Source organism: Esox lucius, chromosome 24 (assembly GCF_011004845.1).
Source record: "Esox lucius isolate fEsoLuc1 chromosome 24, fEsoLuc1.pri, whole genome shotgun sequence".
Lineage (NCBI taxonomy): Eukaryota > Metazoa > Chordata > Actinopteri > Esociformes > Esocidae > Esox > Esox lucius.
The window spans coordinates 8,571,716-8,678,728 of NC_047592.1; the positions used below are offsets into that span (position 1 = coordinate 8,571,716).

A 107,013-nucleotide genomic window follows, 5' to 3' on the forward strand; every position below is an offset into this window, starting at 1 on the left:
TCACAATAAAACATAAACTATGTTGCCTGAACAGTTTCTTTTTTTGTTCCACATGAAATTTAACGAGGTGAAAATATGACCAGCATTTTTATAGCAAACCGTAAATAACGGTTTAACGGTTTAACGGATTACGTGCATGAGCCAGAACCAGCGTTCGGGAAGATCGAGGGCCCGATTACGATATTGTCAATTTGGATAGCGTTTCACTGTTCCATTAAATAGCTAGTTGATTCATAAGTCATGCTTCTTTTTTTTGCCTTATTAAAAATATCTTTACTTCATTTCCATTTAAGTGTATAAGCTTGTACTGCAAATACTTTTGTAACTACCCGCTCCTTTTGAGAATATGACCCGGAAATTTACAATCAGGTCAGAGACGGAGGAAACAGAATTGAACAACTAAGATGGCCGAGGAGCAGCAGCAGCAGGAGGAAACAACACAGGGAGAGATGGAGGGTGAGAGAAACAACAACATCCAAACGAAAGATTATACAAATCCTACTGACCTCATCGAAGACATTGTCTTTTTAGGAGTTGTAGTTTAGTTAGGCGATTTAGGGATGGCAATCAGCTTGCATGAATATATGAGAAGGGGATGGGGGAGGCCGAGCATTCAAGTTGCTAACACAAAGAGACGCATTTTCGACACAGCTCTGTATATTTTGGGGAGGATGTTGTAGATAACATTAAGTGTTGTATGTGACACGATGAAGGATCTAGTTCACAGTGTATTTTTACTGACTTTCTAGTGGTTGTCAACAGTTTTTTTTGTCGCTATAAAGTAAATGTGATGATTAAATTAGCTAGCAAGCTTAGCTAGCTAAAAGTCCGCGTTAGCTATCCGCTGTAAATCAGTTTATTTCCAAAAAATACGGTTTACGCCAGCCAAAAGCATACGGGTTGCATTTGTACCTAAATCTAACCAGCGGCAGTACTTTTTAATTAACATTAACATGTCAACACTGATGTGTGACCATTGTACTTGCTTTAACTAAATGCAGCTGGCTGTCAACCATCATAATTTGTGTTGTAAAAATAATTACACATCAATTAGACCTAAATCATTAATTAGCCGATAACATGTTAATGTTAGGAGATTTAACGTGCTATTGTTAGATGTTTTGACACTCGTGTCCTCCATTGGCCATTGTGGATATTTTTCTAATTGATTTCGAGATAATCTCTTCAAAAGTTACCAATGCACTTCATTCTGAATGAACGGTCATGTTAGAGGTCTTGTTTACAGACTGTGTTGTATTTTGTTGCTGTTCTCTCTAGCTGGAGGAGTTAACTGTCTCGCTTATGATGAGGCCATTATCGCTCAGCAGGACAGAATTCAGCAGGAGGTGAGACATTTCCACTTGAATGGTCATTTATAATACTTTAGACTTAGGATTCAAATTAGACCAGTCCAAGGTGTAGTAGAATGTTCTTTGTTTTATATACATTTATGAGACCTATTTTAATTTTTAATTTTTTTTGTGTGTGTCAAGATTGCAACTAAGATCCCTTTAGTGTCAGACAGACAGGAGTTGTCAGTGTTGCAGAAAGAATATGCTGCAGAAGACACCATTTATCAGCTTAAGATCAAGGTAGGAGAAACCTGGATTCTTGAATGATTCTGGGTCTATGTTACTTCATTCTGGATTTTGTTGCACATGACCACAAAACCAATAAAGAAGTGTACACAATGCTTTACATTACTTTACATTTTTTTTTTTCTTTCTTAGGATTTACACAAAAAATACTCGTATATTCGTAAGACGCGGCCCGATGGGAACTGTTTCTACAGAGCTTTTGGCTTTTCACATCTTGAATCACTGCTAGAAGACACCAAAGAGCTGCAGAGGTAATGCATGCCTTCCTACATGGTATGGAAAAGTCTACATTGCAATAGGGTTGTTATTGTTAATATTCTCTGGATCCTTATTGCATGTATTTGTCCCTGTAGGTTCAAGGCGGTGGCAGCTAAAAGCAAACTGGACCTGGTGAATCAGGGTTTCACAGAGTTCACCATTGAAGACTTCCACAATACTGTGGGTTTCTGCCCCCCCCCCGACCTTATTATACACACATGAACCGTGAACAGCTGCAATTCACATGACATGAAAGCATCACTTAACTGAACATTATTGTGAATCGTTCCACCAGTTCATGGACCTTCTGGAGTTGTGTGAGAAGCAGCCTGGCCTCAGTGAGCTGCTGGGCTCCTTCAGGGACCAGAGCGTGTCAGACTACATTGTGGTGTACCTACGGCTACTCACTTCAGGCTACCTGCAGAGGGAGCACGGCTTTTTCCAGCACTTCATTGAGGGGGGACGCTCCGTCAAGGAGTTTTGCCAGCAGGTAGGTTTCCATGGGAGATTAGGGTCGTGTTCTGAAGACCCTGAACTGGTGAAACCCCTCCATAACAGAGTTGAACCGTTTTTGTTTTCTTTTGCTAAACTTTTAACGCGTGCCCTAATAAACGCGCTGCTAATGAAGCCAAGAATCTCGATTTAGAGCATTCGTTCACATATGGTTTGGATTTAGCCTGTGTTTATTATTTATTTTTTGCCTGGGTGACTATGTAACAATGAGAGCAATTAGATGAAGCATGTTGTTCAAAGCGTGTGCAGTCACAACTCTTCGGGGTTTTCCCCGTCTTGCATAACAGAGGCAAGTCCTCAGAAGACACGTTCTCTTCTGTTCCTTCTCCTCCAGGAGGTGGAGCCCATGTCTAAAGAAAGCGACCATATCCACATAATCGCCTTGGCCCAGGCCCTGAATGTGTCCATCCTAGTGGAGTACATGGACCGAGGGGAGGGGGGCACTGTCAACCACCACGTCTTCCCTGAAGGCAGTGAGCCTCGTGTCTTCCTCCTCTACCGACCCGGCCACTACGACATCTTGTACAAATAACGACCTGCTGTTTAGAAATATCCCATCCACCCCCATTGCTTCCACTGCACTGCCAGTGGAAAACACCACATCGATGCATACGTGTGTACAAAGACTACACTATGGTAGCTCTCTGAGAGAAAGAAAGATAAAACAATCACATTACACAGCCCTCCCCTTCACTCAAAATTTTCCCCATATCACAGAAAAGTAAATAATAACGATAAAAAAAGAAATAAAAAAAATAGCAGTGACTTCAGGCGTTACGAGTTGTACAGTTTTTTTTTTTTTTTTTGTGGTTGTAAATGTTATCAACTTGCTTTTTTGTTGGATTATTTTCCTTTGTTACACTGCGTTTCATGAGTTTTATTAAAGGGATTTACATCTTATTTGACTTATGGACTATTGTTTCTTTGTCACTTACTGGTATGACAGGGAACAGTTTCAAAGATCATGACAGCACATGCTGAATGTGGACAAACATTGGGATAGACAAATATTTAAGGGGGTACTAGTTCCATGCCCCTTGAAGTAAAGCCTTGAAAATTAACACAGAATTGATTTGGCACCACTGTGACCCAGTCTCAAAAAAACTAAGTTGTGAACTGTACAAAACTGGAATTTAGTGCAGGGCTGCCATTTCTGAAACTGCTTATATCCATGGCCAGCACACAGACTCTAACTTGGTGGAAGGAGCAGAAAACCTGGACCCCCGAGCAATGGAAAAAAAGCTCATGTCATCTTTCATCCTATGGCCTACATCCGGATGTGTTTACATTTGGAGATATCCAAAGAATCCCATCAGCCCTCAATGTCTGCTGCCAACTGCTAAACATGGCGGGGCATCCATAAAGGCATCTTGTGGGATTCAATGTGTCAACTGATTGCTCTGCATGGTCACATAATAGCCAAGGAAAATGAGGACATTTTACAGGACCAGGCGCACCTTATGGTGCAAACACTTACCTCACGATGTTCCAATATTCCAGGATGATTATTCCCCCATACACACTGCTAAACAAATTCAAGATTTGTAAATGAATACCAGGATGACATCAAATACCTTCCATGGCCTTCTCAATTGCCAGAACTGAACTTCACTGAAACTTTATGGCAAGTTGTGGAGTGCACAATGCAAAGACGTCCACTTCCTCTGTCCCTAAAGAACTGGAAGCTGTTCTTGAAGAATGCTGCAATATCCCACTACACACATTACAGAATTTGTGTGACAGCTTCCCAAGAAGGATTGGGGTTGCCAATCCAAAGAGTTTTCCTACTCCTTATTTGGTAATTGATATGAATACATTGTTGGCTGCTTCTGTTATTTTGACCTCTCCTTGTACATTTTACCTGGCAAACCAGCAATTTGCAGTGTTTCATCTGCGTTCATGTAATGTCATTGTTTCTGTTTTGAAGCTGGTTTGCTTATCTTTTATTCAAAGGAAACCGTTGATCTGAAATGGCTTGCTTTTGTAACGCTTGTTTACATTATCGACATTGTTGACGCATGCGCAGTTTACTTCAGCACAGACGAGTGAGTATTGAAACTACACAATGGCGCTGATTTTAAACATGTTGACAAGGAGTTGTGGAAAGTTAATCACGACTACACGTTTAAGGCACCACTCCAGTTTAACAGGTATGTGTCCCTTTATTGGTTTCTTGTGAAATTAGTTAGCTACCTACCACAGTGTTGTGTTGACCACCTGGCTGGCTAACTAGCTAGCCTTCTTGCTATCTACACGGCTAACTAATGACCAGCATTCTTTTGATTGAAAGGCATGTCTGTTGTGAAATTGCTCCTTTGTGCATACACTTACTAATTTAACATGGGCACAGGTTGGATAGCTTCTCTGATGCCAATCATTACTTTGACGAAAACCTAATACAAGCAAGTAATTTCTCTATGTTTTATGGTCTAATTTGTTCAGTGACCTTTTATGAATGGAAGTTATCACCATTTACTATTACTTCTGTTTTTTTATCCCTCTTCCCGACAATCAATATTTTCTTCCTTTTACTCACTAGCTGAACTTATTAACAACATGGACAAAAAAGCAACATGGGACCGGTTCTACACTGAAAACAACAGTGAGGCAGCCAACTTCAAGAATTTTGAGTGGTTCTTTGGGTTCGACGCCATCCGGGACTTCGTCCTGCCCGTGTTGTATTCCCGACCCAAGTCGGAGGCCTCACTACGTATCCTTGACATGGGCTGTGGTACCTCTGCCCTGGGACCCAGTGTGTATAGGGAGTCTGTCTGGCCAGTGCAGGTCACCTGTGCTGACATCTCCCCTGTTGCTGTGCGCCTCATGCGGAACCACACAAAAACCAAAGCCGTGCAGCCGCAGAACATTTCCTCCAAGCTGGACTTTTTAGAACTGGACTGCACTCACCTCCACGAGCACTACGTTTCTGAGAGCCTGGACCTAATTCTAGACAAAGGCACCATAGACGCCTTGCTCCGGTCCAGGGATGGGGGAGCCAAGGCCAGCCAGGTGCTGAAGCAGTGCCTAATGGCCCTGAGGAACTCAGGGTCTCTCCTCCAGTTCTCAGATGAGGACCCCGATTCCAGAATGTTGTGGCTAGAGAGAGAGGCTCGGGAACCGGGGCTGATTGCGGCCGACGTGGGTGTTCAGGAAGTGGGTGAGCTGAGGGGCGTCACGTATTACTGCTACCAAGTCAGTCCTCGTCCTGCTGCACAGTAGCTAGGCTGCTAGATTTTATTTAACCGTCTGTGATGCTTCCTATCGCGCACCAGTCAGGGAGTGATCTTTGGTTGTTGTTGTTTATTTTTTGACTTGACAAAATGCTTTTATTTTTATTCATAAGAACAGTGCAATCTATGCCTCCGGTTATGGGAAGTCATCACCATTTGGCGAAAGTAAACAAACTGATCATACATTGTCAGTACTTGAGTATTTTTTTAAATCATAATTAGCCCCCTCTATCTATACTAATACATGAGATATCCCTTTTTATAATTATCTATACATTTATTTATTAAATGAAACAATGGACTTTAAAACTGTCATCACAGTTGAGAAGTAATCAAAATCTGTGTGAAATTCTCATTAGTTAGGGTCCTCTTAGTTTTTAATGTTCTTAAATAGGCTGTAGAAGTCTGCTGCCTCCGCAGTCTCGTCCAGTTGGGCTTTCTGACAGAACGTCGGCGGAATGAACTCTTGGGGGTCATCGATCCCAACCACAATGTTGAAAAAGCTGTGAGTGAAAAGCAGATAAAAATTATATGATTGTCAAACACTATAATGGGTATCTTCTTTTGTGTATATTGTCTGGCATTCATTCAAACACGTCAACGAAATGTTTACGCAGTGTGAAATGTATTTATAATTCTTGATTCCATTATTCGATTCCTACACATTTCTTAGTCTAAAACAACTGAAGCATTCTTGGAAGATTGATGGCAGCTGTAGTTTGTACAGTATAGACCATGGGAAAATCAAGTGCTGTGTTTATACCGCTCGGCAAGTTTGATTAAAGCCAAAGTTTTTTTCATTGATTTGAATTATTATTAGTTACTTAATTTGATGATTATGAGAAGACTATTGTAGATCCGGAAGATGTATTATACCTATGTTGATTTTGTTTATGTTCCAGTTTTCACTTAAGAGCAAAGATTTTGCAACCCCCCCCCCCCCCCCCCCCATGAAACTCATATTTGAAATATTGACCAATAATATCCGGACTTACGTTGTCAACACCCAGTCTGTCTTCTCGGTGTAGTATGTGGTGCTGACTGGTATGCACCCAAACTCAGTAAAGGTAGTCATCCACTTGTCTTTACCTGGGGGCAAAATAAACCCGAGATAGAAGCAAAATGAGTGAGAAATAATAATCAAGTCAAGAACGGTTCACAAAACAAAAGCCAAAAAACTGCAAGGAAATGAGGAAGTCCGCGAGTGAAAGTCGGCCGTATGCCGTCCTCTGACTCTTACCGCCCGTGGGGGTCACGTGTTCTCCGTACCAGGTGTTGACCAGCAGACCCTGTCCTGGACCAGAGGAACTCCCCAGGATCACCTGACCCAGCAGGGTGGCGTCTCCTGGGATCTCCATCGGGTGGAAGTCCTCCTTCTTCAGCCTCTCCTTCCTACACGTTTTGTTCCCATGGTAAATCGTGTACATAATACCCTGGAGGAATTTCGGAGGAGAAGTTTGTTTGTGCGTTTTTAACATTTTCTTCAGACAAATGTGTCATTGTCTTTGAGTGAGCTGATAGAATGTGCGTGACTGTGATTATTATTTTTTTGCCTACTGGTTTGTTATATTGGGTAAATGGTTGCAATTGTGAATACATGGTTGTAATTGTACATACACAGTTGTTGTGAATAAGTGTTGGTTGTTGTGAATATTTGGTTGTTATGAACAAGTGCTTACCTCTCTGAAGAGCAGAAGGGCATCAATGCCAAATGTCTTGTTCTCATAGGAGCCCAACTCCTTAAAGCGAATACGCTCCCCCAACGCGTCATAGGTGTATTTGGCAAAGGCATAAAACTTGACGTTTGACTGTATGTACAGACGTGCGAAAGAGACTAACATGGTCACGTTATCATAGCCATGTCGATACGATGTTTTTTTTTAAACACACTTGTATTTTACCTTCATATGGCTTGAAAAACATTGTATTTTTACAAGGCAGAATACAAACGGTATTTTCCCAAATGTTCTCTTATCACTACTCCACAACTATGTGTTCCCGCCTATTATGTGGAAACAAACAACCAACTTACCACGGAGAGGGCTCCGCTCAGGAGAGGTGGAGACCCTGAGAGAGGGGGCTTTTATTAGTAAAACATTTAACTCTTCTGTTGTGATAACTTGACAAAATAGCTGTTAAGGTTGAATATGATCACATAGAAAGCGATTGTATAAGAACTGTACAGAACGGGCGTTGAATCAGGTTTCAGCAATACCAGCTGCAGTAAAGTAATCCTTCACTTCGGGGTGAGGCTTTCCTTACACAGCAGGTTAAGGTCGTTTAACTATTCAATTTAGAAATACATACTTTCTTTACACTCATTTTCTCGTACTTACTGCAGGGTTTAGGTGCCTGAGCGAGGCATCCCGCTGCCAGGCAAGCCAACAACACCAAGGTCCTCATGCTCTCGGATGTCACTCTGATGTCAATCTCACCGACAAGGCTGTCTGACTGATGGCTCCGGCAGAGCTCACTTCCTTATAAACAGTGGCTCCAGGGCCGGGTCCAGATTTTCCATTGCACCAGGGGCCCATCAACCCCTCCTAACCAGAATATGTTCCCATAGACCACTGGAAGGCAAAAGCTAACACAATGAATTGTGAAAAGGCTGTTATAGCAAATTGATAACAGCAGCCATATAATGCTTTGATAGTACATGAATAACAGTTTGACTTTGAGATACTTCTTTCTGATTGGGATTTGCATTGGGATTGGTCTAAACAAGTCTTTATCTTGTGATGATTGCTTTTCTATGATAGTGTTATGCTTCTCCTATTACTTGTTTGGATGTACTGGTAAGGCAAGCAAATGTGCCAAACTTATTTAAAATACTTATTTTAAGATCCTTCTGAAGAACTATATAATAGAGATTGTGAGTAACAGGCCAGGTGAGCGGTAAATTATGTATAAATAACAAAGATAATGTATAAATGAGGACAATTAACTTCATCCATATACCATTGAAAAAAAACTCCTGTTCTGTAACCTGGGTGGCTCTCTCATATTAAATGCAAACGCAGCTGGGTACGGTCTGCTCATTCATTGACCTCCCCTGACCAAGGAAACTGGAGTGGGATGTCCCTCCTTCCCCCTTCGTCGCTGTTAGTTAACCATTGTTGGAGAAGGACGCGGGTAAAACATGTAGCGGATTGGGAGTAAAACGGGTCATGGACGCTTGGCAACACCTGTGACGTCATGGCCATAGACCCAGTTGTTGGGTGAGTCGGGCAGACGCCAAAACATTTCAGCATGTGAGCATGTGCCTTTGTAAGGGAGACAATGTGGAACAGCAGTGAGATGATGGACAGTAGAAATATACCACAGATCCTGCTGTTTCACAGCCTGTGTGTGACCCAGAGAACCCCCAGGAGATTGCGGTTTTGTACTCATGCGAGCTAGCCTAGTGAAGAGAGGCTGGCCTTTTTTTTTTTGTCAGATCTTTTGTTACATTTAAGCCCCCCCGTGGGAGTCAAACCCACAACTCAGATGTTGCAAGAACCATGCTCTTCAGACAGGTCCTGTTTTCTCAGACAGGTTCTTCCCCCTTGTCTTCTGACTGGGCTGTTATGAGCCGGAGTATGTGCAGAAGTGCTACTGTAGACTCATACAATCACCTGATTTCTTTCCTGATTGTGCAGGCAATATCCGTCTCCTCACTTCTCCCCCGAGTGCACTTGTGTGCTGGAGCGCGTGCCAAAGTGAGAGGTTAAAATTGGTGTGTGATTTGTGTTATGCTGTGCTTCGCTGTCTCTTCATCATTTGTGTTACTGTTCTTACTGGTCCATTCTGTTTTGTACTCCCTGATCCATTTGCTCGTCCCGCGGTGTCCTTTGCACATGTTCATTGCTGTTACTGTTATTTTTCTGTTGCCTGTTGTCTTGTGGTGCAGATTTCCATTGGACAGTATTCGTATCAAGTAGTCGTGCGAAGTAATAGGTAAAACATACTTTGAAGTCCTACTTTAATAGTCCTTTGGTTTCTTTACTATTTCATCTTTTTGATAACTTTTACTCCACTGCTTTTCTAAAGAAAATATTGAATATTGTCCCATTCATGCACTTGTCAGTAATGTGTTTTGTGGTGTTATATAACTGTTGTGTGTCTGAAATGGGGTAGAACCCTGCTTTGGGTTTAGGGTGGGAAGGATAGTCTGTCTGAAACAGTGTTTCCCAATCTTGGTCCTGGGGATGCAAAGGTGTACACATTAGTTTTTCCCCCCAAACCACTTGCACACTCGATTGACGTAATCAACCTATCGTCAAGTCTAATTTGAATCAGATTGTGTGAGTGCCAGGGCAAAAACAAGAACGTGCACCCCTTTGGGTCCCCAGGACCAGGATTGGGAAACACTGTGAATGAGATTTCAAGTCAATGCAAATTGATAGACGGAATGTTGAAATGGGGTATAGCTCAGGTTCTCAGAAAAATGTTTTGTTTAAATTTAGAACATTAACTTAAAATACTATCTGCAGATTACTACTGATTATTTATGCTTGTATTTGTGGTAGTAGTAAAGTAAAATCTCACATATGGCCCCTTTAAGGGTTAGCATGCCTTCTTAGTACCCTAGAGGGCACTATATGTTGGGTTAATGGGTCACTGGTCACAGATATCTCCATATACCCAAATATACCAGGAAGCTTATGTGACCAGGAATAGTTGGGTTAAAGTTGCACTCTGATTACATGATCACTACTTTGAAATGGCTTACTAAAACACATTTAAAAAGAATGTGATCTTAACTTGTCTAATAGCCACTTCACCATTATAATCACCAATTTTAATAGAATCTGGATGCCTTCTTCTCAGACAGATATTTGTGTGTGAGGTGGGATGTTCAAGCTGGAAAGATATTTCAGATGTATGATCATGCAACCTGAGTGCAGTACTCCGCACCTTTTTTAAATAATAAACATTTATTTTAGAACTATTTATGGTTTGCCTTCAAAATAAATTGTAGCTTCACCCAAATTAAGTCCAATAGGGAATCGCCACAAAAGTGGTGATATCCCTATACACACTAAACATCCAATTAAAAAGGCTGTCTGGGTGTTGCAGCATGTTCTGGTTGTGAATTTAAAAAAAAATTTGAAATTTGTGAGGTGTGGTTTGCTTTTTAGCCTACAAGAGGTTTTCCACAAATATACTTATGATTATTTTTTACTCTAGTAGAATGTTCCCGGGTGACTTGAGTCATTTTCCGTTAAGGTGTCTTTAAATCTACAAGATTGCCTACATTCCCCACTTATCAGAGGTGCCAAGGGAGTCACAGGCTAGCCCTAATACCTAGTGAATATTTTAATATCAACCTAGCATGTAATCATTATATAGCTGCAAAATATATTTTGAGGAAATGTTTTATAGAGAAGTAGTCCCACCATGTTTTGGTGAGTTGTCTTTCTGTTTAGTGCCTTTGTGATAGATTACCATGAAATAACCAAATAATTTGGAACCTCATTTGTTTGTTGGTCAAGTGCTATCCTGGCTTATATAACCACACCATATGATGTTACTTCCTGTTGGCTCAATCCAGTCGAGCTGCAATCCATCTGGTGTTTGTTTTGGAGACAGGTCAAAGAGCAACACTGCCATCCTTTTTTTCTTGACATTCTAATCCAAAAGCAAATTAAACCAATTGTATGTGGGAATGCGATCTGACTCTTATCTTGTCCAAGAAAGTCTCTTATCTTTACCAAAGATGTACGGATATTTCTTTCTACAAAAGAAGTGCAAGTTCCTTATCAGGCGCTCTGCATTGTCCTCCCAGCAGCCGAGCAACCTGCATCCCACTGCTGCTTGGTCGCTTTGGTCCTAGTCACCAAATGCTGCTGGATGTGGTGTGGGGAGGAATTAAAAAAAGTACCTTAAGAAAAAAAATGTTTTGAAACTAAAACAAAACTATAAATAACACTGCTATTCTCCCATTCATCCCGTTTCCACAAGACTCGTTCATCCACTCACTTATCCTTAAACACAGAGAGTTAGAAGAATTAGTAGACAACAAAACAAGTCAATAGAACAATTACTTAAGTGTATTAATTTATTCCAAAGGACATTTTGCCTTGATATACAAGTATACAGTGCAAGTATACATAGCTCCCACGCTCACATGAAAGAAAGCCATTAATGTTTTTCAAAGTTAGAATGTGTTCATATTAATCTTAAACTCAGTGAGGTTATGCCATTTGTCCATCCTGTAATTTGTTTCTTACTCATGGTTCATGACTCTTGTACAGCATATTCCTGAGTCCACATCTAAAATGATACGTTCATAAAAAAATACATTTAGAAGACCTAGACGGGTAGAGCTGAAACAGAAGCAGTAGTTGTGTGAAAATCTTGTTAAAGTAGAATAAAAGAACAGTCCTTCAGTTCTCAACATGATTAAAGACGCTGTAGAAGTCTGCTTCCTCCTCAGTCTCGTCCAGTTCAGCGCCCTTGCAGAACTTTGGAGGGATGAACTCTTCTGGGTTTTGGATCCCAATGACAATGTTGAAAAAGCTGTTAGGGGAAAAAGGGAACGCATCAAGTCATCATTCATCGTTTTTTATTAATTAAATAAAAACATCAAACATACAATAATTGATATCTTATCTGTAGGTTTAATTAAATTAATTTGTTTTAGGTAATCACTTGTAAAGGCAATCTGTAGTTCCTACTAAATGTATGCAAACACTCATTAACATCTTAAAGTACAAGGTTCAAACTATACTTTGTTATTAATGGTTTGTCTTTCTATCCATAGCACCATACATTTCACTGAGGTTACATATCTCAACACAGCCCATCAGCTTTTTACAGAAACGTGGGCTCTGAAAAGCTGATCGCCACTTAAGGCTTCCATAGCTGCAGAACTGCTTTGTACCTACGACAGGCTCATAAGATCTTATAACAATGTAATGTTTTACAGTATACTTTTAAAACACAGTAGAGCAAATGCATACATTTCCTAATTGATAAAACAAGTCTAATTTGTACGCACGTGGTCATCACCCAGCCAGTCCTGTTGGTGTGGTGTGTAAAGGTGACAGGTATGCATCCAAACTCAGTAAACGTACTCAAATACTTCCTCATACCTGGAGAACAATTGAAAGATACAGTCAGAAAGACTAAAAAGGGAGCAGACATTTAATTTGAGTCAGATAAAAAAATGCCACTTAAAAATAATAATGATGGCTAGGAAGAAAACAAAACAACTCATTAAAAAAAGCTTAAATTAAACCAACTGCACACGCAGACTCTTACCACCAGTTCGGGTTTTATGTTCTCCATGCCAGGTGTTGACCAGCAGACCCTGTCCAGGACCAGAGGAACTCCCCAAGACTACCTGGCCCAGCAGAGTGGCATCTCGGGGGATCTCCATGGGGTGGAAGTGCTCCCTTGTCAGTCTCTCCTTCTTACACGTTTTGTTCCTGTGGTGAATCTTGTACATGATACCCTGGAAGAGGCATTTGTTAAAACGACAGCCTTATTCTTTTTCTGTCAACACATCCCTGTTTTTATATGAGCGAATCTTATGCGTGTGGTTGTGAGTTTTGTATGCTGTATTGGAATTAAATGACTGATATTGTGAATTCACATGCTTGCAGTTCAGTAAGAGTATGCTACCTTTCTGAAGAGCAGAAGGGCATCAATGCCAAATGTCTTGTTCTCATAGGTGCCCATCTCCTTGAAGCGAATACGCTGGCCCATTGCGTCATAGGTGTATTTGGCAAAGGCGTGAACCTTCTTATTCATCTGGAAAGACAGCAGTGTGGACGGTACCCCCCCACATTAATATTTGGTACAACCACCTTTCACTGCACTTAAAGCTTTAAGTCTAACTTTAAGTCTTCAATGTTAAAACGATGCCCAGTCCCTGCTGATGAGAAGCCTCCCACAACATGATGCTGCCACCACCACACTTCATTGTAAGGAGGGCGTCTCTTTAGGTACGGGCAGTGTTAGGTTTGCATCACACACACATGTGCTTTCATTTTTCTTTACCAAAAAACACTTTCTTGGTTTTAACCTAAACAGTGGGTCACTCATGGTTTCTGGTAAACTCCAGACATGCTTTCAGATGGTATCTTTTGAGAAATTACTTCTTTATTGCAACCATCTCATATAGGCCAGTGGTATGCCGAGCTTGTGATACGGTTGACTGGTGTCCCCTTATTCCACTACCAGCCAATATATATATTTTAATAGCATACATCATATTTAGTTTTTGGTTTAGCACTTTCTTGTGTCCAAATTTTATGTAGAATATAAACATTTTATAAGTATTTAATGAATTTGTTTTGTATTTCTTTTACTGTTGTCTCTCTGGGAACTCCACAAACATGAATTCATGGTTACGGTGAAACAAACAACAGACTCACCACAGCGAGGGATCCAGTCAGAAGAGGTGGAGACCCTGAGAGAGGGAAGTGAAACATAAATTTTGCGTTAAACCATTAATATAGCTATAACCGTCACATTATAAAAACACAAGAATACAGCAACCAAACTACTCACCTCTAACATTCACCCCTAACTACTCTCACAGCCTCACTCTGCCTACTGAGGAGTACAGCTCTGCACGATACTGCACATTGTTGCTCATCTTTGACTGGCCGCCAGGCATTCATAACACTGAAGCACTTAGATTTACTACCCAATTTACAAATTAATTTCTCTATCACACACACCCTCTCTCTCGCTCTAACTTACTACAGGGACGAGGAGCCTGAGAAAGGCATCCTACTGCCAGACAGAACACCAACAACACCAAGGTCCTCATGCTGCCAACTGTCACACACCTGCAGGCAGACTGATTTACTGCCCAAGGAGTGACTTCCTTATAAACGTTATGACACAGAGGCTCCAGATCCTAGTTTCAGCTCTGGATCCAGGTTTACCTTTTCGCCAGAGACAATGACCTGGAAAGACTGTCAACACGTCTTGATCAACAGAGCCATACAATAAAGCTGCACCTGAGTGATATAATATAGAGTTTTTGCTGTAACTACTACACAATTTCAACATCACCAATTTGCAGCCGATCCACTTAAATATGTAGTAAATGCCATGTTTACATTTCTCAGAGAAAAAGTGCAATCGTAGCGTTTCCTTTATGTATTTCCTTTATTATTTGTTTTGTTGTTGCAGTGTTGCAAATGGGACCAACAATTAAGCGTTTTGCCCAATGGTCCAAAACATGTATCCTGGTCATATGACTTCTGATTTGAATTTACATCAGGGTTTGATCTAATGCTTGTTTTATGTTGTGAATACTTCAATGCACTATAAAGTTGATGTGCAATATATTTAACTTGATTTCACCCAAGAAAATGAGCTGGTGTTACAAACCCATCCATCCATCTTCTACCGCTTATCCGGGGCCGGGTCGCGGGGGCAGCAGTCTAAGCAGGGATGCCCAGACTTCCCTCTCCCCAGACACTTCCTCTAGCTCTTCCGGGGGGACACCGAGAGACATAGTCCCTCCAGCGTGTCCTAGGTCTTCCCCGGGGTCTCCTCCCGGTGGGATGGGACCGGAACACCTTCCCAGGAAGGCGTTCCGGAGGCATCCGAAAAAGATGCCCAAGCCACCTCAGCTGACCCCTCTCGATGTGGAGGAGCAACGGCTCTACTCTGAGCTCCTCCCGGGTGACCGAGCTTCTCACCCTATCTCTAAGTGATCGCCCAGCCACCCTGCGGAGAAAACTCATTTCGGCCGCCTGTATCCGGGATCTTGTCCTTTCGGTCATGACCCAAAGCTCATGACCATAGGTGAGAGTAGGAACGTAGATTGACTGGTAAATCGAGAGCTTCGCCTTGCGGCTCAGCTCTTTCTTCACCACGACAGACCGATACATCGACTGCATTACTGCAGAAGCTGCACCGATCCGTCTGTCAATCTCCCGTTCCATCCTTCCCTCACTCGTGAACAAGACCCCTAGATACTTAAACTCCTCCACTTGAGGCAGGCACTCTCCACCAACCTGAAGTGGGCAAGCCACCCTTTTCCGACTGAGTACCATGGCCTCGGATTTGGAGGTACTGATTTTCATCCCCACCGCTTCACACTCGGCTGCAAACCGTCCCAGTGCATGCTGAAGGTCCTGGTTAGAAGGGGCCAACACGACAACATCATCTGCAAAGAGCAGAGACGAAATCGTGTGGTCCCCAAACCTGACACCCTCCGGCCCCTGGCTGCGCCTAGAAATTCTGTCCATAAAAATTACAAACAGAACCGGTGACAAAGGGCAGCCCTGCCGGAGTCCAACATGCACTGGGAACAAGTCTGACTTACTGCCGGCAATGCGGACCAAGCTCCTGCTTCGGTTGTATAGGGACCTGACAGCCCTTAGCAAAGGACCCAGGACCCCATATTCCCCAAGCACCCTCCACAAGATGCCGCGAGGGACACAGTCGAATGCCTTCTCCAAATCCACAAAACACATGTGGATTGGTTGGGCAAACTCCCATGAACCCTCCAACACCCCGTAGAGGGTATAGAGCTGGTCCAGTGTTCCACGGCCCAGACGAAAACCACACTGTTCCTCCTGAATCCGAGGTTCTACTATCGGCCGTATTCTCCTCTCCAGAACCCTGGCATAGACTTTCCCGGGGAGGCTGAGAAGTGTGATCCCCCTATAGTTGGAACACACCCTCCGGTCCCCCTTCTTAAAAAGAGGGACCACTACCCCGGTCTGCCATCCCAGAGGCACTGTCCCCGACCGCCACGCGATGTTGCACAGGCGTGTCAACCAAGACAGCCCCACAACATCCAGAGACTTGAGGTACTCAGGGCGGATCTCATCCACCCCCGGTGCCTTGCCACCGAGGAGTTTCTTGACCACCTCTGTGACTTCAGCCCGGGTGATGGACGAGTCCACCACTGAGCCCTCATCCTCTGCTTCCTCAATGGAAGACATGTCAGCGGGATTGAGGAGATCCTCGAAGTACTCCTTCCACCGCCCGACGACATCCTCAGTTGAGGTCAACAGCTGCCCACCTCTACTGTAAACAGCGTTGGTAGGGCACTGTTTCCCTCTCCTGAGGCGCCGGATGGTTTGCCAGAATCTCTTCGAGGCCAGCCGATAGTCCTTCTCCATGGCCTCACCGAACTCCTCCCAGGCCCGAGTTTTTGCCTCCACAACCACCCGGGCTGCAGCCCGCTTGGCCTGTCGGTACCCGTCAGCTGCCTCAGGAGTCCCACAAGCCAACCAGGCCTGATAGGACTCCTTCTTCAGCTTGACGGCATCCCTTACTTCCGGTGTCCACCACCGGGTTCGGGGATTGCCGCCTCGACAGGCACCGGAGACCTTACGGCCACAGCTCCGAGCGGCCGCTTCGACAATGGCGGTGTAGAACATGGTCCACTCGGACTCAATATCTCCAACCTCCCTCGGGATCCAGTCGAAGCTCTGCCGGAGGTGGGAGTTAAAGATCTCTCTGACAGGAGACTCGGCCAGACGTTCCCAGCAGACCCTTACAGTACGCTTGGGCCTGCCGAGTCTGTCCAGCTTCCTCCCCCGCCATCGGATCCAACTCACCACCAGGTGGTGATCAGTTGACAGCTCCGCCCCTCTCTTCACCCGAGTGTCCAAGACATACGGCCGCAGGTCAGATGAGACGACAACAAAGTCGATCATCGACCTGCGGCCTAGGGTGTCCTGGTGCCACGTGCACTGATGGACACCCTTATGCTTGAACATGGTGTTCGTTATGGACAAACTGTGACTAGCACAGAAGTCCAATAACTGAACACCACTCGGGTTCAGATCAGGGGGGCCGTTCCTCCCAATCACGCCCCTCCAGGTGTCACTGTCGTTGCCCACGTGGGCGTTGAAGTCCCCCAGTAGAACAATAGAGTCCCCAGTCGGAGCACTTTCCAGCACCCCTCCCAGAGACTCCAAGAAGGTCGGGTACTCTGCACTGCGGTTCGGCCCGTAGGCACAAACAACAGTGAGAGACCTATCCCCGACCCGTAGGCGCAGGGAAACGACCCTCTCGTTCACCGGGGTAAACTCCAACACATGGCGGCAGAGCTGGGGAGCTATGAGCAAACCCACACCAGCCCGCCGCCTCTCACCATGGGCAACTCCAGAGTGGTGAAGAGTCCATCCTCTCTCAAGGAGTGTGGTTCCAGAGCCCAAGCCGTGCGTAGAGGTGATCCCGACTACCTCTAATCGGAACCTCTCAACCTCACGCACTAACTCAGGCTCCTTCCCCGCCAGCGAGGTGACATTCCACGTCCCTAGAGCCAGTTTCTGTGTCCAGAGATCGGGTTGTCTAGGCCCCTGCCTTCGACTGCCGCCCGATCCTCTTTGCACCGGCCCCTTATGGTCCCTCCTGTGGGTGGTGAGCCCACGGGAGGGCGGCCCCACGTCACCCGTTCGGGCTGAGCCCGGCCGGGCCCCATGGGGGAAGGCCCGGCCACCAGGCGCTCGCATTCGAGCCCCAACCCCGGGCCTGGCTCCGGGGTGGGGCCCCGGCTGCGCCATACCGGGCGACGTTACAAACCCATAAAAACAATTTGTGAAAAGTCCCCAAAACGGTTCTTTCTGTATGTGTGGGCTTGTGTAGCATGTCAGGGAAGAGGAAGTTCATGGTATAATTAGCCATTGTTAAAGATGGAAGATAAATGTGTACTGGATTAGGAATAAATCATACAGGTCACAAGTGCTAATTACAACATCTGTGACATCACCCTCATATGCTCTATGCCCTTGGGATGGGCATGTCACCTGACATAAATAACTAAAGTGTTTGACCTTACACCTGCTAAATATTGTACTAGTCATCCTGTGTTGTATTTATTAGGGCAGACAATTGTAAATGTTTCATGTTGCAAAGGGAAAGAATAAGATTGTTTTGTGTTGGGAGTCTAAGTAGCCCCTGCCTATTTTAGTAATTTATTGTTCATTTTGTGCCCAGTGTAGTCCTGGTTCCCTCAGAGAGATGCTACAGAGTACAGATGAACAAACAAATATTTTGGAGACTAATGTTTTTGTTGCTGTCAGTGTCATGTGCTATGCTGGCTTATCTAACCAGACCATAGGGCGTTTATTCCTCATTTAAAAATAATGAAGGAATGTCAGTTTGGTCAAACCAGTTGAGCTACAATCCAGTGTTTAGTTTAGAGACAGGTGAAAGAAAACCCAGCTGCATTTTGGCTTTTCATATTGTAATGAATACAATGGGAGAGGAAGTGCTGGTTTCAAGCGCAGGGTGCAGCAGGTGTTTATTCAATAATGTACCATAGGAGGAGGCTGGTACCAGGGTCAAACAGCAGGCAGAAGGTCATACACAGGGAATAAACAAAGGTCAGGCAAAAGTGCAGGAGGGTCAGGCTAGAAGCAACAGCCATGATAGGTAAGGAATCAAGCTAGGAATTAGAGTCTAAAGCAAACAGGTCGGTACACTAATGTTGCATCGTACTTCAAGAAAGGCTTAGTAAAGTCATGACGGCACAAACAATGCCTCACAAAGAAAAACGTGCAAAAAACGGAACTAAACAGTGGTTACTAATGAGGAACAGGTGATTAGAATTCTGGTGATTGTGATCTCGGGGCTGAGCTGCGTTCAGGAGATTGGTGCTGTGGTCTAAGGCGAGCTGGAGACAGAACTTACACATATGTCCCGTTTGATTGCTTTCAACAGAATGTAGGGTCACTGTAAAGTCATGTCTGGCTTCACACCCAACCAGAATATATTTTTAAAGCTTAGGCTTCTCTTCAACATAGTGCACTTTCCCTAGATTACCTAATGCACTTTCCCTAGATTACCTAATGCACTTTCCCTAGATTACCTAATGTGGTCGTTAAAAAATTATTTTGATCCAGTAGAATGACCCTACTAGTGGTTCTACACAAATGTACCATTTAGGACATGTTCTTAAAATGGATGAAACTTCTATCCAGGAACCCTGCAGTACAACACTCACCAATTAATCGCTGTCAACATGATTTAACTTCCGCCGAGGGACAAGATGTGCTCTTTCGCCATTTTTTTTTTTGCTTCGGCTATCAAGCCTTTTGCTCAGACCGTCTCATGTAACAAGACAGGATTATAATACCAAACTTAACTAAAATGTGTCCATTCGTGTACAATGTTCTCCTTTATGGAATTGAACCCCAATCCAGCAAGCAAGTGTTCCTAAAAAAGTAGCCAGTGAGTGTGTCTCATGTACATGATTCTGCCCTTTTATAGTATGTCTGTTTGATAAAAAATATTCCAAAATCCCCTGGTTGTGAACCTTCTCTCCCGGGGTGCTTCAGGAAAAGTGGGACATGCAAAAAACTAATTCACAAATTCACACGCGTCTGCATGGTACACCTTTTATTACGATTTATAAAAAAATCTGTGACAATTTAAAAACCTGTAGACAATGAGATTTTCCTACTTATAAGCTTCAATTTAAACAGTTTTCTGAGGTTGGGTTGGTAAATGGTTTTGGGGTTGGTCCAATTTTCATTTCCCCAAATTAGATCACATGCTATTCAATGTGTTCCATGACAATGCTGTCTTACCACTAGATCAGCTCAGGTCTAATAGATCAGAATGTGCATTTTGCATTGTAGTAGGGGATTGCAATGCACATAATTTGGGGCAAAAACAATGTTGTTTGGGAGTTGTCATAGAGTCCTAGTAAACATATACACAACCACACATATTTACTTATTTACTATCTATATGGGGACACTAAAGTTAAAATCCTACTTTTAATCATAACCCCTACTGTAACCTCCACCTAACCACAATAACATGTAACCTAGCCTTAATGTAAACTTAACTGGTAATGCCTTTTGGTGACCTTTTTCTGTTTTAACTACAGTTTGCGGACATTTTTGTCTCTGTTATATAGTTATGTCAGAAACACACACACACACACTTGATTGGACATTGACTGGTTTCACGGCATGTTACTGCAGTTTGTCCAGTGACAGTAGGTTACATATATCATTGCAATTTGATCCATGCTGGTCCTTCAGGAAATACCAGATCCCCCTCTCAGCAAAATTAGTGGAACCCTTCGGGGTCCTGAGAGAGTGGATCTGGGGGTCTGTTAGGTACGTCAGACCCTTCCCATTGGCAGTCACCCAACCTGGGAGACAAGGCAGATGGAAAACATTTTTGAATAATTTGTGAAATGGAATACATAAAACTAAACGACTGTACAATTACTCAGGACACACACGAGAAGATCACACACACACACACACACACACCTTGCAGGTCCACGACAACCTCCTCGCAGCCAGAGAACTGGTAGGTGAAGTGTCCGAAGGCTACGCCATATTCCCAGGCCTTGAAACGCTTGTCCACCTTCGTAGTGTTGTTGGTGAGTTTGACAAAGTCCCCCAACATGTAAGGCTCCACTGTAACACAGTCCACCACCTCATCCCCCTCCATGATCTGAAACATGTTTGAGATGTTTCTGAAATGCCGGAGCCACTACTTCGGAAACCTCCAGCCTGCTTTAAACTTTCAGATTATGTCTCTATATACTTATAGAACATTTTAATATTTGGTCTAAATGGAAAGACAAACGCCGGAAAGATGCTGGAAGTTATTTTGTCTGTCAAGTTATGTGTCGATTCAGTCATTTTAGTAAAAGTCACTTGCTTTGAAATGAAACGTTCTATTTTGTGGAATCTTTAAATAGCTCCTAAATTTTCCTTTTCAAAAGTCAAAATGCATAAAGGATCCAAAAATATTGTGTGGGGTTTGGAGTGTGCGGGTGCTATGGAGGTCTCAGTCAAGCTAGTGGATTAACACAATTAAGGGGGTAAGGCCTTGGGGTACCAGCTCGAACCCGTATCTCTTTGTACTGTCCAGACAACACCTAATGTGTCTCACACACCGTCTGGGACCAAACTATCAGAGCACCAGGAGTCACCAGTAAAGCTTACCAGCAACACCTCCGACGGAATGAAGAAGATCTGAGCGGTGACTTTCTCCTTGTAGAGTCTCTTGTTGAACTCGGTCACATAGTACTGGGCTGTCATCTGTCTCTCCACGTCATTCAGATGGAACTGGATACCCTTGGGTTCTAAGTACTCCTTCCCTACATAACTGGCAAAAAAGAATGTTAGTTGAACACACAGAGGAACGGGTTCAGGGGTCCAAGACGAGGGCCAGCTTTATATATGCCACAGCTGGCTCAGTGAATCATAGTCTGATACCTACAGGAGATTGGAAAGGAAGGTTTGCAGGTCTGAAGCTGAGTTCAGGCCTTTCTGTATAGGTAAATGTTTTGATTCCCCAGATTGATTTGATACATTTTTTTTTAATTCAACAGAAACAGAGTTTATCCCCTCTAACCTGCTCAGCCTCTCCTCCTGGTGTAGAAACTGTACCCATAATGCCGTTCTCTGTTGGCCCTTTTTCCCTATTGGCTCCCCGATGTAGACATACGTCTCCCTGGCGACCCACAGCCCAGCGGCCCTGGAGTACTTCAGCAGGAGAGCACCTGAATGCAACCACACATTTAAACGGTGTGTTACTGTGCAGAATACAACCAAATATCCCGTCATTCCGGTTTACCACAGTTCAACCGATGTCACTGTGTCACTTAAGCACTGTGTGTACTGTAAGCCGTCTTCAGAGCCTAGGTCACTGCTGTTACAAAAGGATGGTCGAGTACAAGGTCAACTTTCACTGTAACATGTGTACTCTTCCTCTGTATGTGAACATTTACATCTGTAATCTAATCTTATTTTGTTTTTTTAACTGTCTGAAGTTGCCTTTGCCCATCAGAGGAAACGAACAACCAAGACCTCACACATTCTATAACATTACTAGGCAATAGGAACTCACTGTAGGCGCTTTTCTGCTTCCCAAGCTTGAATTTCCTGTCACTCTGAAGTCTCTTTAACAGACAGCCATGACACATTCCAGCCAGGAGGGCAGTGTAGTCCTGGTCTGTTAATACGTACTGTCGCTCAGGCACTACACTACCCACGATGCCGTGCTTTAAACAGGTGTAGCACGATGGGTTACGTTGATGAGAAATCTGCCCCTTTTCTTCAGCTGGTTCATTATTGTTGACCACCTCTTTCTCTATCATCTCAAATGAGCTTTCTAGTTCTGTGGAGAGACACGGCTCTGGGATGAGGCCCCTGGGTCCCAGCTGTGGTGGTCCGTTTTGATGGGCTGCTTTGCGGTCAGGCCCCATAAAGTTAGATTCGGGGCCATCTTCTGTCTCCGCATCGGGGGAGACGGAGGAGAGACATCCCCTGTGTTCACTCACTGGAGCCGGGCCATTAGAACATATTTGCGGCACCGCTGCCTGTCTCTGCCTGAAACCGTCTCTGTCGTACAGAGGCAGTTTCTCCGATGACGACTGGGAGCTGAAGCTTTCGCCGAGGGAGCCGAAGGAAGAAGTCCCCGACCCCGAATGTGTCACTGCGCCGTGTCCGTCCGTCTCCAAGGTCTCGATCAGGCTCTGCTCGTCCAGCATCTCGAAGTGCTCGCCGCCACTTCCTGTGTGGGCGGAGGAAGAGGGGGCGACCCGCAGGGAAGAGTGTGACCCAGCCTGAGTGAGACCATTTCTTTCCCCGGTCATGCTTTTACGTTCCGAGCAACTGTCCAACCCATCTTCGCTGAACTCGGTGGGACAGTCTGGACCACACAGATACTTCCCGTCGTCCTCATTCTGACCACGCCAATCTTTGTTGCCACTGCTGACAAGAAAAAACCCCGAGCTGTTCAGGGACACTTTTTCAAATGAGGATCCGAGGCTGCTAATCAGTGATTTGGCCTCGTTTTTGCTCGAGCTAAAGCTTTGTCCATCCTCAGTGCTACCCAGTGTTGTAAGGACCTCCAGCTCCAGAGGGGACTTTGAAGGCAGAATAGCAGCATTCGATGCTTTGTCTCGGTGTAAATCGTCTTTATGTGTGGATTTTAAGGACTTGGCGCTCTCTGTGGCATACTCCGTGTAAGGCTCTGTTGTGGTCCCCAGGGCTGTTATACACAGACCTGAAAGAGGCCCCTCACACTTCCTCCTACAGCCCGCCTCAGAGGCCTCACACACTGAGGCGTGATACTGGCTGAACCTCTCCATCACCCGGGAGAAACCATCTGGAGTGAACCGCACCACTCTCTCCTCCACCACTTCTCTGTAGCTATCTGGGATGAAAGACCCCTGGTCCGAGTTCAGGAATGGTTCGACCCGTAGTAGATTCTTTACCCGGGTTATCAGACTCATAATTTCAGTGCACAGTGCGTCTCTCTTAGTGCTGTCTCCCTGGCAGTAGGCATAGAACTTCTCCAAAGACTCCCTGCATAACAATCTGGCCCGGTCCACTGTCTCCTTGGGGGTACCCAGCCACTTGTGAATGACAGCCAGGGAGTAGGCCGCCTTGAGGAAGCTGTGGAGCTCCTGTTTGCTAGTGACCATGTCGCTGTCTGTTTTGGTGAGCAGGCCAATCTCAAAGGCCTCTTTAGCCTGGAGGAGGAAGGAGCGCTTTTCCAAGGTGGGACATTCCACTGAGAAACTGTAGGACATCAAACAGGTTCCCTGTGTGACCTGGAAGGAGAGGACATTCAGTCAAAGCTGCAGGGCTATAGTGCTCCCCTAGCAGAGATCCATATTACTGGTTTTCTACTGTCCAGAAACAATATGACAAAAGGGAAGGGGAGTACTTACGGCGCTGGTCAATACATAAAGCCTGACGTACTGGCTGTAGACCAGTGACATCTTAGCTGCCTCAGCTGCTGAGAGGAGACGATGGCTGCTGTCACCAAGGAAACACCGCTTCAGACATAAAGAGGTACGCTAAGGTCATTCAGGGGTTGGGCACATTGGAACAGAGCGCGTGTCTTTAGAACACAAGTGATTTCAACGGGTAAGACTTACCAAGTCGAAGTCTGGATTGTTCTGGAACACATGGAAGTCTTGATCGTTCATAGACACCAAAATGTTGGCCAGAATACCGAGGGATGTTCCAATGCCCTACAGAACCAAAACACATATTGAATTAAAACACACAGCGAAACACATAGCAAACTTTTATGAAGCAATAATTAGATTAAATTTGAGCATGCGAGAGGTATGTCGTGTGACTCTTAGGCATTCATCAGGACTGGAGGTTTGGGCTCTACCTTTTTATCAGGCTGGGGCAGAGCATAATAGCCAACCAGAGAGGCCCAGATCAGCTCAGCGGCCTCCAGCCACAGTCCTGGCACAGAACACAGGTCAGATGAGACACACATAAAACAGAAGGCTGGTGCGTGGAGGGACGGCCCAAAATAATGACTGGAATGACTTGAATGGAACAGTATAATGCACTGTGCGTCTCATTCAGTTTGCATCCTGCCTTCAATACATAATGTGACATAACAGCGGGCGGTCATCGTCCTCCCTTACCCAGTTTCTGTAGAACCTGTCCACGCACCTGCACACTGACCGCCTGTATGAGGGTCCGGTCACTGGCCGAGTGATAAACCCAGCAACCTGAGGACGACAGCGCACAAGTCGATGAGGCGCCCTCTGGTGGGAAGATCTAGCACGAAACCCCAGTGGGTGTGGTCCGCGTGTGCCGACTAGCTACCTGTTGTTCCGCTGCGGTTGATGAGACTGCTCAGTATGAACTCCGCCTTCTGCAGTTTTCCTGTAGTCAAGGACAACATGCCGTGGACGACGGAAAACAAAGGGTCAAACGGGGGAGAAGGAGCTTCATCTCGGGCAGGGAGCCCAACGGGATCTGAAGTGGTGCGGTGCGATGCACGGCCCCGGGGAGACGCAGAGCGAACAAGGAGCGTAGCAGCTCACTCACCGTCGTTGAGGTAGACCCTGGCCTGTCGTATGATCAGCTGGGGGGCGATGGGCGTTCCCGGGTAGCGCCTGTGCAGGAGCTTGGTGATCTTCAGCAGCCGGCTCGACTCGTCCGTCCAGTAAAGGAACCGATCCACCAGGAAGACCACAGCCACCGCCCACTGGGGCTCCCCAGTCAAGATGGACACCTTCAGCAGTGCCTAGCGCGTTTAATTCAAAAACAGTTTAAAAACCACTGGGAATCACAGTCCATTTCAGAACTCTGAAATTCATACTTTGTATCTCATCCCACATGGCAACCTATTTCATGCACGGTGTCTGGCTTTTAACCAGGGCTCATGATCCACCAATTACACAGTGACAGTACATGCCCTCGTGTTTGTTTATTCTGCAATGATAGATACGTGCCATATTACCAGTAGCTGCGGTAGATGCCGACTGATGAAGTCACTCAGGTTGACTTTGTCCTGGGAGGCGACTGACTGCTTGTACTGCCATTTCTCTGGTACAAAGGGCCAGCGCATTTCCACTGCTTCCTGCAATAGACTGTTCAGCTCCCCAGGCAGGGACTCTGCAGGTATGAGAACAGAATGCGGTGTCCCAAAATCAGTTAAGTGGAAAAATAACAAAAAGTGAGAAAACAACTCGGATTCGGAATGGTTAGATGGGTTCATTATTCAGTATTGATATGGCTCCGCTCAAGAATATTTACATTGTTTTTCAGCACTAGTCTAGAATATTTACATAGAATTTCAGCACTGCTCAAGAATATGTACATAGTTATTCAGCACTACTCTAGATTATTTACAGTTATTCAGCACTACTTTTGAATATATACATAGTTATTCAGCATTACTCTTGAATATTTACATAGTTATTCAGCACTACTCTTGAATATTTACATAGTTATTCAGTACTACTCTAGAATATTTACATAGTTAATCCGCTCTACTCTAACAGTACTCCAGAATATTTACATAGTTAATCCTCTCTACTCTAACGTCACTAACTACACACGCATTTATAACACAATCCAACTAATCAGCAAAGCGTGAGCCGGCCTCATAGCTAGGAGACTACTTCCCTCTGCTGGCCTACCTCTGTACTTCTGGACGTTGAGCTTTTCTTCTGTGGACTCGGCCACTGCCAGCCCAGCTGCAGAAGCGGCCCTGTGACAATCCTCCAACATGGCTGCCACCTCCTGACTGTCCATGGTGCCTCCCTAACCGTCCAGCAGCCTCTCTTAACTCCTACGGGGTATCCGATGTACAGAGTTACCCGGGAACATCGGTGCACGGTTACTGGAGCAAAACAGAAACGTCTGTCTTTCAGAGCCACGAAACCTTTGACCTAACTGCATTTCCCCCTGGAAATCGGATGTGGAGACCGCGCTGAGGCTGTGTTTGACACACAGCCGGGCATAAGTACCGTATACAGAGTTTTAACAAAGACAGTGTGAGCATTAAGGAGTGTGATACCATCTGACGTGAGCTGACCGAGACTTTTGGAGACTTGAAATGGGCTTACAATAAGACATTTATGAGGGTTTCTAGCCAAAGATAAGAATGCATGTGTTAGCACCTCAATTTACCCCTTGGATGTCAGTAGAATTATGTGTGTCTGTGTAATTATTCCTTAATAAAAGCCATTCCGATCCTGCATTACATTTTTGTTTTTAAACTTCGTCAATAAAGGTAAATACATCTGTGTAATTAAAATGTTTTACAGCATAATAACTGTTGTGAGGAATTCAATAACAGCAGAAACCACATAAGAAGTAACACATAATTAGCAATAAAATATATTGCTGTGTTTTTAAATGTATTTATGTTGTACCCGTTGTGTGCCCAGTCCTCGATTGACGGTGAATATGTGTTCCGCTACATTTTATTTAAACTTCGGCATTATTAAGAAAACTGACCAATGAACGCCCACGTCAACAATAGCCCGGAATTGCGGACTGCATTAATACCATAATGGGAATTCCTGTCTGTGGTTGTCCCTAGCACTTAAAGCACTATTTCTCCCCGCAGACCTCCAAAGGTTGGGTTAAATGCGGAAGCCAAATGTAGATGGGACATTGTATGCAATAGCCTAATATCCCCTTTTTACTACGCTACCAGTGTTGTATTTCAGAGTAAGTCGATGTAGTTCGTTGAAGGTTTTGTTATACATGGCTGATGTAGTACAGTACGAAGTATACAAACAAATAACAACTTATGTATCCATATCCGAGGCCTCGTCTACCCAAACTAGTCTCAGCAAATCCATCGTAAAATGTCAAAGTTGTACATACGCCAGATTTGGTCGCTAGTATACCGAAATCGGTTTAATTAGTCTCAATCGAATAAGTAGGGCTAAATGTAAATCATCTCACAGACATCAAGAAATACAAACGCCCCATTAGTAAAAGACAATCAAACACTTCTAATCAATCGTCCAAACGGGACCGATTAGCAGATAGCCACTAGAATATCCCTGTTTTAGTATCTGGACTATCGTTGAGTTTTAGTTGAATTTCCCATTACGGAAATGCCAATAGTATATTTTTGCTCAGCATCATCATCGTGTGGTGTAATTATTACTAACATGTTAAAAAATAACATTAAACATACCTATCTGACACTCGGTTTCCCTTTTTTCCTGGCTGGGCAGAACTTTGGAACTTTGGAGGATGGGCATATGTAAATACAGCAATTCCATTGGTTTACATTTGAAGCGCAATATCGATTGACAGAACGAGAGCGTCTCCAGTAAAATTGTTTTTGGAGTAGCTATCTCCCTCTGCCTCGCTCTCTGTTCATGTTAAACATCCTTATTGGTGGGTGATACGTATTTACATTGACAGAGCAAGTTGAAAATTAATAAAATAGCTAATACATTTCTGTTTAGGTGACTAGAGTCACATGGCTTTATTGACAATAATGAATACTGGTGAACAACCAATTGAGCAAGAAATCAACATAAACAACAACGCCTGGACCTTAAAGAAACCCCAATTGTAACTATAAAATAAATTGCAAGTTTGACCCTAAACCTAAACCATGAGCCGGAAATTGACTTTTGCCTCACATGGACCGGCAAAAGGATCCAATGAGTAATTTTTTTTCTGGTTTTACTATACTCATGGGGACATTTGGTCCCCATGAGTTTAGTAAGACCTAAAACACACACACACACACACACACACACACACACACACACACACACACACACACACACACACACACACACACACACACACACACACACACACACACACACACACACACACACACACACAATAGCATGGATAATACTAGGCCTATACATATTACAACATTATATAATATTCAATGCTTCCTGTAAATGTATGGGGTAAACAATGTCTTAACACGCGTATCTACGCGTCATTCGTCGAAATCCACTTTATACTGATGGAATAAGGGAAACATTATCACGTCTATAGACTCCTTGGCCAAGACTGTCATCTCCATACCGGTATACAGTTTTGTTGTATTGTCGATGCAGTGCTTGGACCAAGTATGGCCAATAGGCGGGACTATGAGACAGTGGATATAGCGAAACCACTGCAGTGTGAACCAAAGAACACGGCACATGGGTTAGGGCTTTAGCGAGCAACAGAAATGTGGGTAAAGTGATAACAGGCATCTATTTTAACTTGTCACCGCTAACACTAGTCCGTGGCGCGGCTTGAAATTTGCATTTGAAAAAGGTCCGTAGATCTCCTTTTAGAAACTTGTGACTTAATTTTCGGGTGATTTAAGAAACAACTTCAGCGCGTGCATTGGGTTTATGAGTTGTACCCGGAGGCTATACCCGAACAGATTGAACGACACTCCATAGCGCTGGTAATTTGTTTATATAAGGGATTCTCGTGCACCGGTGGACAGTTTCAGCCTATAACTGGGCAGATATTTCGTGTGATGGGACTCTTCAAATTCTGAAGGTAAGACCTCTGTAGGATACAGTACAGTGCAGGGTTATGTGCACCATCTGATGTAATGCATGGTCCGCGATGTATGTGATAACCTTTACGCAAGACGGGTTTCCCGTGGTTTGGACGCCTATCCGCCTCATCTCCCACTGTTATTGTTACTTTACTCTATTACTGTATTACTTTAAAAGGGCGTGTGGTGTTACTTTAAAAGAGCGTGTGGTGGGTTGCTTCGATAGACAAGCTGTGGCACGACTTGAATCTGAGCAGTAAGCCTCAGACTATGTTGTTTTCGAACGACACTTCACAGAATCCAAGTTGGGCTATGATTCGTGTGCGGCGACCCTGTTTGATTTACTCTCAAGAAGCCCAAGTGAGGGTTAATGAAATAAAGTCCTGCAGTGTGGGTGCGGCGTAGGCTACATCCTAACCTCACACAGTGCCCCATGGCCATGCAGTCAAAATATGAGCGGCAGGCAGTGGCGCGTTATTGCACGCTCAAGCAGGTATATGGCATGGCGATGTAGTGCCAGCCTGAGAAGATCCGACTCTGTTATGTTCAACGGATGACGTTACATTTGAGGCATTGGACAGTTTTTCGTGTTGAGACGACCGTAGCGAACATTACCACATCTGTGCAGTCTATGTTGTGCTCAAACGACACTGAAACCATATACACAAGCAGTTATAGCCGTCACCTTGTCCCTCTTCCACACAGAAGAACTCCCTTTATGGTCATTCATCTCTGTTTGAACAGCACATTGCTTCAACATGAGGTATTGTCATGACCCTGTAGTAGGCTACTAATATCACTCAGTCATCATGCTCGAGTGCTGTAGTCTAGAAATAACAATTGGGTGAAATATTACTAATATGCTTGTTGGAGAGCTGCAACCTACCACTGATGATAGCTAACAGTTCCCTACAGATTGGACTGGGTGGCCTGAGAAACAAAACGAATCATAGGTCAGACCCAGCCTCTGTGTTCGGGTATTAAACAGCCGACCTCATTACTACGTGTCTGAGAGTATAGGCATGTTTTTTTCTGCCCCGGCCAAGAGCTTTTCCTTCAGCCGCCCACTGAACAGAGATTATGACGGGTTGAGTGGGCGGTTGGTGGGTTCTGGACGTCGTTCTGGTCCGCTGCCCCACTCGTTTGACCGCCTCCCCGTTAGGATGTTGTCCGTCAGACTTAGGACTCCGACTTGTAAGTCTGCCTGTCTGACCAGAGGTTTTGCCTAATGCTTCTGACGTGGCCCGGCTGAGCAACCCGACGGGATGAGGGGGAGATGCGCTGAATGTAGGCCTGCGGGTCGTCCGAGGTCAACCCTCATCCGTCTGTTTTGGCGTGAAAATGCTGACGCTGTGTGTGTCTGTGTGACTGCCCGGGTTATTTGAATGCTGGGTGACATGCTGCTTACCGTACTTTCCCTGTCACTTATGCAAAATACAATATGGTTTTTAAAGTAGGTTTCTATCCATCCACAGTCCTGGTATATGTTCCCTTCAGCAAACACACAGAATATGCAACACTTTTGACCAACAGTCTCTTTAGTTGTTGCGAAATCTATTGGGCAGTTACTGAATATCTGTAGAACCAATTTGGTATGTAGTTGATTGATCAGTGTGCCACTTAGTTTACTGAAGTCCTTCCTTTGGGGCTCTGTTTCTTGTAGCTGACAGAAGTCTTTTTGAAAGGGGCAGGGGCAGACTGGAACTAGGAATCAGCCCTGGCATTTTGAATACTGAAAGCACCATGTATCTTGCAGGGGGCAGTACACATTGTCTCTTTATGAATAAGGCCAAGGAGCAAACAACAAAGTAAGGTTTGGACTAAACAAAAGACAAATAAAACAAAAGAAAGTCTAAAATTTAGATGGGTGGGGGAGGTTCTTAAGTGAAGGCCTTGGTGAAGAGCTGGTGCTTCAGGCGAGACTGAAAGATGATGAGGGAGTCAGACTTCCAGGTGACTTGGGGCAGGTAATACCAGAGCTTAGGCCTCGGAGCAACCTGAAAGAATGCCCTATGAACAAAGCTCTGGAGCTTGTATCTGGGGATGGCAAGATGACCAGCTGTAGTAGAGCAAAGTGAGCATATGGGTTGGTGGGGGATTACAAGTTCAGAGAGGTAATGGCGGACAAGGAGGTGGAGTGCTTTATAGGTCAGAAGGAGCATCTTGTAATCAATGCGTTGGGATAGGTGGATGTCTCACAGGGCTGGTTTCGCCCTACTCCAGGAACTCCTTCTGGTAGGCTGGGTGACTGAAGGCTCAACGGTGATGTCATTCAACACGTAAATACTGGAGAACACTTGTATGATAAGCAGCAGAACAGGGTGGCGAGATGGGCGCCAGTGAACACGTGCCTCCGTCTTTGACTCTCCTAAACCTGCGGAGGAGTTGTTCAGATGAGGCCGGACCGCGAGTGTGAACTGGACATTGTGAAATTGGGATGGGAGAAAGGAATCCAGCTGTGGGGTTTGATGCCCAGTTAGAAATCTCCACACATAGAAGAATCTCCAGTCCTTCCTCTCCTCTCCATCTGCAGGCGTACCCCAAAGCCTTTTGTATACATGCTTGACATTTCGCTTGCTTCTAAAAGCGCCCAGAGCCGACAGCAACCTCTCTGACCTGTGTCAGCACCGCCGTGGCACACCACCTCCTTAGGCAAGCCAAGCTTAATTGGAATCTCTCTAAAGGGCTGATTTATGGGGGGGGGGGGGATTGAGCACCGGGAAAAGCAGAATGGCAGAAGGAGGGAGGATGGACCGAGGCTGATATGAAGGAAGCCACAGGAGAAAAAAGTCCCAGGAGAGGAAAATAAACCAACAAAGAAAGTAATTACAGAGGAGCAGCTACCCAAAGGCACGCAGTCACATCACAGGGATACGCTTCAGAGCTTTCTCTCCGTCTTTCAAACCCGTTCTCTCACTCCTTCTTTTCTCCCTTCTACTCTTTTTCTCTTCTCCCTCTATTCCCTGTTTTCTCTGCCTCCATTTATCTCCATCTCTGTGACCTTTTCTTCCACTGCAAGTCCTGAAATGGAGCCAGAGAGGACCTGTGCAATGTCATCCTGTCATTGGTCCTCACCTTAAAGGGCGAAGTTGGAAACCTTTGGGAAGGGAAGAGGACAGAGAAAGAGGTTTGCTGCAGTTCTGAAGGAATTGTTCTTTAATCCATTAGTCAGTAATTATTTCAGTCAATCCCTGGTTTTGCATGAGTGTTTTGGTGGTGGGAATAATGGAGTTGTAATTCAAATCTTAGTTGAAAACTGTCTGTAGATCAGGCATTCTTCTAAAACTCACTTTGCTCAAAATTATCTTTTCAGATTTACTCATTACCATTCATTAATGTTGCACATTTGGCTACTTATTATTATGTTTTTCATTTATTATTATTGACACTGAATAGGACTGGAGCCCATGTCCAACCGCTGTCAATCCAAAACCTGAACTGTTACAACGAAGTGTACTTAATGAGCTAGCTGGGGTGGTGGTCTACATGTTGCTATACTGCCCTTTTCCTAAGGGGGACAGCATGTCTTCACCCTATTCTCTATTCTCTATTTCAGTCTGTTCAGGTGGGATGGATCTTTGTTTGATGTGTGACAACAATGATCTAATTATAATAGATCTGGGTAGACAAACAGAGGTGCTTCTCATTGACATTTAAAAATATAATTCTGTTCTGTGAAATAAATACACCAAACACGCACAGTCAGACGATGGACGAGTTGTTTGGAAGGCTTGAGTCGAATTTCCGAGGATTTTCGAAAGGCAGCAAACTTAGTGAATCATGCTTGAAATTCCGGGGTAGAAAACCAACCAGGCCTAACAATAGGTTGAACGTTCCGTGATGAAACTACTCATAGGAGACACAGTGAATGTGGTGGGTGGGAGAACAAGTTCAAGGAATGTGTGAATCCGCAGAACTATGTTCTGTCAGTACTACAAGCTGGGTACTGATGCTCAATGTGTACTGAAAGCTCCACAATCGGCAACAGCTGTAGAAGTGCGGGAACACTTCACTTATTTGAACTAATAAAAAAAGAACACACAGTTTTTCAGTCCAATGTGTCAAAAAGAGCCATGACTTCAGTTTGTGAATATTTTTTATTAAACCGCTAAGAAGACAGCTCTGTGTTTGGGTCATCTCGAAGCAGCGGTTTGCCACTTGAATCGTGGTACACTTTGATGAGATAAAACATTCGGTTAAACAACGTAAACGTTGCTATTTATTCTTTTACTGGTAATTACCTTAGGCATTATCTGTGACCAGCTTAAGTTCAGAATCTTTTGAACCATTCAAATGGCGCGGCTATAAACGTGATACCGTACTCTGTTTTTATGCCAAGCTGTAGCATCGTGTAGTATAATCCAACTTGCCAATGACAATTTTTCTTACAGGCAGGTAGAATATCAATGACTTTGCTTGTGCTGTGCACCCCCTAAACTCATCGACAATAAAGACATGTCATTTCTCATTGTTTTTGAAGGTGTGTGGTTATACAGGTAGAACCAGGTACCATAGCAACCACTGGATGTGTTTATCATTGACTTCCTTTAAACATGTCAAGATCAAGAAATGTTTGTGGCGAACCTGTGTCCGCGCGCAAATACCCAGGCTGCCCAATCTCCCGCTCCTCCCAAAGCCGACTGCAAACGATGTGCCAGGCCGGGGAGCTGTGACCCAGTAGAACCTTCGCAAGCGTAAATTAATATAGCGCAGCCGCCCGCCGCAGTCGACCCGGTGGACGTCTCGCCGGACCTGGCCACGCCCCTGTGGTGGTGAAGGTGCGCCTCCGTTGAGGAACACTTGCCCTTTGACCTAGTGCCTGTGCCTCCTCCTGGGTGAGGCGAGGTGGTACTCTACGACCTGCAGGAGTGAGTGGTCGCCGTGATGCTTTGCAGAGAACGGCAGGGTTTTGTCCGGGGTGTCACGCGAGGCTCTCTGCAGTCTGAGTTGTAGATTGTTCAGGTGGGTTGGACAGGTGGACGAGCTGCTCCGTCTTGTCAAGGTTAAGTGACTGACTGACACCCAGGCAGAGATGTGTTTTGCCTCCTGGGTGTCAGAAGGGGGGAAGAAGAAAAGTGGTGTTGTGTCACCCGCATAGCAGTGATAGGATTGACCATGTTAGGATACTACCAAGTGACTTGGAGTACAGAGAGATGAGGAGAGGGCCTAGAACAAAGCCCCACCAGGACCCAGAACAAAGCCCCCCCAAGGCCTAGAACAAAGCCTCATCAGGTCCCAGAACAAAGCCCCACCAGGACCCAGAACAAAGCCCCCCCAGGGCCTAGAACAAAGCCTCACCAGGTTCCAGAACAAAGCCCCACCAGGGCCTAGACCAAAGCCTCACCAGGGCCCAGAACAAAACCCCATCCGGGTCCAGAACAAAGCCCCGGGGGACACCTGGTAGTGACAGCCTGTAGAACAGCTCCTCTCCGCAATTGTAGCATTAATAAATGATAATTGAACAGTAAAAAGGAGTCCGGTAGCAAAGGTTATGATGTGTGTTCAACAATGTGTGTGTTTGCCTTGGTGATCGTCCCTGCCGCAATCCATTCATCTCTCTGAGACGTACTTGCCTCGTACCTATTCTTCCGGATCCAGCACAAACAGCGCTGTACCTGCCGTTTAGACCTCATGTTTGTAAGAGAGGAATAAACCACTGTAATTTACGTTCATTGGGATACAATCCCACTCCAAATAATCCTGCCGAACACATCTCCGTTAAAATGGCCATGGTAAATGCAAGGTCTATTTCGAACAAAACTTTTATTCTGAATGATTTATTTTTATCTTATGAATTAGATTTCTTGTTTGTGTCTGAGACATGGCTTAACATCGGTGAGTTAAGTCCTCTTTGTGAACTTACTCCCAGCGACTGTGATTTTTTCCGTTCCCCTAGAATCGCTGGTCATGGTGGATTAGCAGTTATTTGGAAAAATCGTTTTAAGTGTCGCACTGTGTCAGTTGAAACATACCAACGTTTCGAAGTACAGCTGATCAAGGTGGAACTGTCCAGTCCAGTGCTATGTGTGATTGTATATAGACCTACTAAATATGATGAGGATTTTATCCAAGATTTCTCAGACTTCCTATGTTCTATTGTACTTACTTCTGATAATCTTCAGATTATTGGCGATTTTAATATTCAAGCCTATGGTTGGAGAGTTTTTACACTTTGTTGACTTATTCAATCTCACTCATTCAGTTATGGAATTCACTCACCAGCTTGGCCATACACTAGATCTTGTTTTGTCATTTGGTTTTCCTATTTGCAATGTTGAGAGAGATTATATTTGTTTGTCTGATCATAAACCACCCTTCCATGCCTACTCCCTAAATGCAAACCTCCAGGCAATTTCTCTCGCTCTTTTAACCCTTCCACTGCCAAACTCTTTTCAGATGCTTACAAGGCTTCTCTCCTCATCAGCAGTATTGAGGCTCCCTCAGGCCTGAGCACAGAGGGCTTAGTCACTATGTTTAATTCCACTTGCTCTGACATGCAGGATTCTGTTGCTCCTTTTAAAAAGAGGGGAGCGAAAGCTCGAACTCAGCCCTGGCTAAATAATGTTACCCATACTCTCAGACAAGAGTGCAGAAAAGCAGAGAGGAAATGGAAAAAGGACAAGTGGCAAGTGTCATATGAAATTTTGGTAACACTTTATTTGAATGGGTGTGCATAAGAGTGACATGCCACTGTCATGATACTTTCATAACCATGATATGACACATGAAGGAATCATTTTGAATGTTTATGAATGTTGTCATTAGGTATCATTTGGTTGATTATGTCATTGTTTATGCAAGATTGACATTGTTTGGGATGTCTTTGTTACGACAATTTGACATTAACTGAGACAAAATGTCCTGTCAATGTCTTTGTTATGACAACTTGACATTAACTGAGACAACATAACCTGTTAGTGTCTTTTTCTATGACAACATGACAGTAACCAAGACATTATAACCTGTCATAAACATGGGCCTAATGATCAAACTTGAAGAAACTATTTAGCCAGTATTTTGTCTGCCATAAAAGGAACTTTGCTGATCCTCAGACTGGTGCTCATACTCAGCATATTGAGCATGCATGACAGAAATACAAATTGAAAATATGGAGTCATTAAGGTATTCGCACTCCTGAGTCACTGAAGATTCACCTCAAAATGATAGTGGCACCACTGGTTAGCCATACACCATTATGTTGGTGTCTTGGGCAGACTTTTCCATGATGTGAGAAAAACAATCAAGTTATTATCAAAGTTTTTTGCAGGTCCATAGTTTTTACTGTAGTTTTGTTAATATTAATGCAGAACATCCATTCATGTAACTAGTGGTTTGCATGAACAATATGCTAAGTAATATACATTATTCAAGAGATAATATACATAATCCAATTTGTTAATATGTTTACAGTGCGGTACCCATTATTAAAAGGTAGACTGGCTACTTGCGTCTTCAAATAGGTGTGACACATACAAAATGTATGGTTGCATTTGGGTTTGATGTAAAATTTTGAAGGACACTTTTATTTTGAAGGACACTTACTACGGTTGGCCTATAGGGGGCAGTCTGACGTGGTCGTGTTGCGTTGGGACTGTTAACGATCTAAACACCTGCGCGTTCTCGTAACTCTTCAAGGAAAAGCCATGGCTTTCTCATCATTTATCCTGTTTTCCTGGTCGGTAAAGTACAAGCGTACACTGGACCTTTCGATACAGTTTGATAACTTGCCTGTTAAAGTGTATTTAGAGGGTTGGAAAAGCGTGGTAATTGTGTAACTACGACAGAGACCCATGTCTATGTAAAATGCCCTGACGGTGGTGCATTCCTTTGGAAAAAACGAATTTGTTACTGTACTGTACTGAATAGTTTTTTCGATAACAACACTCCTGACAATAACCGTAGGATAAATATAATTGAATTTTGTATCTGTATTGTTTAGGAGCTTTGCAATCGTTGCACTTTAAGGGTTAGCTAGTTCCTTGTTCCTTGTTAGCTGGCTTCGGTTGGTTCTTAGCTGGCTCCAGTTAGCTGAATGCTAGCTCCAGTCAAGTGTTTGTCAGTTCTGGGTAGCACTTTACTAACTTGTCCAGCCATGTTCTTTTTGTGTTAACATGAAGGTAATTTGTTAAACTATCACTATATAGCCTACTTTATAAATACTGTTTTCAATATGATTATATTATGAATAGTTTATATTACTTATGCTATTGTTCATGCGAAGAACTAGGTACTGTACGTGAAAGGATGTCCTGTATCAACCTTAACAAATTACAGTATTAACTGTGTTCTTGCAAAAAACTACATTAGTTTATGTCCTGTGTCAACTTGAACAAATGACACTACAGTCTGTTAATGCATTTGTAAACCATTAATAAAGTAAGGGTTATCGTTGTTAACTGTTTGTTCATGTCTTGTTCATCAATGTTCGTTCAAGGTAACTACTGCATTTGTTAATGGTTGTTTATGTACCCTTATCGGAAAGTGTTACCAAAGTGGGATTGTTGAAAGTAATATTTTTTTTTTCAGGAAACATTTGTGGTGCAAAAACAATAAAGGAAATGTAATGCTTTGTTAAGGTATTTAAAAGCATTTGACAGACTTAATTACATCTTTATAAGTCCAAATTGTACCACTGTACTTGAGGTCAAGAAAAAGATAAATGACACTGTTATAAAAGTCTTTGACAGTGTTACAACACCTCATGACAACTTTATGACAAATTGTGCCACTTTACTTGAGGTCAAGAAAAATATTAATGACACAATTAAAATGGTCTCATGACAACCAATGTCAAAACCAACCACATATATCAGTTATATTTAATGCTAACACATAAAGCTAAATAGTTTCTTCAAGTTTGATCATCAGGCCTGCTATGACATGTTTATGACAGGTAATGTTTCTGACTAACTGTGCCACAGCATGGTTTGGCGTTTGCTCCGTAGCCAATTGGAAGGCCCTGCAACAGGTGGTGGAAACCGCCCAGCACCTCACTGGTACCCAGCTCCCGGCCATCGTAGACCTCCAGCACATCACTGGTACCCAGCTCCCGGCCATCGTAGACCTCCAGCACATCACTGGTACCCAGCTCCCGGCCATCGTAGACCCCCAGCACAAGCAGTGTCTGCACAGGGTGTGTGGCATCATCAGGGACCCTTCAAATCCATGCCATAAACTGCCCTCCTCCCATCAGGCAGGGGGTACAGGTCTCTTCGTTCCCACACCAGCAGGCTCAGGAACACTTACTTTCCATCTGCTGTAACCCTGCTGAATTCCATGACCCATCACTAACCATATCCAATCACTAACCATATCCACCCTTTGTACTACTGGACTCCGACATTGCCTTGCCATGTCTCGGGAACCTCGTTGCTGCTATTCCTGCATTTCAGTTGCACATGCTACCCTACTCCTTCAATTTCATTGTACTTGTTCAATTACAATAAAGTTGAATCTAATCTAATGTTGTCGTGATTTATGTCAAGTTGTAATAACAAAGACATCCAAAACAATGTCAACCTTGCATAAAAAATGACATAATCAACCGAATGACACCTAATGACAACATTCATAAACATTCATAATGATTCTTATTACGTGTCATGTCATGGCTATGACAGTATCATGACAATGTCATGCAACTCTTATGCGCAACCCTTCAAATAAAGTGTTACCAAATTCTGAGAGATTGCTTAATTCAATATCAACTCTCTGTTAAAACAGTAAAAGCCAAATATTTCTCTGATATTATCTCTAACAAATCTAATAATCATGTGATAAGCAAGGCTTTACATCCGGTTGCAGCTGCCTTTCCTGAAGTGACGTCTGAGACTTGTGAAGACTTCTTGTCTTTCTTCACTGGCAAGATAGACGCCATAAGATCTTGCATCTTACCTCCAGATCACGACCCGTCTGATTTAGCCACATGTTCTGCTCTTTTTAACCAGTTTGAACCTGTATCTCTTTCACATGGATTTGACGTAGTCTCACACATGAAGCCAACTACCTGCCCCCAGGACACAGTTCCCTGACGATTTTTAAATAAGCGCTGAACACTATTGATCCCACTATATTGTCCATAATAAATAGCTGCCTCATCAATGGCACTGTCCCATCATGTTTTTAAACATGCAGTTGTCCAACCCCTTGTTAAAAAACCTAATCTTGATTTAACTGTCCTTAACAATTTCCGTCCCATTTTAAAATTGCATTCCTATCAAAAGTTCTAGAGAAAGTATTTTTTTCCCAGCTTTCCTCCTTTTTAAATGAAAATCATATTCTGGATAAATTCCAGTCTGGTTTTAGGGCACGCCATAGCTCTTCTTAAGGTGTTAAATGATTGTTTGTTTAGGGAAAATGGAAACTGTGCTACTTTAATTCTTCTTGATCTTAGTGCTGCTTTTGACACGATTGATCATGCCATCCTTCTAGACCGTATTAAAATAGAAGTTGGCATTCAGGATACTGCTCTAAAGCTATTTAGTTCATATTTGAGAGTCAGGACATTTTTTGTAAACATTGGGAACTTCTCTTCTGCATCAATCACCTGTGGGGTACCTCAAGGCTCTGTCCTAGGCCCTAGCTTATTCTCGTTATATATGCTTCCCTTGGGCTTTCAGAAATATAACATCTCTTACCATTGCTATGCTGATGACACTCAGTTGTACCTTCCCCTGAAAAGTTATGAAAATAAATCCCTGAAATCACTCTCTGATTGTCTTAGAGATGTTAAATACTGACTATCTAAAAACTCTCTTCAATTAAATAATAAAAAAAAAGTTATTGTATTTGGCCCCACAGATTCCACCAAGGTTATTGTTAATAACTTAGGGCCCTTATCCAACAATGTACATAGCTATGCAAAAAATCTTGGGATCATTATTTATTCAGATCTTAATTTTGATAAACAAGTAAATACTTTTGTCAGAGGCAGATTTTTCCAACTCCAGGCCATTGCCAAATTGAAAACCCATTCTTTCCTTTAAGGATTTAGAGACAGTTATTAATGCGTTCATTTCCTCCCGTCTGGACTATTGTAACTCTTTGTATATGGGAATCTGTCAGTCTACCTTGTCCCGCCTTCAGCTTGTTCAAAATGCATCTGCTAGGTTTTTAACTGCTACAAAAAAGAGAGAAAGCATCACTCCTGTACTGGCCTCTCTCCACTGGCTACCTGTTAAATATAGGATTGATTTTAAGGTTATTTTATTTCTTTTTAAGGCCCTACATGGATCAGAACCCTCCTATATTTCAGACCTCCTTAGCCAGCACTCTTTCTCAAGGACCCTTATGTCGTCCAACAAACTGCTTTTGTGCATTCCATGGTCACCTTTGAAGTTTAATGGAGATTGTGCCTTTTCTGTTGCTGCTCCAAAGTTGTGGAACAGCCTACCTATATACAGTGGGGAGTATTTGAGTATTTGATACACTGCCGATTTTGCAGGTTTTCCCACTTACAAAGCATGTAGAAGTCCGTCATTTTTATCATAGGTACTCTTCAACTGTGAGTGACGGAATCTAAAACAAAAATCCAGAAAATCACATTGCATGATTTTTAAATAATTAATTTGCATTTTATTGCATGACATGAGTATTTGATACATCAGAAAATCAGAACTTAATATCTGGTACAGACACCTTTGTTTCCAATTACAGGTTTGCACACACTGCAGCAGGGATTTTGGCCCACTCCTCCATACAGTCCTTCTCCAGATCTTTCAGGTTTTGGGGCTGTTGCTGGGCAATACAGACTTTCAGCTCCCTCCAAAGATTTTCTATTGGGTTCAGGTCTGGAGACTGGCTAGGTCACTCCAGGACCTTGAGATGCTACTTACGGAGCCACTCTTTAGTTGCCTGGCTGTGTGTTTCGGGTCGTTGTCATGCTGGAAGACCCAGCCACGACACATCTTCAATGCTCTTACTGAGGGAAGGAGGTTGTTGGCCAAGATCTCGCGATACATGGCCCCATCCATCCTCCCCTCAATACGGTGAAGTCGTCCTGTCCCCTTTGCAGAAAAGCATCCCCAAAGAATGATGTTTCCACCTCCATACTTTACGGTTGGGATGATTTTCTTGGGGTTGTACTCATCCTTCTTCTTCCTCCAAACACGTTGAGTGGAGTTTAGACCAAAAAGCTCTATTTTTGTTTCATCAGACCACATGACGTTCTCCCATTCCTCCTCTGGATCATCCAGATGGTCACTTGCAAACTTCACACGGGCCTGGACATGTGCTAGCTTGAGCAGGGGGACCTTGCGTGCGCTGCAGGATTTTAATTCATGACGGCGTAGTGTGTTACTAATGGTTTTCTTTGAGACTGTGGACCCAGCTCTCTTCAGGTCATTGACCAGGTCCTGCCATGTAGTTCTGGGCTGATCCCTCACCTTCCTCATGATCATTGATGCCCCACGAGGTGAGATCTTGCATGGAGCCCCAGACCAAGGGAGATTGACTGTCATCTTGAACTTCTTTCATTTTCTAATAAATGCGCCAACAGTATTTGCCTTCTCACCAAGCTGCTTGCCTATTGTCCAGTAGCCCATCCCAGCCTTGTGCGGGTCTACAATTTTATCCCTGATGTCCTTACACAGCTCTCTGGTCTTGGCCATTGATTGAGTGTGTGGACAGGTGTCTTTTATACAGGTAACGAGTTCAAACAGGTGCACTTAATACAGGTAATGAACGGAGAACAGACCTATCTTTTTTCTTTAGCATTTGAGTCTGCAAATGGGTAGGAAGTTATGTTTATGTTTATCATGACCTATAAATATGTTTAGTTGTCTGTATGTTTTGACTGTACAGTAGTTTGGTGGACATAAGTTGTTTTTAAATGTGCTTTATAAATACATTTTACTTTGGTGAAGATGTGTGTGTTGTCAGTTGTTTCGACAGTGGCTGGGGGCTTGGCCATAGAGACGCACTGGGCCCTCTTCTCTGGCTGCTGTAGGGTGGTTTGATTGTTGACTGAGCCATTTCTTTACCGGGCCGTGATGCAGCAGTTCAGGCTGTCCTCGATGGAGGTATTTGGACAGGAACCAGGGTGGCATGTTGGCAAGTTCTTTAAAGCCGCTCCGCAGACCATGCTAAAAGGATTGATGGAGCTCACTATGTAAAACAGGAGTACGCGCATTTACAGAACATGCACATGGCCTGGAAAACGCAATGAAACAAAGAACAGCCACTAGAAATACATATTTCCTTCCGCAGAACGGGGGTTCTAGTTGGAAGGTCTCCACGTGAAAACGGGGTTATTGTTTTCAGCTCGACAGATGTTGAAAGGCCTCTTATGACCTTAGAGATCAGGACTGTGGTTTCGGTTTCAGTCTTGATCTTATCCTGCGTGCAAAGAATATGGCATCAGATACTAAACGTTTGCCAACTTTAATACAATAACTTCTTTCCAGACATACAGATTTGATTTAATTTGATTAGATAATTTTACCTAATAAACACCTTTTTATTTTTATTTTTTATTATTCTAGCTCACAACACAAGTTATTTTGAGGGAGGGTGTTTTTATTCTTAAAATAATGGGACACGCCAACATTTTCTTCAGGAAGACATCGTCGTCGTCGTCCTGGAAAGACGGTCAACAAGCCGGTGCAAGGAAGTGGTCCTTGAGGTTGTGCACGTCAACAACACCTGTTGGCTGACATATTTTCAGCATAAGACGAGCTGGTGTCGCCTTGTACCACTTGCCTCTACTCTCTATGGCGTACTTCCCCAGGCTATGATTGAAGTAAACATAGGGTGGGTTGGTCTACTAAAGTGTTGGACAGCGGGCCTACTAAAACTGGATCTGTTTTTCTATTTCCTCGCCTCTTTTGCTTAGGCCGCGTGTTTTGATGGTGGGCTTTCTTGAGTAATGTCTTCCTTTCGGTCCTACCATTTGTGGAGTGCTTGGGATAAAGATGTCATATGCCGACTTTGACCAGTCCTGGCCAAAGAAAAACCCAGCTGCCATTATCCTCTTTGTAGCCATTCAAAACACAAGGACCAGAGATGTCAGTGAATATCAAGGGAGCCTTCATGCGGCAAAACAATCAGAATACGAATAAATCCTACTCATAACCCGAGCTTACCAAAAAACAGCAGCTTGGGACATCGTGACAAAGAAGGAAAGCCTGCTAATGAAGACTTCTACAGCGGACGACTGTAAAATGTTCAGCATAACATGAAAAATGAAGAAACTACATATGTGAAAGTGTATGTGGGTGTGATCTCATATACACTTTCACATATGCCTAGCCAAGATTTGAGGAAGTGACTATATACACAGATGTGTCAGCAAAAAAACTGTTCATTTCTGTGCAGAGAACCGCTTACTGGAAAATGGATATGAATAATAAAAAAGGTCAGATTTAGCCCAGTAGAGTTGAATTGATCTGCAGGGTTTTTACACATAAGGACCTCTACCTTGACAATATTGACGGTACATTTTGTACGCTCAAGTCTATCTGGAAATTAGCCATGAAATATTGTGGAATTGGAATATTGCACCTTTTCCCCAGTGCCATGACAGTGTCACAGTTGGCCAAGAGGTTGCGATTCAAGCCCAGTGATTTGTGGGTAAAGCAGTCCACCCAGACGCTCAAGAGAAACTTTGGAATAGGAGAGAGAAGTTGCCAGTCTTAAAATAAAGACTTCAGCTATCCCCCTATGGGGAATCTACCATTGTTCCTTTTTTTTCCTTTAAAGCTGGCAAGGTTTGTTGGCCAGTAAACAAGTTCTCTAGTTCTATAAAAGAAGCAAACATTTATACAATAAAAAAATAAACTTGTGACTCATAGTGAAATGCTACTTTGGTGTTTGGTTGTCAACATGATGCATGATGGGGAATATTTATATTCTGCACAGGCTTCCTTCTTTTCACAGTGATTTAGGTTAGTGTCGTTCGTATCTACAACGTTGTTGGTCCAGCCTCAGTTTTCTGTACATTAAAGTCTGTAATTGTCTCCTGGTTAAATCCCTAAAGATTGTCTTCCTCCCCAGCTATTTAGGTTAGGATGTAGCCTGTAGTGACTAGAGACATTGATACACCATTCAAAGATGAATCTCTAAAGATGAATCTACAGATAATTGCTTTTGTGGGGTACGGAGGCGGGGTAGTCAAGATCCCCACTTTTAATCCACGCAGCGTGAGCCCATGTAAATTATTATGTGATTTGATAAGCAAATGTTGACTCTTTGACCTTATTCAGGCTTGCCGTGACACTGTTGAAAATGAATTATTGACACAAAATATAAATGTAATATTTTCTCATTTTTTACAGGCTGCATCCAAATGTAGTGAGCTTCTGTTCTGTTCTGTGATTCTGTTCAGTCCCCATCTGGCATGAAGCTCTACTTCTCTCCATGCTGCTGATTCAACCACATTGCCTGAGGGAGTCGCTGTAGAATGCTTAGCTGGCTCCACCTACTGCACCACCTATTAAGCCTCGCGTCCGACTGTGGCACTGCCTGGTATCAGAGCCTGGGTTTGGCACCGCCACGGTTCTAATGCCTTTGGCTGCCGGGAAGCCCATCTCATGTCACTATTCCGATTATAATATATTTGTTTACCTCCCCACGGGTATTACAGCCCACTGGGCCTTGACTGAGAAGCAGGGTTCACACTATGCAAAACAGAGGGCCGGGACCAATGGCTTACTTTGTTTATATGAAAGCGCTTTCTACAAATGTTGATAAAACTAGTGGTTGGCTCGTGAAAGGGGAAGCGGGGGTTAATTTAATACTAGACAGTTAACTATTGTGGGGAAAGTGCATGGAACCGTGCACTTGCAGAAGACACAGGCCGGGTTCAAATGATAACCGTCGTCTTCTAAATAACTTCAGCTGGTGCTTGTTTGAGCTTCCTTGGTGCAAAAAAAGTATACAGTAAATATTAGTATATCAGAGAAATGTAAAGTTTGGCATTAAACATGCTTGCTGATAGGGGTAATAGTGAAAGGAAACAAAAAACCGAAGTGAACATCTGTGTTATTAATGTCCATTCCGTCCTCTAAGGAAAATATTGGCAGTATTGTGTTTAATATCTGTTTTCCATTGCTCCCAGCTCTACCTTTATCCCAGGTCCAGACCACGCTCTGTCCTGAAGAGCAGTGTTTTACCTGAGGGTGTGTTCAGGATGTCCTCCGGGGCTAGTCAAAGCCTATCTCGGTTTATAGGGGATGTTTGCCTGCCGGGGGAATGGAAAGGTCCACATTTGCATTGTGGAGAGTGTAATGGTGGCTGGCAGAGGTTAGCCTGTTAACTTTGGGTACCCTGACAGCCCATCAACTGCAATAAGTTCATTTTGAATACTCTGAAAACAGCACTGGAGGGAAAAGGGGCAAGATAGCAGAGGAATGACAGCGGCAAAGAAAGAAATGATCGAAAAACTAAAGTCTCCTGGCAAGTGCCTTGTGGGCAGTGACCCTGGCCACGGCGAGACGTGCGATCTACCAAGTTGATCTGTCATTCTCGTATCTCGTCTTGCTTCGGGCTTGTGTTCTCATCACACGTCTTCGAGCCTGGGAAGGTGTGTGCGCACGTGTGATTAATGACAGGTTAGAGTTGGTTGTTAGGAGGTCTATGTGAACAGTGACTTCAGTAGATTCATCATCTGCTCCCTATTCAGATACTTTTACATCAGTTGTTATCGCCCTAAACCTAACCCGTATCCCAACCTCAACCCTATTCTAACACATACAAAACAAGCTTAAACAAAGGGATACAAACACACATTTGCGCACACGCACACACCAACACGTACATGCATACATGTGCGCGCACACACACACACAAATGCATGGTCACACACACACACACACTCACTCTTCCTGCATTTGCTATGTAATTTAGCTAGTTTCATATCTGCTAAAAGACAGAAGTAACACAGGAAGTATCAGAACAAAGAAATGAAAAGTTAAAGGCTTTCATGCCACAATACTGACATAATATGCATGATTTTCTAGCAGACATGCATTCAGGTACTATTCAAAAAATGTGAGATGTTTCGTGTGTGCTTATTGAGCTTGAGTGACTAAATGTGTTTATTGTCACAGTTTTCCCCAAACACACCCACCCGCGTCTTCAGGCAGTGTATGGCAAAATAAACTTTTTCCGAAATATATTAAGTAGCAGTCGAACCCGGGTTTTGATGCGACTTTGCGTTGTAGTTGATCAAACATTGTCTTTATGCTCACTGGCTAAAATAACCCCTGTGCACCCTCAAGTTGTTTCAGAGAAATATTCTGTCTGAGAAAAAGGCTTTTTTTGGTGATGATCTTTTATTGATTAACATAGATGAAAGACTGATCGTGTTGCCGTTCGTGTTTGTGTGTGTGATCTCAATTTAGTTTTCTACACATTTTTCTCACCATCTCTCCCTCTTATCCTTCCCTCCCTCCCTCCCTCCCTCCCTCCCTCCCTCCCTCCCTCCCTCCCTCCCTCCCTCCCTCCCTCCCTCCCTCCCTCCCTCCCTCCCTCCCTCCCTCCCTCCCTCCCTCCCTCCCTCATCCCTAATCTCTGTTAGCAGCAGGGACCCAACCTCCCTCTTCGCCATGCCGGTCCCAGAGATACCGCAGTGAGAGGGCCCCAGGCAGGAAGTGTGGCCCTTCCTGCTCACCGTAGGCCACACTTTAAATAGGCACCGCTCTCAGAAGGCGCCTAATCACAGATCTATATTGGTCCCAGCCATCCAAACAGCATTTAGCAAGTACAACATCCCCTCCCCTTCACCACTTCCTGGACGTAAAACCCCATGGGATGCTGGGTACCTGGTTGTGGTGGTTGGCTCCAACTGTGACGAACTGTGTTTCACGGAGATGGATTGACCCTCTCAAAGAGACGAGGGTTTTAGGCAGCCAGATGCAGTTCAGAATATTGGAATTGGGGGAGGGGGTGACCCAACTTGGTCCGTAGATGGGGAACAGGGCCTGGTACAACCAGAGCCATCGTCAGTCTACATCCTTCCGTCCTTCACAGCTCAGGCCCGTCCCTGTAACAGCGATGACATCAGTCAGGAGAATCCATTCCAGGCTGGTGAATGGTGGTGTGTGTAGGAGTGTGTTTACCGTCGTCATTTACGCTGGCACATCGTGGCGTCGTCGATGCGCTGCCGATGGATGTTGTGGGGAGCACGGTGCGCATATTTTAATGTGGTACGGTGAATGAGACTGTGCACACACATACGTGTGGTGTGTGTGTGGTGTGTGTGTGTGTGTGTTAGAATGTGTGACTGACCGTTTGTGTGTGTGTGTGTGTTCTTTGTGTGCTTACGCATCCTCTTATTGTGTGCGCAACGTGAGGAAATGCGTCTGTCAACGAAAGCGCTGATGATGAGGGGGATTGATGAGGTTACCCAGGAGCCACTGTGGTAAACCGACGGCACCGTTCGCGGGTCCGTACCGTGCACCGTGTCCCTGCCCTCAATCCGCTTCACCCATACGCGTCGTCATCACCGCCGGCCAGACCAAGCCGTGGCAACAGGGGGAAAAGGCGGTCCGACACCGCGGATGGTTCTCCCAGCCTCCCCGCGGTGATATTAATGAAGCGTAAATACGTCCTTGGGACCGCCGGGTGACAAATAGAAATTGTTTTGACAGTTTAATTTCGGCGTCGGATTGATGCGATGTTTTGCTTCTCTGCGGGTTATTGTTGCCTGGAGACATACAAGGACGTGAATCTGAGACGGGGTTTAGAGCAGATAAGTGTGTGAGTGAATGAGTGTTTGTGACTGGTGCAGAACAGCAGCTCATAGCCCATTAAGTAGAGAATATACGGTCGCAGTGGTACTGGCCTGACAGCCAGGATAGAGATCCCCCCAATCAAATCCCACAAAACATTCCTTACCCCCAACCCCCCCCCCCCCACACCCCTCCACCCCCGCCCCCAACACCCGCCCAATACCCCCGCCACCCTCATTACCTCCACCGCACCCTTAAAATGCCTGATCCATGGTCCTAAGCCTTTGTCACCAGGCAACAGGCGGATGAATCCAAAGCCATAACAATCCATCCGCCAGGAGCTATCGCTGTAGAAACCACACCGGTGATGGAGAACCTCCACCGTGTTCCTGAAGTGGAGGCAGAGAGAAAAAGAGAAATAGATAGAGAGGGAGAGAGAGGGAAAAGGAGAGAGGAGGGAGAGAGAGGGAGGGAGAGAGGAGGGAGAGAGAGGGCGGGAGAGAGGAGGGAGAGGGAGGGAGAGGAGGTGCTCCCTGGGTTATCTTGAACAGGGACTTTGTGGTGAGAAACAGAGATAGAAGCCAGTACAGGTCCTTGAACACAGTTAATTTCAATAAATAACTTTAATCAAAAACATTATTATATTTTCTCAATAATCGTGGACGACACACTATGGCCAGTTCTGTGCTATGTTCTGCTGTACTACTGTACTAAACACTAGTATACTGAGCCCCCCTCTGCCAAACTATACTAAGGTAACTTGTTTCTGGTAGCAGTAAGGCTGTTCTGGGTTTTGTGGTGCATGACCAGTAGACCATGACCCTTAGCTGTGGTATATTGACCATATCCTACGCCCCCTTGTGGCTTTTTGCTTAAATATTACATCATATATTTATGATGTAATCTACTGAACAATACATTTCTATTCTGTATTCTACTTTAATTAACTATTCTATACATTTCTATTCGGTATTCTACTTTAATGAACTATTCAAAACATCCAATATGTACTCTAATGTAGTGAATTCATCTATACTTTTCTCTTCTGAACTCTCCAGTAGTGAACCGTGCAGCGGAGGAGTATGTCATGCAAACGTGACCCACCACACGAGGTCAGACTGGAAATGACAAAGCCTGACTGGCGGTTACATTTATTTTGGAGAACGCAATTTCTGCTCTATTTCACTATTCATAGCCCGTCGTGGTGTGTTTCTACAGTGCAGTCTAGCGTCCTGAATACAGTGAATGTTCTTTTTCAACAACCCAAGGCCAATTCAGACAAGATAGAGCCTGTGGCCGGAAGCAGCGGTACGACCTGGTCTCACGAGCCAGCAGCAAATGTATGACGACGCTAAAGGACATGAAGACTTCCAGATGGACGTCTTGATCAATCAATCAATCAAATGTATTTATAAAGCCCCTTTTTACATCAGCAGATGTCACAAAGTGCTTTTACAAAACACCTGGCCTTAGACCCCAAGGAGCAAGCAACTGTAGTGTTGAATTTCAGGGTTTTTAGGGTGCGCTTACTGTGTAACAGAGGGTGGGTCACACAGAAACACTGCTGGTCGCCATTCTCTTGTAAATCCATCATACTTTGGATACTTGGTCAGTAAAATGAACTAGCAGGTAGGAGTAAAATAAAGTTTATTGGCCGTCACAGACGGAAGTGGTTGACCCCTGCCTTACGTAGGAGTAACTTTAACGTAGGAGTAACCTTCACTTTCCCACATTTATTTGTGTTATGGATTTAATTTATAATTCATTATTATTTTAATTTTTTATAGTTATATTTTTTTTTTACTTTTAGTTCCACAGAATTAATCGGAATTACTTCTCTTTCTCCAGTTCTTTAATTTGTCTTTCTCGTACACTTTTATTCAAATACAGGTGCTAGTCATAAAATCAGAATATCATCAAAAAGTTTATTTATTTCCGTAATTCCATTCAAAAAGTGAAACTTGTATATTATATTCATTCATTACACACAGACTGATATATTTCAAAAGTTTATTTCTTTTAATCGTGATGATTATAACTGACAACTTATGAAAATCCCAAATTCAGTATCTCTGAAAATTTGAATATTACTTAAGACCAATACAAAAAAAAGATTTTTAGAAATGTTGGCCAACTGAAAAGTATGAACATGAAAAGTATGAGCATGTACAACACTCAATACTTAGTTGGGGCTCCTTTTGCCTGAATTACTGCAGCAATGCGGCGTGGCATGGAGTCGATCAGTCTGTGGCACTGCTCAGGTGTTATGAGAGCCCAGGTTGCTCTGATAGTGGCCTTCAGCTCTTCTGCATTTTTGGGTCTGGCGTATAGCATCTTCCTCTTCACAATACCCCATATATTTTCTATAGGGTTAAGGTCAGGCGAGTTTGCTGGCCAATTAAGAACAGGGATACTGGTAGCTTTGGCACTGTGTGCAGGTGCCAAGTCCTGTTGGAAAATGAAATCTGCATCTCCATAAAGTTGGTCAGCAGCAGGAAGCATGAAGTGCTCTAAATCCTCCTGGTAGACAGCTGCGTTGACCTTGGACCTCAGAAAACACAGTGGACCAACACCAGCAGATGACATGGCACCCCAAACCATCACTGACTGTGGAAACTTTACACTGGACTTCAAGCAACGTGGATTCTGTGCCTCTCCTCTCTTCCTCCAGACTCTGGGACCTTGATTTCCAAAGGAAATGCAAAATGTACTTTCATCAGAGAACATAAATCAGCAGCAGTCCAGTCCTTTTTGTCTTTAGTCCAGGAGAGACGCTTCTGACGCTGTGTCTTGTTCAAGAGTGGCTTGACCCAAGGAATGCGACAGCTGAAACCCATGTCTTGCATGTCTGTGCGTGGTGGTTATTGAAGCACTGACTCCAGCTGCAGTCCACTCTTTGTGAATCTCCCCCACATTTTTGAATGGGTTTTGTTTCACAATCCTCTCCAGGGTGCGGTTATCCCTATTGCTTGTACACTTTTTTGTACCACATCTTTTCCTTCCCTTCGCCTCTCTATTAATGTGCTTGGACACAGAGCTCTGTGAACAGCCAGCCTCTTTAGCTATGACCTTTTGTGTCTTGCCCTCTTTGTGCAAGGTGTCAATGGTCGTCTTTTGGACACCTGTCAAGTCAGCAGTCTTCCCCATGATTGTGTTGCCTACAGAACTAGACTGAGAGACCATTTAAAGGCCTTTGCAGGTGTTTTGGGTAAATTAGCTGATTAGAGTGTGGCACCAGGTGTCTTCAATATTGAACCTTTTCACAATATTCAAATTTTCTGAGATACTGAATTTGGGGTTTTCATTAGTTGTCAGTTATAATCATCAAAATTAAAAGAAATAAACACTTGAAATATATCAGTCTGTGTGGAATGAATGTATACATTATACAAATGTCACTTTTTGAATGGAATTACTGAAATTTCTGATGATATTCTACTTTTATGACCAGCACCTGTATTCACACATTATTCTCTCGCTCTCTCCCTCTGTCTGCCTCTCTCTCTCCTCCTTTCCCTGTCTGTCTCTTATTGTCCTCTTCCATTTTCCCTCTCTCTGTCTGTCTCTCCCCTCCTCTCCCATTTTCCCCTTGCTCTGTCTCTCTCTCCTCCTCTCCAGTTTTCCTTTCTCTCCATCTCCATCTGTCTCTCTGTCTCCACCGCTCCTGTTTTCTCCCCTCTCTGTCTTGTCAACCACCCCCCCAAACCCTTGCATGTGTGTGTTTTTTCAGACTTTTTGTGAAGCCTGTAATTGAGTGTGTCCACCCACCTCTCTGCAGCAGAATCTTTTGTGACACACACACACACACACACACACACACACACACACACACACACACACACTTTCCGCGGTGCCCTCATCCATTCCCTCGTGAATCATCCTTCAGAGACCCAACAAACACACACGCGTTTACCATCCCTCAATCACTACTCCTCTAACGCTCCGGGGACCTAAAGTACATGCCCACATTGTTCAAAATCAGTCCATCCTCTAATGTGAATTAGGTGGCAGGGCTGCTGCGGTTTTCACACCTGGTGAGCAGAGCTATAATAAACTCTGTAACACTCAGAGCTTGCCACTGCACCCGATAACAGTTCCATTGTTTTGCTAATGACCTATTTTATCTCCCGACTGACGTGTGACCAAACCAAACCCCCTATTTGCAAGTTGAATTTTGTTACCCCATAAACAAATGTCATGCAGGGTGTTTGTGCGTGAGGGAGACTGAGAGAGGCAAAGAGAGATAGAAAGAGGTTGTGTGTGTGTGTGTGTGTGTGTGTGGATGTGTTGCCATGACACCCCACACCACAGCAGTACCTCTCACCAAATAGCGTACCAGGATACAGGTTTGTTTTGAATGTAGAACCACAGCGTGAGACGATTGACTCTTGTATCATTTCTCCTTTGTGGAAGGAAAAAAAAATTATGTCGCATTGCTGTTAAGTTTATGAGTGCCAAGCTATTTCAGGAAGTGATAAGTTGTGGTTTTCCTGGTTCAAGGGAGGGAATCAGCCGTTGATTGTCTGTGGGTTTCTATCGGTGACATGCTGTTGTGTCCCCATCAACCACAATGAGGAGGAAGATGTTTCTTGGTATAGGGTCCAGAATTCTACTGAATTGTGTTGTTAGAGTAATGTCCAAATTGTGTCCAAATTGCTTGAATGCCAAGTTGCTTTGGCTGTTTGGCTGTGCATTCATTAAGTGTTTATATGGACTGTACCCGCACAATGCCCAAAGAAAGACTGCACCCGCGTTTCATTGTCTCAGCGCCACAAACTTTCATGCACTTACTGTATATTTCGTAATTTTTCCTCACATAACCACAGGCTGTACTCCACACCTTTTTATTTTATGAAAATGAATAACACATGGAGTGTTGGTGTGTCTAGGATGCCCCGGATCGACTTCCCAACAACATCCGGCTACTTCGCATCCCGGCCTTTTCACGATTCTACAGTGAAAGTCTGATGAACCCCTTGTGATGGAGACGTGTCGTGCTTCACAATGTGAATGAGGGTCACACCAGATACTGACTGTTTTTTTTCTTCAGATATAGACCTCTACCTTTTATATGTCTGGGAACGACAGATGCATATTTGTGTTCCACACCGTCTGAAATCCATGAATTAATGGTTAAATATATCTATTTCATTTTCTTATGTAAACTGCAAACCCTTATAAAATCCTCCGAAATGCTGTGTTTGGTGTTTGTATTTTGTTCAGTGTAATTGGAGAAGTCTTGAGTTATTACTTGGTGGATAAACCTCTGAGCACAGCTGCTCATCAGGTCTAAACACTGACTGATACAATTTAAGATCTTACATGGACTACATTAATCCAAGGCTAAGCTCTGTATTATATTCCCTGAAAACCCTCACATCTGCGACAAGTGTCACGTTTCCAAAGGGCACATTGCTTCACAGCTTAGCACAAAGCCCTAACCAGTGCCGCTTCTGATCTGCAGTCTTTAAGGTCACCTGTGAATTCCTGCCGAGTTCTCATAGAACAATGTTTTATTATTATACATTTTTTTACAAACGTGACCCTGTATTATTTCCAGTAAAGAATTCTGGGGTGTGTTTATATAAAAAAAAATTTAATACATCATGCATGCCCTTTTGCCTAAGATAATTAGTGTTTTATTAAACACTAAAACATATGGACAGTACAGCACATATTACAGAAATGATGCCAGAGTGTTTGGCAGACACGTCATATATCTAAAGCGACCAACATCTGTTATATATAGGGGTTTCCTGGCAAGGAACTCAACAGCCATGCTCCTCCTACTGAGGTACAAAGGGCCGTATTCCCCTGATCTGGCTAAGTAGTTGAGCTGTATGTTCACTGCAGTACGCTGTCTTCAAATGTATTTCAGGCCCTATCTATTCCTATCCAGACCTGTTATTGTTCCAATTCCATTGTTTGATATTGTCAACATTTCCTGTATACTTCCTGGAAATTTGAGCTCCCGGCCAGACCTGTAACCACCCAAGCCATTATGCGATGCATTTACTTTCTCACAACGCTGCTGTCTCGTTTCTTTGTACAGTTCAACATTTTGGGTGAAATTAGTTTCCGTGCCTTTGATCATCTCTGGCTTGTCCCTGTTTTGTGCTCAGGACTGAATCTGAAGTGGGGAGGAAAGGCAGAGACCAACGACCCCTGGGAAACAACAGGAAAAGGGAGGAAAGGGAAAGATGGAGCCCACTTTAGACCAGGCTTCCACGGTGGACGAACTGATTGAGTCGTGCATCCAAGCCTTTGGTCAGTCTGCATCTTTCTTGTGTAATAAGCACACACCAAATCTACATGCTACTCACTGTCCAAATAAACAATGTATACTCTTGTTGCAACCAGAAGAACATGCCTAAAAACAGATTTATATTTATAAATGAATCATAAATTGCCAATGTTGACAGTCACAAATTAATAATAATTAATAATTGTCTTTTTTCAGTATAACTTGCTGAACTTGCTGACATGCTGATTTTCTTAGTAAAAAGGACAGATGTTTTTGGTCTTTTTGCGCCTGCGGAACGCTGAAGTGGTCATGTGAATGAGCATTTGTTCACACACGTTGACCCACGTGACCTCCTGGTTAAAAGAGCAGTGTGAAAAAGGCGTGAAGGCCTGTGAGGAAAGCTTCAGCTCTCCGGGATCCTTTGGGGAGTAGTTGCTAGGAGACAGGGATCAGGATGAATTACATATGATGCAACTTAGAGAGGGAGAAATACACAGTAAAGAAAAAGAAAAAGAAAAGACTGTAATGCGCTGTGCCTCTGTCCTATTCTAGATGACACGGGCACTTTGAAGGACCCCTCTCTGGTACGCATGTTCCTCATGATGCATCCCTGGTACCTCGCCTCCACCAACATGGCCAAGAAACTACTGCTCAAGTATCCTTCTGCAGCAGGCCCCCTTTTTCCTGTCTTAACGTGCCTGTTCAGCTGTGGGGAAAAAATCAACAGGTACTGTTAAAGGTGCCACTGAATGGAACGGACGGGGAGTAAATTAGATGAAATGTTTACAATGTGTGAAACCTTTTCGCAAATGTGTCTTTTTGTTGTCAGGCCGTTGTATACAGTTGGAAAAGGAGTTACCTTGAGATGTCTTCGTAGGTGTTTTATGTACCTTGACAGTTGATTAGGTCACAGGAGGAGAGTTGCACTGCTGATCAAAGGACGAGGATCTGCCACTTGGTGAAGTAAGGTGTTTTTTTTTGCAACTGCTTTTGGTAATGAGGTTAGAGGTGTTTCTTAGCTGCGTCGTGCACCACTTTCCTCACGTAGTCTCCTCATCCCTCTCCCTCCGTCCAGGTACTGGATAAGTGAGTTCCCGGCAGAGTTCAATCTGAACCCTGAGCTGGCGGAGCAGATCAAAGACCTGAAGGACCTGTTGACCACCGAGGGGAATGAGTGTCAGAGTCAACTCATTGACATCGAGAGCGTGTAGGTTGTGGTCGCGGGGTCTCGCCGGGGGGGTCGCTCTTCACTTCCGCCCGACTTTGTGTCTGTTGTGTCCCTGCTTAACTGTTATTTCCTCCTCCACCACCAAGCGTGTGGGTGGGTGTCCCCCCAGGCCTCGCTCCTTGGCTGTCCGCCCCACATTTTGAGTGAGTTGTTCCAGAAATCCTTGCCATTGCTCTATCAATAAAACGGGACTGAGAAAGTGGTGATTTCAGACACTGCAGTGGCCAGGAGGCTAGGTTCAAGAGCAGCTAACCAGTAACCAAAAGACTCCTCTAGATTGAATCCTGGAGCTGGCAATGTAAAACACTCTGTCATTCTGTCCCTGAACAAGGCAGTTATTCTTAATTGCACACCCAGACGCCCAGTGAGGCAACACCTCTCTGGTTTGGTTAGGTTGGTTTAAAGAGGAAGTTACTGTTCACTCGAATCCATTATTAGTGCCGTCGCAGACTAATATAATGTAACCGGTGTCCACCTGCAGCCCTGCATGGCCTTTCTCCGGCTGGGACCTGGCGTTACAGAGTTCCTAAATGTCCTGTCCTTTGTACTTTGTACTTCACCTGTCTGTCTGTGATCCTGGTGGGTCATTATCAGGGCACTTTTATGGGACAGCATTTCGTCTCTTGTGTCGACTGTCCTTCTCCGTTCGAGTGCAGACTGAATATTGCCCCCTCTTCAAATGTTTGCTAGCGTGGCAAAACCAAACGACATTTAGGCTGGATCCCAGGTTAACATTTTGGGGCGAGCGTGGCTCTGAAATGACAGCCTTTTTGTCCCTCCCAGGCCGTCTTACAAATGGAAGCGGCAGGTGACCCAGCGGCAGCCGTCCATGTCCAAGAAGAGGAAGATGTCCCTACTGTTTGACCACCTGGACTCCGGAGAGCTGGCCACCCACCTCACTTACCTGGAGTACAAGTCCTTCTGCAAGATACTGGTACGTGTTTATGCCCAGCAGATCTGCCTTCTGATAGTGTTCGTTGTCTTCCTCTTTCCTGAATGATGGTTAAAGCGGTAAAGTGCTGTCAAGCCATGACGGGTAAATTCCGTAGTATGTCATGTATGTTCTGGCATGTGCCCTGTGTAACGTGACTTGGAATGACAGAGGTACAGCAGTGATTCAACTCGTAGACTGTGCACAGATAGATAACGTATTGTACAGTGGATATAAAAAGTCTACACACCCCTGTTAAAATGCCAGGTTCCTGTGATGTAAAAGAATGAGGCAAAGATAAAACATGTCAGAACTTTTTCCACCTTTAATGTGACCTATAATGTGAACAATTCAATTGAAAAACAAACTGAAATCTTTGAGGGGGAAATATAAAAAAATGTAAACTCACAATAACCTGGTTGCATAAGTGTGCACACCCTTAAACTAATACTTTGTTGAAGCACCTTTTTGATTTTATTACAGCACTCAGTCTTTTTGGGTAGGAATCTATTATCGTGGCACCTCTTGACGTGGCAATATTTGCCCACTCTTCTTTGCAAAAGCGCTCCAAATCTGTCAGATTGCGAGGACATCTCCTGTGCACAGCCCTCTTCAGATCACCACACAGATGTTCAGTTGGATTCAGGTCTGGGTCATTGTCGTGCTGAAAGGTGAACTTCCTCTTCATCTTCAGCTTTCTAATGGACGCCTGAAGGTTTTGTGCCAAAAGTGTTGTTTTTGCTCCAAACTTACCTTTTGGAATTATAGCCAAAAAGTTCAACCTTGGTTTCATCAGACCATAACACATTTTCCCACATGCTTTTGGGAGACTTGATGTTTGTTTTTGCAAACTTCAGCTGGGCTTGGATGTTTTACTTTGTAAGAAAAGGCTTCCGTCTTGCCACCCTACCCCATAGCCCATTCATATGAAGAATACGGGAGATTGTTGTCACATGTAGCACACAGCCAGTACTTTCAGTTCCTTTAATGTTGCTGTAGGCCTCTTGGAAGCCACCCTGACCAGTTTTCTTCTTGTCTTTTCATCAGTTTTGGAGGGACTTCCAGTTCTTGGTAATGTGTCTGTTGTGCCATATTTTCTCCACTTAATGATGACTGTCTTCACTGTGTTCCATGGTATATCTAATGCTTTGGAAATAATTTTTTACACTTCTCCTGACTGATATCTTTCAACAATGAGATCCCTCTGATGCTTTGGAAGCTCTCTGTGGACCATGGCTTTTGCTCTGAGATGCAACTAAGAAAATGTCAGGAATATCCTAATAGAACAGCTGAACTTTATTTGTGATTAATCAAAGTCACTTTAAATGATGGCAGGTGTTAATGACTTCTATTTAATATGAGTTTGAATGTGATTGGTTAATTCTGAACACAGCCACATCCCCAGTTATAAGAGGATGAGCACACTTATGCAACCAGGATATATACACTCACCTAAAGCATTATTAGGAACACCTGTTCAATTTCTCATTAATGCAATTATCTAATCAACCAATCACATGGCAGTTGCTTCAATGCATTTAGGGGTGTGGTCCTGGTCAAGACAATCTCCTGAACTCCAAACTGCATGTCAGAATGGGAAAGAAAGGTGATTTAAGCAATTTTGAGCGTGGCATGGTTGTTGGTGCCAGACGGGCCGGTCTGAGTATTTCACAATCTGCTCAGTTACTGGGATTTTCACGCACAACCATTTCTAGGGTTTACAAAGAATGGTGTGAAAAGGGAAAAACATCCAGTATGTGGCAGTCCTGTGGGCAAAAATGCCTTGTTGATGCTAGAGGTCAGAGGAGAATGGGCTGACTTATTTAAGCTGATAGAAGAGCAACTTTGACTGAAATAACCATTCGTTACAACCGAAGTATGCAGCAAAGCATTTGTGAAGCCACAACACGCACAACCTTGAGGCGGATGGGCTACAACAGCAGAAGACCCCACCGGGTACCACTCATCTCCACTACAAATAGGAAAAAGAGGCTACAATTTGCACGAACTCACCAAAATTGGACACTTGAAGACTGCAAGAATGTTGCCTGGTCTGATGAGTCTCGATTTCTGTTGAGACATTCAGATGGTAGAGTCAGAATTTGGCGTAAACAGAATGAGAACATGGATCCATCATGCCTTATTACCACTGTGCAGGCTGGTGGTGGTGGTGTAATGGTGTGGGGGATGTTTTCTTGGCACACATTAGGCCCCTTAGTGCCAATTGGGCATCGTTTAAATGCCACGGCCTACCTGAGCATTGTATCTGACCATGTCCATCCCTTTATGACCACCATGTACCCATCCTCTGATGGCTACTTCCAGCAGGATAATGCACCCTGTCACAAAGCTCGAATCATTTCAAATTGGTTTCTTGAACATGACAATGAGTTAACTGTACTGAAATGGAAACCAGATCTCAACCCAGTAGAGCATCTTTGGGATGTGGTGGAACGGGAGCTTCGTGCCCTGGATGTGCATCCCACAAATCTCCATCAACTGCAAGATGCTATCCTATCAATATGGGCCAACATTTCTAAAGAATGCTTTCAGCACCTTGTTGAATCAATGCCACGTAGAATTAAGGCAGTTCTGAAGGCGAAAGGGGGTCAAACACAGTATTAGTAAGGTGTTCCTAATAATCCTTTAGGTGAGTGTATATATATTTTGTTTTTCATTTTTCCCCCTTAAAGATTTCAGTTTGTTTTTCAATTGAATTGTTCACATTATAGGTCACATTAAAAGTGGAAAAAGTTCTGACATGATTTATCTTTGCCTCATTCTTTTACATCACAAAAACCTGGCATTTTCACAGGGGTGTGTAGACTTTTTATATCCACTGTACATCCAGTCCTCTATGACTTAGTCATTTTTAGACTTGCTATATAAGTCATTTAGTGGCCACTCCCATCCAGAGGGACCCACACAAATGGGAGAGCCCATTTTAACACTGGCCCCTTCGGGGGAATCAAACCCGCCAACACGGCTGTTCCAAACTGCCTTTTTGTGCTCGGCCAGCGTGGCACTCGACTGGGCCCCAATCCGGGCCTGGGTGCATCAGTATGCCCAGTGAGTCATTCCACTCCTCTGCCCTTCCCCTCCAGTTCCAGGACTACCACAGCTTTGTGATGCACGGCTGCACGGTGGACAACCCCATCCTGGAGCGCTTCATCACCCTGTTCAACAGCGTGTCTCAGTGGATCCAGCTGATGGTGCTCAGCAAGCCCACGGCACAGCAGAGGGCCACGGTCATCTCCCACTTCATCAGGGTGGCCCAGGTACGTGAGCTGGGGACAGACGGCAGTCCGGGTCGAGCCTTTTCACTGCGGCTCTAGAGGGAAGCTCTTAGTGTTTTCGGTGGATCTCGTCGCGTCCTCACCGATCCATTTCACACAGCTGAAGAACTGTGACCAGCCACTGACTGTGTGATTGCCAACTTGCTGTCAGCTGTGATATACAACCCGAGAGGTAGCACTTTACAGTCACTTCGCAGCCTGAAAAGGAGGGTTTCTAAATGTTCTGCACCGAAATGAGTCACATGAGTTAATACACCGCGGGCCTGTTGCATTAAATAAATTGTGAAAGATTTGACAATGACTATTTTAGCTGAATCAGATTTCTCGACTGTGTGCCACTGACAACGCCCTTATTCGATCCGTCATGGCTTTGTTCCACTGACCTCTTTGACACAACCATGGTGGGACTGGGTTTAGGCAGTGATATGTGGGTATAGACCGAAGCTAGATCCATACCAATCTACCCTCCAGTAAAACTGTGCCTACACTTCTTCAATGCTACAAACTGTGTTCGTAGAAAATGACCAGCCATTATTCACAACAGAACGTGTCCCCGGGTGCTACTGCACCCAGGGTGTCACTGCTCACAGATGGGAGGTTATATTTAGAGTGGTTAGTGAAGAATGTCTGGAGTGTCGCTCCTTTATCTCCGGTCTCTCCTCTCTCCCCTCTCTCCTAAACTAACCCTTCATTATTTATTAAGTCACTCCACAGCAGGCTCTCACTCCTCTCTCCCACCGCTCCTTTTTTCACACGCCTGTTTCTTACCCCTACTATTTCTTACCCCTCTCTGAGCCCTCTCTCACCCATCTCTCTCCTTTCTCTCACCCATCTCTTTCCCTCCTTTCTCTCACTCCACTCCCTCACCTACCCCCCCCCCCCCCCGTCTTATCTATGCTTAAATAGCCCAGTTGGATGCTAGCTAGGCTGTCAATGCTAAATAAGTGGAACACCTTTCATACCAAATTGTAACACTTTGCCTTAAACAAATATTTGGGAGAACGAGAGGGTGTCTCTATGATTCTGCTCCATTAAACCACCAGCCACATGTGTCCCCTGTTCTCTCTCTTCCTGTTGTCCTGCTACTCCTCCTCTCCTTCACCCCTCCCTCCCCTCTCACTCCTTGCTCACCCCCCCCCCCCCTCTCACTCCTTGCTCATCCTCCCCCACCCAAATTCCATTCCTCTATTCAACCTCATTCTGATTCCCCTCATCGCAAGTCTTCATTAATCACCCTTCATTTCTCTTTTCAGTCTGCCGGTTGCTCCACAACCCCCCCTCGCTGTTGCCCCTACATCCTGTTGTGTGTCCTGACAACGTCGGCCAGTTTTTCCAAACAAAACGCCAGATAGTGGTTAGTCACAACGAAACGCGCTGGCGCATCGACGGGACACCCTGACATTCCCCTTCTATTGTGCCGTGCTGAACCCTGACCCCCCCCCCCAGTGCCCCGGGTGCACTGTGGTAGATCCTTCGCAATGGCGGAACCGCGGGGCAGCCACACCGAGCTGCTCATTGATCGGAAAAGACCGGGGCGGGTATTTGAGCGGGTGTTTGAGCTTAACCAAACGATGCCTGCTGGCAATCCTTCAATCCAGATGCGACACCATTGATTTTTTTCCCTGGATGTCATGTGAGCAGAAGGTCAGGGCATTGTCACCGCGGAGCCCCATTCACAAAGTGCTGCCACAGCCTTGATGCGACTGTTACAGCGTGTGTCTGTGCTGCTTTTATTGCCGTGGGTCTTGTCAGGATGGACAGGATTATCTTAGCACAAGCTGTGCACTTTATTGCTTGAGATTTTTCGTATTGTGTTGGTTAACGCTTGTCTGTGTGCGCGTGTGTGCGTGAGAAAGAGAGAGAATGCGTGTGTTTATGACCTTCCCAGGATTGATGTTGTGGCTATCGCTTGCCTTCATGATCTTAAATTTCATCCAATCCCCCCTGTTTCCCCCCCAGAAAAATAGTATTTCTCTTCTCACACACACACACACACACACACACTCATATCTCCTATCCCTGTTTCTAACTAGCTTGCTCCCCTGCCTTTGGCTCCTCATCAGTGTTTCTGTCGCCCTCCTCCACCGTCTCTCCTAAATCCTTGTTGGCACTGGTTCTAACACCCACTCTTACCTTCTCCTTGTCACTCGCCCCTCAATCTCACACGGTGACTCAGTCTCTCTACCAGTGGTTTCATTTTCTGTCTCTTTCTTGTACATCTTCTCTGTTTCAGTCTCCACCTATTCCCAGTGTCCAGGTAGACTCAATCTCCACCTTGTCTTAATCTCCACCTTGTCTTAATCTTCGTCTAGTCTTAATCTCCACTTAGTCTTAATCTCCACCTTGTCTTAGTCTACATCTAATCTTAATCTCCACCTTTTCTTAATCTCCACCTGGTCTTAGTCTACATCTAATCTTAATCTCCACCTTGTCTTAGTCTACATCTAATCTTAATCTCCACCTTGTCTTAGTCTACATCTAATCTTAATCTCCACCTTTTCTTAATCTCCACCTTGTCTTAGTCTACATCTAATCTTAATCTCCACCTTGTCTTAATCTCCACCTACTCTTAGTCTACATCTTGTCTTAATCTCCACCTAGTCTTGGTCTACATCTAATCTTAATCTCCACCTTGTCTTAATCTCCACCTACTCTTAGTCTACATCTTGTCTTAATCTCCACATACTCATAGTCTACATCTTGTCTTAATCTCCACCTAGTTTTAGTCTACATGTTGTCTTAATCTCCACCTAGTCTTAGTCTACATCTAGTCTTAATCTCCACCTAGTCTCAATCTAGACTCTTCCCAGACTGATAGTGTGGGTCAGATGGTAGAGAATGGCACTTGCAATAAGAGGATTACATTCCAATGGGGGCCCAGTATGTAAATGTAAGCAGTCTAACAACTTCAGTAATGTACGTCTCTCTGGGTGGGAGTAAATGAAAAAACTCAATCTAGTCTTGACCTGGTCTTGGTCTGGTCCTGGCCTGGCCTGGGCTAGTGAATGATTTTGGGTTAGGTCTGTGCCCATGATGGTGCTTCACGTTACCCTGTAACAGACCCGCAGAGCATCGTACAGTATATGGTCCATTCCACAATGTTTGAACACGAATGTAGCCAGACTGTGTGTGAAAACGATGCTGTTTCGTTGTGTGAACCTTATCCAACTAAGGAGAGTAGGAGGGTTACTTAACAACAACAGACAGACATTCTTTTCTACTTGCCCGCCTGTCTCTCACTCCACATATAGAAACTGCTCCAGCTCCAGAACTTCAACACTCTAATGGCCGTGGTGGGCGGGCTCAGTAACAGCTCCATATCTCGTCTCAAAGACACCCAGTCCCACATCAGTAACGAGACTAACAAGGTGAGCTAACTGTCCTCATGTCGTACCTTACGAACACCCTATGTCCTTATTTAATACCTTATGAACACCTCAGGTTGTTCTGTCACAACTTATGAACACCTCAGGTTATCAAGTCAGGCCTTATGAACACCCCAGGTCCTTCTGTCATGCCTTATGAACACCTCTGGTTATCAGGTCATACCTTATGAACACTTCAGATTACTATGTCATACCTTATGAACATGAACAATTTGAACCATATAGGCTGTGTCCCAATCGAGGATCCTTTTTTGGTGCGAGGTAAAACTATTTGCAAAGGAAAGGTTATAGAGTCCTATAACAATCATGTACTCATTGAAATCATTGTAAAATGGTATTAATATAAAACATTACATTCCAAGGCCCTTTTAGGGGCTGTAGCTGTACCCTGGAAGTTGTGTTAGGAAACTCCTGGTTTACAGGGCATATCAGGCCTGCAAAGTTATGTTTTATGCTGCCTAGCAAAGCGATTCTCTATTTCTGTTATTGGAATCCAGAAAAAAATATTTAATTGCCCAGAATCTGCGCTGGGAAGGAACAACCAACTTGGTTACAGATGCAAGCATTTTAACCACTGACAGATTAGATTCATTCAGAAAACTCAACCAATTTAGATATCTCCTTTTTTTGTTTTTAGACCGTTTTAACCCACAACACCACCCTTCCTCCATCCTTGTCTGCCCCCACCCGTCTCCCCGTCTACCCAGGTCTTCAATGGCCTGATCGAGTTGGTGACATCCTGCGGCAACTACAGCCAGTACCGACGTCGTTTCTCGGAGTGCACCGGATTCCGTTTCCCCATCCTGGGCGTGCACCTCAAGGACCTGATTGCCGTGCACGTGGCGCTGTCCGACTGGGCCGACCCAGAAAAGACCAGGGTCAATCTCACCAAATGTCAGCAGCTGTACACCATCCTCCATGAGCTGGCTATGATCCAGACCACTCCACCCAGCATCGACGCCAACACCGACCTGCTAAATCTACTCACGGTCTGTGTCACAGATTTTTTGGGGTGACCTTGGCCCGTAGGCCTGTGACCGTGACCATAGGACAAGCCTAGATAGAAATGGAACTTAATACTCAAAATAACATACTGTAAATACTGTATGTTCCCCATATTTGGGTATGTTCGGATATGCTTCTTGTGTATTGGTGTACCTTGATCGTTGGTTCATACATTTTTTTTGGTGTTTCTCTGCGTTTGTTCGTATTATCGTCGTTGAGAAAAACTGTTGATCCAAGATGGACGATCTTGTCCATGATGAAAACTCGATAAAATTAGAAAGTTGGCAGAAGCTTTTTCCATTTGGGGTTTTAGAGGGATGATTTAATCAGCGTTGTAGAGGGTCTTTTCGTTTATTATCATATGCTTTTTGGTCTTTGTTTATTTCTTCTGACCCTCCTATCACCTTTGTGGCGGATACGAATGACCGTATCCAAGGTCTGTACATTTAGATGAACAGAGAAACCTCAGCAACATAATAATACAGCAATCTACTGAAAAATAAATGGAATCACTTACTGCGTCAGGATAAATGGGGAACTGTCAGTCAAATTTAAGGAGTAGAGTAGCTCGATGGCCTTATAGGAATTGCAAATTCTAATAGGTTCTGGTTGGATTCAGATTTCAGCCGGTCATTTTCATAGCGGTGCCAGGTTCTCTCTATAGTGAAATGACTAAACTACTTTACGTAGCCATACGCCATTGGATATTGCCATATCATTTCCTTTCAAGTGAATAGTAATAAGGAATTTGTTTTGGCACTCCTTACTATTGCCAAATACTTTGTCCCATGACTTGTAGTACAGGAAGTGGAATGTCAGCTACAGAGACTAGTCCACAGGCTAATGGTTAAATCCCATCGTGATAACTCATGTCGCCCTGCCTTCGATTTTTTGTAACACCCAGAAATGTATAGTACTCCCTTTGGTTGAGCAGTGAAAACGATTTTCTCTTGCTTTTAGTTGGTCTCTTTCTCCTCCTCCCCTCTCTCCACCCCTTAGGAAATTAACAGCCAATCAGGATTAACCTCACCTGACATCCACTTGCTATTGGGATATGTTACGGTTTATATCCTGTCCTGTTCTTCTTAGCTGAGATTTTCCTTTATTGGCCTGGTTATCTTCAGGGAGATCATCACTACTAGTAGCTGTGTGTGTCTGTGTCTGTGTGTGTGTGTGTGTGCAGTCTGCAGCTCCTGACAGTGTATGCTTTATCATGATAAATGAGATAAACTTCTGTCATTCTCACGCTCCAAGCTAAACTTTTGTGTCTGCATCTGGCCTGTGTCAGACATGATAAGCTTTCAGTGCACATGGGAGGCAAATTTTTTTTTCAAGTTATAGCAACCCTTGGGATAAACTGAATATTCTACTACAGATGTTCATTGAAGATTGTGGTTTGGTGGCAGTGTCGTTTCTATTTTTCATGGTCATTTTCCTTTTTCTCAATCTCGCTCTCTTTCCCATCCTTTGTCTCTCTAACATGAGAGCTATTATCTGCTTATATTACCACAGGCCTATACATAATCTGCAACAGTATCTACTGCCAGGTCTTCATTTTCTCCTAAAATAAGGCAGATCGACTCTTCAACAGGAAGTTCATTCTTTGAAGTTAATGATAAATACAGTGGATATAAAAATCTATACACCCCTGTTAAAATGCCAGGCGCTTGTGATGTAAGAGAATGAGCCAAGATAAATCATGTCAGACCTTTTTCCACCTTTAATGTGACCTATAACGTGAACAATTCAATTGAAAAACCAACTGAAATCTTTGAGGAAAAAAAAAACAACAAAAAACTCACAATAACCTGGTTGCACCAAACGAATTATTTTGATTTTATTACAGCACTCAGTCTTTTTGGGTAATAGCCTATTTGCATGGCACATCTTGACATGGCAATATTTGCCCACTCTTCTTTGCAAAAGCTCAACCTTGTTTTCATCAGGCCATAACACATGTTTTTGCCAACTTCAGCTGGGCTTGGAGGTTTTTCTTTGTAAGAAATGGCTACCATCATACCATCCTACCCCATAGCCCATTCATATGAAGAATAAAGAAGATTGTTGTCTCATGAAGCACACAGCCAGTACTTGCCAGAAATTCCTGGGGTTCCTTTAATGTTGCTGTAGGCCTCTTGGAAGCCTCCCTGACCAGTTTTCTTTTCGTCTTTTAATCAATTTTGGAAGGACGTCCGGTTCTTGGTAACGTCTCTGTTGTGCCATATTTTCTCCACTTGATAATGACTGATTCACAGTGTTCCATGGTATATCTAATACTTTGGAAATTCTTTTGTATCCTTCTCCTGACTGATATCTTTCAAATATGAGATCTCTCTGATGCTTTGGAAGCTCTCTGTGGACCATGGCTTTTGCTCTGAGATGCAACTAAGAAAATGTCAGGAAAATCCTACTAGAATAGCTGAACTTTAATTTAACTTTAAATGATGGCAGGTGTGTAATGACTTCTATTTAACATGAGTTTGAATGTGATTGGTTAATTCTGAACACAGCCACATCCCCAGTTATAAGAGGGTGAGCACACTTATGCAACCAGGTTATTGTAATGTTTTTATTTTTCATTTTCCCCCTCAAAGATTTCAGTTTGTTTTTCAATTGAATTGTTCACATTATAGGTCACATTAAAAGTGGAAAAAGTTCTGACATGATTTATCTTTGTCTCATTCTTTTACACCACAGGGGTGTGTAGACTTTTTATATCCACTGTAGTTTGTGATTGCATCATTTTTAGGGAAGTGGGATTGGAATTCCTGCTCGTACTCTACAGCTGTGTTTTTCAAAATGTCTTGTGCCCGTGACTGGGAAAGCATGAACTTCCTCCACTGGGGACCACATATAAAAACATAAAAAATAATATTGACCGTCATTTTCTTTAATTACAACATTCATTTTTATGTAACAATTTCTCTATGATTTCTACTACTCCAACGGATTGAGTGGGTTTTATCATTAAAGGGTCCGGCTAGCTATTTAATATTAAATTGCAAGACACATTGGGTCCATTGGAAACAGCCCTGTGGTCTTTTAATGTGTCATAGACAGCTTGTGAGTAGAAGCCCTGCGAGTGTTCCTGAGATCATGTACATTTATTGCAATGGGTCATAAATGCTCTGTTCAAAACCAGGAGTCAAATTTGCCATAGTGAAATAGGAAGCAATAAATGTGCTGTCTCTTATTACCATGTTATGTTAACTGAGTCTATCTTCCTTAGTTTGAATTATTTGACTTGAATTAGCTGCTACTGAGCAATTTAATTTAATTGGATCTGTATTTCTAATTTGCCAACGCTCAAGGTTTTGTATATCATTTCATTAACACAGGATATTTTTAGAATGTGCATTGAGCTTTATCCCGCAAACTCTTCTGACAGTCATTCATGAGCTTAATGGAAAAGGTAGACGCTTATTTTTAAGTGGTCGATACTCATCTTATTTACAGGCCCTATACAGTTCATTCCACTTGGGCTTTGTTCGAATGGAAGACAGAGTTAAAACGTCAATACACTTTTGAAACCATAGCAATCACGTAAGGGTTCTCCGTGGAGTGCGCAGCGTTAACAAACGAGAAACGGGCTTCAAGGTTTTTGGTCCAGTCAGATCATTTCACGTGGTTTATTCATTCATTCGTGAACAACGAGAGGATACCTGTCGTCTTGCGTTTTGATACGAGAGGGATACGAAGAAGCAGTGAAGCCTCCTGGAACAGCAGGACGTTGTGTTGTCCTCCTTTTATTGTCAAGCTATCCATGTGTAGCCCCCTGCTATGGGTAGCGCCTGTATTAATCAGACCTCCACGTCTTGTGTTTTAGGTATCTCTGGACCAGTATCACACTGAGGAAGAGATCTACCAGCTGTCTCTGCTGAGAGAGCCTCGCAGTGCTAAACCAGCGGTGAGGGAAAAAGGGGCGGGCCATTTTCACAGGACAGCTCATAGGAAACTATTGCAGTTATGTTGGCATGACATTTCAACAGCCTTGTCCTCTTGAGTTCAACTTTTCTCTTTAACTGCTTCTAGGTCTGTTTTCCGGGAGGTCTCTCTTCTAGGAAATCTCCCGGTCCTAGGAACTATGCTGAAATTACGATAATTACCCGCTTCGCGTGTAATTGATTCATGCCCCCCCCTCGTCTTCTCATTGGTTTGGTAGAGCTCCGGTCCGGCCTCTGCCCCCTCCCCCAAGCCAAAGCCATCGATGATTGATGAGTGGGCCGCGTCAGTGAAGCCCAAAGCAGACCCTGCGGTCATCAACAAACACATAGAGAAGATGGTGGACGTATGTCACGCTAAGTCTCCCACATACAGCACAGTCTGGCGCTGATTGAACCTCAGTGTAATGCAATGCTCCGTGTACTTAGTCTTACATCCACTTCACAGCTTATTGCAACTTGTTGAGGCCACATAATTGGCCTGGAGCACAGCGGTTGCCTTCTCCAGTAGCCTCTTATTAATCACAACAAGTCCCTGTGATGACAAACACAGTGATTGGAATGCGGGACTCTGTGTGTGTTTGTGATGTGTGTTTCCGTGGTTACAGTCCGTCTTCAAGAACTTTGACACAGACGGGGACGGTCACATCTCGAGGGAGGAGTTTGAGATCATCCGGAACAACTTCCCCTACCTCAGCAAGTTTGGAGAACTAGATAAGAACCAGTAAGAGACAAAACCAGCAAATCTGCCACCGTTAGCATAGCAACAGTGGCGTATAACTGATTTTGTATCTAAAAAATATGATATAACTGTTGTTGTAACTATACAATTTGATATAGCACTAATGATGTTGTAACTATACCGTGTGATATAGTATAAATGACTGCAGAATTTGATATAGTATAAAGGATTTTGTATCTATACAATATGATGTAGTATAACTGCTGTTGAAACTATACAATATAATATACCATCACAAAATCCCATTCTCTCTCTCTCTTTCTCCCTTTTCTCCTCCATCCCTCCCCCCTCCCCCCTCCCCTCTCTATTAACCAGAGATGGCAAGATCAGCCGAGAGGAGATGATTGACTACTTCATGAAGGCCAGCTCTTTGCTCAACTGTAAGATGGGTTTCATCCACACCTTCACAGAGACCACCTACGTGAAGCCCACCTTCTGTGAACACTGTGCTGGCTTTGTGAGTACACACTGGTGTGGCCATCCTTCTGTACATTGCTCCTCCCACTCCCTGCACTCCTCCCACTCCCTACACCACCCCACTTCATACACTCCTCCCACTCCCTACACCACCCCACTTCAGAAACTCCTCCCAACCTTATTTTGGCTGTAAATGACCAAAACCACACCCGTCATTGCAACATAATCCCAGAAAGTTTTTTAACATCTACGCTTTTGCATGTACATGCATTCATTCATTATATTCTAAACAACCATCAATTACATTAAAGAATATGACCTTTTACTTACTTTTATACCTGTTATGAAATGTTTTCTTCCAGCTCACATTCATGGCCGTTTTTGTTTAGTTCACGGTCGTTTCGTATCTTAGTCTTGCCAAACGTGGCAGTCTTTCTGAATGTATGCTGCGTCTTTTTAAAGATTCCAGTTGATGGTTTTCATCACTCTGGCGGACTTCTAATGGGAATAATGCCTCGCTTTGCACCCCAGTGTAATATGACTTGGAGACCTGATGTCTCTGGTAAACTAAAGATGAGTTTCTGGCTGTTGTATTATGTATTGCTTTTCATGAATAATTTCTTATTATGTTAAAGGCCACATTATTCTTATTATGTTAAAGGCCACAGGACTGAAAATGAATAAATGCAACAACCATGTCTATGTCACTAGCAATCAAAGTCTGGGATATACTAGTTTACTTAAATTAACTTGAAAAGCATCCTGGGAAATACGCAAATGAGGCTTAAATCCCTAAAGCAGGACTATTTTGGTGCTGGGTGGTTGAAACACGCTAGGTTTTGGACTTTTGTGTGGTTCTTCAAATAGCCAACCTGTGTGGTTCTTAATGGAGAACCTAAACAGTATTGCTCTAAATAACCTTATCTTGTTCCTAACCTTTATTTTGAAAGACTGAGCGTGGCTGGATCGTGTGGTGTTGGTGCATTTGGCCCTGCGTGTACAGTGTGACAAGTCACGCATTCATTTGCAGAAGTACCAGAGAAACACAGTGACAATGTTCCCACAGTGGCCAGCGGCGTCGCGTTCACTGCCCAACATCGTGACTGGGTCCAGTCCGGAGAACGCGCCAATTATTTGGCCCTCCAGTTCTGGGATTGTGTGACAGTGGAGGTAATACAGTGGCCGGGTAATTAGCGTCCCTGGCAAGCCCCCACTAACCCAGGATGTGGTGACAACTGGGGTTGGGGGGGGTGCTTCAGTCTGTCACTTCACGCCAGGACGCTGAGTCACCAGGGTCTGTAATGAGGGCCAGGGTGTTTTTAGAGAATGATCCGAAAGGTCCTGAAACCGCACTAAAAAACACCAGCTGGTTCCAGAACCCAGAGAGTGATGAGGTGCGATACTCCCAACGTTATCCCTTTCCCTCTAAAACCTAATCTCTGCGGCTGGACGTAACCCTTAATCGTAAGACGCTAAAGATCTGTCAGATTCTTCCAGGCACTTTATGCTTCGTTGTACGGCCCCTCCTTCACTGTCCATCGGCCCCTCCAAGGTCATGTCAGCCACTGGTCAAATATCACATGGATATTTCTGGTGCTTTTAATAACTGGTTGCCCTCCCCTGGTCAATACTTCCTGAACATTCATAAAGTCTCACTGCATGGAGTTCCTTAGTCACCACAAAAAAGTACAGACTCCACTATTGATTCCTATTTATATTCATTTCAACCTTTCTTTTAAATGCCTTGCTAAAGATGAATGTGAAGAAGTAGATATTTTAAAACAGCCCAGAACCCATTAGCAAGGACAAGCTGCTTCTGACCAAAGTCTTTCTCTTATTCTCTCTAAAAACTACATGTGCACAACCACACACACACACAAACACACTGCTGATACACAAAGGGACCATTAAGTAAAATGTTCTCACCCATCTGGGAAAATAATTATTGGAGAAAAGAAATGACAGCGGGAGGTAGAATATATAAGCTCTGTTACAGTGACCAGCTACTTCCTTTCGGCCTGCTTTCCAGTTGGCTGTTGACTCCAGGACAAACTTAATATTCTCATTTCCCATTGAGTGAGACACCATGCTTGAAAAACCCTGCCACCCACCACCATCATGGAGTTCATTGGCCCTTGATGACTCAGACGTCTCTTCACAGTCCAACATTATTTTAATGTCTTTCTTCAGGCGGCCCCCGTTGTAGTTTTATCACGTAATTAATGGATTTAGAGCTTAAAGCACCCTGTGAGTGGCTCTCAGTGTTTCTTTCTATGTAGTTCAAAACTGGGAGATGGATAAAGGCTATGACCCATGTGGAATGCTACTTTCTCTACTTTTTTTTCAGGGACCAGTTGTAGTATGTTGTGAAGCTTCAGGGACCAGGGCTGTAGACTAGACAGGGACCAGTTGTAGTATGTTGTGAAACTTCAGGGACCAGGGCTGTAGACTAGACAGGGACCAGTTGTAGTGTGTTGTGAAGCTTCAGGGACCAGGGCTGTAGACTAGACAGGGACCAGTTGTAGTATGTTGTTAAGCTTCAGGGACCAGGGCTGTAGACTATACAGGGACCAGTTGTAGTGTGTTGTGAAGCTTCAGGGACCAGGGCTGTAGACTAGACAGGGACCAGTTGTAGTATGTTGTTAAGCTTCAGGGACCAGGGCTGTAGACTAGACAGGGACCAGTTGTAGTATGTTGTGAAGCTTCAGGGACCAGGGCTGTAGACTAGACAGGGACCAGTTGTAGTATGTTGTGAAGCTTCAGGGACCAGGGCTTTTGTGGTGTCAGAAGGGAAGTTTGAATGTCTCCTATTGAAAAACAAGTGGATTTTAAAAGCCAACAAATAGTCTTTGAAGCCATATGTGGTCAGTCTGTCCATCAGTCCTTGTGTGTGTGTTTGCTTATGTGTGCGTTTGCTTGTGTGTGCGTGTTTGCATGTGTGCGTGTTTGCTTGTGCGCGTGTTTGCTTGTGCGCGTTTGCTTGTGTGTCTGGGGGGTCACAGGGTTATCTACGACCCCTCAGATCTCTGTTGTGCCTGTGATCTCCTGGACGGTTCTTTCATGTCATTGTTCCCCTGTGGTGCGCTCCTAGCGTCTCCTTGATCTTACTCCCCCAGCACCACCTCCTCCTCCTCTCCTCGCACTGTTCCTCTACTCCTCTCTTGATAGCCTTCACTTCCTCCCACCACCTAGCCTAGTATTTTTCACTCTCCATCTTTCGACCTAGTGCTCACTCTTCTTTTCCTCTCTTTTTAGCCAGTGCTGTCGCTCTTTATCTCTTCTTTTATTCGTTCATTATTCGTTCTCTCTTGCTCGGTTTCCATCCAATTAGGCAGATTGCTCACAACAGTATTCTCAGATCTGCATAAAAAGAAAATTGTTTACCGCCTTGGGCTTGGCTATATTTGCTGTCTTTTTCGGTCAGATTTTAACATGTTATTGTTTTTTTGTCAGAAAAGCGGTTGCTTTAAAATAACTATGTGTGTTGACCCTAGGCACCAACCCCTTCAGCATCCTCCGCAAACACTCTCTCGTGAAATGGCTCCAAATTAGAGTATGTCCAATCTTATTTGTATTTGGTCCGACAAGTCACTGTCCTTCCAAACCCCGCCCCCTTGGGGCCCCCTTCAGTCTCAAATGAAATCTAGAATTGGTTTCCTTTTTTAGCAACAAAACCACCCTTCACCCACACCACAAAGCATCCTCTCGTGTTAATGACAGTCCATTCAGTCTGGGACTTTGACAGTGCATGCGACGCCAGCAGTACCAGCTAATCTACAAGGCCATCTAAAGCGAATCTCCTATTTACCACAGCTCACTGCTCAACTGCGGCTAACCCAATAGAAAACCGCACTCCGGTCGGTACAGGACACTAGTAACATCTAGTCAACCACCCCTGTCATCTGTGTTCTTGGTTCTCTGCTCTCATTGGCTGGGATGAATTGTAAAGGAGTCTAAATTGACACATCACCCCCTCACTCCTTCAAAGACAGACATTCTGTTCTGCTTCCTGGTGGCTGCTCCTGCTAAGCACCTTATCCATCTGTCGACATGCATCCTTTCGTTTGGGATCATTTATTCATATCTCGCCAATTCCAACATACACTCACCACACTGGTTTTGATAGTCCTTATGTGGAGCTGAAAATCGGTACACTTTGGCTCGGTCGTCGTTGCAAATTAGAATTCCCTAACGTCTCTCCTTAACCCTTTCACTCACTCTTTTCGTGCCTGTCAGTCTAACTTTCTACCAGGGTTTGGGGTCAATTCCTTTTCAGTTCCAGTCAGTCCATGTAGTACACTGATTGAATTTCAATTTCAAGAATCTCTGCTTCTCACTGACTGAGAATGGAATTGGAATGTTGTTTTCCTTTCACAACTGACTGGAAACTGAATGGTATTGACCCCGTCTCTGATTTTTCTCCCTCTCTTCCCACCTGCTCCTCCTCCGCATTTATCATCCGCATATATATGTTTCTGTCAGCGCTCATCCACTCTACCCCTCTCGCTGTGCCCGTCGTTCTCCTGTCATCGCAGCCCCTCCCTTTGTCCCGTTCATTTTCCGAGAGTTTAATAAAGAGAAGTGAAATTAAATGACCTTTTCCTTCCCTCTGCCACTATCTCTCGTTCCTTTCTCTCCCTCATCCCTCCCTCATCCCTCTCGTCCCCTTACCTCTCTTGCTCTCTCGCTAGATATGGGGCTTCTACAAACAGGGATACAAGTGTAAAGGTAAGACAATCAATACGTTTCTCTAACTTGAATGGTTCATGGCGCCAACACGTCCATGAAATAAAACATTTATGAATGCAGCCACACATGGGGTCATGAAATTACCAATTCCCTTTGTTGTCATCGATTCCAAACATTCGTCGCTCAAACTAAACTGGGCTTTGAGCTTAATGTCAACAGCATGAAAGCCACAGCAAATATATCAGGTCATATTACAGTGTCCTCTGACAGAGCCCCTTGTGTCAGGGCCAGAATAAGAAACAAGGTTTAAAGGTCTGTGTTGAACCTGTTTGAGGGAACTCTCTCTGGAACTTTTCTGGTGAACTCGCAAACATGAAATCGGTCTGGATCACATTATGTACATCCACAAACACCTGAAATCAGTCTGGATCACATTATATACATCCACAAACACCTGAAATCGGTCTGGATCACATTATGTACATCCACAAACACCTGAAATCAGTCTGGATCACATTATGTACATCCACAAACACCTGAAATCAGTCTGGATCACATCATGTACATCCACAAACACCTGAAATCAGTCTGGATCACATTATATACATCCACAAACACCTGAAATCAGTCTGGATCACATCATGTACATCCACAAACACCTGAAACCAGTCTGGACTACATCCTGTAACATCAACAAAACACCTAAACTGTCCTATCCGTACTCAGTTGACTTCATGTGTACCAAAAAGTACCCTTTTCCCTGTGCGGTACACCCATTCTGACCCAAGCGGCGTGGGCCCTGTGCTGTTGGCTGGGAACAGGGTGCCGTTTTGGCTGCCGACTCAGTGTGAGTCTGAGCAACATCCTCCTCCATTCTGGTGCGGGCCCTAACGAGACATGCGGGGCCCTGAGAAGTCCCGGTCATTCATTTCCATTACCGTCGCTGGGGCCCAGTCGTCGGGCTGGAGAGACATTGGCGGGACATCATTGAAATTAATTGGCTTGTTGCGGACAGTGCAGAGCAGAAGTGCTGAGTATCCGACAGGGGCTGTATGACTGTGTGTGTGTGTGTGAAAAACTGGATTAGTGTGGGTGTTATAATGGGAGACATTTATTGAAGCTAACTTTGGCTGATGTGGACGTTTCACTGGGAGACGTTTCAGAATCAATGAGAGAGTGGACGTGTGTAGGAATGTGTGGATGGGTGAGGTGGGTGGGTTTCATTAGTCAGTCATTTGTCGCGCTGCTCCTTCTCTCCCAACTTCTAGGGTACACTTCATGGTATGTGTGCATGTGTGCATGTGCATGTGTGTGTATGCATGTGTGCGTGTGTGTATGCGTGCGTGTGCGTGTGTGTTTGTGTGCGCGTGCGTGTGTGTATGTGTGCGTGTGTATGTGTGCGTCTGTACGCTGCCTCTCACCAGCCTTCCCTTGCCCCACCTCCCTCCTTTCCGACTTGTTTCCCCTCTTCCCGCCCCTCCCCCCCTCTCCCCCTCTCCTCCCCCGTCTCTCCCTCTCGGACAGCGTGTGGTATTAACTGTCACAAGGCGTGTCGAGGTCGTCTGGCTGTGGAGTGTCGTAAGCGGACCAAGAGCATCAGCCATGAGCACGCTCCGTCCCTCCAGGCCCGGTCTTACAGCTTCCCCCCCCCGGCCCACCCCTCACCCAGCCTCCAAAACACAGGTGAGGCCCCGCCCCTCACCCAGACTCCACAACACAGGTGAAACTCCACCCCTCACCCAGCCTCCACAACACAGGTGAGGCCCCGCCCCTCACCCAGCCTCCACAACACAGGTGAAACTCCGCCCCTCACCCAGCCTCCACAACACAGGTGAGGCCCCACCCCTCACCCAGCCTCCACAACACAGGTGAGACCCCGCCCCTCACCCACTCTCCACAACACAGGTGAGACCCCGCCCCTCACCCACTCTCCACAACACAGGTGAGACCCCACCCCTCACCTAGACTCCAAACCACCCTACCACTTCAATCCCCAACCTGATTCTAATTTAACCATTTCTTATGACAATTATTCAGATTTGGTGTTTCTCAAATAATGGTTCACCAGTAGAATCTTACTACCACCAAGTGGTCTGTATAGAATGTTGTGAGAACAGTGCGTTTAGGGGAAATGTACATGAGAACAGTATCATGCTTTGGTTGGTTGATTTTGCACCAGGCAAAAACAACCGGTTAATCTGGTTCAAAATGCCATTGGATCACAGGTCCATATTTAGAATGTGGTTCAAATGATTTAGTTGTTCGTTTTCTTTGGTATGTATTTTCTTTCATTTGACCATTCTGTCTGATGTTTTGTTCTTGCTTGGCTGTGTGTTCTGTGCCGGAACAAACAGTGCCACTCAGAAAAAGACAATCGTAGTTTTCTCACTAAAATGTTTTTTTTTTGTAATGGAAATCGGTCTGTCCTTGATGACAGTATCAGCAGTGTTATTAGTGGACAAATCACCCAGTACAGCCAGACTCAGTGAATGGGCTGGGAATATGATGGGTCTGTGTAGCATTGTGTTATTGAAGGCTACTGTTTTGAAGTTGTGTGCTGTTTAACGAAGCAGAGAGCGGAGTATGGTTTGACACGTCTCCCTCCCTCTCTCTGCAGTGATGTTAATTGGAGGATGAACCAGTAGACAATTAAAGGTAACCATGGTCACTGATATGCACTGGTTTGGCTTCTCCCTTCCCCTCTGTCTCCATCCCTTCTCTGTCCCTCTTCCTTTGTCTCTCTGTTTTTCTCCATCTGTCTCTCTCAGCTATTGTAGAGGAAGACCTTGAGACTGTGGAGGAAGGCTTGTATGATGTCCATCTATAACCAGGTGAGAAGTTACCTTTTCCCCATGCTACAGACAAAATGCATTATGCCATCCGTTATACCCTGGTAATTACCTATAAACCGATCCATTCAGTAAAAAAATGGGTTTGACTTTCACTTTGGTTTATACCAGGGCTGCCCAAACCTCTTCCTGGAGATCTACTGTCCTGTAATGTTTTCTCTTCAACCCCATTCGTTACTAACCTGGTTAAGCTTTTCATCCAGCTAATTCTTACAAGCAGGTGTGCTAAACTAGAGTTGGAGGGAAAACCTACAGGACAGTAGATCTCCAGGAACATGGTTGGGCATCTCTGGTTTGTAGCTAATTCCTTCTTCATAGACCTTCTGAGGTAACTAGCCTGTGACTGAAGTGGCTCTGATGGAATCTCAGTGAATGCTCAGTTCAAATGTGTAAGTGATTTTCAGAATGACTGACCCTTTCGTCCTTGATTCCTTTCTTAGATGGCAGTTATTCCGCCAAAGACAGCCGGGAGTACACAACCGTAGTTGGGAGTCAGAAGCACAGCCTGTGGTCTGTCCAGAAGGGTGCTATGTTAAAGAACATTTCAGATAGACATGTATAATCTCCAACAGATACGGTTGTACTGTCATATGGGGGAGAGAACAACGTCAGTACTATTCATTCCGTTTCTATCTGAGAAGTTTGACATTTATCATTGTCTGACATTTTTTTTTAAAGCTGGTGAGACTTTCAGAGAAGGAGAGGGCTAGAGAGAGGAAGAGAAAATTGCACTGAAAACAACAGATAATACCTTCATACTGCCACATAGTGGATGAATACTGCAACTGCAGTGTTAAATTAGTACTTCCTTACAGTCACTCAAGTCTCCCAACTCTCTTCAAACTCAAGTAAATGTGACCGGAATGTCTCTCTATGTTAACTCAGCATTTTGGATTGTGGAAATAGGCCCATGTTATCATATATCTTACATGGTTTTAAACACTGAATATTGAAAAAAAAAAGTCCACACAGTTGTTTTATAGATTCTAGTTAGTGTTGTTTTCAGTGAATTTATATGCGCAATATTATTATGCCTGTATCAATGTAATTAACAATGTCTGTACAAAACACAAGAGGTGCTCTTACTGCCAAGAAAGAATGTATAAGCTACTTCCTACTGGGACTTCAGTCTTCTAGATGTGAGGTAGCCTAGCGTGTTGCAGGTTTGAATCCCAGAGTCAACAAGGTGATCCCGGGAATCTGACCTTGAGCAAGTCACTCAACCCTGATTGCCCCAGGGTCTAATGCCAGATCCTTGGAATGTGACCCAACTCTTCGGGGGTGTTTCAAGAGTTTCGGATAAGCAACAAAAAATATATATATTTCACGATTACACAATACGTGTGTGGAACAAATATAAGCATCCTGTATAAGAACTTCGGTTTTGTTTCTTAACTGTATGGAAGAAAAAAAAAGAACCAGGCCATGTCATCGATATGAGTGATATATGTTTCAGCTTCAGATCTCACTGCTGACTGCCTGAGTGGAGAGGGCGTCTCACTCATGTCTAAAAGCAACAACAAAAGTAACTGAAGTGGAATGTAGAACATACATTTTGAATTTGAATAGCATTTGAATGCTGTTGTAATTCCGTATGGTAATTTGACTGTGGTGCGTATGTATGCTAATAGTGTTATATCTCAGTGCACTGACACAGTACCTTTCCTCAGTAACTTTGAACGTAGTTTGAAAGTGAATATTGTACATTGTCTTGAGAATCTATTTCAAATCTATTTTATTACTAGAACTGTTACAAGTGTACTGTTATATCAAGCATGCTTCTTTGCTTTGAGGTAATCCACTCTTGCCAAAATATCCGCTATTAAATGTATTTTCATGAAGCACATATAATTCTTTTTTCAATGGCAACATGGAATTCTACATTAGAGTCCACTCAATGTAATGGTTTGGCCTCAGTTCACTCTGAGAAGGGTTGGAGTCCCACAAAGCTGCCTGCTTGTGCACCTTTGTATTGAAAAAGCTGGGCGTTTGGTAATCCAATGTACCAATTCAAACTGCCAACATTGCCATGCCGGTTACTTCCTGGACAGAGGTATTGTGGGTTCCAGGATATGAATGGATGCTTTAACCGGGTGTCATGTACTGTAAGTCACTCTGCATGGATATCTCTCTGCTGTTTCTCTATGTTAAATGCACATTGCATCTCTATTCTATGTGTTTTAATACCACATAATGTGACAAATGGCACAGCTGCCCAATAAAGTGTAGTCTGTGTGTGTATGTGTGTGCGCGCATAATTCGACATAAAGCCTTTTTTTTTAAGCACATTTAAAGTTTGGATTGGGCTCACTCTCCCTGTCACTCTGATGATTTCCATCCACTATTTTTAGGAATTCTTAACTTGCCCGATTCTATCTATTCATTAATTACCCAAGAATAAAGTCAATATTCGCCGTCTGATTCTTGATGCTTTCATCTCGGTCCAATAGAGCATTGATTTATATCTATTCAGGTTTCCCTGGCCTATATTCTAGTTCATATTCCATAACAGCCTTGTGAGATGATGAGAGCCCCCTTCACCTTGTGCAGAGGGAATGTGTCTGAGTCTGTGTTTCTTTATTGATTGAGCAGAGACGTTTACCTTGTTTCCTGTGCCGGGGTGCAGACACATCAGCAGATTGTCAAGGACTGTCTGAACAGATGGTCTGACTTGACACCCACGCGCAGGGCCCGTATCAGCTCCTGAATTTGACTCATGAAACACAAATACGCCACAGGTAAATTGTAATTTGCCCCGTGGTGATTTCATATGGCTTTTTTTGTCTCCGATTGCCGACTCTGAAAAGAAATCGCGCTCAGTGGTTTGACAGAAGTCCCGATTTTTCCTCAGAGCTTAGACGCTTAATACTTGTCTTAGGCTCGCACATGTATATCAGTACCCATGCGCGCACATGTATATCAGTCCCCATGCACCTCCATTCTAACACTCCCCCGTAAGCCATGACATTTTTATCCCAGCACTCAAACCACACTCACAGGCCAACTCAAGTTCCTGTGGGGCCACGGTGTAAGTATGTAAAAGGTGTCGTGTCCCGCTTTATAGGCCTATGATTGATACTTTCCACTCAGTTACATAAAACCCGAGGCCGCGCTCTCAGTCGTTTAGCTGTGGCCCTGAGTGATATTGATCTCAATGGGCTGAATGGAGCCCGGCTAATTACATTGTAATGAAGGCTGCAGGAAATAGCCTTACATTGTTAGCCAATACCCCTCGGCAACCTTGAAGTAATTCCATATAGATCCAAAAAAAGGCTGGTTCAGTGGAATAAGGTAAGACACTGTATGTTATGTGCTAGGTTGATGTCCTTGCAACTATGCTTCAGGCATTCAGTTCCCATATTTGGGCAGCCGCAATCCACGGATGTCCAAAAAATAAACACCCTACCACAGGAAATGTTTTGGTACTCAAGTTCGTCCTGCATCTGCCTTAAATCCCGACGAAACGCTTTCAAATACCGGAGTTACGATCAATTAAGTTCACCCTGTACAACGGAAGGATTAGTCAAGGAAGGGTCTAAAATGCTTTTTGAAATATGCACTTTGACTCACGGATAATTGGTGGTTTTTCGAAGACAATGATCGTTAATCGTGGGCTATGATGAGTAAGGAGGATATGGATCCTCTTGAGTGACGGACAGGGCTTTGTCTCCGAGGAGACAGTGCGCGCGTGGAAATTATACTGGCATCGCTGGAGTAGGATTCAATTCTTTTCTGTTACGTGTTTCCTATGTAGAAATAATAAACGAATTATTGATTTAACATCTACCCATCAAACCCCTCGAGAGCATAGCCGACAGATATCGTTTCTCGTACAGCACAGAACGAAGGACATGTGTAGTCCTTACACTGTCCCCTGGTGGCCACGTGATTGACTTCCGAACGCTGAACGAGGTGCTCAGGCGGCACGGCCAATACCAGCTCATACCACCAAGTGGCACTGTTGAGCCGTTCGACCGCAGTGACGCCCGTGCCGCTGCACCCTGGGGAACAGGCATCCGGGAGGATCCTCACCGTACGTAGAGAGGGTTGCATTCCTATAAACAACTTAATAAACGTTTTTAGATTGATGGAATCTGTCATTGCTCTCATAAACTCTCCCTCAAACGCTATCACTCACTCTCACTTACTCACACACACACACACACACACACACACACATAAACACTGTCATAATCGTGCCCGTTGGTTACCATTGAACTTAATTGTCCGCTGGGGTTCTCCTGCTCTGTTGTCATAGGCTGCCATTTATTCTCTCACTCTCCACTAGTGATGTATTTGCGTTTTGATTTGTTTCGGGAAGGGGCGGGGTGAATATGTATTTCCCCTCATTAGCCCTGTCTATGCATGGTGCTAATATGTGTACCTGGTTCTGATTTGGTCTTGTCCCCGTTCTGATTGTGCCCATGTGGTCAGACAGGTGTAGACTGTGATACGACTGATCAGATGCAAACCGGCACAATGAGATCAAAGGATGCATGTGGACAGGTATAAACAGGGTCTCTTTGCCTGATGAACAGAAATGTTCCTCTGCTCTGTAATTAATTACACTCTTTGGAATAAAATGTTCCAATGGGGTTCTTTGGCGATTCCAATAGGAATTATGCTTCATGATTCTTGAGAATAACAGTTTTTTTGTTAAAAATATAATCCTTTGTAGAAAGGATTCCACAGTGCCCTCCACTAATATTGGCACCCTTGGGAAGAATTAGCAAAAGGGGCTGAGAATTTTTTTTATTTGCTGCTTATCCTCTTGGTCTTTCATTCAAAATATTCACAAAAGCTGAACCTTCAATTGAAATAAAATAATAAAATAAATACATATGAACTAAATATTTTTCTCCAAAACATGTGTGCCACAATTATTGGCACCCCTAGAAATTCTCATGTGTAAAATCCAACTGTGTATAATCCCAATCATAGGTTAGCTTTTTAAATTCACCTGAGTGATTGGGAACACATAAGTGGGTAAACCACGACTTCCTCTTTCAATGGGGTATAAATATGAGGTGACACACAGGCCAAAATTTCCCCAGTCATCCATCACTATAGGAAAGACTGATAATTATGTGTGACAAAATGTTGTTGAGCTGCTCAAATCAGGAAATGTCTTTAAGAAAATATCTATCAGGGCAATAATTAACAACTTTTAAGCAACTGGATATGTTAACAATCGGCCTGGAAAAGGATGCATGTCTTTTTTGGCTCCGCGCACAGAAAGGAGGATGGTTCAAGAAGCAAAAACATCTACAAAATAATCACAGTTGGAATTGCATCAGTTGCTTACATCTTGGGGTCACCAAGTCCCTGAAACTACGAAAGCGCTGGAGTTTCTAAATGTCATTGAAAATTTGACTGCAAACATGCTCTCTAGTCCGATAAGACTAAAACAGTGCCTTTTGGCAATAAAGAATCTAATCTCCGCTATGAAGTGTGTTGTTGGATCTGTGATGTTGTGGAGCTGTTTACCTTCCAAAGGCCCTGGGAACCTGGTTAAGATAAATGGCATCAAGGACTCCATCAATTACCAGGAGATTTTATGCCAAAACCTGTCTGCCTCTGCCAGAAGGCTACAAATGTTTTGTCACTGGATCCTCTTGCAGACAGGAGGCGACAGGAGGAATATTTTGTTCTTCATATTTACCTAGGGTGCCAACAGCTCTGGAGGGCACTGCTTATAAGTGTACCTAATAAAGTGGCCAGTCGGTGTATTCATAGTTCTTCCTTTTTATAAGGGAAAACCCTTATAAACAGAGAGAGAGAGCTGCAACCAAAATTGAAAAATATCCTAGTGCTTCTCACTGTAGGCGGCTCATTATAAAAGGGAATCCGTTAGTAATATAAATTGTGCTTTCATAATTTGTCTGTTAGCTCCAAAAACCCAGAGGGTCCTATCTGATCTTGTATTCTGAAAACACACAGGCACAGAAAGACCCACACACACACACACACACACACACACGTATCTGAAACCGACATCAACATGCTGCTACAACATAGCTTCCTCCACCGACAGCTCGCATCGTCCCACACTGGGCGCCAAGTCACAGCCCTCCGCTTTGCAACACACGTGACCATCCTAACCCTAACACTAAGCCAAAAAAAAAGAAACATCTTCTCTATGGTCCCCTTTAGTCACGTTTTCTGGGGTTTTTGTCCCTTATATGTTGTTAAGTCAGAAACGCACACACACACATATATCTTAATGCCTTCTTCTTCCCTAAAGAACTTGTCATTTAGCAGTTGGCAGGTTTGAGGGCAGAGCACACTGTCAGTGATACCGCATCGACCGTCCGTGGCCGGCCTGGGATTGACACATAATCAATGGCTCTGCATTGGCTAGCGGGACAGAGAGCGCGTTTAATATTCCTGAAGCCGCGGCGCTGGAAAAGGATGCAGAGGAGGAGAGGCTCGCCGCTAGCTCCTCGCCTGAGCTCTGAGTTTGAGTGATGGGCCGGCAGATTGAATCTCGCGACCGAGGGATTGGCGATAGGGCACATCTGACTTATCTATTTACAGCAGTGCTACAGGCTGAGGCGCGCGACTCATGACCGGGCCTGTCGTCAAGAGCTACCTCGGGCAGAAAACTGGGGGGGGGGGGGGGGACGACACACGCTTCCCCTCTGTTTGTTTATGGCTCCTTCTGGCCCTGCTGCCCCCTTGCTCCTTCTGTTAGGACCACGTGGACGTTGGACAATGTGAGGTTAGCGTATTCATACAGCACAAGGTCACCTGGGCCTGGTGTTCTCATTTTTCATTATAAAGGTGTACATTGCGAAACTGCCCCCTAAGTCGTTACCTCAAATGAATGCAGGGCCTTGCACAGACTCTTCCAGGGGCCAAAATTACCCAAAAAAGGTCTGGTCGGAAACATGTGGGCAGCAGCATATGGACGCACACTCGTCTCTTTGAGGAACTGGCACTGATGAACAACGCATGTCCGTCCTCCCGTGGGTCTCTCTGTGCGCGTCCCCGACTGAATGTTATTACGTGGGCCTATTATTATTAATAATAGTTGAAATCTCTCAAAGACCAAAATAATCGAAAAAGTGGTTTTGAGCGGGACACGTGATCTTCACCAGCCGGCGGCTGGCCAGTTCGCTCCAGTCCGCATTGCTCATCTGTTCATGCAAACTGAAATCTGAGGGGATACCGCGAGCGGATGAATCAGCTATATCAGACGAAATGACTCTCTGTAACCCACCTGCTTTCTGTGACAGTCTCCGAAACCAGACTTATTCAATCATCGAAGACAGACAAGGCCACTTCTAACAACACCATTAGCCCGAGCTTCTTTACAACGCCAGGGAGCTCATAACCTGTATTGTACAACACTGAGAAAGTAATTTGCGGACACAGCGACTGCCGGGTGTCTCGCGGCTGGCATGATTTCAATGGCAACATGATTGATCCCATCTCCAGCCCCCTCTCAGACTCGACTGCACTAACCATGGTTATAGATGGAGACAGTGAAGTCTTTCTGGAGAAGTTTCTCACTCTTTTTTTCCGCCTTCATCGCTCCCTCTCTCTAGTCTCCTCTCTCTCTCCCGTTTCTTCATTCTCCTCTCCATTTGTTGGAGCAACGTCGTCAGCCCGCAGGATTCCTGTCTGTAGATCAGAAGAAAGAATGCACAGCCTTCTTGGGCAGAAATAGCCGGTGTCATTTCATACTGTGTTCCGTAACCCACCTTGACCGTGGACAGAGAACGCTTAAGTAGTCAAATTAATACATCATAATATGCCAGGTTGAAGACGATAACGAATGCTCATAAGTTATTCAGCTAGGTTGTGTGGGTATCTTTGTATGTGCAGCTTTTGCTGACCAAACATTCTCAACTTGCACAAACTGTTACTCATTAGGGAAAATTAAATGTTCAGCTAGTGGTTAGGTTTAGAGGCTTAAGGTTAGATTTCTGGGGGTTAGGTTTTAAAGGGGATGGTGTTTTAGGTCCCCACAAGGATATTAAAGGGAAGTGATTATCCATGACTTAAATCAGGTTGACAGGCACTCTCTGAGACTATGTGTTGTTAGTGTATTGTCAGATTGGTGTACCTCATTAGCCCACACTGCTAAAGAGCAAATCCTCTTCAGGTGTTTTATGGGAAAACTCCTGGGAGCGATGTAAAACCGTGGGTTTATTAAAGACCACTTAGGCCCTGTTTATGACCCCAAACGAACACTTCCAATGGGTGTATTTAGACATTACAGATGTGGCATCTCAATTTCACGCTGATTCACGCAGCGCAAAACCAATCTTGCAGCAACTGCATGTTTTAATTGTTATATTGGATTTCATTAGTTTTTATACATTTGTTTGTGGGGGGACATTTTTACTTTGGAAGTGGGATCACAGTCTTTTAAACCGTTAATACACTATTCATTTATTAATGCTGTGCAAGAACATTCCTGCAAAAACAGTATGGTCAAATTAAGATCCGGCATCTTTGTACAGGTTTATATAGGTAAATAAAAACAGTAGTAGAATAGCTATTAGCTGTTTGTCTGTGACTCAGCGAAGACGTCATGGACAAATAAACCTGTCCTCAGATCTATCCATCCTTAATCCATCCCGATAATGGATCTCTTTCCCTGCCCAATCCTCCATAAAGTACCATGCGATACTAAAAAAAAATTAATAGCATGGACTTCAATCCTCCAAGCATGGCACTCAAAATGGCTGCCCGGCTGTTATGACATCATTGAGTTGAATAGGGATGCTTGTTCCATTCTATTTATGTGACAGGCTCTAGATCTCCTTAACATTTCTTACCCACTAACCCAAGTAAAAGGATCAACACTCACTTTAACCATGAGGTCTCTCTGCTTTCATAGCCCGGCTTTAATTGCTTTGAAACTCTGCGCTCACCTCTGGGAGCTCAACAGGGATGTTATACAGAGCTTTCGGGAGACCGCCATTAATAAATAATTCCAGGTTGCCCTCTCAGCCTCCTGCCACAGCAGAGGAATGAAAAGGAGGAAAGGACAGAGGGAGAGAGACACAGAGAGAGAAGGAGCAAAGGTGGGGGTGTGGGGTTCAAGAGTGGGAGAGTAGGGAGAGGGGGAGAAGTGGACAGACAGAGGGAGGGAGAGAGGGAAAGGATAAAGAGAGCGAGAGAAGGAGAAACAGGGGTGGTGGTGGGGGGTTCAGGAGAGGGAAAGCAGAGAGAAGGTAAGAAGCAGGTGGGGAGGATTAAGAGAGAGGAAGAGGGGGGACAGAGGGAGGGCCAGAGTGAGAGAACATGGGGGTGGAGAGAAATAGAGGGGAAAGGAGGGGGAGTGTGGTCGAGTAGATGGAAGGATAGACAGAGGGGGAGAAAAGGAAAAGGCATAGGTATAGAAAATGGTAGAGGGAGGGATAGAAGGAGCAAGGTATAGAAAGTGGTAGAGGGAGAGATAGAAGGAGCAAGGTATAGAAAGTGGTAGAGGGAGGGATAGAAGGAGCAAGGTATAGAAAGTGGTAGAGGGAGAGATAGAAGGAGGAAGGTATAGAAAATGGTAGAGGGAGGGATAGAAGGAGAGCCGGGGAGGGAACACAAGCAGGCATTGGTCCAAATCTGAGTCCTCCAGTATTACATGATTCTGTTTTGGGAAACAGAATGGGATGAAGTTGGTCCTCTAAAGACACCGATCAGCGGTCAGGTATGTGTTGTCGCTGGACAGATCCAGGTTAGGATGAGGCCAGGAGCCGTGGATCTTTGACCTGGGTCACTAAATACTTGGTCTAATTTATCTCGATCTGAGAAATAGCATGGTTTGACCAATTGGCGCATTGTGCTTTTATTAGGCTTTTAGGGGGAGTAATAACACTGGCCAGTAATGAAGTTGATCCTTTGTGTGTAATTAAATCCATACATGCAATGGGAAGACTTGCCGGTCATTAGCACCCATTTTCTTATTCTCCGTGTGTTCACTTTTGCGATGTTGAGGTCATTAATTAGCTACCTACTGTGGCAGTACCTGTAGCAAATCGGCCGTGAAATTCACATAATTGGCCAAGTACAGTCCAATTCAACCTTAAGCGCCTTTAATATTTCAAAAACAATCGTGTCTGCACTGCATATCAGAGGGACCAGTAGCTTAGCAGAATGTTAGCGCACTAATAGTTGCCAGGCAGTGAGCAGTGAGTCCAAAACCTGTGTGGTGGTCATAATTCATGGTGGCAGGCGATACAAACAGCTTGGGCAAACAAAATGGCTACCCTTCCTTGCAGGTGAAGTGAACATGGCCTTGGTCCTTTGGAAACACTGGTTACCTACGGTATCACTTTGTACACGATTCAAATATCAAACCTTAGTTCAAATGGTTTTATTTCAAATTGCAAAAATGTACCATTTGGTATGGTCCCAACAAGAAGCCCTCACCCACTGGGATGGTGTGATGGTCTGCCTAGTATCAGATGTGACCTCAAGTTGTTCAATGAGACCCATTCCCCATCCTCTGCAATGAGTACTGGAGGAGAGATGACCAGATGGGGCTGCCTTTGTGGAATTATTTTGAGGATGAGAGAGGGATGAGGGAGGGATGAGGGATGGATGGGGGAGGAATCCTGAAAGATAAAGGAATTGATCATGGCTTCAGGCTTCTATAAGGCTCTTAGAGGAGTGATAGAGGGGTGATGTGAGACTGGTGCAGGAATGATGGAAGAGTGGTGGGGGGTGATGTGAGACTGGTGCAGGAATGATGGAAGAGTGATAGGGGGTGATGTGAGACTGGTGCAGGAATGATGGAAGAGTGGTGGGGGGTGATGTGAGACTGGTGCAGGAATGATGGAAGAGTGATAGGGGGTGATGTGAGACTGGTGCAGGAATGATGTAAGAGTGATAGGGGGTGGTAGAGGTGTATTTGAGCAGTGATCGGGAACTGATAGAGTGAAGGAAGTGGTAGAGAACTAATAGAAGATTATTGAGGACTGATGGGGAATGATAGAGAACTAATAGAAGATGATAGAGGACTAATATGGAAGTGATGGAGAACTAATAGAAGATGATAGAGAACTGATAGGGAAGTGATAGAGAAGTGATGGAGGCATCAAAGAGGAATAATGGGGACTGATAGAGGAGTGATACTGTAGATGAATGATAGGGAAATGAAATAAGAGTTATGGGAAACTGGTAGAGTGATAAAGGTGATTGGGGTCTGATTTAACAGTGATAGAGAATAGATAGAGTGACAAAGGACCATGGGGAGGGGAGGTTTGGCCTTCAATACGTCATGTATTTTACTGTACATACTTTGGTTTTTAATTTTAAAGTACATTGTACATTGTACAGTTATACAAAGGCTCTAGTCTTGAGCATCCATTTAATATTATACCGCGACTGACCCAGAATTCACAAATAGCTCAAAACAGTTTTGTGTTTCCAGAGCCACAAATTCTCTGATCTCAATATCCTCCCACACAGTCTAACTAAAGGACAGGGTGATAACTTTTTACAAGTCGCCTTCACTTAGAGTGGTCCTCTTTAACTGAGACTTTTAGGCTCTCGTTGTTAAGCTTGATGTGTTTTTGGAACCAAATCGACCTCTACATTTCAGTGTGTATGTGCGTGTGGTCTGTTTACAGCCCGTTTCACGTCTTACTGCTCTGATGGAGACCAATCACAGACAGATGGTTGGTTCACTTAAGCGCTTTATTATGCAGCGAGAGACGGTTCGAATTGATGTCTTTTGTTGTTCTGATCAGGTTCACGAAGGCACGCACACGCGCGCACACACACAGACGCCACGCAACCAGACGCGCGTACACGCCCACACAGTTCACTTGTTAAGGAGATTGATGTGTCAGATTGCATGGGCTACAAACCCAGGGAAAATCAATGTGATGTTGTTAGCATTTTATGGCTTTCACGCTTGCATATCACCATCTGTAGCTGAAAGGAAGTCTAACAGCTTCAGAGACAGGCTCACAAGGCAGTCACACTACTGAAACATCCAGAAGGGGCTTGTTTTACAGATTGGATTGGCAGTGGGGAAAGCATGTGGGCATCTTAACAAAACTCTTTTAGGACTCATCTATCCCGTTTGGTTTTGGGGATACCAGTTGATAGAACTGAGGAAAAGAAATTTCTACATTATTCCTGTTCAGTACAGCCCAACCTCCAGATGAAATCTGCTCCGGTGTGTTCATTGGTTGATTCCCGGGAGCCGGGGGTGTGACGGCATCAGAGGCGGGCTTAACTGCAAGGCAGAAGAGGCAGCTGCCTCAAGAACTTGGCATATTTAATCACTATTAACGTAATCTTTGTTTTATGCTCCACTTGAGGCCTGCAAACCCTTCGCTTAAAGGCCTTCCCGAACAAACGTGACGACTTAACTATTATGAACGGCCCAGCTCTCCGATCTCACTTCATGTTGTTTTAACAAGGATTAGACGTCAGGATGAGAACGTTAAGTAATTAGTTAGCCTGCCTCATGTCGGTTTACATTTGATTTGAATAACAATACATCTTTGTCATCGCTATTCTTTTTGTAATTTATGCCATTGTGTAGCAGTCACTGAAGTTAATTAAATTTATTAATTTCAATAAATATTTTTGATACATTTTAGTTTTAATGTTTATTGTACTGCAAATATTTCTGAGAGATTATGCAAATACTGTCCAACAATTTTAAGTTTCTGTTGGCTTGCCCTGGAAGTGGGTGTGAATGTCAGCTTCAAGTTACTTAGAACATATGAAGTAAGACAACACTAACTCATTCAATTTAAGCACAAAAGTTGTGCTCAATAAATGAGGCAGCCAAATAAATAGAGGTTTGCGGAAGGCTGCTAAGATGTTAAAATTAGACACTTTCGTTTGCCATTTTTTAGCATTATTTCCATACAGTACACATGCACAGGAGACAGCTTGTTATACTGCTGGACCGCTATATGCCACAGTGTTCATCAGCTATGTTGAGTAGTCCAATGTCTTGCCATTAAGATTTCAAATATTTTAGTCACCGTCAGGGTTGGTTATTTAAGCAATAAGGCACGAGGAGGTGGGATAGTGTGTATGGCCAACAGAACATGATTAAGAGCTGTTTCTCACATGCACGATGCGACCAAGACCGCTGGGATCCAACACTTAACAGCGGTACATTGGCAATACATCACAAACCCCCGACGAGTCAGTTCTGCTGTTTTAAACCGGACACCGCAGTTTGAACAGGAACAATATTTTCCGTCTTACATTTGTGATGCAGTCTAATATACCTTTGGGCAGTTAGGAGTTGGACTATAAATACTCTGGTCATGTTCCTATTCGGGAGGATTCCAGACGTAATCACGGGAACAATACATAACTCTTTACGGTGAAGTGGGTGTGTTGAACATACTTGTACTTATATTCATGACGTATTGTCTTGTTTCCCGCTGGGTGGGGTTTGGGGGGCCTCAGCCTGGAATATACCTAAGGCCGGCAAAACAGACGTCCACCTCAGGCCTGCATCTAGCCTCATTGACCACATCTTTACTTAAGCGAGGGCAGTACAGATTTACTTTCAGGCTGGTCTCGTCATCAAAAGCAAGTTGCAAGGCAGTGGAAGGACGTATAGTTCATAATGTATAGGCGTGTTATAATACAATTTGACATACTTTCTTTCATGTTTCAGTAGAGTGGCCTGAGGTGTTTTTTGTAACCTCAATCTATCCTTGTTTTAATATATATATATATTTTTTTCTTTCTCAAACAATCCCGCGGCGCCAGGTTGTGAGGCCCGGTTCCTGATCCGGAGGTTGGGGTGATTACCCTTTTGATGGTCCAGTCTACATAATGGGACCTGGATGTATGTGGTCCAGTACCTTTGAATTATGTTAAGTTGTTTTACCAATGAGTACTGTGAATGTGAAAATATTTAGGTCTGTGCAATTGAGGATTGTTCACATGAAATGCTTCACCAAATCATCCACATTTAGATCACAGCCACAGGTATACATTTGAAGAGTTATAAATAATTCTCCCTTTCCCCTTTCTGTGGACCCAGAAGTTCTCAGCATGAAAAAGTTTGGGAAGAAAGAGAGGAGGAGAGAGAGGAGAAAGAGAGGAGGAGAGAGAGGAGAAAGGGAGGTGTGGAGGGGTAGGGGAAAAGGAGAGAGACAAGAGAGAGACAGTACTGTGTGTAAAAACATAATCCGTCTTCTGTAACCAGTGGTGCTAATCTTTTTGATTTGGGCAAACGTTTCTCTCTGAGTCGGAATCAAAAGGTCTATTTGCATTTTTCTTTTTTTTTGTGGCAGAGCTTTTAATTTGAACAGCTCTGTGGATTACCTCAGCTCAAAGCGCTCCATCAGAAATGGGAAGATTGCTATCTCTCGTCCTCCTCTCCCCTCCCATCTCTCAACGCTACTGTTTGTTGTTTGTGCTCACAGAAGAAAAGAATAGTTACAAATTAATACTCAGGCTTTGTCTTTTGCAAGGTTCTCTTTTTACACTAAATTATATTTGTAAGGATTTGCATATTTTGCTTGAATTTGTTATGCAAATCTCTGGCAACAGCTTTTTTTTAACTTGTGTTGAAAACTGTAGAGAGAGGGAGCTTTGCTCAGAAAATTGTTGGAGCCCACCACCTCCGCTAACAGCCCCAGGTAGTCGAGCCTGTTTTGAAGGGTTAAACTACCATAATTGAAGTCCCTCCCTTTTTCACGACGGGACTTTCCTATCTCGCTGGTGCCAGACTTTGGCAGTTGGCACGACGCGCGACCGGCACAACAAATATAATTCAGCTGAGGATTCCCCTTAAAACCAGACTTTAAAGACAAGCTAAAGGACAGGAGGCTCCCCTGTGAAGAGAGGGGGACTGTCTGGAACCGGGAGTAAGACAGGTGGAGACTGGGGAAAATGGCAGACGGAAAGCAATTAACATTCACAAATAGTGTCTGGGAAGAATGCATCCGTGGAGGTTACACATGCACTGAATGTCACATATTGCCCCCCCCCCCCCAGTTCATTCATTAAAATCTCACGCCAAGGGCATGCGGACACACTTTAATAGGCCTACAAATTTGCATACAACCCTCAAAATACGTACGCTGGGTTATTTAAAGAAGCATACGCTATATGAGTGTCAACCGTGTATTTAAAATTAAGTGACTTTAAAATGTTTGGTTGTTTTTAGTCTACGTCAGCCGTAACAAACTCTCAGGACGTTTTGAGGGGCTGCTGGTGTCACATCTCCCTCTAATGCTGATCCTTCCCCTGGCCGCAGCTCCAGCGGTCTACGTTGCCAGCCTGTTTTGTGTCAATTTCTTGTGGGTGACATTCCAATGCCAAGATTGTACACATTAATTAAAAAAGATTTGTACTCGACTCGCCTTGCTCACTTTGGGAGCTTTTCCACTGCATGGTACCAGCACAACTCTACTCGCCCCACCTCTCCTTTTCTGCTTTTCCATTGGGAAAAAATTAGGATAGTACCTGGTACTTGATACTTTGACGTGAAAACACAGAAGACCTCCGATTGGACAGGAGTGACTCAAAGCGTGTGACAAAGCAAAGCAAGCTGTTCTGCTGTTAGCCCTTCAGTGTAAGAGGATGGTTTTATGAGATGAGAACGGTGCATCTTTGTGGGTCGGTCCCAGGAGCCACTACAAGAAATGACATTTAATTCTAATTGAGCAAAACATTTTCATTTACTGTTTCTGCAAGAAAATGCTTCTGTTGCAGGCAAACTCAAATTAAGATCTTCCAACTGTACCACTGTCCTCTGAGAGAACCGAATAGAACGGTGGACTACAGAAACAGCCAGGTGTAGCTGATTAAAAGACACATTGTGATCAGACTGTGATCAGATCTCACAGTAAGTGTAAACAGATAAGCACAAGATCAGGATGAAGGACGCATGTGTGACCACATTATAAACAGCTAGAGAGAGGGGAAAAAACCCCTCAAGCATCAGAACGAGAACAAATGCTATGAAAACAGGCTTTCTGCTCCTTTGAGTCACTCTGAAGCCACTCGGAGCCACGCTTCCTGACCTTAAAGGTCCTCCTCAGCCGGGCAGAAGGTCCAGAAGGAAACAACAACAAAACAACAAAGATCTAGGCCCCTCAGGACATGACACTTTTCTGTTTTCATGTAGACTAACCCCCCCGAACCCTCCCCCCCCTCCCCCCCTTCCCCCCTTCCATCTTGAAACAGCGACCAACGAAAGAACCGCAGATTAGGGCCTGTTGGTGATACAGAGGGAGGGAGGGAGAATCATAGCCTCCTTGGTTTTCTCTCCCCCTCTCTTCCTCGTTCTCGCTGTCCCCTCCCCCACTTTCTCTCTCTCCCCCTATGTACGCTTGCAGCCCATACACCCCCCCCGAGGGAAGCTAATTAAATCCTTATAAGTGAGTGGCCTCGCCTCGCCTCGCCTGCTTTCCCAGAGTCTCAGAAAGGTCAGTACTCTCACAGGCATCAGGCAGACATTTTTCATTACTGTTTTTCTTTGGAGAAATTTAGCAGATTGTTAATTATCCGATTACAAGTTTGCTTTTTTAAAGGGCACTGCACACTGCCCTGAGTCGGACGGCTGGGGTGGAGGACGCGGAGGAGACACACTGCGAGAGAATGAGTCAGGGAGGAAAGGGAGAGCGAGAGATTGAGAGGGATGAAGAGGCTTTCTGACACTGCCCTCGTGGCCAGATCTTTGCAGATGCTCTTGCTGACCGTACAGGCAGACAACTCTCTCTCTCTCTCTCTCTCTCCATCAAAGATGGAGTACAAGGGGAACATTGTAATCAACACTGACGCCACGGCAAACCTAGCCTCTGGGGCTTTGCTGGTGTATTCAGAGGGATCAAAGATTTACGGGCCGCATCTTCTACATGTGGAGGAGAAAACCTCAACCTGTCCTGCTCTCTCCGTGCTCCTTTTCAGAGTGAAGGACAAGGCATGCATAGAGCAAGCGTCAGAGAGAACATCTAAACAGAGGTTGTACAGAGGTTGTGTTAGGAGGTTGTAGGTTGGATGGGAGTTGTATAGAGGTTATAAGGAGGTTGTATGAAGGTCCACCTCTCCCTGTACTCCACCTCAGAGAGAGGACGTTTGGGGAGGGGCTCTGGGCCATTAAGATGGTGAGAGATGAGATGTGATTCTGTCTGAGCTGCTGTGAGATGTAATTATTCAGGGACAGCCAACCTGCCCTATAGATCTACACTATTTCTGCCATTAATCACTAAAGCAGGTGTTTTTGTGTCACACAGAGAGCTGGCATTTGTGTGTGTGTGTGTTTATGTGAAACAGACAGAGTTTATGTCTCTTTGGCTGAACACGTGCCTTCATTTCCAATATGGGTTCCTGCCTAGAGCCTAACCCCCCCCACTCACACACACACACACACACCCCACAGTTATGCGTCCACTCCGCTCAACATCGCCCCCCACGGGTTAACTTAATTCCAAACCATATTTCAGCCTTCTGACATGGATGGAGACTTAATCAGTACCCTCTGCCTTCTCTGGTCCACAGGCGGTTCTGTGTGAGGGACAAAGGGCGTAATTAACCAGCACCACGATCATCCCTGTTGGGTCGAGCGCTTAACTGTTGTTGTTTCTTCATCCCAGTACTTTGGCACCCCTGGGTGTGCTGAGTTTCATCCCGGCCCATCTATAAATCAATAGTGTGTGTTATTGAGACGATAATTGAGCAGTGAATCAGTGCCGACAACGCCCGAACCGTGATGAAATATCTCTGTTATGCCCTGTGGTGAAAAAACTGCGGGATTATGGGAGAAAAACAGGGATGGGGTGCATGAGGTGTTTGAAAACATATTTGCTGTTTGTACCGGGGAACAGCGAGTTAGTTGCTGAAAAACACTTGCTGTTTGGGATCTTGATCTACTACGGATCATGTTAATATTAAAATTTTTTTTACATTTTTGACTTCTAGCAAAATCTTTTAGCAAAAGCAATTTACAGGTAGTATGGTGCCGTAATCAGGGAACAACAACATATTTGTTTAGGGTGACTGCTTGTGGATTTCTAACCAGTGACCTTTTGATTACCGGCCAAATCCGTAAAGACGGTGCTTTTGGATGACTGCTGTACATCCCGAATCCCAGCATGTTCATTCCGAGTCTGTGAACATGCGCTCCAGTGTCATCTGTCGATTTGTCTCCTTCAGACCTGGTGTTTCTTACTCTGCCTGGCCTTTGACTAATCCGTTGACGACATCATATACAGGCACGCCCCCACCTGGCGCCCCTCTGTGGAGGGAAATAACAGCCAACCCGACCTGCAGCGATGGAGTAACAAATTAAGAAGTAAATAGCTGCCTAGTCTCCCTCCAGTGACATGGGCCTAATTTGAGCAAATAAAGGCCCTCGTCCAGGTCCACAGATGGAGAAAAGTCGATTAAATGTAGAGGCCCTGTCCATGTAATCTCACTCAATTGTTCACTGGCCCAACTCATCAGAGCCTCCCCCTCCCCCCTCCAATGAGGTGAGGGTGTGGGGAGGGAGAATAGAGAGAAAAGGGCAGTTAGAGCTAGAACTTGTTCGGGTGGTCACAAAAGGGCGACAGGAGGGCATAAAGTCAGAGCTGGAAACAATGCTATTCAGCTCTCCAGCTCTCAGATACAAACCCATGTACGGACTGGAAGCCTATTCAGGAGGCCAGCCGAGCCTTCTTTTGTCAGAGGCAGTCTGGATCGATGGAGAAGAGCGGGGGTAACATTGGGGGTTGACGACAGTGAAATGAGAATGAATTGACAGAATTAGAATGCTCTTCTCTTCCAACATCTTCCTTTTCTCCTTCTGTTCTCTCCTTTTATTCGACAGTGGCCCCAATCAGAACGCCCCAGTAATCCAATGTTGCTGTGTGATTGGCTACGGCCCGCGGAGGGCAGGCAATTAGTGCCATTGAATCACTTTGTGCAGATGCCACTGCCTTGGAGAGAGAGGGGAGTGATGACAGGGAGCGGGAGAGGGGGAGGGAGAGTAGAGGGGAAGGGGAGGGAGGAGGAGGAGGTGTAAGGGAGATTGCAAGGGGATGAGAGACCGAGGGTCAGAGAGAAAGACAGTGAGTCAGAGAATTGAGTTGAGCGAGTGGAGAGTGGAAGGGAGAGGACTGAGACCCGGGAGAGTGGAAGGGAGAGGACGGAGACCCGGGAGAGTGGAAGGGAGATGACTGAGACCCGGGAGAGAGGAAGGGAGAGGACTGAGACCCGGGAGAGTGGAAGGGAGAGGACTGAGACCCGGGAGAGTGGAAGGGAGAGGACTGAGACCCGGGAGAGTGGAAGGGAGAGGACTGAGACCCGGGAGAGAGGAATGGAGAGGACTGAGACCCGGGAGAGAGGAAGGGAGAGGACTGAGACCCGGGAGAGAGGAAGGGAGAGGACTGAGACCCGGGAGAGAGGAAGGGAGAGGACTGAGACCCGGGAGAGAGGAAGGGAGAGGACTGAGACCCGGGAGAGAGGAAGCAGGGAGTGTTGGGGGAGGAGCGAGAGGAGGAGTAAGGATGTGGCGAAATTGTGAGAGAGGGAGAGAGGCCGGCAAGGAGTGAGAAAGGCAAAAGGATAAAAAGAGGGAGGAAGGCAGGAGGGGTGAAAGAGGAAGAGAAGAAATGAGAAGGGGTTAGGGGATATCAGTAAGACAAGAGAGGCCGCAGGGAGAGAACAAGGAAAGGCCAGAGAGGGTGGGGGGAGAGATAGAATCATGTGAGTAAGCAAAAGAGGGGATATATTTTCAGACAGCCAAGATAGGGGCATAAGTCTGAGCTGGCCTGGCTTTGAAGTCGCTATTTCCGTCTACGTAAAGTCTCGTCTTACGTAATGATTCACATGATCTGATCCGGACAGACACACATCTGCTGACTACAGCACCGAATCAACAAGTTCCACTTTAAGAGAAACAAACATCTCCAAAGCATGTTGTCGACTGGGATGTGGGGGTGGGGACGGACAGTTATGATGGCAACCATGGGCTTGTTTACGCTAAGAGAGACCGGGTGAAATGCTAGATAGACTTGTCTTGGGTTTGTTTGTAATCCTTTCCATGGCGTTTGAATTCCCACAGGCATCACCAGCTTCTTCGAGACGTACCATGCATAATTGTGGCCATCAATTGCGCGGGGGAAGCCTTGACACATCAGCATTTCTCAGATCTATCAGACGTTTAAATAATTTGTTAAATATGCAGAAAAGCTGGTTCTCCTAACTTTTTGAAGTTACTTTTGGTGGTGAAAAGAGGCTTAGATGGTGGGCTCATCTCTGACAGCCAATGGGACCATGGTCACCACAATCCAGAGAAAACAACCCACAGGCACATTATCTCTCTGGTGAATTAATATCAAATTAATCAGAGTTGACTTTGCCGGATCCTTTGATTCGGCTGAGTGGGTTTGGTAATAAACCGGGTCAAGTTTATTTAGATCAACACAAAAATGTGCTACACTCTCCGTGTCCCTTGTTCTCCAATCCAAACTAAGATCTCCTGAGCATTTTCGCCACTGATGTTTCAAAGAATACTTGTTACTCAAGAGTTATTTGTAGACTTAAAGCCAGTAAATTGCTTTGGCATGGAGACAGACTTTAACACAGAGGTAGGCAGGTGTCCAGTCTCTTACAATTCCCTTCCTTGTAGTTTTTAACTCAAGTGATGTATCAATGCATACCAAATTACTATGTATCAGAACACAGTTTCAGTCTGGAGACCATAGTAACAGTCTGACCCTTTTACTCATGGATACCTCTGGAGGGCTCTGGATGCAAATCCATGTGTCCGAGTTGCTTCACACTCGTCCATATCGCTTCTTGTGAATCCATGCCTAAATATACATATGAAATGTGTGATTTTTAGTCATCTACCAATCACAGCCCATTCAACAAAACCTGTAGTCTTTATAGTTGAAGCTTGAAATGCAATACTTCCCTGTTCCCTGTAAATCCCTGTTATTTCACATTATGTGTCCATGTCAGTTATTGATTTATGAAGCCAAATTTCGCTCTGGATCTAATGTGTCCTTTCATACACAGAGGGTAATTACTCAACATATGCAACAACTATATTTTAATATTTTTATTTCTTATTAATTATTTTTTACTGACATTGTAGTTTGCAGATTGTTTTGCCTAGCTCAGTCACATAAAAGTACAACAAAATGTATATTACAACATTTAGAAAATTCCACGGGGAGAGAACTTATACAATCCATTGAATTTCCCACTGAACAAGTATCAAATGCTAATGTGAGACGTGAGATCACGTTGCTCCTTCACGTTGCTCCTTCACGTTGCTCCCTCACGTTAATTTCCTAGCTGCCCTCCTCCTATTAACCCTCCTCTTAAGCGTTGCAGCTCCTGCTAACGAGTTCATTGAAGCCATGTTAAGACTCTGTAGGTGACTTTGAGAGTCAGATTCCCTTCAGTGTATGAGAACGAGCTTTGCATATTTTTTAAGCGCTTGAGTCCTAAAACCCACAAACCCACACAAGAATCGACACACGCATGCATGCACACACACACACACACACACACACACATACACGCATACACACCTCAGAATACATTGCAGTACACCACCAACCACCAGCAACGGTTCCACTCAGTAGTCGGGTTCAGGATGTCTTGTCAGGATTAATGGACCACATTGCCCTTGACCGCACAGCTTGATCACACGCTCCATTCCTCGGTCAGAAGCTGTGTCCTCTGTTCCAGTTCTTTAGCAACGAGGTGGGTTGGGGGTATTGATGGGCTGGTAATGTGGGCTGGGGAGGGGTTGGTCTGGTTGTTTGGGGGGTAGGTGGGTTTGAAGGCTATGGGTTTGGGGTGCTGGGCGGTTTGATGGGTGGTGGTTTTGGGTGTTGGTTGTGTTGGGTGGGTTTGAGGGCTGGGGGTTTTGGGTGTTGGTGGTGTTGGGGGGCTTGAGGGATGGTGGTTTGGGGTGTTGGGGGGTTTGAGGGCTGGGGTTTGGGTTTGGGTAGTGTTGGGTTGTTGGGGGGTTTGAGGGCTGGGGGTTTGGTGTGTTGGTAGTGTTGGGGGATTTGAGGACAGGGGGTTTGGGGTGTTGGGGGGTTTGAGGGCTGGGGGTTTGGGGGTGTTGGTAGTGTTGGGGGTGTTGGGGGCTGGGGGTTTGGGGTGTTGGGGGGTTTGAGGGCTGGGGGTTTGGGTAGTGTTGGGTTGTTGGGGGGGTTTGAGGCCTGGGGGTTTGGTGTGTTGGTAGTGTTGGGGGATTTGAGGACAGGGGGTTTGGGGTGTTGGGGGGTTTGAGGGCTGGGGGTTTGGGGTGTTGGTAGTGTTGTGGGGGGGGGGTTGAGGGCTGGGGAGTGGAATCTTTTAGTTCGCTGTTAATGTTGAAAGCTCAGTGGGCCTTTTTCTTTATTCACATGGCTTACCAACATGTACAGCCATGTTTCCACTGCAAAGAAATGTGTAAAAAAAAAAAGAATTGCAACCATATTTGAGAAGATATTTGTTTGAAATAAGTGAAATAATATGCCAGTGGAACAAAACAAATTACTTGATGTTCAAGGCATATTTTCTAAAACCCAGCGATATTTTCTAACCTATAGCTTTTTATATATTTTTTGCAGTGTGTAAGCTGTGGAACATATATTTTTTGCAGTGTATAAGCTGTGGAACATATATTTTTGTGCAGTGTGTAAGCTGTTGGAACATATATTTTTTGCAGTGTATAAGCTGTGGAACATATATTTTTGTGCAGTGTGTAAGCTGTGGAACATATATTTTTGTGCAGTGTGTAAGCTGTGGAACATATATTTTTGTGCAGTGTGTAAGCTGTGGAACATATATTTTTGTGCAGTGTGTAAGCTGTGGAACATATATTTTTGTGCAGTGTGTAAGCTGTGGAACATATATTTTTGTGCAGTGTGTAAGCTGTGGAACATATATTTTTGTGCAGTGTGTGAGCTGTGGAACATATATTTTTGTGCAGTGTGTAAGCTGTGACACATTTATTTTTGTGCAGTGTGTAAGCTGTGGTACCCAGGACCAGTGAGATGGCAGACATGCACACACACCCTCTTGACGTGTAATGGGTTAAGTCTGTAACACAGTCAGACAGACACAGACAGGCAGGCAGGCAGGCAGGCAGACAGGAAACAGTCGTAGCAGGGCCTCACAAACAGTCTGTCTTTCCTCCCAGGGAACCTTTAAAGGGGACAGGCCCCTTCAACATGCGCAAAACAAGCCCACACACACGCGCGCACACACACACACACAGGTTCCCTTCAGAAAGTAGAGACTCCTCCGAGACACCACACACAGAGACAATTGTGTCAAAGTGAATGCACCTTAAAGCGAACCACAGGAAGTGAACTACTGCATGTTAAGGTACTGTTTGCTTTGCGTAGGCGTGCGTGTGCGCGTGTGTGTTTGTGTGTGTGTCCTAATATACATCCTTCATTGTGTGCCCACGCGTGTTTATGCGACCTAAAGGCATCTGTAGAGACCCGGTTCTGGTTGAGTGAGACGGCTTGTCAGGGCGTGTTGAACTGCCCAGGTAGACTAGACAGCCTGGACCACTGCTTCCCACCCACCACTGACCTTTTCTCTCCAGGCATCACTGAAATACTGTAGCTATGAAACACTTCCATGGACACATTCAAAACCACTCACTCAGACTCTTTTACATCACTGCGGCGAAGAAGTAAAGGAGAAGCACACCTGTGTGTTTTAGTCAAGCTCCGAGGATTGTGGATAAGACGGCATTATATTGTTACAGGCTCTTTTACATAACCAACATTAGAAAATTTGAATTTGAATGAATTTGTTCTAGTTTTTTATTTGGAGACTGGTATTTTAATGTGCTGTTAAGTTGAGTGAGTGAGTATAGGAACACAGAAATTATCTGCTTCTCTCCTGTTTTCAGAAAATGGAAATTCTAATGCTCAATCATGTACTAAGCAGCAATGATTTACTGTAAAACGCCTGATGATTGAATCTGATTGAAATATTTTTTTCTTCAGAAACATGGTTTGATATTCCTGTAAAAATAGTACTGTCTCTGCACACAAAAAATGATAGAGGTGAAGATTTCTTAATAATGGAAAATACAAAATTCCTGAAAATCTGTTACAGGCACACTGGGGATTTCTAGCCTATTGAGAGAATGGAAATGGAATCACAATAAGTGGACAATGAAATCCACATTCACCTATGAATTTGAATTCTGTGTCCAGAACGGCCCTGAACAGGATCGATTACCTCTATGCCTGGGCTAATGTACAGCAGACATAGAATGACTGATGGCAAAACAACCAAAACACCTGGCTCAAGCTTACGAAGGACTGAAAGGATGAATGAACAGACAGGCAGACATGTAGACAAACAGAAAGATAGACAAGCAAACATGTAGACAGACAGAGGAACAGACAGACAGACAGACAGACAGAGAGGAGGCTAAGGAGAGATAAAGACCTAATTGATGTTCCAGGTTTCATCTTTCCAGTCTCTGCTGATTAGCTTCAGAACATACAGTATCACCTGGGGAGAAAATTAAATATTGATTTATTTTACCTTCTTTTTTCACCATCCCCCTCTTTTCTTCTTTTTTCTAGTGTGTTGACGATTATAACTGCTATATCGGAGTGTGGAGGATTTACCCTGCTGCTGGCTAAGTGTTGACCAGTCTTAACCAGATCAGTTTTAACTAGACCCATCTTAACTAGACCAGCCTTAACTAGATATAACTAGACCAGTCTTAACTAGATCAGTCATTAACAGTCATAGCCACTCGTATTCAGCTTCTACCAGAGCAACCATTAACGGTCTTAACCAGACCAGTCTTAACCAAAGCAGCATTAACCAACTTTACCTAAACCAGAGCTGCCCAACCCAGTTCCTGGAGATCTGCTGTCCTGCATGTTTTCTCTTCAACCCCATTTGTGACTAACCCGGGTTAGCTTTTCATCCAGCTAAATATGAGAATCAGGTGTGCTAAATTAGAGCTGGAGAGAAAACCTAAAGGACAGTAGTTCTCCAGGAACAGGGCTGCGCAGCCCTGGTCTAGACTAGTCATAACCAGTCTTTACCAGATCAGTCTTCACCTCCCTTGACCAGTTATTACCAGCCTTCAACAGCCCAGTCTTAACCACTCTTTAAGAGCCCAGTCATAACCAGTCTTAAACAGCCCAGTCATAACCAGCCTTAAACAGCCCAGTCTTACCCAACCTTAAACAGCCCAGTCATAACCAGGTTTAACCAGAGCAGTCATAACCAGAACAGTCTTAATCAGCCTTAACCAGAGCAGTCTTTACCAGCCTTAACCAGAGCAGTCATAACCAGAGCAGTCTTAACCAGCTTTAACTGAGAGGTACTATTAACCCTTAACCAGAGCCTTCTTATTTTAGTTGTAGTAGAGCAGATTATCCAGAGCAGTCTTTATCAGCCTTAACCTGAGCAGTCTTAACCAGCCTCAACCAGAGCAGTCTTCATCAGCTTTAACCAGAGCAGTCTTAACCAGAGCAGTCAAAACCAGAGCAGTAATAACCCATCCTAACCAGAGCAGTCATAACCAGAGCAGTCATAACCAGAGCAGTCATAACCAGAGCAGCATTAACCAGAGCTGTCATAACCAGAGCAGTCATAACCAGAACAGTCATAACCAGAGCAGCATTAACCAGAGCAGTCCTAACCAGTCATAACCAGAGCAGCATTAACCAGAGCAGTCCTAACCAGTCATAACCAGAGCAGTCATAACCAGAGCAGCATTAACCAGAGCTGTCATAACCAGAGCAGTCATAACCAGAGCAGCATTAACCAGAGCAGTCATAACCAGAGCAGTGGCCAGCAGACGACATAATAAGGAGTCCAACTGTAGAGTCAATGAGGGGAGGAATAATACAGGAAGAGTCCCAGTGACAGGGAGGAGGATGCATGTTGAGATCCTTTGCTTTTCCTTCATGGTGCTTCGCGTTCAGTCGCTGGCCACACATTATTTAGATGGTGGGACACCACACTGACATGACTGGGAACAGTGGAGCACCACAGAAACTAACTGCATGTGACAGGACACCAGAGAGAGACAGAGCCAGCCAGGAAAGCAAGATGGGAAAAGAAAGAGGAGAAAAGCAATGAGCAGAGTGCAGGACAGAGAGAGAGAGACAGAGAGAGAGAACCGTCAGGCAGAAAGAGATGGAGACACAGAGAGAGAGAGAGAGAGAACAGGCAGAAAGAGATAGAGACAGAGAGAAAGAAGGCAGGCAGGCAGAAAGAGATAGAGACAGAGAAAAAACAGGCAGACAGAAGGGGGAGAGAGAAAACAGGCAGGCAGAAAGAGAGACACAGAGAGAACAGGCAGGCGGAAAGAGTTGGAGAGAAAAAAAAAAAAAGCACTTAAAATTCCCATTTCCACAGGTGATCATAACTGGTCCCTGCCCCTGGAGACCTCTGGGTAATAGAGCAGTATGTACGTGCATCCCTCCTCCTTTCTCTGCCTGGCCCGCAGGGTCTGGTTCTAACCATGGGCTCCTTTGGCCCGCAGGGTCTGGTTCTAACCATGGGCTCCTTTGGCCCGCAGGGTCTGGTTCTAACCATGGGCTCCTTTGGCCCACAGGGTCTGGTTCTAACCATGGGCTCCTTTGGCCCGCAGAGTCTGGTTCTAACCATGGGCTGCTTTGGCCCGGCGGAACTGCCTATGTCAATACTTTATCCATCAAGATGGTGATCATTGTGTTTTTTTTTTTTTTTTAAGAGTACATTTAGATTTTTGCGTGTTTGTGCATCAACCTCATTCACTAAAACCACCTCTCCGAAAGAACCAGATCGTAGTCACTGTGTCTCGTGTGGTAGTTTTTTTTTTAGGCTAGTCTCTTGTCGTCCCACCCCTCCCCTTCTCCCGTGGTCCCCTCTGTTCCGCGTGGCTAGTGACGGCCTCAGCGTTAGTAGGCTGAGAGTGGTTGTGACAGGCCAGGGTAGCGACCATCGCCTTTTGTCTCTCCGAATCAGTTCCTCCACCTCTGGAAGTCTGAGGCTCGGACCGGGGCTCCCTGCCACCTGCCCCCCACCCTCCCACCGGGCTCCTCGGGAGTCTGCGTCTGTTGCTGTTGGAATGCGACGGCGGCCATATTGGCTCAGCAGAAGGACAGCGGCGTGGCCTGGCTGACGCTGACTTGGGCTGACACGGGGGGGTTGTGTTTCCATTCACGAGGGAGCTTACAGGTGTATCACGGTTTAACCACACTGAGCTTTTTCCACGGGATTAAACTCCCGCTAAGTCAAATGACCCAGGTTCAAATCCCAGTCGGTTGCACCAGTCGGGAGTGTTAGGATGGCTGAGGACCATTCGGGAATCAGACAAATGAGTGGCAATGTCACGCTTCTAGCCTCAAGTCATTGATACCACCATCACAGGTCTTCCGTGTCAGAATGAAAATAACATGGCAGAACAGGAGAGACAATTTGACTCGTAACCAGGTTTTAAACCGCTGTCACACAGCCTCAGGGCAAACACGGCGTTGTCGATGCTTATGCTTCAATTTCCTGTACTGGCTTAACATAGTGTAAATGAGTAATGTGTCCCTCATAGCATAACATGCGGTTAGAGGCAGGGACAGGAGAGAGGAGAGGGGCGAGTAAAGGGGAGGGGGTGGGTAAAGGGGAGAGGGGCGGGGACAGGTGAGGAGTGAGGGGCATGGCCTTTGGGATAGGAGAGGGTTGGGGACAAGGAAGGGAAGGGGGTGGGGACAGGAGAGACGAGGGATGGGGACTGGGAAGGAAAGGTGGCGGGGGAGGGGAAATGAGAGAAGAGGGGGGGGGCTGGGAAGGGAACGGGGCGGTGACAGGAGAGATGAGAGAAAAGGGCCAGGGACTGGGAAAAGGGAGGGGGTGGGGACAGGGGTTGGGTCAAGAAAGGGGTGGGGACAGGGTATGGGAGAGGGGCGGAGACAGGGATGGGAGAGGGGCGGAGACAGGGTATGGGAGAGGGGCGGAGACAGGGATGAGAGAGGGGCGGAGACAGGGATGGGAGAGGGGCGGAGACAGGGATGGGAGAGGGGCGCAGACAGGGATGGGAGAGGGGTGGGGACAGGGTATGGGAGAGGGGCGGAGACAGGGATGGGAGAGGGGCGGAGACAGGGTATGGGAGAGGGGCGGAGACAGGGATGGGAGAGGGGCGGAGACAGGGATGGGAGAGGGGTGAGGACAGGAATGTTTTTAAAAAAATGTATCATAGCAGAGGAAGCTGTTTTGCAGCTGTGAACTGTGAGTTTGTTGCTATGAGCATGTCTCCCTCTTTGGCAGCCATAAAGCAGCACTGTGCATTTCCCCCCAAAAATCCAATCTCCTGTTTTTCCCACCCAACTGCTTTTTCCGCTTTGCTGTTTCCGAATTGCTGCAGAAAAAATGTGTGACCTTTGGGTTTATAGTCCATTAGGGTTATAGACAAAAAATTGCACTACCGTGGGATTTTTCTAAATACTGCGGAGATAAGAGGAAGAACAAAATACAGCCCTTAGGAGCAGAGAGTGGGAAGGGTCAGTAATGATTGCGTGAATGTGTGTATTTATTGATGTGACCATGTGAACTTAGGTGAACCATAAACGGTTATCATCTGACAGTAAGATTTAGGAAAGACAGACTGTTTATTAAAACAACTGTAGTAAAATAGATGGGATATATCTCGCTCCATGAGACAAAAACAAAAACACTGTGAATTCAACTGTGAAATTCGCAAAACCATAAAACATTAATCCACTTGAAGGTTGGTGTCCAGTCACGTTGTTCACGCACGACTAAAGGATTAACATTTTTACCTCTTTTATTGGAACAAACACGGAGTCTTACCCGAACACGAAGAGAAGTCAGGTAGGGTTGCCATTAGTATGAGTCTACCCAACGAGGCGCCACCTGTTTTATCAAGATAATTAGCCGATTTGCCAACCATGAACGACCCCTGCCTGTCAAGCACCCTGACTCCCTCTCACACGCGATTCTCCCTTTTCATTCCTCTTTTCCCCTTTCGCTACAATGTAAACGATCATGTGTGAAGTTGTTCTCATTTCTACAGGAGCGGGAGGGAAGATGGGTATGGGGCGACGATACCTATCATTTACCGCATGCTAAAATTACATCGTCTTCTGGTTTGTTATGGTAATCTTCCAAATCAGAGTTTAAATGTCTCAGAGGGGAACTAGCGCGGGGTTGTTGTGGTATTGTTTCATGAATCCCAATAGAGGTTTATACACGATCAGCACCTCTCTCTTTTCAATGGCTCAAATGCAGTTAAAAAGCATCTGCTTTTCACTTCAGAATGTGTTAACATCGCTGGTTGGTTGCTATGGTTTTTGCAGCAATTGACACTTTAGGAGGAGATAAATGGTTGAAAATGAACCCGAACGCTTGTGTAGTAGTATTCAAAACATTGAAATTATTCTGATTTAAATAAAACAGGCTCTTATTTTTCCTTCCACTTGATCCACGACAATTTGTCAATTTCTATTTTTTTTTTTACATTTAAAGTAAAAGGACAAAATGGTCCCTATGGGAGACCTGGTGTTTCTAATAAAACTCACCCCCAGCCTACCTTCTTTCAGAACCAAGGTCAGTTACCGGGCAACACACACTTCTGGAAGGAGATAGGTTGGGGGTTGAGTTTTAATTGAACCCCACTGCCTCCCCTCATGCACAGTCACTCACACTTCATTTGATACTGTGTCGGTGAGCTCCAGGACATGAGGTTTAGTGTTCCAAGCACTCAGCAGGCACTCACCATTATGCATGGCCTCTACAGGGGATCAATCAGTGGCTGTATGTTCGACCACACAGATGCCCGGCTCGCGCTCCACTTAGCGGCTCTTGGTAGCTGCACACACTGTTGGATAGATGGGATCTCTGGACTGTGTATCTTGAGTGTATCGTATTGACTGGATCCCTGGACCGTCTCCATAAGTGTGCTGGACAGATTGGATCCCTGGACCGTCTCTCTGAGTGTGCTGGACAGATTGGATCCCTGGACCGTCTCTCTGAGTGTACTGGACAGACTGGGTCCCTGGACCGTCTCTCTGAGTGTACTGGACAGACTGGGTCCCTGGACCGTCTCTCTGAGTGTACTGGACAGACTGGGTCCCTGGACCGTCTCTCTGAGTGTACTGGACAGACTGGGTCCCTGGACTGTCTCTCTGAGTGTACTGGACAGACTGGGTCCCTGGACTGTCTCTCTGAGTGTACTGGACAGACTGGGTCCCTGGACTGTCTCTCTGAGTGTACTGGAAAGATTGGATCCCTGTAGGGAACATGAAATATGGAACATTACAGTAAAAGACAAGGAAAGGAATAAGAGCCCAGTTTATACGTATACCAGTCTTCTGATGGAGTTAATGAATCAAAGGGATTAAAAGAGTTAGTAGAGGACAGAAAATAGAGGAGGTGACTGACAGCCTGATC

The 107,013-nt window shown here is 44.6% G+C and overlaps 7 protein-coding genes across 13 annotated transcripts; 3 read left to right on the forward strand and 4 right to left on the reverse strand.

Moving 5' to 3' along the window:
* The first annotated feature begins 372 nt into the window (after positions 1 to 372).
* Positions 373 to 3,273, forward strand: otub1b (OTU deubiquitinase, ubiquitin aldehyde binding 1b). The gene is given in 7 exon segments (NM_001303726.1): positions 373 to 456; positions 1,279 to 1,346; positions 1,494 to 1,592; positions 1,731 to 1,849; positions 1,952 to 2,036; positions 2,152 to 2,346; positions 2,704 to 3,273. Coding segments are annotated over 7 exon segments (816 nt in total). The 5' UTR covers positions 373 to 404; the 3' UTR covers positions 2,902 to 3,273.
* An 88-nt stretch (positions 3,274 to 3,361) lies between these two features.
* Positions 3,362 to 5,771, forward strand: cskmt (citrate synthase lysine methyltransferase). 3 transcript variants are annotated; one of them, XM_010887924.3, is made up of 3 exons: positions 4,431 to 4,519; positions 4,720 to 4,771; positions 4,909 to 5,771. In XM_010887924.3, the coding sequence occupies exon 3, from the start codon at positions 4,926 to 4,928 to the stop codon at positions 5,586 to 5,588; it is 663 nt and encodes a 220-aa protein (XP_010886226.2). In that variant the 5' UTR covers positions 4,431 to 4,519; positions 4,720 to 4,771; positions 4,909 to 4,925; the 3' UTR covers positions 5,589 to 5,771. The 3 variants fall into 3 exon arrangements, with proteins under 3 accessions (XP_019899038.2, XP_010886226.2, XP_010886227.2); XM_010887925.3 differs by having other exon boundaries at positions 4,437 to 4,519; positions 4,720 to 4,775; XM_020043479.3 differs by lacking the exon at positions 4,720 to 4,771 and having other exon boundaries at positions 3,362 to 4,519.
* Positions 5,772 to 5,855: 84 nt separating this feature from the next.
* On the reverse strand, positions 5,856 to 8,105 carry epdl1 (ependymin-like 1). Its single transcript, XM_010887927.5, has 6 exons — positions 7,936 to 8,105; positions 7,632 to 7,666; positions 7,279 to 7,407; positions 6,840 to 7,032; positions 6,595 to 6,688; positions 5,856 to 6,102 (listed from the first exon to the last, which is right to left on the reverse strand). Exons 1-6 carry the CDS (start codon positions 8,000 to 8,002, stop codon positions 5,970 to 5,972), a joined length of 651 nt encoding a protein of 216 aa, XP_010886229.1. The 5' UTR covers positions 8,003 to 8,105; the 3' UTR covers positions 5,856 to 5,969.
* Positions 8,106 to 11,616: 3,511 nt separating this feature from the next.
* Positions 11,617 to 14,395, reverse strand: LOC105020702 (ependymin-like). 2 transcript variants are annotated; one of them, XM_034290268.1, is made up of 6 exons: positions 14,099 to 14,217; positions 13,963 to 13,997; positions 13,208 to 13,336; positions 12,845 to 13,037; positions 12,582 to 12,675; positions 11,617 to 12,100 (listed from the first exon to the last, which is right to left on the reverse strand). In XM_034290268.1, exons 3-6 carry the CDS (start codon positions 13,334 to 13,336, stop codon positions 11,968 to 11,970), a joined length of 549 nt encoding a protein of 182 aa, XP_034146159.1. In that variant the 5' UTR covers positions 13,963 to 13,997; positions 14,099 to 14,217; the 3' UTR covers positions 11,617 to 11,967.
* A 4,329-nt stretch (positions 14,396 to 18,724) lies between these two features.
* On the reverse strand, positions 18,725 to 28,029 carry alpk1 (alpha-kinase 1). 3 transcript variants are annotated; one of them, XM_034290838.1, is made up of 14 exons: positions 27,965 to 28,029; positions 26,448 to 26,650; positions 25,766 to 25,920; positions 25,351 to 25,549; positions 25,126 to 25,185; positions 24,942 to 25,028; positions 24,677 to 24,753; positions 24,432 to 24,527; positions 24,222 to 24,329; positions 22,391 to 24,101; positions 21,896 to 22,043; positions 21,484 to 21,646; positions 20,800 to 20,986; positions 18,725 to 20,675 (listed from the first exon to the last, which is right to left on the reverse strand). In XM_034290838.1, exons 2-14 carry the CDS (start codon positions 26,560 to 26,562, stop codon positions 20,494 to 20,496), a joined length of 3,288 nt encoding a protein of 1,095 aa, XP_034146729.1. In that variant the 5' UTR covers positions 26,563 to 26,650; positions 27,965 to 28,029; the 3' UTR covers positions 18,725 to 20,493. The 3 variants fall into 3 exon arrangements, with proteins under 3 accessions (XP_034146729.1, XP_034146730.1, XP_034146731.1); XM_034290839.1 differs by having other exon boundaries at positions 26,448 to 26,599; positions 27,965 to 28,015; XM_034290840.1 differs by lacking the exons at positions 26,448 to 26,650; positions 27,965 to 28,029 and having other exon boundaries at positions 18,726 to 20,675; positions 25,758 to 25,838.
* An 882-nt stretch (positions 28,030 to 28,911) lies between these two features.
* On the forward strand, positions 28,912 to 78,934 carry LOC105020724 (RAS guanyl-releasing protein 2). Of its 2 annotated transcripts, XM_010887958.5 has the most exons (17): positions 28,912 to 29,298; positions 54,090 to 54,234; positions 54,764 to 54,866; positions 55,118 to 55,174; positions 55,287 to 55,418; positions 56,223 to 56,373; positions 59,475 to 59,648; positions 62,918 to 63,034; positions 63,760 to 64,041; positions 67,884 to 67,964; positions 68,220 to 68,345; positions 68,607 to 68,722; positions 69,056 to 69,197; positions 73,849 to 73,885; positions 75,371 to 75,529; positions 76,615 to 76,677; positions 77,136 to 78,934. In XM_010887958.5, the coding sequence occupies exons 2-16, from the start codon at positions 54,168 to 54,170 to the stop codon at positions 76,671 to 76,673; spliced, it is 1,803 nt and encodes a 600-aa protein (XP_010886260.2). In that variant the 5' UTR covers positions 28,912 to 29,298; positions 54,090 to 54,167; the 3' UTR covers positions 76,674 to 76,677; positions 77,136 to 78,934. The 2 variants fall into 2 exon arrangements, with proteins under 2 accessions (XP_010886260.2, XP_019899100.1); XM_020043541.3 differs by lacking the exons at positions 54,090 to 54,234; positions 54,764 to 54,866; positions 55,118 to 55,174; positions 55,287 to 55,418 and having other exon boundaries at positions 28,913 to 29,298.
* A 19,349-nt stretch (positions 78,935 to 98,283) lies between these two features.
* LOC114830372 (extensin-like) lies at positions 98,284 to 103,697 on the reverse strand. The gene is made up of 2 exons (XM_034290798.1): positions 103,588 to 103,697; positions 98,284 to 98,929 (listed from the first exon to the last, which is right to left on the reverse strand). Exons 1-2 carry the CDS (start codon positions 103,695 to 103,697, stop codon positions 98,284 to 98,286), a joined length of 756 nt encoding a protein of 251 aa, XP_034146689.1.
* Between the last annotated feature and the right edge of the window lie 3,316 nt (positions 103,698 to 107,013).

Bases quoted from the DNA above. Each gene is read 5' to 3' on its own strand.
- LOC105020724 (XM_010887958.5), top strand. From the start codon at position 54,168: ATGGAGCCCACTTTAGACCAGGCTTCCACGGTGGACGAACTGATTGAG. The intron at 55,175-55,286 runs GTAAGGTGTTTT...CCCTCCGTCCAG, and splicing joins AGGATCTGCCACTTGGTGAA to GTACTGGATAAGTGAGTTCC. The intron at 55,419-56,222 runs GTAGGTTGTGGT...TGTCCCTCCCAG, and splicing joins CTCATTGACATCGAGAGCGT to GCCGTCTTACAAATGGAAGC.
- LOC105020702 (XM_034290268.1), bottom strand. From the start codon at position 13,336: ATGAATAAGAAGGTTCACGCCTTTGCCAAATACACCTATGACGCAATG. The intron at 13,038-13,207 runs GTAGCATACTCT...TGCCTCTTCCAG, and splicing joins CCCTTCTGCTCTTCAGAAAG to GGTATCATGTACAAGATTCA. The intron at 12,101-12,581 runs GTGCGTACAAAT...TTCCCCTAACAG, and splicing joins ACTGGCTGGGTGATGACCAC to CTTTTTCAACATTGTCATTG.
- epdl1 (XM_010887927.5), bottom strand. From the start codon at position 8,002: ATGAGGACCTTGGTGTTGTTGGCTTGCCTGGCAGCGGGATGCCTCGCT. The intron at 6,689-6,839 runs GTAAGAGTCAGA...TTTTGCCCCCAG, and splicing joins ACACGTGACCCCCACGGGCG to GTAAAGACAAGTGGATGACT. The intron at 6,103-6,594 runs GTAAGTCCGGAT...TTTCACTCACAG, and splicing joins ACAGACTGGGTGTTGACAAC to CTTTTTCAACATTGTGGTTG.
- LOC114830372 (XM_034290798.1), bottom strand. From the start codon at position 103,697: ATGGCCGCCGTCGCATTCCAACAGCAACAGACGCAGACTCCCGAGGAG. The intron at 98,930-103,587 runs GTGGAGGAACTG...TCCACTCCCCAG, and splicing joins CGAGCCTCAGACTTCCAGAG to CCCTCAACCCCCCCCCCACA.
- cskmt (XM_020043479.3), top strand. From the start codon at position 4,435: ATGGCGCTGATTTTAAACATGTTGACAAGGAGTTGTGGAAAGTTAATC. The intron at 4,520-4,908 runs GTATGTGTCCCT...TTTACTCACTAG, and splicing joins GCACCACTCCAGTTTAACAG to CTGAACTTATTAACAACATG.
- alpk1 (XM_034290838.1), bottom strand. From the start codon at position 26,562: ATGGACAGTCAGGAGGTGGCAGCCATGTTGGAGGATTGTCACAGGGCC. The intron at 24,754-24,941 runs GTAAGGGAGGAC...GTTCTGTGCCAG, and splicing joins ACAGGTTCTACAGAAACTGG to GACTGTGGCTGGAGGCCGCT. The intron at 21,647-21,895 runs GTTAGAGGGGAT...CTTTTTTGCCAG, and splicing joins CAGGAGGAGAGGCTGAGCAG to TTATGTAGGGAAGGAGTACT.